This window comes from Phoenix dactylifera, unplaced genomic scaffold, assembly GCF_009389715.1.
Source record: "Phoenix dactylifera cultivar Barhee BC4 unplaced genomic scaffold, palm_55x_up_171113_PBpolish2nd_filt_p 001233F, whole genome shotgun sequence".
NCBI classification, from domain to species: Eukaryota; Viridiplantae; Streptophyta; class Magnoliopsida; order Arecales; family Arecaceae; genus Phoenix; species Phoenix dactylifera.
Window position 1 is genome coordinate 985 of NW_024068568.1, and position 124,573 is coordinate 125,557.

Here is a 124,573-nt window from a genome sequence, read left to right on the forward strand (position 1 = left end):
AGACGGAAGAGGAACAAGATCCCAAATGCCATTCTGCTGAAGGGCAGTAAGTTCTTCAGACATTGCCTGTTGCCAACATGGAATAGCGGCTGCCCGCCTCCCTAGTTGACTGAGGCTCATGGAAAGAGTGAACAGCAGCTAAAAAAAAAGGCACGATGACGAGGAGTGAACAAGTGAGATTCAACGAAACGAATAGGCTGAGTGAAAATGCGAGAAGACCTACGAACCTGTGGCTTAGTCGGAGGATCGACAACCGGAGATGTCTGATCTGGCGAGGCCGCAAGCTGCTGTGAATGCCTATCAAAAACCGATATAGGAATGTCACCGGGAGCCCTGCGAGAGTAGACTATCGTAATTGGGGGACGATGGACACGAGACACGTCGAGGAGGGTGAGAGTCATCAGCAGATGGCAAAGACAAAGTCTCAGGAGAGGAAAGTAGAATAGAGGTGGACTCGGGACCCTACAGAAGCTACGGCAGAGGAAGATGAAGGATAAAACAAAACATAATGCTTTCGACGAAAGAACACATGTCTAGAGACCTGAAGGCGACGAGATTGAGGATCAACACAAACCCTTTTGTTTGCCAAAATAGGAGCCTGACCTCAAATATCAGAATGAATTATCATTACGGGGGCAGTAGTTACAGTGTCACTAGACTGAAACGGGAGGGCCAAGTGTTTTGCCAACTTGCAACCCATACATGAAGACACATCAAACGAGTCAGAGGACTGAAAACGAAAATCACCTAAACACCCTAACTTTGCAAGATGACGAAGACGAGAGACAGAAATCTGTACCAGACGCACGCTGATGCCACAACTGAGATGCTGAAAAAGGTGGCCCTATATCTGCAGCTGCGAGAGAAGTAGTAGGTGGATGATGACAAAACTCCAAGTGGAACAGGCGGCCAGCTTTACGGCCTCTCCCAATCAGCTTCCCGGTTGCCCCGGTTCGTAGGTCCTGCACAACGCAACCAGATTTAGAGAAGGTTACATTACTTTCTTATTTTTTATTAACCACTTGGCCAACAGACATATCAAAATTTTCAAATTCAAGACGTTAGATAAGGGCAGATTTTTGAGACGAACGAATAGAACCAACACAAGATCTAATAAAGATCCATCAGCAGTGAAGATAGAGGGGTTACCTGAAAGAGGAGCAGTGCCATGTAACAGAGAGCCAGCCATTACCAGTCATATGATTCGAGGCACCTCCATCAAATAACCATAAGTGAGACCCATACCAGAGATAGAGGTCGAAGATAAAGCTTGGACAAGGTGAGGGAGAAGTTGCTGTATGAGGTCCAGTGACACCATAGTTGGACAGATGGAGATGGTGCGGAGGACAACCCAATGGCAACGGAGACAACATCCGGGGAAGAAGTCACTGCAGGCGTAGCTGTACCTTGAGTTGGGGATGAGCGAGGTGAGAATGATTTCTTCCGTTTGGCAGGACAATTGAACGTGCCCCAACTCCTTACAAAAATGACAGCGAATAGATTACATATCTTGACGAGCAGGCGAAGCAGATGTCACTGGTCGAGAACCACGAGCCCCCATTTAGTATTGGGGGGATAAGGTGGACATAGCTTCTATTCCCGGAGACAGTATACATAGTGATGAGAAAGCTGTTCCTTTTGTTCCCGAAAAGCCTTAGCTTGTTTGCCGAAGAGAAGGCTCTTCAAGAGAAGGTAAAAGTGAAAAAAACTAATAATAAAAATCATGAGCATAGCGAGAAGGAAAGGAGGGTTCAGCCACTAGATGATATTCTGTTTCCCCCCACTTTTCTTGTCTCGACAATTAGAGTACCTTGCCATAAGGTTTTTCACAGTTGGATTGATCGACTTGCTGCACGCTTCTCTTTTGCTTTCCTTACCTCGCTTAGAGCTCACTTCCTTGCTTTCCAAACTCCAATACTGGAACTAGCACTTTTGCCGGGAATCTTCTCTTCTCCATTGGATGAAGACCCTTTGACCTCAACCTGACAAAAACTCCTTTCCCCGTTAGCCCAACTCATGTCGACAAAAAAGGAAAAAAGAGCAAGAAAGTGGGGACCCTCAAATCTTCTCCATCTTTCTACTCCAATCCAAAGACCAGCTCATTCATCTAGCTGTCTGCCCGGTTAACTCTTCATTTTGATTTGTATGAACTCGAATTTATGGCTCCAATTCTGTGCTGGAGAGAAGAAAGCTTTGGCGATGTCTCATCAAGCACTAACTCTCCATGGGTTTTCATGGGAGACTTCAACATCATCAAATCCTAAAATGAAAAGGAGGTCATCGCATTCCCTTCTCTTTACTTTATTAATTTCATAATTGTCTCGTTGAATGCGATATGAAAGAAATTAAAGCCATTTGACATGCCTTCACCTTGGAGCAAGAAACACTTTTTATAGGATCCTCTGCAAGCTTGATCGTATTTTGGGTAATCTCGAGTGGATGCAGCGATTTCCTGACGCATCAGTCAAATTCCTTCCCGCGGGCCTTTCAGACCACTCTCCGGCCATTCTCTCCATGCAATCTGCCAATATTCTGCCAAAACCCTTTCGCTTCTTCCATGTGTGGATGAAATACCCGACATTCGAAGCTACTGTCCAGAATGCTTGGAATACGTAAGTCCAAGGGATGAACATCTTTGTTGTCGCTAGAAAAAAGCGGAAAGCCGTGAAAGAAGCACTCAAGCTTTGGAACAGAGAGACTGACGGTAATATCAAAAGATATGTGAACTCTATACGCTTTGAGTTGGAAACTATCTACAAAAAGATTCAATCTGATCCTTTGAATGGGGTGCTTGCTGACAGGGAAAAAGAGGTTAGCGAAAGGCTACTACGAAGACTTGATGACGAGGAAGACTGATTTAGGCAGAAGTCCTAGAGTAGACTGGCTACATCTAGGGGACCAAAACTCCGACGTTCTTCTACGCCTCCATTGTTACAATAAGATCCAAGAACTCAATCATTGAAATCGACACGGACGATGGGAGGAAACCTGAAGCTATTGGGAAGGAAGCGGCCTCTTTCTTTCAAACAAAGACTCCTTAACCGTGCATAGATCTCTGCTGGCTGCAACACTCCGTACTTCACCTTACCGAATAAAGTATGTGATGAGGACAATAGGGAGCTGATCAGAGATATCTCTGATGAGGAAATTGTTTAGTTAGAAAATCCAACCCGAACAAAGCCCCTGGACCAGACGGGTTCCCGGCGTCCTTCTACCAACAAATGTGGCCACTAATAAAAGAAGACATCTGTAGAACCATTAAGGATTTTTTCCATTCTGGTCGGTTGCTGAAATCTAAAAAAAACCTTAATCACCTTGATCCCGAAGAAAGACGCCTGCGCCTCCTTCGATCACTTCCGCCCGATATCAGTCTTCCATTTCCTTAAAAAGATTAGTGCGAAGATACTCGCCAATAGACTTGCTTCGATTCTCCCTAAGATAGTCAGCCTCAATCAGACCGCGTTTATTAAGGGGCGTGGCATTGTTGACAATATTCTCCTGTCCCACGAACTCATGAGAAAGTTCAACCAGGATTCCAAGCACCAAGAATTGATCATCAATCGGGCTAATTCAATACGAATCTGTATTGAGAAGCATGTGCTCATCACTCCAGCAATGGTACTAGAGATGAAATATAGAGTACCGATATCTTTGTGGTTAGTGGGGAACAGTCATTGGATCGAATTTGTCATTAAAGTTAGAATAATTTTCCTCCTTATCAAAGAGGGGTCCCATTGGGGGCTGAAAAAAAGGTGGGGGACTCAAACCCAACTCTTTCGTTTACAACCCTTATGTGATGATAACGATTGGGGGCTACCCATATGAGAACTTGACTGAGCTAAATTATCCACTTTTTGATCTGTTGTGACCTACTAAAGAAACTTTAGTAGTTCACCTTCCTGGACCCTATGAAGGAATAGAATCTTTAAGATCGACCTCCTCAGAACACTGCTAGTGGAATGGTTTCTATCTGTGCCCTTTCCACGGTTACTACTTTACCTGCTTTACTGACCGTCAGCTATTTAAGTTATTGAAGTAAAGGATGATGCCAAAGCGCTGGCAAAAGATGTTGCCTTTCTCGAGATATAATCTCATTTTTCTTTTTGATTGACTGAGGCAAGCCTCTAGGAATAGTTTTTTAGACCTACCTCTAGCTGCCTCGGAATACTACCCAATGGAGCGGCAACTCCCTGTGTCCTTTCTACCCAACAGGATAAGAGTATACAAGTCTACCAGGGCGAATAAGAGCTCGTCGAAGCTAGATTCTTTACTCTCGAGGTCAGTTAGTTAATTGGTAGTCCTCCAATTGCTTATCGAATTGACAAATTCTAAGAAATTGCTTATGCCACTCATATTGCCTCGAATTGACAAAGAGGCTTTAATTTGAGATTATTGTGTAAACATTAAAGTTTACAATTGGATTTGTGTTCATTGAGACAATAAAGATAGTGGACTTTGAAATCAATAATTTTGCTGGATCTAAAAATAACATAGCACAGAAAATTGGACTTACCAAGAATGGCGAATGGGAAATACGTAGAGGAGACCTTTCCTCCTATGAAAAGTTTTATAGCGGTACGATTGTGATGCTTGCTCCAAATGAAAGAGGGACGGCTTTTCTTTCTTTACCCGAAGTAGTGAGCTTAGTACCAAGCCTGCAATTGATGGTTGGAGGGAGCTATCTAACTCTATCGAGATCTAGCTAGAAAGTATCGTACATGACATTTTTTTCTGGTTTGAGAGAGTCCTTGTATTCCTTTCCCAGAGTACTCTGTATCGAAAGGCAAACTAGTGGGTTATTCAAGTTTTTAATGTAGTGAGGCTCCGCCAATTGAAGGCATCAATCATTTGTTTCTCGACTACTTGTCGTGTGAAAAATAAAATAACTGAGTTAAAAAGGAGAGTCTTTTAACTTTTTGTTCGTCTTCAGTGCCCCAAACTAGTTTTGGAAGGAATGATTTCAAATCCACCTGGTAAGGAAGATAGGTCAATATCAACGTCCCCATCAAAAGAGGCAGCATAAGCAGTTGAATCTAAAGAGAAGAAGTAGTCAAGAGATGGAACTAATTTGATGAAATGAAAGGTAGGCACTACAATTTCATATGAAGAAGAGCAGGGAGTTGTCTCTTCTTCAACAGGGTGGAAAGAGCAGAAGGCTTCCCCAACTCAATGTAATAATTAAGTTTAACATGTTCATCTAGCTTAAAATGATCAAGTTGAAGAGAGTTCTAAATATTATTATATTATGGGTACTGTGATATCTCTAATTAAATCTTTCTCTCCTTGATCAGAGAAGTGTGGAAAATAAATATTTGACTATTTTTAATTTAGTCTATTGCTTGGACTCTTCTCATGAATTGGATTTCAACCAATATAAAGCTATTTTTTCTTTAGTAGATAGTGAGTGGGTCAATCATCCTTCTCATTATAGTCCGCCAAAAATTAGTATACTAGTAATTCTACTTTTACACTATTCGGTACTTTTGTAAGCCTTGTACCGAGACTAAACCTTCAATCTTCGATCGGAATATAGATAAGATTAGAAAGGCCATTCTTAGGGCAAACGATGCAATAGCTACGATTAGAGCAATGCCTAGGGAGCAGCTTCATCTTCTTTCCTCCCCAAGTGTTTCTCGGTAAAAAAAGATTCACACCAAATGCAATAAATGATGTTAACAAATGTATAATGCATGACCCAACCCCTCAAGAACCCATAGGAAGAATTTCGAGTGATACCCTAGAGTAAGAAGATCCAGCAAGACATCTTGCAAGAAGACAATATCTGCATCTTCTTCATTGAAGAGCAAGAATTTAATAATCTCATATATAGTGACCTTTTGTGGGCTTGGTAGAATCAAAAGTAGTTCATAATGATATTAAAAATGACAATATAGATGTTCTCGCGCCTCTTGAAATGTTTAACATTCACATCTAGAAAAACATCTGACCCAAGATTGCCCAAAACTATGTCATCAAGGGCATCAAAGTTTGGGGAAGTGACCATCTTAAGGTCTTCGCCAAGGATGGCCTCAAGCTCAGGGATGAGTTCTGGAGTGGCCTCGAGCATAGGACGAGTTTCGGAGCAAGTGGATTAGATAAAGATGTTGTTGCCTCATCAAATTTTGCTTGTTTGGAATCAGGCTCGAATGAAGGGCCCTCCTCTCTTTCCCATTTCCTAAGTGAGGAGAATGAACCTCTTCGGCAAATAGATAATAAGGTAAGAAAACCCAAAAAGGCAGTCACCGTGTAAAGAGTAAGATCAAGTGAGGTGATATCCATGATACTGATCTTTAGTGTTTATGTTCGCGATGTTTGCAAGCACAAACACATACCGAAAAAATGGAAAATGGGACCCTAGCCTTGTCGGCCCTCCAATTCTCAACCCCGACCTACACAAGTGGTTTTACAACCCACATTTTGAAAATCTCTATTAGGTTCTTATCTTAGTAGCAATCAGCGACCTTTTCTTCTTTTGCTTCGCATAGCTTTTCATCTCCTTGATAGCAGGAAGTTCTATGAAAGTTTGGAGGACTTTGTACCATCCATTCCATTGTGGTTGGATTTATTCAACAGCTCAAGGACTTGGAGCACATCTTTCATTCTTTCTACTGCTTGAAGTGATTGTTACAACTAACAAAGAAATGACGAATCCCAACTACGATATATACGAGCTGAAACTGCTTAGCATTCCATCCAATGTAAGCATCTGGATAATCTGGAATGCCACGTAGCATACCTAAAAGCCCTAAGAAATGCATGGGGAAAGAGGGTCGGATTAAACCTAAAAGAGGTGATCTAAAAATGCATTTGGCCCTAAAGTTGTCAGCGTATGTCCGACCAAAAATTTTACACACTCAATAGTAAAATCCTGCAGATAAAGCAAAATATCTCCATAGAAGTACGTAATGGAAATGTGAACACATAATAAGTATCATGCAGAGGAATGTCTAGCCTAGAATTTGCTAGAACTATTTTAGTGAGCCCTCCTATGGTGAACAAAAGATGAATCCTACAACAAATAACATGGGTGTTTTGTATTGTATTGAACCTCCCCACATGATAGCGATGCAACTAAATTTTATTCTAGTGGGGACAACTATGATCATGGTAGCTATGGTGAGTAGGCATGTGTTGCTGGTGGTCCCAAACGAGAACGATTGGCACAGCGGTGTAACGGAGTTCCCTTTGAGTTGCTTTGGTTGCGCTCCGCCCTCCGCCGTGAACCTGCAAGCAAGCCTCGCACCACCACCGGTGGTAGTGGGGGCCCTCCGACGATCAAGTCAGAGGAGATTAAGGAGAAGAGAGGAGAAGTAGCAGGTGAGATGATACTCTGAAGATAATCTCTTACCCCCCCTTCCCCCCAGCTCATTATATATCAGGCTTGGGGGGTTTTTCCGGGGATTCGTCATCGTGGGCCGATGGGGCTGCCACTGACGCGGGCGTTACAGGGCGTCGTGAGGCAGCGCTGGGTACAGCCATGGCGGCATAGTGGAGCTCCGCTTTGTACGGCTGTTACAGGAGATCGTGGGGCAGCGCCGGATACGGGCCGTTGCAGGGGTAGTGGAGCAGGGGGCCGCGGCGTGCCTCAGAGGAACAGTCTGTTGTTGTCGAGAGATTGCCGACTCGGGGTCAGATTGCTGGATCAAGGGGTAGCCGACTCGGGGTCGGGCTACGGAGCCGAAGATATCCGACCCGAGGTCGGATTGCTGGATCAAGGGGCAACCGACTCGGGGTCGGGCTGCGGAGCCGAAGATATCCGACCGAGGTCGGATTGCTGGATCAAGGGCAGCCGACTCGGGGTCGGGCTTGCGGAGCTGAAGATATCCGACCCGAGGTCGGATTGCTGGATCAAGGGGCAGCCGACTCGGGGTCGGGCTGCGGAGCGAAGAATCCGACCCGAGGTCGGATTGCTGATCAAGGGGCAGCCGTAGTCTCCTGGGCGCGCGTGCCGGTCACGTGGGGCATGGTGGCTAAGTTCCCCATAACAGTAGCCCCCCACTCCCGAGCCTGGGAACCAGGTGGGGAACGGGTGAAGGGAGTGATGCTTCGAGATTGCCGCCATCCCTCGGAAAGGCGCGCGCGCTCCGAGCTTCCGCCTTCTTTTGGCGTATGGCAGTTGTTCGCTGATCTGGCGGTCTGCGGATTTCGGCGGACATCCTTCCTTAATGGCGTCGATTCGCCTTGGGGCGCGAACAAACTTTCGGCAGCCAGGCGTCCTCTGGCGTCACCGAGGCGTCACCCGCCTTTTCCGCCTATTTAACCGAGGGCCCTCCCCCGTCGCCTTTCTCTTCACAGGCATCTTCAAGTTTCTCCCTGTGCCGCTGCCGTTGCCGCCGAACTGTTCGTTCGCTCCTCCTTTGACGCTCTCGGAGGCCGTTCTTCCTCCCTTTCCGGTGAGTTGCCCCACTCTTCAATTTAGGGCTCTCCGTACTTTCTCCTTTCGTGTTAGTTGTTACTCCGAGTCGTTCCGGTGCCTTCCCCCCTCTTGACCCCGTCCTGACCGTAGGTTCACTGGCCATTAGGGATGGTGAAGTAAGGGCGGCGGCTTCGGTCGGAGCTGGTCCCTGAAGACCTAGATAGGTTCGTGGCCCGGTACACCTTTCCCGAAGCCTGCAACATTACGCTCCCGGGGCCTGAGGGGGATGTCCCATCCTCCTCCAGGGAAGGTCGCCTCAATGGGACATCCTTCGGGCTGGGTTCCGCTTTGTCCCCCTCGGACTTAGTCGTGCAGGTGTTCGGGGTTTAGAATGGCGCCGACGCAACTGGTGCCGAACTCATGGCGTACCCTGACGGCCTTCCAGGTTCTCTGCCCGCAATGCACGAGGTTCCGCCACCCTGAACGTCTTTTGGGAATGCTACGCCTGAGCGGCCACCCCCGGGACAGAGGGTGGTGGTGCTTTGCGGCGCGCGAGGGGTGCGGCCTCGTCAAGGATGCTCCTTCCTCCATTCATGGCTGGAAGGAGCGTTTCTTTTTCATTGACGTAGATCCCCTTTGGGGGAATCGGAGCAACCTGGGAGACGCGATGAAGTCCCGCCGATCGGCTTATCGAGGTTGTCGAGAGAGGAGTCCGATGGCGTTGCCGTCTTGAGGGGGGCTGGTTGCGAGGGCCGGCTTCCCCCGGTGGCCCGCCTTATTTCCGAGGAATGCCTTGGGTGAACGTCGGTCTGAGCTCGGTCCCCGCCGACCGTTGAGCCCGCCACCACTTCTTTTTTAGCTCTTTTCCTCTTTCGTTTCTTCTTTCCATCAGTTTTCAGTCTCCGACCATCTCGTCCTTTTTGCAGAAATCGACGACGCCAATGCGGTCGGACAAGGCGACGGCTGTCAGTAGGGCGTCCCTTACTGGAAGCGGTCGGAGGAAGAAACGGACTCTCGAGCGGGTCCCACCGGCGAAGAAGTCCCGCCAGCAGGCGACTCCGACGCCGACAGACGGGTCCGGACCCCACCAGTCAGGGGGGACGCCGCGGGCTTGGACGACAGTTGACGCCGTATCAGCCCTCCCGGTGATGAGACTACCGCTTTTTCCGGGAGCGTCACCCGGGCGCGCCCGAGACGGCCGGGGTCGGACGCGATCGGTCCCCAGCCCGGCCTTCGACTCGGTCGGCTTCGGATGATACGAGAAGAGCGCGCCGAGGCCCCGGCCGAGCGGGACCCTGTCGATTTCTGGAGCGGCCCCCACCCCGAGCACGGTCAGCACGACTCTCCCCCAAGCAATGGGTAAGGGTAAGGCCGCAGAACCACCGTCCGGCTCCGGGGCGAAGTCGGGGTCAGCCTTCACTTTCGCCGGCGCCCGAACCTCATCGAGACGGTGCTGCTGGAGAGTGACCGTAGGCGGGTCCGGCAGATGGGGATCCCTGACGTCGGGGCTGCCAGCTGCGTCTGTCTCATGTCGGTGAGTGTTCTTCTGGCCGCTTTCCGTCATTTATAGGCTCTATTGATCCCCCGCCTGACGCCCTCATTTTTCCTATCTCTTAGCTCGCCCAGTACATGATTCGTCTGGAGGAGAGCCACGAGGAACAGGCGAGGCTTCTGGCGAGGGCCGAGAGCCGACTGAAAGCTGTAGAGGAGGGAGGCCAGGCTGCGGCGGGGAGGATGACCAGGGACCTCGAGACGAGGCTCCAGGTGGCCGAAGAGCGGGTACTCGGCTTCGCCGCCCTCGAGAGGCAACTGTTGGAGACTCAGGAGCAACTCAAGGTTGCCTCGGGTCTCGAAGGCGAGATCAGGAAGGCGGAGGAGCGGGCCGAAGAGCAGTCCCGGAAGGCTGCCGACTTCCGGGAGAGGTGGGAGGAAGGCCCAGCAGTCAGCCGACAACGCCCGCAACCGAGCCCAATCTCTTGAAGCCAAGCTGGCCGAATTGGAGTCGGCCTTGGAGGAGTCCCGCGCGAGCAACCAGGAGCTTCATTCGCGCCTGGAGGAGGCTGAGGCTGCTCGCGTTGCTGCCGAGGCGAAGCACATGGGAGGCTCGGGCCGATCTGCTGAGGGTCTCCTCCGAGGCGGACGACCGGATTGTGGCGAAGGTCATGGAGGCGAAAGCTCAGATTACGGAGCGAGCGGAGGCGGCGCTGGCCGAGAAGAGCGCGGAAATCGGGCGTCAGGCGGTACAGGCCTATCGTCAGTCCGCCGAGTTCATCCGTGACATGTCGGACGCGGGGTCCGACTCCTTTGTCTTAGGCTTCAATGAAGGCCTGGCGAGGGTGTCCGCTAGATACCCCGAAATTGACCTGAGTGGGGTCTCCCTCCTCGACTCCCCTTCGATGCCATTGCCTGCTGATTCTCCAACTGTCTCCCTACCCCTTGCGGGTGTGCTCGCCGTTCCCGACCCAGGGGTTCCTCTAAGCTGACCCTCTGTATTTTTTCTTTGTTCTTTTCTTTGTATGTTGGCGTTTTGTCATGTTGTATGGGTCTCGGCCTTGATGCAACGAAAGTTAATGCAAACAAAGTGTTTCCTCATTTCACTTTCGTCCTTCCTCTTTTTAACTCTTGGTAGCGTCTCGCCGACTCCTGACTCTTGAAGTTCCTCCGGCACTAGGCCAGGCGTCCGAGGGTTAGGCCTCAGGAAATCCTTCCGGCGCTAGGCCAGGCATCCGAGGGTTAGGCCTCAGGAAATTCTTCCGGCGCTAGGCCAGGCATCCGAGGGTTAGGCCTCAGAAAATTCTTCCGGCGCTAGGCCAGGCATCCGAGGGTTAGGCCTCAGGAAATTCTTCCGGCGCTAGGCCAGGCATCCGAGGGTTAGGCCTCAGGAAATTCCTCCGGCGCTAGGCCCAGGCATCCGAGGGTTAGGCCTCAGGAAATTCTTCCGGCGCTAGGCCAGGCATCCGAGGGTTAGGCCTCAGGAAATTCCTCCGGCGCTAGGCCAGGCATCCGAGGGTTAGGCCTCAGAAAATTCTTCCCGGCGCTAGGCCAGGCATCCGAGGGTTAGGCCTCAGGAAATTCTTCCGGCGCTAGGCCAGGCATCCGAGGGTTAGGCCTCAGGAAATTCCTTCCGGCGCTAGGCCAGGCATCCGAGGGTTAGGCCTCAGGAAATTCTTCCGGCGCTAGGCCAGGCATCCGAGGGTTAGGCCTCAGGAAATTCCTCCGGCGCTAGGCCAGGCATCCGAGGGTTAGGGCCTCAGGAAATTCTTCCGGCGCTAGGCCAGGCATCCGAGGTTAGGCCTCAGGGAAATTCCTCCGGCGCTAGGCCAGGCATCCGAGGGTTAGGGCCTCAGGAAATTCTTCCGGCGCTAGGCCAGGCATCCGAGGGTTAGGCCTCAGAAAATTCTTCCGGCGCTAGGCCAGGCATCCGAGGGTTAGGCCTCAGGAAATTCTTCCGGCGCTAGGCCAGGCATCCGAGGGTTAGGCCTCAGGAAATTCCTCCGGCGCTAGGCCAGGCATCCGAGGGTTAGGCCTCAGGAAATTCTTACCGACGCTAGGCCAGGCATCCGAGGGTTAGGCCTCAGGAAATTCTTCCGGTGCTAGGCCAGGCATCCGAGGGTTAGGCCTCAGGAAATTCTTCCGACGCTAGGCCAGGCATCCGAGGGTTAGGCCTCAGGAAATTATTCCGGTGCTAGGCCAGGCATCCGAGGGTTAGGCCTCAGGAAATTCTTCCGGCGCTAGGCCAGGCATCCGAGGGTTAGGCCTCAGGAAATTCTTCCGGCGCTAGGCCAGGCATCCGAGGGGGTTAGGCCTCAGGAAATTCTTCCGGCGCTAGGCCAGGCATCCGAGGGTTAGGCCTCAGGAAATTCCGCTCATTGGTCGGCCAAGGCTGGCGCAAGCCGAGGCGACCGGTCGGAGCTTCAGGCTAGTCTGCTCCCGGGATGATCATCGGGTTAGCCTGGCATCCGAGGGCCGAGCCTCGAGAAATTCCGCTCGTTGGTCGGCCAAGGCTGGCGCAAGCCGAGGCGACCGGTCGGGGCTTCAGGCTAGTCTGCTCTTGGGATGATCATCGGGGAATTCCGCTCGTTGGTCGGCCAAGGCTGGCGCAAGCCGAGGCGACCGGTCGGGGCTTCAGGCTAGTCTGCTCCCGGGATGATCATCGGGTTAGCCTGGCATCCGAGGGCCGAGCCTCGGGGAATTCCGCTCGTTGGTCGGCCAAGGCTGGCGCAAGCCGAGGCGACCGGTCGGGGCTTCAGGCTAGTCTGCTCCCGGGATGATCATCGGGTTAGCCTGGCATCCGAGGGCCGAGCCTCGGGGAATTCCGCTCGTTGGTCGGCCAAGGCTGGCGCAAGCCGAGGCGACCGGTCGGGGCTTCAGGCTAGTCTACTCCCGGGATGATCATCAGGTTAGCCTGGCATCCGAGGGCCGAGCCTCGGGGAATTCCGCTCGTTGGTCGGCCAAGGCTGGCGCAAGCCGAGGCGACCGGTCGGGGCTTCAGGCTAGTCTGCTCCCGGGATGATCATCGGGTTAGCCTGGCATCCGAGGGGCCGAGCCTCGAGAAATTCCGCTCGTTGGTCGGCCAAGGCTGGCGCAAGCCGAGGCGACCGGTCGGGGCTTCAGGCTAGTCTGCTCCCGGGATGATCATCGGGTTAGCCTGGCATCCGAGGGCCGAGCCTCGGAAAATTCCGCTCGTTGGTCGGCCAAGGCTGGCGCAAGCCGAGGCGACCGGTCGGGGCTTCAGGCTAGTCTGCTCCCGGGATGATCATCGGGTTAGCCTGGCATCCGAGGGCCGAGCCTCGGGGAATTCCGCTCGTTGGTCGGCCAAGGCTGGCGCAAGCCGAGGCGACCGGTCGGGACTTCAGGCTAGTCTGCTCCCAGGATGATCATCGGGTTAGCCTGGCATCCGAGGGCCGAGCCTCGGGGAATTCCGCTCGTTGGTCGGCCAAGGCTGGCGCAAGCCGAGGCGACCGGTCGGGGCTTCAGGCTAGTCTGCTCCCGGGATGATCATCGGGTTAGCCTGGCATCCGAGGGCCGAGCCTCGGGGAATTCCGCTCGTTGGTCGGCCAAGGCTGGCGCAAGCCGAGGCGACCGGTCGGGGCTTCAGGCTAGTCTGCTTCCGGGATGATCATCGGGTTAGCCTGGCATCCGAGGGCCGAGCCTCGGGAAATTCCGCTCGTTGGTCGGCCAAGGCTGGCGCAAGCCGAGGCGACCGGTCGGGGCTTCAGGCTAGTCTGCTCCCGGGATGATCATCGGGTTAGCCTGGCATCCGAGGGCCGAGCCTCGGGGAATTCCGCTCGTTGGTCGGCCAAGGCTGGCGCAAGCCGAGGCGACCGGTCGGGGCTTCAGGCTAGTCTGCTCCCGGGATGATCATCGGGTTAGCCTGGCATCCGAGGGCCGAGCCTCGGAGAATTCCGCTCGTTGGTCGGCCAAGGCTGGCGCAAGCCGAGGCGACCGGTCGGGGCTTCAGGCTAGTCTGCTCCCGGGATGATCATCGGGTTAGCCTGGCATCCGAGGGCCGAGCCTCGGGAAATTCCGCTCGTTGGCCACGCGCCTATCGCTTGCCGCTCGACGGGATTTCTCCGTGGCCAGCTACGATCGTGTTTCTCCTATTCTCCAAGCGTCGCCTGGGGAACACCAGAAGGGTATTAAATGCTAATTGAGGCGTTACCTGGAAAATCGGATCGCCAGTTGCCGCTTGCAAGGAGTGTCAGTTAAGCGGCCGCGATACGCGCGCTCTTCACCAGCATGTCGTCCACGTACACCTCCATGTTCCGGCCGATTTGCTCTTTGAAGATTTTGTTGACGAGGCGCTGGTAAGTGGCGCCAGCATTCTTCAGACCGAAGGGCATTACCTTGTAGCAGTACAGCCCCCGGTCTGTTATAAAGGCAGTTTTCTCCTCGTCCTGTGGGGCCATCATTATCTGGTTGTAACCGGAGAAGGCGTCCATGAAAGACAGCAGCTGATATCCGGAAGTCGCGTCGACCAGTTGGTCTATTCGCGGAAGCGGAAAGCTATCCTTAGGGCACGCCTTGTTCAGGTCGGTATAGTCGACGCACACCCTCCACTTCCCGCTCGTCTTCCGGACAAGTACAACATTTGCCAGCCACTCGGGGTAGCTTACCTCCCTTATGAATCCTGCCTCCAAGAGCTTGTCTACCTCCTGGTCGACCACCCGGATCCGATCCGGGGCACAGTGTCTCTTCTTCTGCTTTATTGGTCGGTGGGTCGGGTCGACGTTGAGGGCGTGAGAAATGACCTCCGGGTCGATCCCAGGTACATCGGCCGCCGACCAGGCAAATACATCGGTATTGGCTCGGAGGAATTCCACCAACCGAGCCCGAGCTCCCGGATCGAGATTGGCGCCGACCCGGACCGCCCGGTCGGGGCGGCCTTCCTCGAGGGGGACTTCGACCACACCCTCGGCCGGCTCCCCCTGCCGCAAGGCCACCTCGTCTCTGGCATCAAGGGACTCGACGCTTAGGGCTTCCACGGGCTTCTTCCCTTTGAGGGTTGCTAGAAAACATTGCCGTGCGGTCGGTTGGTCACCTCGGACCTCTCCGATCCCGACCGCCATGGGGAACCGCATGAGCAAGTGATACGTGGAGACCACCGCGCGAAGGGCGTTTAGCCCGGGTCGCCCGAGGATAGCGTTGTAGGCCGAGGGAACACGGACGACCAAGAACCCGAGTCGCACCGTGGCTTCTGCGGGTGCGACGCCCGCAGTCACAGGCAGCTCAACGACACCTTCCGCCGGGACAGCGTCACCGGTGAATCCTACGAGGGGGGTGGACATTTTGTGCAACAACTGTCTGGACAAGCTCATCTTTTGGAAGGCCTCGTAAAATATCAGCTGAGCTTCCACTATCCACAAGAACACGCCTTACATCATAGTTTGCCATAGTGAGGGAGATCACCATGGCGTCATCGTGGGGAGTCTGAACCCCCTTTACATCCTCATCAGAAAAGGTGATTACATTGCCGACCCTCTGCCTCTTTACGACGGCCGTCCCTGACGCTTCCGTCGAGCCCCCTGCGTTCCTCACGGGCCGAGAGCAGCCCCCAGTGATAGTGTGGATCACGCCCGCGACGGGTCGATTCTGCTCCCGAGGCTCCGGAGGAGCCGGGTCGGCCGGACGCGGGTCTGCGGGGGGACGTCGGCCGCTCACATATCGACCGAGACGCCCCCGACGGATAAGAGCCTCGATCTCGTCCCGAAGCTGGAAGCAGTCCTCTGTGTCGTGGCCGTGGTCTCGGTGGTACTCACAGTACGCCCGGGAGGGCCTCTTTCCAGGGATCCTTCGTATCTGTCTCGGGGCCGGGAGGTCCTCCCGCCCCTTGATCTCCATAAGGATCTGGGCCCGGGGAGTCAGGAGAGGGGTGTACCGGTTGAAACGTCGGGGCGGAGAACGAGGGCGTGGGGCGCCGTGGTTCTTCGCCGGCGACGGGCTTCTGCGCCGACGCTGGGGCGTCAGGCTCCTCCTCTGGCGTGCCTCTTTCCGCCTTTTCTTCCCAAGCTTTGGAGGGATCTCGGCAGCCTCCTTGCTCCGGTGGGCGGCCGCCTCCTCGGCGTCCGCATACTGATTCGCCCGGGACAACAGCTCTGGGAAGCTCCGCGGCAGGCGTTTGTCCAGGGAGAAGGTGAGCCTGCCCTTCCGGAAGCCACGCTTCAGGGCTGAAAGAGCTACCTCCTGACTCAGGTTCCGGACCTCCAGCGTAGCCCTGTTGAAGCGGGTAAGATAATCCCGCAGGCTTTCTCCCTCGTTTTGCCGGACGTCAAAGAGGGAGTCGGAGACCAGTCGCCGCCGGCTACTGACGGCGAAATGAGTGATGAAGAGGCGAGTGAACTGGTCGAAAGACCGGATTGAGTCAGCCTCCAGCCCGGCGAACCACGCCCTCGCCGGGCCACGGAGGGTTGCCAGGAAGGCCTTACAGAGCAGGGGATCTGATGCTCCGTGGAGGAGCATAAGGGTCCTGAAACTCTCGACGTGATCCCGCGGGTCTGCCGCCCCGTCATAGGGCTCGATCGCCGGCATTTTGAACCCCGGGGGATTCGGAGTTCGCAGGATCCTCGAGGCAAGCGCCGGCTGGGAGGAGATCTCTAAGTCGGCGAAGGATCTTTGGAATGGCCCTTCAGGACCTGGAGTTGTCGGTGGAGATCGTCCACCCGCCGGTCCAGGGAGCGCGACCGGTGGGTGGGAGACAAGGAGCGGCGAGTGGGGGACCGACTGGAGCGCGGGTTCCTCGAGGACTGGGGGGTCTGGGAACGCGCCCGGGCCCGCCTCTCGTACCCCGCGCAGCTCCGATGGGAAGGTCCCGGCAGAATAGACCGTGCTCGAGAATCCTCCTCGCGCCGGCGCTCCTCCCCATGGGAGAGGAAGGAGCGCGGGTTGAGGAGGACAGGCGAGCGCTCAGGGAGCAGTGGCTCCTGAGCCCGCTGTGGCGCCCGGGACATCGCGCCCTGCAGATTCTGCACCGCCTCCGCGAGGGTGCGAACCTGCTGGGTTAGCTGGTCGAACTGGGCGGCTTCGACCATCTGAATGGGCGGTGGGGCGGTGGAGTGTTGCTGAGAGCGTGTTGGAGATGCAGCGGCCTCCCGGCCAGTGGCGCGAGAGGCCCCGCGACCGGAAGCATTGGAAGCTCCACGACCACCTCACCGTGCCATTACGATCGCTCTGAGATCCGTCCCTTCCTCTAGCGCCAACTGTTGCTGGTGGTCCAAACCGAGAACGATTGGCACAGCGGTGTGAACGGGGTTCCCTTTGAGTTGCTTTGGTTGCGCTCCGCCCTCCGCCGTGAAACCTGCAAGCAAGCCTCGCACCACCACCGGGGTAGTGGGGGCCCTCCGACGATCAAGTCAGAGGAGATTAAAGGAGAAGGAGAAGGAGAAGGTAGCAGGTGAGATGATACTCTGGAAGATATCTCTTACCCCCCCTTCCCCCCCAGCCTCATATATATCAGGCTGGGGGGTTTTTCCGGGGATTCGTCATCGTGTGGCACGATGGGGCTGCCACTGACGCGGCCGTTACAGGGCGTCGTGGGGCAGCGCTGGGTACAGCCATGGCAGGGCATAGTGGAGCTCCGCTTTGTACGGCTGTTACAGGAGATCGTGGGGCAGCGCCGGATACGGCCGTTGCAGGGAGTAGTGGAGCAGGGGGCCGCGGCGTGCCTCAGAGGAACAGTCTGTTGTTGTCGAGAGATTGCCGACTCGGGGTCGGATTGCTGGATCAAGGGGTAGCCGACTCGGGGTCGGGCTGCGGAGCCGAAGATATCCGACCCGAGGTCGGATTGCTGGATCAAGGGGCAGCCGACTCGGGGTCGGGCTGCGGAGCTGAAGATATCCGACTCGGGGTCGGATTGCTGGATCAAGGGGCAGCCGACTCGGGGTCGGGCTGCGGAGCTGAAGATATCCGACCCGAGGTCGGATTGCTGGATCAAGGGGCAGCCGACTCGGGGTCGGGCTGCGGAGCCGAAGATATCCGACCCGAGGTCGGATTGCTGGATCAAGGGGCAGCCGTAGTCTTCCTGGGCGCGCGTGCCGGTCACATGGGGCATGGTGGCTAAGTTCCCCCGTAACAGCATGCATATCAACATCTAAGCCCATAGTAAACATATGATGGGCCCGAACAAGAGATCCAGGAACACCTATACTGATCATGGCATTAGCCATGCCTAAATACATAAAGACTGGTTTTCTTGAAAGGTCGATACGATATGACTAATAATACTAGATCCAGGTAGAATGTGAATATACACCTCTAGATGACCGAAGAACCGAAAGAGATGCTGGTATAATATGGGGTCTCCCCCTCCAGCAGGATCAGAAAAGGTTGTATTAAAGTTTCGATCGGTTAATAACATAATAATTGCCCCTATCAGTACCGGAAGTGATAATAAAAGTAGGAATGTTATCACAAGAATAGACTACACAAAAGGGGTGATCTATGCATAGTCATTCCAGGTCCATGCATGTTGGAGATAGTTATTATAAAATTGATGGAACCTAAAATGAATGAAATACCTGATAGATGAGGACTAAAATTGCTGAATCTACTGCTCCTCCAGAATGGTTGGTAATACCACTTAGGCGCAGATAGACCATCCATCCAGTGTTGGTACACGCTTCTACTAAGGTTGGGCTTAATTGGAGCAAGAGATTTGGTGGTAACAACCAGAATGATATATTATTTAATCATGAAAATGCCATGCTAGGTGCACCTATCAGAATCGGAACATAACAATTACTAGATCTACCTATCATCGCCAGCATAAAGTTGATGATCCTACCAAAAATTTGATCACCAAAAAAAGCTGACCACTAAGCCATCTAGCAATCTTTCCCGCTTGGCGCCTTGGTTGGACTTATTCTCAATGGCAAGAGTAACCGAGACTCCTAATGTAACTCAAATTATGAACATGCCTCAACATTGACTAACTAAACAAAATTCTTAGAAAAGTGGGACTTAGCAATGAATATTAACACTCCCTCTTATTGCAAAGTCCACATTGATAATGTTGAATTTATAGATACCATGAAATGCCATAGTAGTCATTATCATTATTACCTTAATAACAACAATATGTAAAGACTTATTGAACTAATAATTAAATAATACAGCTTATTTTTTAGCATGAACAATAACTCTACCAATCCATCCCCTGCAATGTATGTGTTGGAGTTGACAATGTCCTCAACCATTCCCTCTTAATATTTACTTCACGGTCACTATGTCAAGATTCCATCAAGCATCTAGCTTACACCATTAAATATCATATTGTCAATTGCAATCACTGGTCACCACAGTATCAGCCATAAGCTGCACATATGTGAAATTAGCAAAAAATGTTTGGCTATATTCACATGCCTCTACTTGAGCAGCTCCATGTATTCATATGTAAAGCCAGGGGATCAATTTCCATTTTTATTGCTCATTCAAGATTTTGATCGGCACCACTTCAATTGTAGCATCTTTTGACTGTTCTAGGGCAGCATAAAAATCAAGTGCTTCATAAAATATATATCTGCGTCACTAGATTTCTCCTACTCTTGATTTTCTTCTAGATTTGGTTGATTCTTAAACAGATCAAACTTGTAATATTCTAAAAAAAAAGTAAACTCGATAAATCCCCCCCCCCCCCCCCCCCCCTTCTCAAATCTTCATTTTTGAACAAGTTATATACTTCATTTACATCTTCTAGGAAGCATATAACCAAAACCCCCCTCTTCAGGCAAATTTTGTTTGAGGAATTGACATCTTGCTTGGATAGACATTGAATGGATAACTATCAGAATATTTCACATTTTTTTTCAACTTCTCTGTATTCTAGATATGAAGAATATCTACTATAGCTTGGAGAATTCACATCATCTTCTTAGATTTCAAAATCCACTTTGTTCCCACAACCATATTGTCAAAAGTATCTGTTGGTATTACCTTCCAAGATATCAAATAAAATTTTTCATATCGAATATGGTTTGACCATACACTTCCAAATTGGACAATTGGTGTTATTCAAATTATGAAGTAGGCAAGTGATCGTGAAAATGGCCATATTGAGGTTGGTGAAATTGGCCATCATTTGTACCCAAAAAAAAAAAAAACCATCATAATCTGAATATCAAATTACAACAGAATCCACACATTCGCATGCATGCATAGTGAATTATTAGAAGCTCTAAAATAATTATATTTGAAGCTGCATACCACGTAGTTGTACATCAAACTAACCTCAGTTTGATATCAAGTAAGAAAAATCTGTACACCATCTGATAATATGCAGAACAACATGCATCCTTATGGAATAAGATTAGTCGACCTAGAATCATCACGAATAAACACCCAACACAGAGACAAACTCATGGATGAAAATTATTTGAAGATCTCCAGGCCACACTACAAGAAAAACTATCTTTTCCGACTTTTGTCTGCCAACGCTAAGTAGAAGCATCGGCAATTTTTTTGGAAGTCTGGCTTCCGCCGACGCTTATAAGCGTCGTCGCAACCCGTAGCTTGGGCCGACCCTTTTAAGTGTCGGCGGAAGCAAAAATCCTTTTTTTTTTATTTTTTTCCTCCCAACGACGCTTTAGAAAGCGTCGTCGGAGGCCATTATCCCCCCCTCCCCTCCTCCCTGCAAATTCTCTCTCCGCCGCTCGCCCCCTCCCCCCTCCTCTCTACAAATCCCCTCCCCTCTCCCGATCCCTCAAACCCCCTCCCTTACAAATCTCTAACCCCCTCCCGATTCTTGATTAGATTCCTTCCAAGAAGCGAGAGAGAGAGAGAGAGAGAGCGGCCACCCAGGCCCCCAATCCCTCTTCTCCGGCGTCGATGGAGTTCGATGGAGCTTCCTCCCTCTTCTCCGGCGTCGGCTTCATGCCTTCTCAGGCCACCCAAGCCCCCGATCCCTCCTCCTATTGTAAATTAGAGCAGCGCACAAAAGAGATGAAGGGAATCAACAACGCCAAGCTCATCCTCCTGTAGTCCGCCAAGCAGGCAGGTGGCGGACGCGGCGCCGGCGCCGGCGGTGGATCCACGGCGGCGCCCATGTTGTATCTCCTGGGGTCTCATCACCGTCTCTGGCTCATCGCCTTCGCCTCCTTCTTCACCTTCGCTGCCCTCCTCGCCTTCGTCACCACTACCACCACCCCTCGAGACCCCGGCCTCTCCTCCTCTAACCAATTTGCCCGTGCCCCTTCTTCCTTCCGACACAACTCCCGTCTCCCCGACCCCGTCTTTGACGCCCTCGTCAACTACGCCGCCGCCTCAAATTCCAGCGGCAAGATGGGAGATGCCGACCTCCACACCATCGCCGCCGTGTTCCGCCGCCGCGCTCCCTGCAAATTCCTCGTCTTTGGCCTCGGCCACGAGACCCCTCTCTGGCGCGCCCTCAACCACGGCGGTCGCACCGTCTTTCTCAACGAGAACGAGTACTACATCGCGCACCTCGAAGGCCGCCTCCCGGGCCTCGAGGCCTACGACATCGCCTACACCACCAAGGCCCGAGAGATGCCCGACCTCATCGCCGCCGCTCGCCGCGGCCGCCGGGGGGACTGCCGCCCCGTCCAGAACCTCCTCTTCTCCGACTGCCGCCACGCCCTCAACGACCTCCCCAACGCCCTCTACGACATCCCCTGGGACGTCATCCTCGTGGACGGGCCCCGCGGCCACGCCTCCACCTCCCCCGGGAGGATGTCCGCCATCTTCACGGCAGCGGTGATGGCCCGCTCCGCCGGCCCGGGGCCCACCGACGTGCTGGTCCACGACTACGAGCGCGAGGTGGAGCGGGTGTGCAGCGAGGAGTTCCTCTGCAACGAGAATCTCGTCGCCAACACCCGCCAGCTGGCCCACTTCCTCATCCCCGGCGGCAACGGCGCCACCCGCGACGAGTTCTGTGCCAACAGCACCATCACTGAGGCCGCCCAGTAATTTTTTTTTTCTTTTTTTTTATAGGGGACAGCAAGGTTTTCTTGGGTATTTTTATATTTTTTTTTCATAAAAAAAATTTATGACGACGCTTAAAAGCGTCGCTAAAAATAACCTTTAGCGACGCTTTTCAAACGCGTCAGCAATTTTTTTTCCACTCCGACATAGCCGACGCTTTGGTGACGCTTTGAAAAGCGTCGGGAAGAAAATTACCGACGCTTATAAGCGTCGGTAAAAGCCTCAAAAAACGTCGCCAAAGCTCCTTTTTCTTGTAGTGCATTAATATAGTGATAAGACTATGGAATGGGAGCCTAGCAAACGTCACAGGATTCCATAGGGGCACTCATGCTTTAACTGGCCTCAACCTCACGTCACTCTTAATAAATTGATAGAACTCTAGTTGGAATAGGGCTAAAATCCTTGGTGCTGTCACGGCACAGGAGGAGGTTATGACACTTTTGTTATCCTTAGGATAATACCTAAGAGTCAGTTTGAATTATCGAGTTGCTGGTTTTTTTTTTCTTTCTATGAGATTTGAGCTGGTCCACTCTAAAACTATTTTTGGGTACTTATGAACGTAGGCTTAGCCCGGCCTGTCATCCTATAATTTTTTTGGTTATACTGACCTAATCAATAAATCCAACAGAAATTTCAGCCCAACCATCAAAATATACTTTAAGTATGAACACTACATCAAAAATAGGTTTTCTCGACTCTTATGTGCCGACGCAAGAGAGAAACGTCGGTAATTTAGGCACCACGCCAAAATTTGCCGACCCTTTTTAGTAGCATCGGAAGAAATTTAAATTAGACGACGCTTAAAAATGTCGTCGGAATCCTATGACAGTTAAAAGCATTGTCGGAAGCCCTAAAAAGTGACGTCGGAAGCCTTAGTGTGCTAACGCAATGTTTTTAAAAGCATTGTCGGAGGCCTAATCATCTTTGGCCTAATATCTCTCGAAGACGACGTTTTACAAAGTGTCATCGGAAGCCTAATCATCTCCGGGCTATTTGTTTCTTAAAAAACGATGTTTTTAATAAACATTGTCGGAGGCCTAACGGGAACTAAGACGATGCTTTCTAAAGCATTGTCGGAGAACAACAGTAAATCCCCCTCCCTCCAATCCCAATCCTCTCTCTCTCTCTCTCAAAGAACAAACCCTAACCCCTTCACCAACTGCCATCATCCCAGCCCACCCCATCCCCCCCCTCCTTCCTCACCGATCCAACTTGGCTGGCCCTCTCCCCCCAAACCCCCCACCAAGCTTCGGATCAAGAATCATACCTACTAATCTTTGAGGACAATCCCACACTGTTGAGAAGGGGCGTTCTAGGGCACAGCTACGACACCTCCCCCTCCCCCTCTACCGCCCCCGTATTCTACCCCACCAAGGAGGAGTTCAAGCACCTCTTGCAGTTCATCGACAAGATCCGTCCCCAGGCCGGGCCCTTCGGCAGATACCGCATCATGCCCCTCCCTTTGCCCTTGCCCTCAAAGAATATCCTACTTATTCAAATGGTGAAACTCTAACCCACATTAACTAAGACTTATACTCTAACTCAAGTTATTAACAAGCTTTAACATTGACCAACTAAACAAAATAGCTAAAAAAATTGTGACTTGGCAACAAATCTCAACAATGCGGTGGCAACACTTTTCATTTGAAGGATGTTATCTAATCATAAGGTTAGGTATGTAACATTTAGATTTGGGAGGAGCATCCATACAACTTTAAACTTTTGAAGGGTTTTTTAATGTAAGTTTCAAATTTCATATACACACATCCCTAGATGCATTTTGTGTCTTTTAAGAAGCAGCAAATAAACTCTTTTGAAAGTACATATGCAAAAATTTCATTATGCTATGGATGCATGAGTAACAGATTTTCAAATTAAGGACATGATTTCTAATTATTAGATAATTTAAATATTATAAATCATGATTAGCAATGCCAATTTTTGTCCCAACTACTTCCATGATTTTACATTGAGAGTTGAAAACACCAACTGTTATGAAAGTAGTCTAACTTTGGTGTGTTGTGTGTGCGTGCAGGCACAAATATGCTAGTCCTCATATATTGATATCTTTCTGAATTTAAGTGTGAGAATTGATGCAAAATAGGCCCATCACAAAATAAAGTCTGCAAGCCCAGCCAACTTCAGTTCAAATTATAAAGAGAGAGAGAGAGAGAGAGAGAGAGAGAGAGAGAAATAAGGAATCAAAACAAAGGAAAATGTGATCCTCCGCCCGATCCCCCGACTGTTGTGATTAGGACCACAGATCTATGGCTAGTGACGACTCTGCATGGCCGATGCGAATGGTCGTCGACCATTGCCAATCAATAGCCAACCCATTAAGCCGAGTTTATCTCATCCAAAAATATTTTTAAAAATCCTCCTCATCCATCACATTTGGTCCATCACCGAGCCTTCTCCCTTCCTCTTCCTCATCTCCCGCAGTCGCTGTGCCGCCACAGTTGATCTCCACTGCCCAACAAACTCTCCTTCTCTCTCTAACATCCCCTGCCTCCCTTATTCTAAGATTTATTGCCTTGTTTCTCACAAGAATTTATTGCCATCGGCAAAGCTCCCTCGCCACACCACTCATTGGTGAGATCTCTCTCTCTCTGACCTATTGGTCGAAGAAGCTGCAACCACAGCCGCTAGCGGTGTTGCCCCTCTTCTCTTCCCTTCTCAATCTTTTCACTATGCATGACTTATTTCCACCGACTACTGCCGTCATTCGGGCTGCTGCTGCTGTTCCCTAGACACTGCCGATGCTGAGTGGCTGCCTCGGCGCCGACTCTATTGTACTCGGCTGTTGGATCTTTGGCATCCACCCCTAGTCTCTCCTCTTCTTTTCTTTCTTCCTTCTCTCTCTCTTCCTTCTTCATTTCCTTCTTCTTCTTTCAAATTCTTCCCTTTTCTTCCCATTTTTTCTTTTTTATTATTTTCCAAAAAAAAATAAAAGAAGAAAAAAGAAGAAAGAAAAAAATGATGAAGGCACCTATCTTTTGATCAAGTCCACAATCCACCTAGATTTAGACCTTCCCCTGATGGTCGACCCGGCCAACACAAACCAAGCCCAGACCGAGCTTCTCTCTCTTTGTTTTAAGCTTCTTATCTCTCTCTCGATTGAAGGCTAACGGTATTAATTTCATGTTGCTTAGAGCTTTCAATCCCAGAGCAGCATTGGGCCTAGGGATCAGGCCATGTGTCGGAAGCTGTGATTAGCCTTGTTGGAAGAATTTTTAGATCTGATTGAATTAAGACAATAAGTTTTCTCTACCCCTGGTTATTTTTTAATGCATTCCATGTATTTATTTAAAATTTATATTTATTAGCTTTTGAATAAAAATATTTAAATATTTAAAAATTGAAAACTTCAAAAAATATGCATGATTATGAATATTATGCATGTTTACATAAAAAGGGTAATTCAAAAATTATGGATCAAGCATAAATCCTTGTTTTGGCATGACTATGAAAATAATCAATTATTTGCATAATTGCAAAATTTGAAGTGAGACGATATCCCTATTTTGATAATGCATAATGTTTGGAAATAGATAATTACTCGTGTTTGAATTTTGCATTAATTTTTGAAATGAAATAATTTTTCTATTCTTAGAAATAAGATGTGAAAATTCTAGTTGATATTGCTTATGTTGTTGAAAACAAGTATGTTTATGAGAAATCAGTTTATTATGGATATTTTAAAAAACTCTTTAGTTTGGCCACACGTCATAAACTAATTTCTTTCAAGATTAGCTAGTCGAGGTTGATCATTGGTAGAGCTGGCCTGAAAGCCCTTTCGGGCTAGCTAGTCGGGGTTGATCACTGGTACACACTAATGGATCACATGTTTTGTTTTAAGGACTAGTCTTTTTGCTCTATCATGAGGTTACATGTGGCCGTGTGATTTAGAGCTAGTTCTCTTTTGGGCCTAGTGATAGTTGAGGTGGATCACTAGTACATGCTCATGGATCGCGTGTTCTATATTCAAGGGCTAGTCTTTTTCGAGCCTTATCATAGGGTTGATTGTGGTCGTAATCATAAAAGACTGGAAGAGAGTTTATGATTAACAGTTATGCATAGCATATTCTGAAACAATATGTTGGTAGAGGCATCTTAGCATTGTTGAATTGTTTATATTGGAAAATTTATTTTATGCTTGATCCTACTAGAGATTTTGGAAACTTTTTGGGCTCTAAGTTTGTTATCCCTTTTCTATTTTTCACAAATGCGGCAGAGTAGACGGGGCTTGGGGCCGAGCAGTAAGAAGTTTAGGATTTAGAAGACATCTGATTAGCTTTTTTTTGAATAAATTTGATTTATATTGGACTTTATTATTAATAATTGTGGATTATTTTTTTAATAAATATATTAGATTATTTGCTTCTGCCACTACTTGAATTTGGAATGACATGCATATGAATAAAGAGGTAGGCCTTGCATATCCTATGGGGTTAACCGTAGGATGTGCGATCGTTTGTCACATGCTCATCTCAGGCGATTGAGTCGTGGCGTGACAATAAGCGACAAAATATTATTATGTTGTGAAAAAATATTTTAAATTTCTTAATCTATAGTCTCTCTCTATAGGTTTTATAGAAAAAAAGAAATAAAAATGATGACCGATAGCACTTTCCGTTCCATTTGTATTATACTAGCTGATACTTCTGAATATTGATCATTATATTAAATTGTGGTCTTAATATGGTTCAAATGATGAAACATGACCGAAACATCCATCTTAAAGCATTTAGATTAACTGATTCTAGGTTTGTCTTCATCTTTCCTACTAAAGAGTATTGTTACTCGATTAGTTCTGCACGTCGTGGCAAGCACCATGTTGTCACATCTTAGTATATGTTGTCATCCGTAGCTAAGAGGGTTGTACATGTGTGTGTTTTGTTCCATATCAACTATGCACTGGATAGATTTGCATATTTGCACGAGGTTAAGAAATCTAAATAACACTTTCCAATTAGTCCTATTTGGATAAGATTCTGGATTGTGACTAATGGTATCAGAGTGAATTTGGTCCATGACCTATGTGGATTAGAGAACACTATAACAGGGGTTCATAGGGCTGACCATGTGCCGATCATAGTGCTTGTGATTAGATTTGAGTGGATTTGGACTCTTAGCTTAGCGGAGAAGTTAGAGCTTAAACGGAAGAAGTATGTGAGGATCCGTGCGGGCATGTGTTTAGTCCTATATCGACCATGCATTGGATATATCTCAAGTATTTGTACAGAGTCAAGGAACCCAGATAATATCTTTGAGCTAGTCACTTTGGGTGAGATCCTGGATTGCGGCAATAGGTATCAGAGCGGATCCAACCAATAGCCTACGTGGACTATAAGATACTATAGCACGGGTTCATAGAGGCTTATACTAGATAGATCATAGTGTTTGTGATTAGATTTGAATAAATTTAGATTCTATGCGAGGATGATACAGCTTATCTGTTATGGTCTTGGAAAGCAATCATCCCCTTAAAGAACAAATCATCGGCGTTTTAGCCTGATTGTAGCAAAACTTTTTCCAACCACCAACCGTTCATCTTAAAGTTAGCTTTCACTGATTGCGGCAAACGTATAAGCCCTGACAGCAACAGCTGACATCGAATTATTTATATAGGTTAAACCTTTTAATACAGCAATAAATGTAATCAATTTTATTACGTACCGGCACATGCACATGAACTATACATCAAACGTTTCATTTTCGTTTGACGGAATGTGATGCGTGGTGAACTTCGATTCTTATACAAGATAAATGATTACACCGTCATGGGCCCTCAAGTAAAATTAATTTCATCATTTGCCGGGCCCAAATATAGGTAATGCGCGCCCCCACATACGGAGAGGCCGTTTTCATATCTTGAATCAAAGTCATGCTTAATAATACCACCAAAACTTTCTAATAAATACTAAAATCAGTTAAATATTAAAATCATGCATGCATGACCTCAATCACCAACCTAAGTCGGCAAGATAGCTCTGTATATACAACTTTATTCTCATATGTGGAGAGTTTATTTCTATATCGTGAGTTTATGACATATAGGTTACAATAAAAGCACACTTATACCTAACAATACCAATAAATATTTCTAATAAATACTAAAATTAATTAAAATAAAATTGTGCAAGCATGAACTCGATCGCCAACCAAAACCAGCAACAAGCTATCAAAGCCGATAGGCATTATTAATTTGCAGAGTGATGTTAGCCAGATCAGTTCAGCTTTTGTATGATTCCTCGCTCATAAAGCCAAATGCATGGTGCTGCGCCAGATTCTTTTCTAAACCATCGACATTGGCTTCATTTTGCTTAAATGAAAGGCAAGGGAAGGACCAGACTCCCAGAGAATTGTCCCTCGCCGTGTCTTGGACTTTTGTCCAAATGCAATGCTTGCTCAAACGGACACGTGAACCGGGCTCCTCTTATTTTTATGAGGAATTTAAAAGAACAAGGCGAGTCCATGCATCCTGTTTCTGACTTTTCTGACTTTCCTGACTTTCTTCCACTTACGAGCACACAATACCAGGCCTCCACATATTGCCAATACGGCATTATTGGGTTGGTGAGGCAGCTCTCCACTACACAATGCAATGAGGTGTTGCACTTGGCTATATTATAGTGCCACCCCCACTTCATGCCCCAGCATAGCCCACCGCATCAATGCCAGAAGCAAGGCCGGCAGGCACTTTCCTTCTATTGGAGTGGCTGCTACTGCTCATTCTTGCAAGCTCTAGCCCTCCGCCAGACCCGATAAAGTGCTCGCCAGGCACCGGCAAATGCACCATCACCAACATCTATGGGACCTTCCCCGACCGATCGATCTGTGGAGCAGCAGCTGCGGTCTATCCAACCTCCGAGCAAGAGCTCGTTGAGGCGGTGGCGAAAGCCACTGCCGGCAAGAGGAAGATGAAGGTGGCAACACGCTACTCCAGTAGCATCCCCAAGCTGGCCTGTCCCGGAGGGGATGACGGGCTTATAGTCAGCACCAGATACCTTAATGGCATTGTGAGCACCGAGGTGTCGAGGATGAGGATTACGGTAGAGAGTGGAGTGACGCTCGAGGAGTTGATCAAGGTGGCGGCGAAGGCCGGCCTTGCGCTGCCTTACGCGCCCTACTGGTGGGGGGTGACGGTCGGCGGCATGCTGTCGACGGGCGCCCACGGGAGTTCTTTGCGGGGGAAGGGGAGCGCAGTCCACGAGTACGTCGTAGGGCTGAGATTGGTCACGCCGGCTTCGGCCAGCGAAGGCTACGCTAAGATTCGAGAGCTGGACGTCGGGGACCCTGACTTGGATGCGGCCAAGGTTTCATTGGGGGTACTTGGAGTTATCTCGCAGGTAATGGTCCATAAATTCCTTGTCTCTTTGCCTCTTTTTCTTAGGATTTGGTGATTGGCTTCGTAAGCCAGCTGTAGTGCAGCCAGGTAATTTTAAAAGAAGGAACAGTGTAGAAGCAAATCTCTCTTCCAATAGCTTATTTATATCCTTAAAAGGTCCCATAATTAGATATGTATTGCTTCTTCTTTTCTGGTAAAAATTAGCTATGTATTGCTTACAAAAAGAAAAAGAAAAATAAGAGAAGGAATTGAGCCGAGATCAATTCAATTTATTAAAATGAAGGAATACTGAGACATCTAGCGGAGGAAAGATTGCTTTAAACATGATTCACTTCCATTCAGATCCGGTCCGATTAGGTATTGAATCACTTGTATTGGTCTTTGGACTTTTATAAATCAAATCATGTTAAAAATAATGAACTTTTTGTGGGATTATTCATTTGTTGCTAGCTTTTTTCAAAAATTATTTTGGAAGGTCTCCACCTTGCAGCATAATCTTCGTATTTCTTCAAATTCCAAAAATTCATCCTTTTATAGTTCTACATGCACTAATTTTGACATCTTTTGGCATCATGTATGCTATGTTATCACGATGTATAGTAACTTTGACATTCTTGATGACTTGTCTAGCACTATAAATTGTTAAGTAATTTGCTTATACCAAAAAAAAAAAAAAAAAGCTGTAAATAAACTATGTTGAGCTGGATTTTAAGCTGCTATAATAATTGCATAAAAAAATACCAGTGTAATTGGGAATAAAATAGAATGTACGGATATTTTATGAGGATTATGTTTACTATAAATGATAGGATATTGTTTGCAATTTCAGAAAAGAAGAGGAACAATTGTGCAAATATTAAAGATAATAGATGAAGAAAAGTTGGTGTACTAATACTAATGAAAAAGCAATAATTGTTCTAAAGATTAGATAATATCATAACCATATGTTTTTAATTCATGCTTGTATCATTGATGTACTTCTTATTTCATGCATTATGTCAAACACTAATGATATGAGGCGCGTGGCCTTAGGAAGGCCTATTCTGGGAAAACCGTGGGGGCTGCCCGTCCATTGCGCCCCTCGAAGTAATGAAACGATAGTTGCCTAATTGAAAAAAAGGACGGCATTAATACTGGTACCAAGTTAGACAGCATTGCTTGACCGGAGTTTTATTTTGTCATCTGCTCCCCAACTGGACCTAAATGTATGAGAAAAGTGGAGACGAATTTATTCTTAGGCATATGCAACTATTCATTGTTTGGTTGTCTGCTCCCCAACTGGACCTCAATGTATAAGAAAAGTAGAGGCGAATTTATTCCTAGGCATATGCAACTATTCATTGAGACACCTCGCCCCATGAAGGCCTATGTCACCAATCCTTGCAGATGGTTATCATTGTGCTTCAATAGCTTATAACTGCTATCGTTGAAGTAGTGAAATAATGCTAGTTGTTGAGAATTTATTGAGCATTGCTTTAATTTTTTTCAGAACTTGTGACCAGTTCAGTTGAATGGACTCTTAACAACAACAAAAAAAAAAGTAAAAATAAATAAAAAGCCTCCTACATATATAGGATCATCAAATTTTCGAATTGAGCATTTGTATCCAGGTCAAGATATGATGCCCATTTTTTGGTTCTCCATAGCCATGCTACATATATAGGATCATCAAATTTTCCAAGCTTGTCTCTTTAATTTGTGTGCACCAAATGCAACCTCGCCAGCACAACCACAATGTGGTCGTAAAAAGATTGTGAGCTTCTTCTCTTGGCTTCAGGTTACCTTGGCGTTACAACCGCTGTTCAAGCGATCCATCACCTTTCTAAAGGGCGACGACTCGGACCTAGCATCGATGGCAGTCACCTTGGGCGACCAGCACGAGTTCGCCGACATGTCATGGTACCCAGGCCACGGCAAAGTCATCTACCGGATTGACGACCGTGTCCCCTCCAAACTCCCCGGCAATGGCCTCAACGACTTCGTCGGATTCCGGTCCACGGCGACGCTACTACTGGGCATCAACAGATTAGCAGGTAGATCCATCGCCATGCTCCACACCTTTACCCACGTTGATTGAGATCCTTGTAGTTCCAAGACACACTGACTTAATTCCCCTTGCATCTCTCACATGAAGAGGAGACCCTGGAAGCCACAGGCAATGCTGACGGCAAGTGCACCGATTCGAAGCTTACAACGACGACGATTGCCATCGATAACTATGGGTTTACAAATGATGGCGTTTGGTTCAGAGGTTATCCCGTGGTTGGCTTCCAGAACCGGTTGCAGTCCTCAGGGAGCTGCCTCGATGGACCGGAGGACGACCTCCTCACTGCATGTCCATGGGACCCAAGAGTTAAGGGGGAGTTCTTTCACCAAACAACTTTCAGCATTGGATTGTCCAAGGCTAAGGACTTCATCCTCGATGTACAGAAGCTCAGGGACCTCAACCCGAAAGCTCTGTGTGGCGTCGAGCTCTACAATGGCATCCTCATGCGCTTCGTGAAGGCTTCATCAGCGTACCTGGGCAAGCAAGAGGACTCATTAGATTTCGATGTCACCTATTATAGGAGTCATGACCCCATGGCTCCAAGGCTTCATGAAGACTTGCTTGAGGAGATCGAGCAGATGGGACTCTTTAAGTATGGAGGCTTGCCGCACTGGGGGAAGAATCGGAACATTGCATTCGATGGAGTGATCGACAAGTATGCGAAGGGGCGAGAATTTCTCAGGATTAAACGTCTCTATGATCCTGACGGATTGTTCTCCAGCCAGTGGACCGATCAGGTTCTTGGTGTCAATGGGACAACAAGCATCATCAAGAAGGGTTGTGCCTTGGAAGGTCTATGCATATGCTCGGAGGACATCCATTGTGCACCTGAGAAGGGATATTTTTGCCGCCCTGGTAAGGTGTACAAGGATGCCCGGGTATGCACCAAGAATTAACTAATATCAGCTCGTTTTATACTCATAAAACCATCAGTAGTCTTAAGAACAAGAAGCATAGTCTTGTTCAGTGTTATTACGGTGATTGTTATCATGTTTGGATTTTCTAATTGTTAATGTATATTATAAACGAGCAAGACGTCTGTACTTTTCAATACAGGGTTACTGATGTACGTGAAGATCCAATGTTTCCCACAAAAGGCAAATTATTGCTTTCTTTATCTAATAAGCGTTGTGAGAGAAAATTTAAGGGCGTATCTCTCAATCTGCTATTAAAGGAAAAGGAAATTGATATTCTGGGAGAGAACTGAGGGGATTTTGAGGATTTGTAGGAACTACCATGTCCCATAGTGTTTATATATAGGAGGCCTCAGAATTAACTGTTTCGTAAATTGCTTGTATGTGATCAATGGTGATGATCAGCTTGAGAGTCATTGGGCTTGGATGCTGGCTACAAAGCTTCCAATAAAATATTTGGAATGAAAGAGCAAGAGAAAGAAAACTGCTTATTGCTTTTACTTTGACAAAATGTTGTTCATTGCTGATTCAAGGATTTACAAGCAAAGCAATTGAATCATAACATGGCCAGCCACAAAATGGTTTGACAATCGAAACAACATTGCCGCAAGACAAGCAACACAACCTATATCAACTTGAATCAGTTGCATGATCTCAACTATCTCTATAGATAGCTCTAGGTTTACCAAGTCCAACAATATACGAGCACAACTCGTTCATAGACATCAAATAATGAGTTGCTTTCAAGCACAACACATGATGGTCCATACAACACAAAACACTCCATGGAAATAAAATGTAAGTTGCCAACTTTTGTTTGTCTTGCTGCTAAATCTCTTTCCCTTTGGCTTTCCATCAAGCAATGCTGAACCCGAGAATATTAACTTCGCAGCAAGATGAATTGAAATAAGAAGCATCTCGCAAGTCAAATGCATTGATTCTAACATAAATGTACTGAAGCAGTTGATGCAGTAACACAGACAAACTGTACCAGCGCCAACCACGAATGCAGCCCCTTACAACATGCATCTAGAACTTACTAGTTTTAGAAGTTCAGAGTGATGGGGCTTGCTTTAATCAAAAATATTATCTTCACCGTAAGATGAATTGAAACAAAAAAGCATTTCGCAAGTCAAACGCATTAATTCTAACATATATTTACTGAAGCAGTTGCTGCAGTAAAACGCGCAAAATGAATCAGCACCAGAAATGAATGCAGCAGGCCCCAGTGCCGCAAGTATCTATCATTGCCATAATTTATAAAGAAACCTCCTTTCCAGCATCACCCAAAGCAAAAGGAAAAGTAAATATTAGCTCTAAATTTTAAATAAACCAATGAGAAAAATTCCCTCTTAGATATCATTTTCTTGTCACTTCAGGAGGTTTTTTGCTCAGTTATCTACCTGGTAAAATACACCAGCAGATCTGCTTTAGCTTTATGCACAAGCAATCACTTTTGATGGCACCCTCACTCCCTTATAATTTTTGGTTAACCATTCCCTTTCACAAACTTGAAGCTGCTCCCATTTTCACTCCCACTTCTTTGTGCAACTGTAGTTTGCCAAGATATTACAATTGCAAAGCCTCCTTCATGCATCACAATGCAAATTAGCTTTGATACTGATCTTTCCTTTTACCAACCTTCATTACCTTCCAACATAATCATCATGCATAAAAATCTGACCGTACTGGCTCCACCATGTTCTCATCTCTAACATTCTTCATCTTGCTGCCTTTTTGTAATCTTACCCCCTCTAAGCTGCAGATGCATCAACACCTGCAACTCCCATTTTAATTGAGTGTTCACTCTTTTGTCAACTAAATGAAGGTTTGCTTTTCTGAGCAAACCAGCGAGACAGGGAAAAAGGAAATGTGGAGGATCGTTTGATGATCAAGAAAAATAGAAAATCCTGCACAACAGATGCAGGACCATAAAAAAGGAAACCATCTGAAACCAAACCTAAGTCCAAAAAATATCTGGTATTTGATTTTAAAAAATCCTCCTGTCCAACAATCATCAACCATAGCATCTACCTTGGCATGAAGTTCAGTTGATTACCAAAACCAAGGCTTACTGGACAAACATTCTACTAAAACCTGGCTGCCACTTAATTTTCACCCAGACCAAATATCCCAATGTGATCTAGCCAGCACCACATCCAACTTTAAATAAATAGGAAACTATCACGAGCATTAAAAATCTTATATACTAATACCACATTTTTGGCCGATTTCTAAAAACAAGACTTAGTGATCAAACATTCTCCTAAAAAATAGGGCCACTTAACTTTCACTTGGACAAGATGCATAAATGTAATCTCACCACTATCACTCAAAACTTTGACAAAATGGGAAACCACCACAAGACCCATCCAAGCACCCATGCTACTGATACCACATTTGCCACAAGCTTTAACCTTCCTACAAGTCCAACCATTTCTCCACATGGTATGATATATGATCAAATAAGTAAGGCTAAAAGCATCAGGTAAACTAACCATTTCATTCACTTCACTTTATTACCAGAACTTATTTAATAGTATTCTTATAACCAATACAGAACAATGTCTATAAGACCTATCATCATATAAGAACCATAACCAGGCATGTAAGTTAGCCTTCAAAATGTGTCAATAGAAAGTATCTTGCTGCTATGGACCATGCTGGAAAACTTATTATATATCCCGAGTGAAGGATAACTAATTTAGCTGCAAAGTTTTCTCCTAGACCCTGCTATCCTGCAATGAAATGAAATATACCATTGGATAATTCTTTATACCTTTCAACATATGGAAAAGGGAATACAAATCTCACACCATAGCCAGGACAATGCTTCAATCCTTTACCTATTTTGCTCACTTTCTCCATTTCTAATCTCCAATTGCACAACTCTGCAAAATCCTTGGTTAAACATGAATGAATGAAATAAATATCTAGCGTGTGTTGAAATATCTGGCATCCATTGTCATCATAAGATTGCCACAAAGGTATTTTGATCTCAGAGAATTTCAGGCTCGTCTTCCTAAAAGTGATGCATGCTAATCCCTTTTCTCTCATGATCCATAAAGCAGAGCAAACCATTAGGAAAAGAGAAAAGGGGGTTCAGAAGATCAGCCCAACTCTCATTACCAAGATGATAGATGAGCACAGCAGAAAAGGAATTGGAAGAAGAGGGGGAAGAAAATAACACTAGAACAAATCTTAAGCTCATTAGAAGACAGAAGTGAAACCTACTCCAACCAATACTATCAAATAGAATTCCATTCAGACTCAATCAGCATGATACAGGACCAAGTAGCGATGGCTTGCAATGTGCGAAGGACCTAAAAGTCTATAAATCCTAGGCTTTAGGCTCAGGTTTCTGTTTGCTGTCTAGCTGCAGATAACAGGACAGAAAAATGTACATTGATGATTTTCTGGCTGATAAAAGCTGCTTTAAACATGCATTGGTTAAGGATTCTAATAGATCCTAGAAACCCAAAAGTGAAAGTTCTATGGCAATCCAAAATGGTTCAATGTCAATCTAAACTCTAAAGTATAATTTTCAGAGAACAGTGAAATATCTGCACAATTCGGTATAGGATTGCAGATTTTATTGGACCACAGACTCTCTTTTTTTAATTAAATATTGGACCACAGACTTAAAAGATTAGATATAAGGGTTAATTGCAGATGCACTAAAGAAGAATGATACTATGATAGACTTAATTAAAAAAGAAAAAAGATGACCAACGAAAAGTTGAAATTCTTAGCATCCTCTGTTGTCTGTGCACAGATCTTGTGGACAAGAGTGAAGCAACTTAAATGGTTAAAATCTATATCCAGAACTGTCTATCAAATAATTGCAGCAATAGGATCAATTGACAGCATAGAATAATAAGATAAGAAACATGGAAAACAGATTTGGACATGAAGAAAAAAAAAGAACAAGATAGAAATAGGAAGAATAAATAACTCGAGAGAAAGAAAAGGAGGTAAGGGGAAGCCAAACCTGACACCAAGAATCTCTTCTTTACTTCAACAAATTTCTGCATATATCCTGCTTGACACATGAGACCCTATCCTTTGCTTATTTGAGTCTAACTAGGATTCAATCACAATAGCAAACAAAATCGGTCAAAATTCTTTGACTAACCAACCGAACACTAACTAGGACTCCCAACTCAACCAAACAGTAGCAATTATTGTCCACGCTACAGTACTGTATGAACAGTAATGGTTCCTACTTAACCTCAAATCTGATCAGAAAACTACATGCTTAAAACTAAAATAAGATAAAATAAAAGGACAATCAATTAGTGATAAATCTGGCTGTTGGAAGAAAGTCCAGCTGCGCCTTACGTCATTGATGTTCCTTGCAGCAGGGTAAGGCCCTAAAATATCTGCTCTAATTTGAGATCTCAGCCCTCTGCTAGCTAGAACAGCAACTAAGGGCTTCCGGGACTGGTTCTTGTGGCTGTTGCTTCCTCCCTTACGCCTTAGCACCTGATCTTCAATAAGTGCTGCATTACAGAATCTGTAGCCTTGTTCCCTGATACTTCTATTTCTCTCTTAATCTCCCATCAGATAAGGTGAGCCATGATGCCCTAAAGCTTCCTTTCTTCCCTTCAAGGAGGTAATAAGCTAGCAATCAACCCTTCGGATGTTGAAATGGTGGCATTAGGAGATCAACCATATCAAGGAATTTATATGATAAGGTCCAGGAAAAAAATGCAGCAGCAAGTGTGATAGAGTATCATCTCTGCATTAGAAAGGATGCACTTCTAATCACAATACACCATCCTCTTTCAAGATTTTGCAAAGATATATGCTCTAGCATATCCATACAAAAATCTGAAGGCTCTGACCTTTTGCAGAAAAAGGGGATTCTGCATTGTTATGCTTTATCTACAACAAACACTTAAAGAATCACTAGTACTTAGGCTGGTTGCATCCACTGCAAGACTTGAGTATCACAACCTTGATTTCATAAGAAAGGACGGCTGCATCATATCTTTTGCAACTGCATTCAGATTCATTACCACATGAAAATCATATGGAACTCTAAAGTTTAAGACATTGTCTTCATATAATGTATTCTTTAGAACCTATCAGCACTGCCACTTCCTGCTCCAAATATCTTGCTCAACAATCTGTCTTCCCTGAAAGTAGTAGTAAAATTAAAAGCACAAACAACTCACACATTTCTACTTCAAAAGTATCTCTCTCTGACACGTCATTCCACAGTTCTCACAATCACTATTATCTTCCACAACCATTTAGATAACATACATGACTGCGTCTTCAAAGTATCTGTTTCAACCCTCTTTGACACCTCAAACAAAATGCCCACTACCCAATTAAGATACTTCCTTGAAACCTTTACTCTGCCACTGCTCCAAAAGAATGTTCTTTAACACCTTTGGAAAACTAGTTTACCCACCGGACCACAAATAAGTGGTTCCCATCTTTATCCCCATTTTAACTCATGAGCAAGAGAAGGGGAAGAGAGAGAAGCCTAGTATTTCAAGACAAAGAAATAAGCTAAATTTTAAACATGCAATTAATAAGTTGCATATGGACTAAATTCGAAAGAATGAGGCAGAATGAAGGATGGACTTCGTAACATGATTTTTTTTGTGGGAAATAAAAGGTGAGTGTGGAGTGATTGATTAAAACCCCATTTGATTTTGATGAGCTCAAAGCAATTGAGTATATCTTGTGATTACTAATGAATTCAATTGAGTGTTTCAGTGAAAATCCTGTCCAAGTGTTTCTAGACTTGGTTCATAGTATTTTGGATAAGTTAAGAAGTCTGCATGAACCAATGTCTGAGACTCGAGTCGACTCCCGAGTATCACGAGTCGACTCCAAGCGTATCAAGTTCACTGGCACGAGCTCGAGTCGACTCCAGATTAGTACGAGTCGACTCCGACTGAGAACAGAAAGCTTCATCTCAGAACCTGTCAACGAGTCGACTCCTGAAGTGCGCGAGTCGACTCCAATGTTCACCGAGTCGACTCCAGGGAAGTAAGAGTCGACTCCAAGCAGTCACAGGCAGAAAAGTCAAAGAGCAGTTTTCGGGTCTGAGATTCGAGTCGACTCCAGTGGAACGCGAGTCGACTCCGATGGTTGGCAGATCGACTCCAAAGAAGGTAAGAGTCGACTCTCAGAGGAACACAAGGAAACAGTCAGAGAACGATTTTCGGACTCTGAGATTCGAGTCGACTCCCGCATTGCACGAGTCGACTCCGAGACTCCGCGACCATCGACAGACAGAAAACCATGTTACTGCCTCTGAGATTCGAGTCGACTCACAGACAGCTCGAGTCGACTCCAAGACAAGCTACACGTTAAAAGGCAGAAGACCAACTTTCGGAAACTGAGAGCCGAGTCGACTCCAAGGAGGTTCGAGTCGACTCCAAGACTGGATGAGCCAAACGACAGAGAATCGAGAGTTCGGGCTCTGAGATTCGAGTCGACTCCCAGGACAGTCGAGTCGACTCGAGTGGACAAAATTCAAATTTGGATCCACGGACTTCAGTGGATGAGCCGACTCCAAAAATTGCCAGGTCAACTCCAGAAGTTGGCGAGTCGACTCCAGGTCAAGACGAGTCGACTCCCAGTCAAGACGGCAACTTTAATTCAAATTTGGAACAGTTGCCGAGTCGACTCCGGAAAAGCGTGAGTCGACTCCTGCTACAGCCGAGTCGACTCCTGATCGCGCGAGTCGACTCCAACCCACCAACGGTCATATTGTCAGGCTGCGCAGAGTGTGCAGAACGGCCAGAAAAAGCAGAGTAACGGCTAGTTTCCGTGGGGGTTGGCTTAAATAGCCACAGAGGACTGTAGCAAGGTAGAGAACAGATATTCCACTCCAAGCATTCAAGTTTTCAAGCTCTCCAAGTGCTCTTAAACGAAAAAGGGGAGATCTGCATTTACTGCTCCAACAACTTCTTCCCAACAATCAAAGCTTCCTCCTCCTGCATTCAAGTCGACCACTCTTTCAAGAGGAGACCGGAGTTCCAGAAGCCATACCTCTTCACCAGCTTAAAAGCGTTTGAGGGCTTCTAACTCCTTTACGATTATATTGTCTTAAATCTGCTTTTTGAGAAGCTATTTTCTGTTTTCTCCTATCTCTTGTATTTACTTGATTCAATCGGGGGATTGAATCAAGGGGTTTAAGGTTGGTTGGTGAGCCAAGTTAAAACCAACGTGTGTAAGGGTTTGATTGTGAGCCCGGAAAAACAATCGGGGTTGATTCTAGTCGGTGAGCCTGGAAAAACCGACCGAGTTCGTTGTGAGCTCGTAAAACAACAAGTTTGGTTGTGAGCTTGCAAAACAACCGGCTGTAATCCAAGGGGGTTATAGTGAAATTCCCAAGTGAGACTTGGGGAGTGGACGTAGGAGCAAGGGTTAGCTCCGAACCACTATAAAACTTTGTGTTTGTAGTGCATTGTCTCTCATCTTCTTCCCCGCACATTACTCACAGCACTAGGCTTTAATTAAATAACTTGCTATAGTTTTTAATTAATCATCCACAAAGTTTTAATTAGCCAAATTATATTAAAAACCCAATTCACCCCCCCCCCTCTTGGGTTGTCTATCTGGGCAACAAGTGGTATCAGAGCAAAAAACTCTTCCACTCAAGAGTTAAAAGATCAAAATGACAACCCCATTTGGATCTTCTCACATTGAGGGTCAGTCCACCCAAAGACCCCCTTTCTTCAATGGATCTGACTACTCATACTGGAAGGCTAGGATGAGAATATTCATCCAAGCCCAAGACTATGAGATGTGGTCCATTGTAGTAAATGGGCCATACATCCCATCCATATACGTAGATGGTGTTAAGGTACCTAAACTTGAAATGGACTGGGATGAACATGACATGAGGAAGGCACAATTAAACTCTAAAGCCATGAATGTCTTTTATTGTGCCTTAGACCGTAATGAATTCAATAGGGTCTCTACGTGCAATTCTGCAAAAGAGATTTGGGACAGACTTGAAGTGACCCATGAGGGCACGAATCAAGTGAAAGAGTCCAAAATAAATATTTTGGTTCATAAATATGAACTATTTAAAATGGACTCTAACGAAACAATTACATGCATGTTCACTAGGTTTACTGATATTGTCAATGGCCTAAAAAGCCTTGGCAAGAACTATACTAACAGTGAACTTGTCAGGAAAATCCTTCGGTGTCTACCAAGGTCGTGGGAAGCTAAAGTGACGGCAATCCAATAAGCTAAAGACTTGAACAAGCTTCCACTTGAAGAGCTCCTTGGATCCCTTATGACGCATGAGCTTACCATGAAACAACACAACGAGGAAGAGTCCTCCCATAAGAAAAAGGTAATAGCTTTAAAATCTACTTCTTCTAACAAGGACTTGTCTTGCAGCAGCAGCAGTGAAGAAGAAGAAGATGAGGAAGATGGTGGTGAGGCTCTTCTTGTGCGCAAGTTCAAGAAATTCATCAACCACAAGAAGTCCTATCATCAAAGGAGAGGCTCCTCAAATTCCTACCGCAAGGACAAAGGTAAGAAAAGGGAAAGTGAGGGGATCGGGTGCTATGAGTGCAAAAAGCCGGGACACATCCGAGCTGAGTGTCCCTTACTAAAGAAGAGCAGCAAGTACAAGAAGAAGAAGAAAGCCCTTGTCACCACCCTATCGGACTCCGACGCATCATCTTCATCATCGGATGAAGAACAAGAAGAGAAGGCCAATTTTTGTTTCATGGCCAACGAAAATGAGGTAACTTCCGATACGCACTATGATTTTTCATTTGATGAACTTTATGATGCGTTTAACGAACTAATGATTGAATATAAGGATGTTAATGTTAAAAACAGGGAACTAAAAGTAACTAACCAAACTTATATCCGTAAGTATGATTCTTTAATTAAGGATAAAGATGCTATTACCAAAGAAAATCTAGAACTTAAGACAAGCAACCAACTCTTAATTAAGAAAACTAATACCTTAACTAAAGATAATGAAAAACTAACTAAGGAACTTTCAGAACTCAAAAACCATAAACAAGTCCTAAACAAGGGTCTAACAAAAGAACTAAATGATCTAAAAGCCGAAAATCAAACATTAACTAAAGAACTTAACAAATACAAACCCTTAGTTGAAAAATTCACATATAGTTCTGAAAAGTTAAACATGATACTAAATAGTCAACGTGCAGTGTTTAATAAAGCCGGTTTAGGATATAAACCAAGGAATAAGCAAAAACTTCTTAGTAACTTCTTTGTTAAAGCTGGGGAAACAAAAACTAAGAAAATAACCTGCTTTTGTTGTGGTACAGTAGGCCATAAAGCAAATGTATGTAATTTTAGGAAAAGTAAAACTAAAAGAAAAATTAAAAGGGTATGGGTTCCAAAAGGAACCAACTTGACTAACCATGAAGGACCCAAGAAAACTTGGGTACCTAAGATGACATGATTTGCTTGTGTAGGAGTGTCTTGCAGCCAAGGTCAACAAAAATTGCTGGTATTTGGATAGTGGCTGCTCAAGGCACATGACGGGTGATAAAGACCAATTTTTCACCCTTGAAGCTAAGAAGGGAGGTGCTGTGACGTTTGGAGACAACAACCAAGGTCACATCATTGGTATTGGTAAAGTTCAAATCACCCCTTCTACTTTTATAGATAATGTTAGATATGTTGATGGTCTTAAGCATAACTTGTTAAGCATTAGTCAATTATGTGACAAAGGATATGATGTTATGTTTAAACCATCACTATGCATTATAACAAATACTAATGATAATAGTTTAGTTTTTAAAGGGATTAGACGTGGAAATGTATATGTGGTAGACCTAGAAGACCTTGCAAAACATAACCAATGTTTAGTTGTTAATGAAACTAAAGATAATGATGCTAGTTGGTTATGGCACCGTAAGTTAGGTCATGCAAGCATGGACACAATAACTAAATTAGTTAAAAGAGATTCCGTGATAGGTTTGCCAAAGTTAAAATTTGAAAAGAACAAAATCTGTGAAGCATGTCAATTTGGCAAACAATCTAGGAATTCTTTTAAACCCATAAAATGTGTCTCTACCTCTAGGCCTCTAGAATTATTACACATGGACCTATTTGGTCCAACTAGAACAACAAGCCTAGGTGGAAATAAATATGGTCTAGTCATAGTAGATGATTACTCTAGGTACACATGGGTCATGTTTCTAGCACATAAGGACCAAGCATTTTCCATGTTTAAAAAGTTCCATAAGGAAGTAACAAATGCTAGAGAGTCTTCAGTCATAGCCATTAGAAGTGACCATGGTACCGAATTCGAAAATCAATTATTTGATAAATTTTGTAGTAAAAAGGGGATAATCCATAATTTTTCTGCACCTAGGACACCACAACAAAATGGAGTTGTGGAAAGGAAAAATAGAACTCTAGAGGAAATGGCTAGAACGATGTTATGTGAAAGTAACCTCCCTAAGTACTTTTGGGGAGAAGCCATTAATACTTCTTGCCATATATTAAATAGAGTTCTATTAAGACCCATCATAAAGAAAACACCTTATGAACTGTGGAAAAACATAAAACCAAAGGTAAACTATTTTCATGTTTTTGGATGTAGGTGTTTTGTACAGAATAATGGGAAAGATAATCTAGGGAAATTTGACCCTAAATCTGATGAAGGAATATTCTTAGGTTATTCTACAACTAGTAAAGCCTATAGAGTCTTTAATAAAAGAACACTAGTTATAGAAGAATCTATACATGTTGTATTTGATGACTCTAGTGACATCTCCTCTAGTAAGAAAGCCAATCTTGATGATGATATTGAAATACTTGAAGAAAAGATAGATGAGGTGGGATTACAAGATGGTAATCAAAAGTTGATTGAAGGAGAATCATCAAACCAAGAGCCTATAGTGGATCATGGGCTAACTAAAGCTTGGAGGTATGCTCACGGGCATCCTAAGGAACTAATTCTAGATGATCCATCACAACCGGTTAGGACTAGAGCATCTCTTAGAAATTTGAATAACCATCTAGCTTTTGTTTCACACTTTGAGCCCAAACATATAGAAGAAGCCGAAAATGATGTAAATTGGATAAATGCAATGCAAGAAGAACTAAACCAATTTACTAGAAACAAAGTGTGGGATCTAGTAGAGAGACCTTCTGAATATCCAATAATAGGTACAAAATGGATATATAAAAATAAACTAGATGAAAATGGAATTGTTATAAGGAATAAGGCTAGACTAGTAGCAAAGGGTTATAATCAAGAAGAAGGCATAGATTTTGATGAAACCTTTGCTCCCGTAGCTAGACTTGAGGCGATTAGACTTCTATTAGCATATGCATGCTCTAAGGACTTCAAGCTATATCAAATGGATGTAAAAAGTGCTTTTCTAAATGGGTTTATTAATGAGGAGGTGTATGTAGAACAACCTCCTGGTTTTGAAAATCATCAATACCCTAATCATGTGTATAAACTGAACAAAGCGCTTTATGGACTAAAACAAGCACCTAGAGCATGGTATGAGAGACTTAGTAAATTCCTATTAGAACATGAATTCTCTAGGGGAAATGTAGATACAACATTATTTCTGAAAAAGAAAAATAAGGATATGTTATTAGTACAGATCTATGTTGATGATATCATTTTCGGTGCTACTAACAATCGCCTCTGCGAGGAATTTGCTGATTTGATGCAGAGTGAGTTTGAGATGAGCATGATGGGAGAGCTGAACTATTTCCTCGGGCTTCAAATCAAACAATCTGAAGGAGGCATCTTCATCAATCAAGCAAAATATATCAAGGAGATGCTCAAGAAGTTTGATATGGAGGGAAACAAGTCAATCAGCACCCCCATGAGCTCATCATGCAAGTTAGACCAAGATGAATCAGGTAAATCTGTAGATCAAAAACTTTATAGAGGTATGATAGGTTCTTTACTGTATCTTACTGCAAGTAGGCCTGATATTATGTTTAGTGTGTGCATGTGTGCTAGATATCAGGCTAATCCTAAAGAATCACACCTAGCTGCAGTTAAGAGAATCTTTAAATACTTAATTGGAACTAAGAACATAGGGCTGTGGTACTCTAAAGAATCTAGCCTAAACTTAATAGGGTACACAGATTCAGACTTCGCTGGATGTAAGCTTGATAGAAAAAGTACCAGCGGGTCTTGTCAATTTCTAGGAGAAAACCTAATCTCATGGTTTAGCAAGAAACAAAACTCGGTTGCATTATCCACTGCAGAAGCTGAATATGTTGCAGCCGGGAGTTGTTGTGCTCAAATCTTATGGATTAAACAACTATTAGAAGATTATGGCATTAAACAAGATAAAATTCCCATTAATTGTGATAACACAAGTGCCATAAATCTAACTAAAAATCCAATTCAACACTCAAGAACTAAACACATTGAGATAAGACATCACTTCATAAGAGATCATGTATTGAATAGTGATGTGTCACTCCAATTTGTGTGTACTGATAATCAATTAGCAGACATTTTTACAAAACCCCTAAGTGAAGAGAGGTTTAGTGTGCTTAGAAGGGGATTAGGAGTGATTGATCCATCCTAGTGGGAGTTTTTCACTAGATTAATTGATTTTGATGATTAGAATGAGGTTAAAATAGAGTTTCTATGCAGTGATCATCAAATCAGTCCTTAATTAGGTGATTTTCCCTCATTTGGCACGATTATGGCATGGTTTTTAGGTGCGTGCCAAGGTTAGAGACGACTCGAGTAAGTTTCAGAGCCGGCTCCTAAGGGGGAGTCGACTCGCGCATTTGCGGGAGTCGACTCGCAAAGTTGGCAGCTGAGGAGGAGTCGACTCGCACACTGTCGGGAGTCGACTCGAAGTCTACATGCGCTAACAGAGAGTCGACTCACGCATATTCTGGAGTCGACTCGAGGTCGAGTCGACTCGCGACTCAGGGGAGTCGACTCGCAGTCGGGATCCGACTTTTTAACCCTAGGTTTGTCGTTTCGCAAACACTTTTCCTCAAGCCGCCACTGTTCACAAAGCCCTAGAGCCGACTCCTAGGTCATCCCCGATCGTCTCCAAGCCCTTTTCCCGTCGATTCTTCGCCGGACATTGAGTTTCCGTCCGTTCCTAGGTCATTTCCGGTCCGTCCCGAGCTTCCTCTATCGGTTCTTCACCGTCCTCTAGGTATTTTTCTTCCCGTTTAGGTCAAGATGCCTCGTAAGACCGTCGTTAGGAAGAGGTCCCGTCCCGAGGCCGGTCCCGAGCGACGCTCCAAGGCGCGGCACGATCCCGCGAGGCAACCACCTCCGGATCGTTCCCCGCCTAGGGTGGTTCTCGTTAGGCCGTTGGCCGGGAAGGCCGTCACCTCCGGGAGGTTTGCCGATTTCGACTATCTCTCCCGGGAGGGGTTCACCATAGGCGATAGGCTTAGAGCCCAGGGCCTAGAGTACTTCCTCACCTTGGACCTTCCCACCTATCCTGGCCTAGTTCAAGAGTTTTACAGTACCGTCCATCGGAGAGATGGAGGTATCGAGGGTACGGTAGTAGGTGTCCCGTTGCGTGTCACAGAGGACCTCATTGCCCATATCCTTCACCTTCCATTAGTAGGGGTGGCTCCCGCACACCCTGAGGATAGAGTTGCGGCCCTTACGGTCGTCTTAGGGCATCCACCTCAGTCCCCCCTAGATGAGGTATCTGCTAGCTCACTTCCTATTGAAGTAAGAATCCTTTTGAGCATTCTGTCCAGGTCCATCTTCCCTAAGACAGGGAGATTTGATTTTGTGAATGAGAGGGACTTAGCTATTATGTCTTATATCCTTCAGGACACCCCGATCAACTTCCCAAAGCTCATTTATAGGTATATGTGTGAGCCCCTAGATAGACCTAGGCTCTCACTCCCATACGGGATGTTATTCACTCTTCTTTTTAGGCAGTACGAGATTCCCATTCCTGAGAGGGAACCCTCTCGTGCCTTGCGATGGACTGATCGCTTGTGTACGGGGACTATGCACAGGATGGGATTTCGGAAGAGAGAAGGGATCTGGGTTAAGAAGTCTACTCTCACTGCTCAGACCACCAGACCATCACCCAGTCCTGAGCTAGATTCAGACTACCCAGACCTTCCAGACCATCCAGACCTCCCATCCACTCCTCCTGCTCCTACCACCTTTGCCGGACCTTCCTCCTCAGCTACACCATCTATGGAGGTTCGGATTGATCCAGAGCAGCTCCGGAAGCTGCGGCAGGAGATCGTCCGAGATCTGAGGGACGAGCTGCTTCGGGAGCTCCGAGGTGCGGTGCCTGCTCCCACTCCTGCACCCGTATCTTCTCAGTTGGTCCCTTCCTTGACAGCCGTGACTGACATGACGGCTCATGTACGGGAAGAGATCTACAATATCCGGAGTTTGGTCCAGGCCCAGTTCCACAGCATGAGTGAGGTCACGAGCTCCACTCGACAGATGCGAGAGGAGATAGGTCGTGACATGCACACCACCACCGAGGGGGCCGAGCGCTTGTCGAATGTACTCATCGACAAGCTGGACGCACTTCAGACATCGGTGACTGGGCTTCAGGCGTCGGTGACAGAGCTCTCCACTACACATAGCAGAGCCACCACGTCTATCATCGCACAGCTTGGCCATGTGACAGATGCAGTCACCCTCCTCATGGAGCAGAGCCGATTGAGAGGAGGAGCCACATCCTCGAGAGGAGGAGCCACATCCTCCAGAGGAGGAGATGCATCCTCGAGAGGGGGAGCCTCATCCTCGAGGAGGCCATAGATGTTTTTGTGTTTTGTCTTGTTTTGCTTTACTTATTGTATTCTCAAATGTATTCACATTCATATCAATACAATGAGTAGACATTTTATCTTCAATTATGTGCCATTTGAGGTGCCATTTGTTGATTGTGCCATTGATTGTGTGTGATTACCTCTTTTTTGGTATGATGACAAAAAGGGGGAGAAATATGTATAAAATATGGTAAAATATGTAAAAGGGGAGAAATATTGAAAAAAATATGTAAAAGAAATCAATGGAAATAAATAAAACGATAAACTCTTAAAAACACACACAAATTTGTTCTAAGTGGATTCGGTACCTCGAGGCTCATTATCTCTCTTTTGGGGCTCCTAATGGAGTAATCTCCAGAATCTATTCAAGGGATATTCGGAGATTAGCTGAATCCTACTCAAGAACAAATTGACAGATTTTTCCTCTAAAAAGATAAAATTCAGTTCAAAAAAAACTTCAAAGCATGAAGAGGAAATTCAGAAAATCAAAATATAGTTGAATGCATATGTTGAGGGGGAGAATCTGAATTTTAATCAAGCTAAATCATTAATGACATATAAGCCAAACAATTGATTGCATAATATGAAGGCTTATATAATTCCAAATGAAAGGGGGAACTTTAACTCCGAAATTTAATGTTTCACTCCTTTCAAACTTGGATAAATTAAATTATCAGACATTTGAATTCATTTATGGATTTTACTTCATTGTTTTATGAGCAATTCATTTTACATATACTCAAAATTTTGTCATCATCAAAAAGGGGGAGATTGTGGAGTGATTGATTAAAACCCCATTTGATTTTGATGAGCTCAAAGCAATTGAGTATATCTTGTGATTACTAATGAATTCAATTGAGTGTTTCAGTGAAAATCCTGTCCAAGTGTTTCTAGACTTGGTTCATAGTATTTTGGATAAGTTAAGAAGTCTGCATGAACCAATGTCTGAGACTCGAGTCGACTCCCGAGTATCACGAGTCGACTCCAAGCGTATCAAGTTCACTGGCACGAGCTCGAGTCGACTCCAGATTAGTACGAGTCGACTCCGACTGAGAACAGAAAGAAGAACAGAAAGCTTCATCTCAGAACCTGTCAACGAGTCGACTCCTGAAGTGCGCGAGTCGACTCCAATGTTCACCGAGTCGACTCCAGGGAAGTAAGAGTCGACTCCAAGCAGTCACAGGCAGAAAAGTCAGAGAGCAGTTTTCGGGTCTGAGATTCGAGTCGACTCCAGTGGAACGCGAGTCGACTCCGATGGTTGGCAGGTCGACTCCAAAGAAGGTAAGAGTCGACTCTCAGAGGAACACAAGGAAAAAGTCAGAGAACGATTTTCGGACTCTGAGATTCGAGTCGACTCCCGCATTGCACGAGTCGACTCCGAGACTCCGCGACCATCTACAGACAGAAAACCATGTTACTGCCTCTGAGATTCGAGTCGACTCACAGACAGCTCGAGTCGACTCCAAGACAAGCTACACGTCAAAAGGCAGAAGACCAACTTTCGAAAACTGAGAGCCGAGTCGACTCCAAGGAGGTTCGAGTCGACTCCAAGACTGGATGAGCCAAATGACAGAGAATCGAGAGTTCGGGCTCTGAGATTCGAGTCGACTCCCAGGACAGTCGAGTCGACTCGAGTGGACAAAATTCAAATTTGGATCCACGGACTTCAGTGGATGAGCCGACTCCAAAAATTGCCAGGTCAACTCCAGAAGTTGGCGAGTCGACTCCAGGTCAAGACGAGTCGACTCCCAGTCAAGACGGCAACTTTAATTCAAATTTGGAACAGTTGCCGAGTCGACTCCGGAAAAGCGTGAGTCGACTCCTGCTACAGCCGAGTCGACTCCTGATCGCGCGAGTCGACTCCAACCCACCAACGGTCATATTGTCAGGCTGCGCAGAGTGTGCAGAACGGCCAGAAAAAGCAGAGTAACGGCTAGTTTCCGTGGGGGTTGGCTTAAATAGCCACAGAGGACTGTAGCAAGGTAGAGAACAGATATTCCACTCCAAGCATTCAAGTTTTCAAGCTCTCCAAGTGCTCTTAAACGAAAAAGGGGAGATCTGCATTTACTGCTCCAACAACTTCTTCCCAACAATCAAAGCTTCCTCCTCCTGCATTCAAGTCGACCACTCTTTCAAGAGGAGACCGGAGTTCCAGAAGCCATACCTCTTCACCAGCTTAAAAGCGTTTGAGGGCTTCTAACTCCTTTACGATTATATTGTCTTAAATCTGCTTTTTGAGAATCTATTTTCTGTTTTCTCCTATCTCTTGTATTTACTTGATTCAATCGGGGGATTGAATCAAGGGGTTTAAGGTTGGTTGGTGAGCCAAGTTAAAACCAACGTGTGTAAGGGTTTGATTGTGAGCCCGGAAAAACAATCGGGGTTGGTTCTAGTCGGTGAGCCTGGGAAAACCGACCGAGTTCGTTGTGAGATCGTAAAACAACAAGTTTGGTTGTGAGCTTGCAAAACAACCGGCTGTAATCCAAGGGGGTTATAGTGAAATTCCCAAGTGAGACTTGGGAAGTGGACGTAGGAGCAAGGGTTAGCTCCGAACCACTATAAAACTTTGTGTTTGTAGTGCATTGTCTCTCATCTTCTTCCCCGCACATTACTCACAGCACTAGGCTTTAATTAAATAACTTGCTATAGTTTTTAATTAATCATCCACAAAGTTTTAATTAGCCAAATTATATTAAAAACCCAATTCACCCCCCCCCCCTCTTGGGTTGTCTATCTGGGCAACAGTGAGAGTTCCCATCTCCTTTTAGCTATCGGTCAACTGACTCAACTTAAAGACGACAGAGATTTAGGAAAAGAAATACACCATGAGATTGGAGATTATGGTCTGAATAAAAAGATTAGTGAACACTTTTTCCCTGTAAGGACAAGAGTACACTTAACCATTGTGAGGTTTTCCTTTCAATCCTTTTAATCATTAGGCCCTGAACATGTTACAAAGACCAACCAATCCCTTAAGATAATGGTTTGCGATTTGCATATTTTCGACCTTGCATGCCATGAGGCCAGCTCCACCCTCTAATCAAACAACAACCATTTTCATTCCTATCATGACATCGCATCAAAATAGAACCTGAGAACTAAAATGAGAAATAAATCAAAACTAACAAAACTCATTTTTTTTATATGCATAATTTACAAGGGTGATTATCTATGCTCCTCTACCAGCATAAATAAGTAATCTTTCTTCCCCATATCAAAGTATCCATTTACCAATATAATCAAATGGAGTGTGTACTAGTTGTGTTATATGCATTCTTTGTGCAGCACTCTTAGAGAATCTCGATATCCTTTGTTAAATCCATAGGCATCAACATAGAGTGCTAGCTCAGATATACAATAAGAAAAATTGAAAAGTAATGTAACTTCTATCCATAATATCCATCCTCAAAAAATTAATCTACCATCACAAACAGGTGATTCAGCTTTCCAAGACCAAAAGCCTTCCCAGGTTCCATTTGCAACTATAGATTCCCATACCATGTGCTTCTGGGCATTCATGCATTCTAAAAGTCATGAAATCAAAAGTAATTAATGTATCTCTAGCAAAAGCAATTTCATCTCTCAGACAAATTCCCAATCATTGATTTCAACGTGGAATCACGACATCCCCCATACACTCATTCGCTTAGCAATATATTGTTTTGACATGCACAACACAATTATCTCTAATAACTTGACAGTAACTTTGGCCCAAGAATAAAGGAACCATTGCAGCCAATGAGCTCTTTCATCTTCAGGTTTCATAGTGCATCAATTTTTTCAATCAAATCCCTTGGACAATGCTCATTCCAATTCTCTTTGTTCCCTTGGAACATAGTACCCTGAGATCACAACTAGGCTAAGAAATCCAAATGTTTGGGAACCACATCCTTGTCCTCAAAAGGGTAACCATCTACCTCAAATTTCATTTTCATTTACCATTTCGTTTTCATTTACCATTTTCTCATCAAAGTTGCCAATCTTTAGAAAACTTTGCATTCCAATTGTCTACTATCAAGAAATTTGTACTCACGAAGTTGCCACTATCAATACGAACTCAAGTCAAGTAGGGTCCAATACTTCCAACCTTTGACCCGACTTGTTGGGGTTATCGGGTCTACTTTTTAACCCAGATCCTAACCTATCCAAGAATTAGGTCAGTCCAAGGTGGGCAGGATCGATAGACATTGGGTCAAGTAGGCTACAAGTCCAGGTTGCACTGGGTATGGATTGGATCCAAGTTCAAGTTGGATCAAGTAAAGATCTAAGACCAAGTTGGATTCTCAAGCAGGTATTATCCTTTGGAAAGCTTAATTCCTTTTGTACGCTCACAACTATTCACGCTTAGCCTTAAGATGTAGTTAATATGTTTATAAGATTTGTTAGGGATATGAATGTAAACTATATATTATATACTAAGTAAACCATCGGATTCAAGTCAAGTCCGAGATGGTAACTTTTAGCATACTCATACCTAGACCTGAAAAGTTCATGGATCAATTTTTGGACCCATACCAACCAAATCAGGTGTGGGTCAAGTATAGGTCTGCAAGGACTAGTGACAGCCCCAAAAAAATAGCACCACCATGGATACAAGGGTTTAGGACTCGATGGGATGGTATGGTGTGCTACCATCCCAAGTGTCAAGCCATCAAAATATCCCAAGTGTTGGGACAAGACGTCCCACCATCCCAAGTACTGAGTCCCAGAGCATCCCACCATCCCTAGTGTCGAGATGGAGCAGGATGCAGCGCATCCCATTTCATGGAAAACCAGAACAGCCCCATCCCATGGGATCTGAATCTTTGCCACAACCTCTTCAATCATCAGCATCGACTTTTTCACATCATGGCTTAAAAAAGCCTAGCATACTGTCAACTACAAGTTATTCCTAAAGAAGCTAATTAAACATAAGTTGGCCAACTCAACCATGGCAGACAACAATGTAGAAATCCATAGGAATAACTACTATTTTAGTAGTGTGTCTCCCTTTACGCACCACTTGCTCCAAAAGCCTCACTAACAATCTTTAAACCATATGTATGGCAAAGCCCTAAAAATCTCTTTCACATCTCACTCCCACCTATTTAACATTTCATATAACAATCCATCCTCCAAATAACCAAATGCATATCAGTTAAAACCTTATAGGTTTAATTGTTCAAACATGATCTATGTTTCAGCCAGCTACAGGCCAAAATATCAAAAATTAGTATTGATGCCAAAAAGGAATCCTGAAAATTCTTTCTATTTACCTATTATCGGTTGCAAAAAAAAAGGAATAAAAAAAAGAATACTCTAGTCATGTTTAGGTAACTGCAAATCTTGAGATAGTCTGCACAATGTAGATATCAAATGTCCAGGCCCGCATCTCATCCTCCTTGGGTCATACTATCAAATGTCAATGTCAACGTACACGAAGTGCATCACTATACAAAGAATTATTAGACCAATCGACGATGGATAATGAGCTCTAACATATTCTAACGATAAATTGATATATGTGATTCACACGCAAGCCCCAACCTTTCATTTTTTTAAATCACGCAAATGAGATATCCAAGAATAATTGGCACATTCTACTAAAATAGAATGCAGGCCTTATAGTATCAAGCCCAAAGAAAACAAATTAAGTGCTTAGGGCAAAAGGAACAATTCCCAAACAATTATGTAAAATACTAAAGAACTAAGGAGCTATTTTTTTTCAATAACACAAAACTTTGAATGTCAACACAAACTTCGAATGTCAACACATACTATAAGTGTCCATGATTCTCCAATCAAACTAGGGATCCAGGGCCAAAAGCCCCAACTATTCAATAGTTTACCTAAAACATGAGAACCAAGAAATAAAGAGAACATTTTTCTTCAATTACTGTTCAGGATAAAATATTGGGGGTTCCATAAGCTTAATTGGAACAAATGTATTTTGGGGCACGAGCCCCATTCTTAGCCATTAAACTTTAACTAATTTTGAATTTTAAAAAAGAGAAAAATCTGTCAAAATTCATTAACGTAACCTCAAATTATAGAACTTTGTTTTCAATTAAATTTTGCCAATAAAGGAACCGAGACAAAGAAAATTATCTCCTTTATACAGCCATATCCTAATCATTGTGCGGGTGTTCTTACACCCTCAGTCAATTTCATAGTCGAAGGTAAATGCCATGGTCTATTGTGCAGATACGGGCTCCGGACCAGTTGTCCGGCGGCAAGGGTTGGTACGGATGTGCGCCATACCGTGCCAAGTCTATACCGAAACAGGAGGAGAGAGGAAAAGAGAGAGAAAAGGAGGAGAAAAGGAGGGAGAGAGGAGGGCCAACAGAGGCCGACAACCCGGGCAGGAGGTGGAGGAAGGCCCCGTGGCTGGGTCCCTTGTTTCGTTCAAAACAAAGGTCTGGCCACGGAGCCCGAAGGAGCGTCCTCTGCGCGGCTCGCCGGCCCTTCGTCGGCCGGCCTACACCTCCCTCTCTCTTCCTTCCTCTCCCTCTCCCTCTCCCTCCCCCACTCACTCTCTTTTCCTCTCTTTCCTTCTCCTTCTCCTTCTCCTCCAACAACGGTTTTCATTTCCATTGCCGGAACCGTCCCGGTCCGCCGTTAGAACAGCTTGGTACGACTAGAACCGTCCGGTTCGGAACGGTTCCGCCAACCCTAGTAAATGCTATATACATTTTCCTATAGTTTTATAAAAGAAAATATTCTTTTCGCAAAAAAAATCCTATTTGTAAACCTATACACAAATTTGCAATAGTTAAGCATGTTAAACATAACTTCTATAGTAATGCAAAAGGAGAAAAAGCATATCTTGGGTGATCTTTGGTTTCATCCAGGACGATCCAAGAATGCACCTTGCATCAACTCACACCAAAAAACACAAATTCTATACAAATTCCTCTCTTCATCTTTCTCACAAAAAATAAATAAATAGCCTACAATGTTATTCTGGCATCCAAATAGACATTTTCCAATAGACTCCTCATGCATGATTTTGCATAAAATATTAGTAGAGTAAAGCAATGATCCTTTAGGTGAATAAACATCATAAATGCTATGACTTTCATCTCTAGATGAAATTTCATATCATAATTACCTCAGCCCCAACCGCCCTATCAAAAAGTTAGGGCGGTTGTCAACTTGTCTACGGGATAGATTAAGTCCTTGAGAAAAGGGCATGGTACACACATGCATGTTTAGAATCATGTATATCTAATAAGGGGTATCCCCACCCCTCCCCCCCCCCCCCCCCCCCAAAAAAAAAAAAAAAACCAAGTGATACTACTTCATCCAACAAACTTTCTACCAAATATTTCCACCATTAGGTCCCAACATTTGCTCTACAACTTGCTAATCTTCAAAAGGAAAAAGAAAGGAATTAATTGTAAGTTCCTCTGACTCACACCTAATAAATCCAAAATCTAGGGCAAGGATGAGACACACTTGGAGCATAAGTATAATCGATTTGCCATAGTGCCATGATGGCTATGCAAGATCTGCCAACACAAATGCTGAGGGCATGTGATGCATGCCCCAACCACCATATTGCTTGCCAAGAACACCTCCATTTGGCCAAATGCTTGAAGATGCTGTGCTCAAGGATGATTAAATTGCAGAGGTTGAACTTCTCATGCTTGCAGATCCCAAGACCTTGGCCTTAGATTCAGCTGCTTTCACCTTGAAGTCAATCTTGGGTTTTGGCTTCTCAAAGGAACTTGGAGGATTGTGATGGTGGACCACTGCAGGAAGAAGAGAGAAAGAGAAAGAAGAAGAAAAGGAGGAGGAAGAAGAGGTTATAGAGACGCAGGAAGATGAGGTTATAGAGACGCAAGAGGAAGAGAAGAGGAGGAGGAAGAAGAAGAAGAAGCAGAAAAAAGGCTAGGATTTTTTATTCAATCATTCAATTCCTAATTCATGAGCGAGGTGGCCCTTATATAGGCCTTACATCATGAATTGACCAAGTCAAACAATTAACAACTAACCAAACTTGGACCTTTCAATTAATTGACTAAGTCAATTAATTGATTACATACCAAATTAAACCTTACTAACATTAGACCATTAAACCAATTGATCACACCTAAAATTTGACGTTTATAATTAGGTCTTACATTGATCAATTGATCCAATCACTTGACCCAACAGCTAACCCAATTGACTTGACTAAAATCAAACTAACCAAACTGACTCGACCAATAACAAAAGCAACCAATTGACTCCATCATCTAAATGAGGAGCTCTGATGTCCCCATCAGATTGTAGGAACCGAAGGTGCAAGGTAGAGAGAAGAAAGCATATTTATTGCTCTAGATGGAACCGGTAGGAAGAAGCTTGTGCTACAACTTGGGATTAAGATCAACTCTTAAGAGACGAGATACGAATTAGGGCATTCAGATTAATTTTCAACAAAACTAGACTTGCTGATTTCACTTGGCATTCATCATTGACAGGGCAAGGCATAGGAGCATGGGAAGCAAGTGCGTGGCACCCTAGCATTCTTCTAAATTTCATCCTGAAAAAATAGCTTGAAAGAATATTGAAAAGATCTTTGTTTGAATTGTATCCTTTTTCAAGATCTTTGTTCTAATTCTCTTCTAATTTCCCTCCAATGAAATTTAGGAAAGTTTAAGCAGTCCGAAATTTAGGAAAGTTTAAGCAGTAAAAAATGAATTTTGCACCACCAAGGTGGTAGCCCAGTTGGAACGGGGCGTTTGCTTCCAACCAAGTGGTTCCAGGTTCGAAATGCGCGGGCGTCGATTAAATTCGGGGACCGGATGCCCCACGCCTGGACACGGGGTCTGGAAGCGCTACTGGTCGGCTGGTAGCCTGGGTGGTGCCAGGTGTGACGTACTCACACGGAGGGTCGGGTCGGATAAAACTGAGCCGGCCCACGGGTGGGGAGGGTATGAGTAAAATAGGTCGGAGTGCCCAACACACGACTCGGTCTACCCGCATCGAACATTCTCCTGGCGGGGTGGGGGCCCAGTGGTCGGGGCTGCTACGCGGGGGTGGGGCTTGTCCCTTCCTCCCCCCTTCCCCTTTCGTTTAGCCAAAAAAAAAAAAAAAAAAAAAAAAAAAAGAATTTTGCTATACACTCTATCCTCCTAATAGAACTAACCATCAAACACAAATTTCATTTTTTTACCATTTTCTCATGCAATCCAACCTATAGAGAGCTACAACTTCCAATTCTCTGTTCTTTCAACAAATTCGTATTCCCGAAATTTGCCACCATCAACGCTACATAGATAGCATCATCACACACCACAATCTCTTCAACCATCAGCCTTTGTTCTCCCTCTAAACACAGGTTAAAAGGAGCATAGCATAATATCAACTAAAGTTGATGCTTAAACAAATCATGAAACCAGCTTAAAAATAACTGGGTCAAATCAAATATTTAATAATATCTTCCTTTAAACGCCAGCAACCTTAAATTTCCCAGCAATAATTCTCTGTTTGCAAAGAAAACCATATATATCTCTTCCACATTTTCACTCCAAACCCTCCTTCACAGTTCAAATATCCAAAAAACCAAATGTATGACTTCCTATAAACCTTTAATGGCTAAAAAACACAACTTTGATTTTTGCTGAAAAACCATTGAATTTTTTCAAATTTAGTTTCATATGTAAAAGAAACATGAAGCATATCTCATCACTTAGCAAAAGCTTATAAAAATAAGCATGCAAATTTACCAGTGTTAATCTCCTAATGCATTAGATTAGGAAGAAAATGATATAACTTATGTTTCCATGAGATTCAAGGCCAACTCATAACATAGCTAAAATCTTGAGCACCATGTCATGCTATTTCAACTAAAATTTGTAGCCACAATGGAAAAATAGAATTAAATAATATATTAAAAAGAGAGCCAACATATGAAAGAATTAAAATCCCTCTTCATCAATAACTTGAAGAAACAATAAAAGGACAGCCGAATTCTCTAACAGCGCAAACGCACAACCATAGAGCATAGCAATGAACCAAAATATACTTGTATGCTTGCTATGCAGGTACAAGTGGAATCAATTAAAATCCATAGTAGATAAGTAAACTTAGACATACATGCTACAGTATGAAGATAAACTAGAGCTCCAAGCTTCTTATGATATCAATTCGAGAATCCCAATAAAAGTAAGGCCAAAAAATAAAAAAGAAAGAAATGAAAAGAGAAGATGAAAAGAAATACTAGATCCCACCTCTATCCTCCTATTGTTCTGGCCATAGTACACAGGGTCATCACCTTTGGTTAAAAGGAAGACCATTTGTTGATCCATCATCTGCATCACAACTCAAACTCATCATCAAGCTTGAGAGCCTCGGCAGCGGCCTCCTCTTCCTCATCGTCGATCACAAAGTAGGGGTTGTGCACCTCTGGCTTGAACTTGTAACCGGTGAAGATGTAGAAGGCGAGGGTGGCGAGCTCCCCGGCGACAACACTGGTCCAGAGGTAGCGGTAGGAGGTGATGGTGACGAAGGCGTAGACAACGACGCGGGTGAAGTAGATGTAGCAGATGACGACGACGTAGTACTGGCGGAACAGGGTGAGCTTCATGAGGTTGACAGCGGCCTTGCCGTCGGTCCGGGCCGCCTCGCGGAGGTTCTTGATGGACCAGACGATGGGAAAGAGGACGGCGCAGCAGCAGACGACGTCGACGAGAAGGAAGACCTGCTTCCAGTTGACCCAGTCGCGAGCGTAGGGGCTGGACTCGTCGATGGCGACCTGGGCGATGTTGGCGACGACCTGGAGGGGGATGACGACCATGAGGACCTTCTTTTCGCGCTCCTGGAGGTAGGGCTTGAGGAAGGACCAACCGGTGCCGATGAGGACGATGAGGGTGAAGAGGGAGATGCCCTTGAGGAAGCTGAAGATGTAGAAGAGGACATCCCAGCCGTGGGCGCTGCCGGTGCGCTCGATGTAGGACTTGTCCTCGGCCTCGCAGAGGAGGTTGAGGGCCTTGAGGACGACGACCGCGAGCATGAAGTAGTGGATGCGGAAGACGGCGCTGCGCTTGCGGAGGAGGACGGCGACCCAGGCGGCGGCGAGGGCGGCGTAGGCGAGGAAGAGAAGGAAGTAGATTAGGGGGAGGGAGGCGGCGCCGGCGGAGAGGTAGGCACGGTGGCCGGTGTGGGGATCGAGGTTGTACATGGCGGAGCGGACGGTCATGGAGACGCGGAGGCCGCGGAGGCAGTTGGCAAAGACGAGGGTGTACTGGCCGGGATCGGACTGGGAGAAGACGGTGCCGAAGAAGGTGGAGCGGGGGATGGAGAGGCCGCTGGGGTTGGGGTTGGGATTATTGAGTTGGTTCAAGGAGTAGACGTGCTTGACGAGGGAGGAGCCGAGGGGACAGGTGATGTCGCGCTCCTGGAGCTGCTGGAGGACGTGGATCCAGGCGTCGCGGGTGGAGAGGAAGAAGCCGAGCTGGGAGAGGTCGAGGGCCGGGGAGGGGTCGGAGAAGGAGATCCCGGAGACGTTGAGCTCCAGGACGCCGTTGTGGGTGAAGCCGAACTCGTCGAAGGGGATGATGGTCCGCCCGTCGGATCGGACCTCCGTCACCCGGATCTCCGCAGCCGACGGCCGGAAGGAGGCCAGGATCGCCACCGCGAGGAGGAGGACGAGGCGGAGGAGGGCCATCGCCGCCGTCGGCTAATTTTTCCGGTGGGTCGACGAATGTCCAGATAGAGGAGATAATTACAAATAGTCGTGGTTTCTGGCTGGGGAGAGGAGAGGATAGGCAAGGTAAAAATTGGGGAGCTATCGCCTGGGGCCGTTTTATATTAAATCAACGTTTCTGGGCAGGGTTGCTTGATTGCTTCAACGCCAAGGATGGAACGCCCGGAGAGCCGTCTTTTGATTCGTGTCTCCGGGTCTTGCCGTCGCCTTTCTTTATTTTTTTTTATTAGTTTAGACTAGTCGCAATGCGTTAAGGCTGGGGTTGACTTATGACCGGGCCTGCTTAGACCCGATTCTAATTCATTTTTTGAGGCTACGTAGAGTCGGATCCGATTCAAAAATTAAACCTATTCTACTTTATGGGTCGGATCTAAATTTACCGAATTCAGATCCGACCCGGCCTATTTAAATTTTGGACAATTTTAAGTTTCCAACCCTATAACCTGATCTAACTTGAACCGAACCAGCAAACCATTTATGCCCGAAAAAGTCCGAATCTGTATTGTTCTCTAAGTTATGCCTTATAATTGATTTGCATATTCTATATGTGAGTAGTATTTTGCATCTTGAGTTTTGTTGTGGTTAAAATCTGGCCTGAAGGTGACCACGTCGGAAGAAGCCAAGGCGACACCGGCCAAGACGGAGGAAGAGGGCCACCTTCTGAGCTCCGGGGTACCTGCACAAAGCCTTGGCTGGAGATTCCGGAGAAGGCCCTCCGATGGCTAAGTTAGCTGTGTTTTTGGAGGGGTTTAGAATAGCTTTCTTATAGCTTCTATTATCTTTTTCTTACTTACCCAGGGCCTTTTCCTACCCCTTTTTATAGAATGAGGGTTTTGGCTATTACCTGTAGGCTTTTGGCTGAACTGTGATCAGCTGGCGGCGGGAATCACGGAGACTGATCCCACCAGCGGAGAATCCGGAAGACATCATTCCAAATTTGCTTTGAGAATCCGCGGGGCTTCGATGAGGATTTAAGAGATACTTCTCCTGTCTTGTCCTGAGGATCCGCGAGATCTTTGATGAGAATTTGGAGATGGTAGGATTGACGTTGACAGGGCTGAGGTCGGCTCGGCCTCGGGCTGAGGTCGGATAGACTTGGAGGCTGTGGCATGCGCTTGGCAAGGTCGGCTTGGTCTCTGGCCGAGGTCGCTTCCTCCGGTCGAGGTCACCTCGGTCTCTGGCTGAGGTCGGTTCACTCGGCAAAGTTTGGGTAGTTCCATGCTGGAGTAAGATGATCCATTTTACCGCCCATCAAGTTTATAACTCCAATTCAAAATATAGAACAATTCATGCAGTTTCGTTGCTTAGTTTTGAAGGCTTATTAAAGAATAATGAACATTTGTAGTATGCTTAATTTTGAAGGCTTATTAAAGAATAATGAACATTTTGTAGCAACAAAGTAGCAACTGAGCCTCGAAAAGGCTTGAGTATGAAGATCTAGGTTGTTCTTAGATAATCTGATTAAATGAGCACTGCATGTTATTTTTGCAGTCAACCTTATCTGGTTTGTGGTTTTTTGTCCTTCAATATTCAAAAAGAAAGTCATTGAGGTTGCTTTCTACTTCACATACACAATCATACTCTTTCAGATTCATTTGGATCCGACCCAAACTTGAACGAGAGTCGAATTTTTTTGGTTAGGATTGGGTTATATATGGACCCAATCCGACTCGAATGACTAGTAGGGTTAAAAATTTTAGTAATGGACCCGACCCGACCCGATCTGATCTTCTATTAGATTGAGTCTAGGTCCAACATTAGGACCTGAACAAGAAGCCGGGTAGGGTCGGTGTCACTCATGACCTAATCCGACCCGACCTATTTGTACCCCTCAATGTCCATAATATATAATATAGAAGTAGAAATATATATATACATGCAATTTGTAAAAGAAAAAATGCACAATGTAAGTAAACTATGACATGATAGCAATTTAATACAAGAGTTGTATTCCACTAAAGCTGATTGTAGGCCAGATTAAGGTATAAAAAATATCAAATTTTAAATAGATCCAATCCCACTAAAAATAAATATAGTTTAGGTTCGAGGTCTAGCCCATGATTAGCTCTATGTTCGACCTAGCAAATGGTACCATGCATGATGAAAGATCTTTATGTGAATTATGAATATTATGAATTTTGATGCTATGCCAAAAATTGCTGGAACATAAAAAAAGTAATGAATTTGGTCTAAAAGCAAAAAAATAGTAGTATTAAATATATTATCTAGTTAAAAATTTCACAAAAGTTTCGGCTCGTAGACCGATAAAGATAGTAATACTCCACTATAATGAATTCTATTTTATAGACCTTTTACAACTGTTTAATTTCTTTCACTCTTCTTAGAGAATTTTGGATGCCAGTCCGCAAGCTTCTCTAGAATCGTATTCATTAACTGACATTAGTCACCTCTGCTTCGAAAGACTCAATCATGCTCTTTTAACCAAGCATGGAAGATCATCGACCTGATCTGCCAAGGGATAAGTTGAATGTTGAAAAATGCTATTAATTGAAAGATTACATTGAGGAGGACATGCAAGAAATCACAAAGTTAAAAGGCCGTGTTGTTTTATCACTTTTGACTAATATAATTACATAAGCATTAGTATAAGACTGAATAAGTGGATACTCTCAAGACGCTTATTTCTTTCTTGCTAATATCTTTCACCCTTGTTAGCCTATCAAAGCTTCAAGATGATCCGACGTTTTACCTACCGCACTTCTTCAACAAATGCAGCGGAGGTAGATTGGGTGCAGTGGGCTTCGAACAAGGTGCGAATGCAGTCGATACTGCCTAATCCAACCCAAGAAAGATGAGAGTATAGGATTAGCTGAAAGCTACCTGACAAGATATTGGCTTGCCGATTTAGCGGCCCTGAACCAAACAGTGAGCATTTGGTGATGGTATTCCAAGTTGGCATTGCAAGCCATTGGTAGTATTATCTTAATTTGTGACGGTACTTCAATTCTACAAACCGATCAAAAGTCGGTGAAAATAGGTTGTCCCAGCTAATACTCAGCTTTGCCCTCCATAAAAAGTAAAAGAAAATTGGGGGTGGCATAAGGTTAATAAGGAGGAAGGAGGATGAGCATGGAAGAGAGGGATGTACAGCCTATTTATAGAGTTGGCAGCCAAAGGCAAGTGACATATAGATTATTTTTGACTTGGTTAAGGGGATGAATGTGCACGCACAATATGAAGATTGATGAGACCTATTCGACGAATAAAGAATAAGAAACTGTTGCTAACGAAGCAGCGAAAAAACTTTATCGAGCCATCCATTATTAGACGAAAAGAAGAGAAGACCAATGGATCTGTAACGCAACTAGAGCCGACGTAGGCTAGGGATATTATGAGCTAAGTCTCTGACATAGGGATAGTTCTTCATGTCCATTAGCATTCTTTGCCTCTAGGTTCATCTATTTTTCACTCCTGAGTTGCTATCAAACAATCCTTGCAAGACAAGACAGGAGAAACCTGCCCCACATTGAGTTTTCCTGTCGCATAGAATCAAAACAGGTGAGAATCATGTAACTTTCGATAAATTTAGAGTTCGACCTTAAAAATCACATGAAGGATGGAGATCCAAGACAAATTGATAGATTGAGGCCATGATATGGATAAGCATGTCGAAAGATCAAGTATTGGCCATGACAAATGGCAGGTAGAAGATCGAGACGATCAATACTGATCCAAAATTTTGAATAACATGATTATATTGTAGGTCAAATGAGGGGAGATAGCCAACACAAGCTACGTTAGGATAAACTAAAGACTAATAAGATATGACGTCAGTTTGGTACTTGCAGAATACTCGTGCTTGTGTATGTGCATGGTGGGAGAATCATTGGCAGCAACAATCGGAACTACCAGGAGCACAGACTAAATGTAGGAAGCAACTGTTGGAGTGAACAGTTACTGTGTTTGAGTGTAGTTGTTATATACTACTATAAATATATGGAATTGTACTTAGTAAAGAATCCTTCGATAATCAATCCAAACAATTTATCTTTATTTTTATCTCTTACCTTAGTCTTTTATCCTAGGAGTAAGCGTAATATGGATTATCTATCATAGCCTAGTGTTACACTCTTCCATCGTAGCCCAACGCTACATCCATATCTAGTTCTATCTCCTTTAGATGGTAGTGTGATAGTGGTGAAAATCCTTAAAGGTCAAGATACCTGAACCCTTGCTACTCTCTATCTTCTCTTCGACCCACATTTTTCTAGCTAGCCTAATGCTAGTGGCATGCTTGTGCATCCAAGCCTCACCTAGACAAGCTTGGTGACACGCCCTCTGTGTTCCACTGCCTAATATTATTTTATCTATGTTTGACAATGAGATGCTTTTTAGAGTGATCTCTGATGCTGAGGTTGAACCTACATTACGATCTAGGTCAAGGGATAAAGCTCCTAGTTTGGATCATTTTCCACTTTTTTTCTTCAAATACTACCAGCCAAACATCCGGATAGATGTGTATCGTGTAGTGAAATAATTTTTTACCTCATTTTTGATGCCTGCATCATGAAAGCATACTTTCATTACTCTAATCCTTAAGATGTCAGATGCATCACTCCTATTTCACTATTACCCAATCAGTTTATGTACCACTCTGTACAAAATTTTTATTAAATTGATGGCTAATGGGATGCAACATCTGCTACATCCATTGATAAATCAAGAACAAGGTGCATGTATTAAAAGTTTAAGTATTTTTAATAATGTTCTTATGGCTCAGGAGATTATGTTTGATTTACAACGAGCTCCAGTTACATGCACTTACATGGTGATTAAACTGTATATGAAGAGAGAGCATATGACAGAGTTTGGTAGGATTTTCTATTCTTTTCTCTTCAGCAGCGAAATTTTCAAGATGCCTGAATTAATTGGATTTAGGATTGTATCGCGTCACCCTCCTATGCCATTTTGATCAATGGAACTCCTTTTGATTCTTTCCACTCTTCTATTGGTATGCGACAAGGTTGTCCACTATAAAAAAATAGTCAATCAACTACAAACTAGTTTGCTACCAATCATAATTTGTCGCTAATAAGTACTATAAGGCAACAAAATAAAAAAATTATAATAAAATATTATTAAATAGTATTTTTGGCAACAAAATTATATTTCATAGTGGTTGAGTAGTAGGTAATAGACCAAAAGGTCTTAGGTTCAATCCTTTGTATAAATGTATATATATATAAAAGAAATTCTTTCCCATTTTTAAAATTGTAAGCATGTACCCATATCCATATATGAATCTGATTAGATTCAAAAAAAGAATCTTTTTCAATCCTAATTAGTAACAAAAATATTTTGTTTCTAGTACCTGATTTTGAGCGACGAAATAGAATTGTCCCTAATAACCATCTTTTTATGCACAATTTTTTTTTTGTTTCTAATACCTGATTTTGAGCGACAAAACAGAATTGTCGTTAATAACCATCTTTTTGTGATGAAGAAAATTTTGTCATCAGAATATTTTATGATGAAAGTGCTTTTGTCATAGAAAAAATTACTTTCGTAGCAAAAAAAAAAATACATGTGACCTTTAGAGCTGACTTTTCATGGCAAAAAAGATATTTAGGTAGTGTCATTTACTCACTTTAGTGATGACTTAGTTTGTCATGAATTATGTATGTGTTAGCAATAAAATTTCTTTCATCCCAAAATGTTGAATATTTTATGAGAGATTATAATTTTCATCGTCGATGACTTTTAGCAATGGGCATTGGCTACAAATCTGTCAATGAAATGTTTTTCATCACCAACTACTTTAGGCAACGGAATTTGTTTTTTAGCAACAAATTTTTTTATTGCTATTTATAAAATTCTAGTAGTGCTATCACCCTACTTATTTATTATCTGTGTAGATGTGTTATCAAGATTATTGAAAGTGGTGGTAGAGAATAATTCATTATATGTGTATTAGCCTAGCCGAACTAGAGTATTTATTTCTCATCTTCTATTTGTGGATAATTATATATTATTTGCCATGGCCATTCTGTCTAATGTAAAAACTTTATCGGCTATTCTAAATAATTATTGTGCAATTTCTGGATAGAGAGTAAACTTTGATAAATCTATGGTGAAATTTAGCTCAAAAGTTAATATTCTTATCAGGCAGTGCAATAAAATCTCTTACACATTAAGGAGTCTAATGGCACATGGAAATACTTGGAAATTTCTATATCTGCTAAGAGGTTGTCCTTATCTAAATGTAGTGATATGATACAATAATTCTTGAATTGAATGGAGGGTTGGAAGTAGAGGGCTTTATCTATAATGGGCATGGTTACTATTATTAAGTCGGTCCTTTTTGCACTTTTTGTTTACTAAATTTCTCATACTATTCTTCTTAGGAAAGTACTTCTAAAGTTGGAGAGTATTATCAGAAATTTTTTTTAGGACTCAAATGATAATTATAGAAGGCGGCATCTAATTTCTTAGGATTATGTTTGCCAATCTATTTGGGATGATGGTTTAGGTATTCCCTTTTTTGTCACTAGAAGTGGAGCTCTATGACTAAACATACTGCGAGGTATCTTTTGAAACATATTGATTTTTGGAGCTCTTTTATGAGGGTGAAATATGGTTCGTAGTCATTGACATCTTACCCGACATCTACACAAAGTGGCTTTCAGGTTTGGAAGAAGATTTGTTCTTATGCTCCAGTTATTTATTCTAAATGGTGTGTAGGTGATAGTGAATCTATAAATGTGCTCTAGGATCCATGGTTGTTATCTCTACTTGTAGTACGTGGCAGACTTTGGTTGATATTTTAGCACTTAAAGGCACCATAGTTATAGATCTCATCATCTCCAATGAAGAAAATGGAATCAGCTAATCATCACTCAAGCCTCCTCATAGGAAATAGTGCATAGAGTTTTATCTATTCCTATACCCCATAGTGATATTGGAGACAAGTTGTGCTAGATTCTATCTTTTGGTCTAATTATTAAGGTACTGATCTTTATCGTGCTTTGCTATCTGAATCCCAACCAGTTTAGAATATTGCTTGGGTACGAAGGTTAGAGGTCCATTTAGAGTTGCTATGTTTATGTGAAAATTAACGTGGCTTCAGCTTCCATGTGGGCCTATATCATTAGGAATGACAATAGGTAAGGTACCCACAAAATTTTCTTTACTCGTACTTGAACCCGTTTAAAATTCTACTATCCAAATCCATGCCAGACTGGATTAAAATTTGCTAAAGATATCCCAAATCTGTCCCATAAAAAAAATGTAAATTTGCTGGGTACCCGAACCTACCCGATTAATCTTTATTTGGATTAGGTTATTCAAGTTAGGTCGGGTACCCGAATAGAAATTACTAAAAAATAAAAAAAGGGTAATAATGTTAACTAAAAATGATGATAAATAATTTGGCAAGCAGTTTAAATAAAAATGAGTTTTGTAGCTTAGTGATAATGGCAGAGTTAAATATCCTTGAGGTTGGCAGGAATTAATCGCATCTTCCAACATACGATATAGATTGCTAGATTCATTTTTCCATTTGTTATATTGCTTATAACACCGGGTTGGCAAAGAATGATTGCATCTTCCAACATATAGTACAGAGTGCTAGATTAATTTTTCTAAAAACTTGCACCCAGGCTCATAAATTACTTCGTGATCTTTGACAGCAAGGATAATCTGTATTTTTACAATTACAATTTCTTTTAGAATCCACCATTTTCCTATTTTCTTGAGATCAATTTTGATGAAAAAAACAACCAACACATGAATATGGTATGAATGCAATGCACAGGTTATAGCAATTGACCGGAAAATAACTCAAAGCATTGCTTATAAATACTGAGAAAATATTTTCTTGTCACCATTACCATGCTGCAGGGACTTTGAAACTGGAAGGAATTAAAATAAGAAATTGATGGATTGCCACACTATCTAGATGCCAATCTTTTGTTTTGTTTTTTTGGTACAATCATCCGTTTAGTGTTTGCGATGCTACCTTAACCAGGCAATGAGGCACTACATTGGCATGTCAATCCCAGCCGTCGGATCTTATATGCCGCATAGAATACTCCGCATCACCCTATCAGCGGGGCGGTAGTTGTAGGTTCGCCGATAATAAAAGAGGGGGAGGGGGCAAGCGAGGCTCCTCTCTCCCCTCTCCCGAGAGCCGTTACCCTCCGCGCCAGCGAACGGCGAGCCAAAACCGAAAGCCAGTAAGCTAGCTTTCATCTCTCTTCTCCTCTTCTCTTCTCACATGGAAGGGTTCATATATATTTTCTCTCTCCTTACCCCCCTAACAACGCTTGCCCTCGTTTTTATCTGGGAGTTGTTCTTACCCCGGCGGAGTCCTTTATGGGAGTTTAGGGTTTTAGGGTTCGCCGGGGAATAGGCCTTAATAAATTCTATCTACGCTCGTTTCTGTAATTTTGAAACTGTTCTCAGCTCTCTCACACACTATTTTGGGCTATTTTGGTGGTTTTTAGACCCTTATCTGAAAAAATATTGGATAGAATGGAGTTTTAGGGGGAGGAGAGTAGTGCAAGAAACAAGAAAGTATTTGAGGTTCTGTGACTGTGAGCTATGGCGGATCCGGAGGCGGTGATGGAGCCGGAGGAGCAGGTGGACATCGAGGGCGACAACGACATCGAGTACATGATGGACGACGATGATGCCGTGGAAGACTACGGCGACCGGAAGTTCAGGCCGGAGTCCCCGGTTGAGGGAGAGGAGCGCGAGCATCGGTCGGACAGTGAGGGGCAGGAGAAGGCTTCGCCATCCGATGGGGCTGACAGTGCTGCTTCTGAACCGATGAAACAAGGGGAGGAACAAGAGGAGAGGCCGGGAGTCGGGTCTAGAGACACGGCTGACTGCCAGAAGTGGGCTGAGCTGCTTGCACTGCCGCCTCATGGGTCGGAGGTTTTCATTGGTGGATTGCTGCGAGATGCTACGGAGGAGAACCTTAGAGATCTGTGCGAGGCCTTTGGGGAGATTCATGATGTGAGTTTGGTGCTGAAAATGCTGAAGTTTAGCTTGTTTTATGAGTTTATATATGGAGTTTGCGTAATCTTTTGTGATACGTATCAGGTGAGACTGGTGAAGGACAAGGATACGAGAGAAAGCAAGGGTTTTGCTTTCATTACATTCACAAACAAGGATGCTGCTCAAAAGGCAATTGAGGAGCTCCATGACAAGGAATTCAAAGTAATTTAGTTGCATGGTTGCTTCAGGAAGGTGCCCTTGCTTTACCTTTCATGTAAATTGTTCAAAGGTGTTTGCTTTTTTTCATACAGGGGAGAACCTTGAGATGTTCTTTGTCGCAAGCGAAGCACCGTTTGTTCATCGGGAATGTCCCAAAGAGCTTGTCAGAGGAAGAGTTGAGGAAAATCCTTGAGGAAAGTGGTCCTGGGGTTCAGAATATTGAAATGTTCAAGGTGGTCATTTGTCGATGAACTTAATTGTCTTGACCAGTCTGAACTCTCTGTTTGGCTCCTCATTTGTTTTCAATGATGACCTCAGGATCCACAGAACCCGAGCCGTAACCGTGGTTTTCTCTTTGTTGAGTACTACAACCATGCCTGTGCTGATTATGCAAGGCAGAAGATGTCGAGTCCAAACTTTAAAATGGATGGAAGCAACCCAACTGTCAGCTGGGCTGACCCAAAAAATTCGGCCGACTCTTCTGCTGCTGCTCAGGTAAAGCAACTTAAATAGAAAAAAAATGTAATTTAGTATGGATTCTGGTATGTTTTATGACCTTTATATTGTGTATGCTCTTATTTTGCTCTGCTTGGCAGCATTTGTTATTTCTCATGCACGTGAGCTTTTATATGACCAAGACGCACAGTTAGAAATGTAGCTAATGTTGCTAGAATAAAAGTATCTGGTTGATTTTTAAATTGCTTTCTTGCCAGAGAACAAGGTAAACTTCCATCATAAAGGGAGGTTATTCTGTCAAAATAACTGACAATATTCAACTCTGCTTAAAGTTTATTCTCCTTATAATACGTTGCTTGGCTTGATAGTAACGCATTCTGACAATACCATGCTGAATATGAAATATTTATACTTTGCCATCTGAACAAAATGAGATAATGAATCAGATATCATGTCTCTTGATTAAATCTCTTCAGAGGCTACGGTTAATAGCGGTAGAAGGGTTAAAATTATCGAACTATTGAATGTGTTCCCTAGCTAGAATGCTTGCCCCAATGCAGAAGGTGCTTGGCAGTGGATATGGCAAATTTTTAGCGATTTGAGCACTGCATCAGTCCTACTTGATGGTGCCAGCTTAGTGAAACTGAATATATTTAATTTCTTTATGGTGTTGTAGTTAAAGTTTTTTATGCAGATTACAGATTGTGTCACTGGAGCACTTATTTTGCTTCATAGAAATTTAAAAGGTTCACCAATTTTTTGAAGCTTTGGAAAATTGAAAAATCTTCTTTTACGTAAAAATAGAAGAATCATAATTTATTGAATTGGGTCTCAAAGGTGAGATTGCTAGCCTCTTTATTTACCTAAAAACTTGGCTCCAATGCTATAAAGGGCGGGCCTTGGCGCAACAGTAAGGCTGCTTTGTTGTGACTTATGTGTCACAGGTTCAAAATATGGAAACAATCTCTTTACATGTGGGGATAAAGCTGCATATGTCCGACGTCCTAAGACCGCACAGTGGTGGGAGCCTCGTACACTGGGATGTCTTTTTTTAAAATTTATTGAACTACTTTTTATTTGTAAACTTGAAAATTTAAGGGATGAGTGGAAGTTAAGTATTTTCTTTATAGCAAGGGAGGCAAGTGCTGCTATTGTACATTGCATGGCATCATTATATAGCATGTGGAAGTTGCTGTCTGAAATTTGATTGAGCATGCCTTGGCTAGTATAGTGGTAAGAGAGTTGAGTCCCTGTATGGGTTAGACTAGTATGAACTCCTGTAGGACCCAAGCACCTAGGTTACATGATGCTCTGAATTGCATGATGTGATCATATCTGACATGTTTTGGATGCCAATACTTGTTGGGTACATCCTTATTTTCAGTACATCTTTTTATTGAAAATGAGAAATGAAAAACAAAGGCTCTGGATACTTCTTGTATATGCTGGAGGTACTCCCTGGATATTGCCTTTGAGGTGGGGGAGATTTTTTTTTTTTTGGGGCTCTCTTCAAATAAATGTTCCCTAGTTTGCGAATGTTTATGTTATTCTATGTAGTATGATGTATTATTGTGATATAATTATGCTTTATGGATGCTTTTTAGATATTTGTAAACTTACATATTTTATTTATTGCCATCTTTTAGCCATATTGCTTTTATTAAAAAAAAATGTATCATGAGGTATTTGTATCTTGTATTCATTTTTCATGCTTCATAGCGAAGCACCATGACATAAACAAATGTTACTTCTTTGACAAAATAGTTAAAGAAGAATGAAGGGTTTTGAATTTATATTATCTTAGAGCACATAATGGTGTAAATATCTTAATACTAATTACTAGTCTGACTTACAACAATCATGGGCATGGCATGGATGCTTCATACTAGATTTGTAAATGATCATGTGCAGGGAACGAGGGATGTGAATGCATATAATCATGCAAGGACCCTCAATTTTGCTATCCTGTCATGCCTCCCTTGCAACCATGCCATGGAAAAATGTATATGCAATATCAATAACTTGACTATAGAAGTGAGTTCCACTGATAACTATGCTAATGCATCTGCATGGTTTATATCAGCTTTATTATACTTAGAAGATCTAGTATCAAAACTCCTTAACCAAAAGTGATTTTCATTTCTCAATCGCCAGCATTAACCCAAGAAATGTTCTAGGGCTAATAAAGGAATTTAGCACCATTGTGAAATATTTTACAGCCAATTTGGCTTTACTTATGGGTGTCAAAAGATGCTTTCTTTTGTTCTAAGAGGCATCTTGTAGGAATAGAAATAAAAGAATATATTGGGAATTTACCATATGCGAGGATTTAGGAAATCTCTCAGTTAATGTTTGCATTAAAATATGCAAAAGATGCTTGTTTTTATAAGCATATGATATTAAGCTCTACATGCATATGTGTAGTAATGCTTGAGTTTTTGATTTGATTGTGCACATGAATTTCAATTTTCTACATATTCATTATTTTTTTTAACACTTAGTGAAAACTTTGTTCTGATTTTGATTTGTGTTAGATGAGTTTAATTATACTTACCTTTGTATTTCATGCAACCAAACACTATGATCTCATAAGCACTTAAAACTTGCAAATTTGGAATATAATCTTGCAAAATGCTCTAGAAAGGTTTGGTTTATTGTACACAAGCCAAGCTCAACCTAAAACAATATCAGTGATATTAAAATAAGTTTGTTAACATTAATAAATGAATCAATGTTTAATGGCTTGTGGCTCATTTCTCCCAAAATGATTTGGTTTTGGCCAACAATTTTGATCTTGGTGATAGCAAAATCATATTTTCTAGCTTGGTTGTTTAAATTCTATCATGTATTAGTTCGTTCCCTAGGCATGTAAGCACACATAAAAATATGTAAATATCTCATTTTGTTGGTTCTATTTTTGCATGATTTCAATTGTTTAGGCGCCATTTAGCATCACTTTCATTTTCTTAGAAATAGGAAAAATTATAAGCATGTTTGGTATAGTCAGTTAGTTTTTAAAAACAAATATGGCAATGGTAGTGGATAAGGTGGTGGTTGCAACAGGGGCAATGGAGGCGGCGGTGGTGTTGGTGGTAGGTTTGGTGGTGGTATAATGGAGGTGGCTATGATAGTGGCGGTGGTGCGGTGGAAGCGATGGTGGTGGTCATGGTGGCGGCAGCGATAGTGGTGGTGTCAAGGGCACCAACGATATGATGAGGCAATAATGATGGCAGTGGTGTGGTGGAGGTAGCAATGACAATGATAGTGCGACAATGATGGTGAGGGAGAAGGTGCTGGCAAGCTATCGATGGAGGCGGTGATAATGGTAGGGATGATGGCAATGATAAGGGTGGAAGCATCTGTGATGGTAGCAGTGGCGACAACATGGTGGCATAGGTGACGGTGGTGGTGGAGATAATATTGGTGGTGATAAAATATATGAGTTCCATACTTTTAAAATTATTGAAAGTAAGAATTTCTTACTTTAATTTTTCTAGAAATAATAAAAGTGACTTTTAGAAAACAGAAAATAAAAAGAATAGTACCAAACGTGTTTTTTTTGTCTTGGTTGTTTTTAAAAATAGAAAACAAGAAATAAAGGTGATGCCAAACAGACCTTTAGTTCACTAATAATGGACTTTTGGTGTATCTAATATTAGTTTATGGCCCAATTCCGGATATGACTGCATTAGTTTTGTTTAAAAGGACATGTTGCATAGCACTCATCTTAGTAGGGCGAAGTACATAAAATGAAATTTATAGGCTGCGTGCTGAATTGTGATAAATAATGTCTAAATTTGTTAAATGACAACCATATGTTTAGATATTTATTGCCTACGTAACAACTGTCAATGAAATTAATTATTCTTGATATATTAATGGTTTTATTCGATTTATTGATTGAAAATGTCTGCTCTCAGTTGTTGGCAATATGTGCTTTAATGTGCGCAGCTCATGCTCAACAATGTGAATTCTCAATGCATTCTCTCTTTTTAGATGGCCATCTTTTATTCTGGAATGATGAGATTCAGGCTCTCTATTTGTACATATGCATGTGTGCGTGGTCCTCTTGTAGATTTATGCATTGGACAATCAGAGTGTGCAACTGCCCACTGAGGAAAATTGGCCGAGGCATGGACATAATCTTTAGCAAGAGAGGCCTTAATGTCAGGATATTACACCCTATGCACCCTATTCTTGAAGCCATGTCTTTGCTTCATTATTGTCGGGAACTAATTTCCAACTCATGATTGACAGTGATCATAAAGTGGATTTCCAATATAGAGTGTTGGAAAACATTTGTGTCTTTAGTTAATTGCTTCATTGGAACTCTCTTCAGTGTACCCTTTGTGACCTTAAACATGCCTTCGATCCTTAAGTGCTGCTCATATGTGGTCTATGAGAATAGTACCAGTGATCTATTAAAATACTACTAATTGGATGACTTGAAATTTGGAAAATAGAACAAGAAAATAATGTTTAGGCTACCACAAATAACTAAATATGATGCAGTTACCATGTCTCATAAAACCATAAAGAGGAGAACTAGACAATCTTAGAATATGACTTTAACAATCCTAATGCCAAAATATCTGAAAAGTTTACATGCATCTCAGGAATTGTGATAAAACTTGGACCAAGTAAAATTTTAGGATGCTGTCCCAAGCTATTTAGAGCTCACTTATGTTGTGCAGAGATGTCCAAGACTTCATATTAGTGATCCCCGAAATCATGTCTAGAATTAACCTGGCTTCATTTGAATGGTAAACCATCTGAAAAACAACTATGCAAATTAGGCATCTCAGTTCTTAATGGCCGTCTCTTCCTAGCTAACACCCACAAACACTTGCTTACTCCTCTTTATTCGAGATACCCAAAAAGCTGTCAAAGGATCGATTTTGAAGTTACTTTCCCACCAAGTCATATACACAAAGCCAGTGACAGTTTCATTTAATGAAGCAGTAGGGATGTCTGAGAGGATATGATCAAGTCAAAAAAAGAGTCCATAGCTTTTTTAACCACCCTACAATGATTTAAAAGGTTATCTTCCATCTGCTTATCATTTTCATGTATGGCACAGATGAAGGTTTTGGTCAGCTATAATATAGAAGTTTTAGATTCACGATATATATTATTTGGTCGTTTCAAACAACAAAAATAATTCAACATCCCCAACTTATGACATGGTGAAGGGATTGATATTTTCTCCTGCTTTTGATTCTGAACCTTTCTAAATGAAACCAGAAAGAACGGCTGTCACCAATTACTTTGCAAAATACCATTGCCATGGAGTATGACAGATTTCCATTCAAAAGTTTTAGTTAGATATTCTACAACAGTAACCTGCAAATCCGTTGGCATTTCTTCCTTTGCTGCCATAAATCCACATACCTTAAGAAAGTCCTTTTTGCCATACGATCTCTGCTCCAGTAGTGGAGTTCAGTTTATATTCTCAATCCTCCGGTTCTTCAAGAAGCTCAGGAATGCCCAGCCATAATACAAAGTCTTGCTCTATAATTTCTTGATCCTGAGAAGAGAAAAAGATGAGAAGAACACTCTGGGAAGCAATATCCCAGCCATATTCACATAGACAAACATGCTTGGAGACTAACTCATGTACAAGAATTGTGTATTGGCTTATCAGATGATGATATATCAGTTTAACCTTTTTGATTAACCTTTTTCTCCTTCTTCATCTCTTCATACTCGAGATTGATGCTTATCTTAAACTTCATAACTTTATTTTCTTTGAGCATGCATTAACATGAAGCTTGTCACTGTACATTGCATATTTATGTCTTTAGTAAAAATTTGGTCAACTGCAGACTTTCTGAACTTGTTATGTAATGCTATCTTGACACATTTTAACATGCAGATTTTCACTGTGCTGTCTTTTTTATGTTAATATATTCTTACGTATGAGTTTTAGAGGGATTATAACATAAGGAGCTTGCATATATGTATTCTACTTGACTATGTACCTCGCTGCCCAGCTTGAAGGGTGTCATTACCAATTGTCTATGTGCCGATTACTTCTAATGAAATAATGTCTTCATTCTACTCTTTTGCTTTCTCCTTAAGTTTGTGGTGCCTTACCAACTTTGGAGATTTGCCATGGAATAGTCAGTCATCTATTGCCAGTCTTCATTATTGGCTTTAGTTGCCATCCCCTGTTTGCATTGTTACATTTGCTGGAATTTGCCACTGTCCAACTGTAGTTACCATGGCACTTTCGAGAGTCTGTTTGTATTAGACTAGCCCTTAAGAGTTTACTTTATAGAGGAGTCTTGATCTTGTTCCTGGATGTCAGGCCAACAGATTTTGATAATGTGAGCCCTACTTTTAGATTGATGAGTGATGATTGGGAAAGTAATTATCCTTTTGTCTCCTAGCTTTCATTTAATTTTCATGGCCTTTGACTGTGTGAGAACCATCATTTGAAATAGCAAATTTCCTATTTAATTTAAGTCAGTTCAAATTTGTATTATCTAGTCCACCCTAACTGTTTGGGGGACCAGTTTCTTTTGTCTTCTACATGTTCTGTGTCTATCTCAGAATTTTTTTTTGATTTTTACTGTGTTTGGTTCCTCCATCTGCTGCTTTGATATTTTTGACCGAATGGCCTTGATCATAACTCAAGTATTTTATTTGATCTTCTACTGCTCCTAATGCACCAAACCCCAAACAAACCATTTTGTGGCCTTCTCATGCTACTTTTGATCAACTTCTTATTGCACCATAAATGTTTGTCACCTTGGTTGCCAGATTCGGGAGTGAGTGTGGGTGTGGGGAAGCGGATATTTTAGAAAGGGAGAGAGCATTTAGGAAGCAGGTTGGGTTCGAGATTCTGGGAAGAGTCTGAAATGGGTGTGTTACCCTAGGTAGAAGATATCGGCTACTAACATTGCCACTCTACCTCATCGGGGCTTTTAGTATTCTACTTGTGTTTCGGAATTGCTTTGGAAGCACACCTATTCAATTTTTACGATTTACTTTGGGACCTTTTAGTTTGTGGTGCAACTGTTTGGTTCATCTTGTACTCTACAAGTTAGATTTACTTTATTTACTGTTGGCCTTGATGTTTCATGCAATTCAGATTTTCATTGATCCCACCACATTCACAATTCCAAGATTCACCAGTCTTTGGTTTCTGCCTTCCTTCTTGAATTTGCTATGTACTTGTACTTCTTCAAGTTGATATATTGGTATATGTCACCATCCTTATTGTTTCACATTTCAATCATGTTGAGGACATGTATTTACCCCTTTCAAGCTTCTTTGTACTTTTGATTTGTAGTACTGTCAGCCTGTCTTGTCATCTGAATTCAGCCTTTGGCTTATGTCATTCTGACCATGATGAAATGCTTTTATTGGTTGATATTATTTTCCATTTTGCGCCATTTTAAATCAATTCAATTTCATGATTGGTCAATTACCTTCATGTTCTTGGAATTTCTATGTGTTGTAATTCGTATGTGCTTGAGGATAAATGCAGGGTTGTTTCTCCCTGCCTTTCACTAGTGCTTAATGGATAGTATTATGACCGATCTCACCTCGCTTAATTTCGGATTTCTTTCATCTGCTTATCATACTTCTTGTTTCTACACCTTGAGGACGTAGATCCATGCATGTCTAAGATTGTCTACTTTGTCATGTGTATTTATATTGTATAGTATGTCTCCTTTCTTGTCGCTTCATTTGAGGATCCTTGCTGTGAGATGAAAATGGTCATCCCCATTAACTATCCTGTTGGTAGCTTGTTTGTCATATGATTCTACATTACCACCATCGTTGTTATTGCTTAAATCTGCAGCTTTCTGGCATCATCTAATTAATTATTTCTTATGGAATTGGCTAAACAACTTTGCTACATGTGTAATTCGCCTTGTAGTTCACAAAATACCTAGTCAGGCCTACCAACCTGTGGTCTTAATTGCCAGCATTTTAGGTCTAGATGTTCATGCAATTATCAAATTGCTTTTTGAGGCTTTAGTGGTGGATGAATCATAGTTCCTATAACTATGACGTGATTCAACTTCTTGGTATGTACAAATTCTCTGGTTGCTACTAAACCTGTTCGTAGGTTGGGTTTTCCTCAAAGGTCAACATCAATTACTTAGGCCTGAGCCTGGCCTTGGCCTTGGCCTTTGGGCCTACCTTCTAGGCCCAAGCCCAACCCTTACTCGGGCTTCAAGCTTCATGCCAGCCTAAAGCTTCATGACCGTTTTTTACTTTAAAAAATAAAATGCTTAGAAATACTTTAAAAATGCTAAATATGAATAGTTAAATATTACCAACAATTTACAACATGTTTATTATCCTATCTAGTCCACATATCAACACATATGTCAATTAAGTTTACAAATGGATCAAACATAAACAAATAATACCAGAAAAATAAAAAAAATTCATGCCGGGCTTTAATTCCCAAGCCTATTTTCTAGGCCTATTTATTAAATAGGCCTATTTTCTAGTCCTAGCCTGGCCTGCCAAGCCTGAGAGTGAGACTGTCTAAAAGGCTTCGGGCTCAAGCATACTGGGCTGGCAGCCCGGCCTATGAACAGGTCTAGTTGTTACCTGGGTCGCTCAGAAGTTTATCAACAGTGATGCACCTTCTTGGCCTACTTCCTCAATATTCTGTTTACAATGCTTATGATCTCATATTAGTACTCATGCTTTCATGAATATAATCTCTTCTCAGCTCACAATCCATAGTCATCACCAGTCTACAATACTACCATGATGCATCAATGCTTGTGACCTCTCACTAGTGCCTGAGTATAATCTTGAACAATTCATAGTCGTCACCAATCTTGTATAACTATTGAACGATTTCTCTTGACCGACTTTGGTGGTGGCAGCTTTACTGTTTATGCATTCTTTGTTCCATTCAGTAGCCTATATCAATATGTTCACTCTGTTGGTACTTCCTATTTGTTGTTTTACAGCCTGTACTGTATTTTATGCATATGCTTCTATTTATGTGGCTTCTATGATGTATATGATTGTAGGATTTTATATAATCAAAAAAACAGTTTCCCTAGATGCCCCGGAGAGCTGTGGACCTGTAAAGCTTGGGTTATTTGTCGTTGAGGGCGAAGACTACAAGATCGGGGACCTTCTTTGACAGCTAGATCAGGACTGTAGCAATATCACTCACTTATGGTACTTATTGTGCTGAAGTACCATGAAAAGTACCTTTCTCTCATAGGGCACAGCTTGAGGATTTTAGGATTAAGTTAGGGTTTCTACTCTTATAAAGCCATCAACCACTCATCATAATTTAGTTTCAGATGAATGGAATAGAGTGAAGGCTTCTTTCTTTTCAATAGATAGCAAGGGGCTCTTTTTGTCTCCCTCTCCATTCTCTTTATTTCTTCTCATTTCCTCTCTCTCTTCCTCCCTCTTACTGCTTGATTCCTTTTCTTGTATCATTTTTCTTATCAATTCTTTATTTGGCTGGAAATTTCTCATATTCTGCTGTTCAACTATTTTTTTTCTCACTTGAAACTAACAAAAGTTAGTTTACCTTTGCATATCTTTTATCCTGTTCGTAGGTACATCACAATTGTGGGTTAATTTCATATTTTTTGCAAGATAACTCTCTTTGGATGTTTTCTGGAATTTTCAGTCTGTCAAAAATCTCTCTTTGTTACTGCTGTGCTATAGAACTGCTAGAGATCTTAATGTAGTGGTTTGTTTTAGCACTTGCTTTTTATGGTTTAAGCCAGCAAATAATTTAGGACAGCGCTTGCAGTTTCTCTTCAAATACTCAAATACCTTGTGGAAGGGCCTATGAACCCTCTTATGTACGGACCTAACCCTAGAGTTGCATCACCTACTATCTATTATCTCAATGGGATACTGCTTTCTCTACATTTATTCTAGCCCATACTCCTTATTTTTTAGTATTGCATGCCCATTAATTTCTTTTTGTACAACTGTTTGGAAATAAATATCATCACGCTGCCGGAAGTATGATATGATTATGAGGTATTAAAAATATTTAAATAGTAATCCACAAAATCAGAAGTTTATGAGGTTTCGTAGTGTCATGTCATAGAATTGCTTGCAAATTCAGTTATGTACTTTCCTGTCCTTTGGCTTCCTTTTCCCTGAGATCTTTAAGTCTTGCATGTTAAGTCTTACAGATCAGTGTTTCCATGTTTCAGTTATTGGATTGGATATGTACATTCTAAGTACTTTTTGAGGCTTCCGCTGCATATGATGGCGTTTTGAATTTCTTGCAGGTGAAGGCTTTATATGTGAAGAATTTACCGGAGAATGTTACGCCAGAAAAGTTAAGGGAACTTTTTGAACGCCATGGAGAGGTCACAAAAGTTGTTCTGCCTCCTGCTAAAGCTGGGCAGAAGCGAGATTTTGGATTCATCCATTTTGCTGAGAGATCTAGTGCGTTGAAGGCAGTTAAAGGAACAGAAAAATATGAAATCGATGGTAACTTTCTTGGATATTGTCTTAAGCATTAAACAATTGGAAAGAAGTAGCACCAGTGCAATTCCTGACATACCTCAAGATACATCTTTGTTACCAACCAACATATCTTACATTTGAGTTATTTGTTAATTGATATAAATGGGGGCGATGAACATAGGTCATTTCTTGCTGGGTCTGGTATGTTTGAAGGCATCTAAACTCCATTTAACATCTATAACCATAATTATATTGTTCTAATAATGCTGCAATAAAAATTTTAATGAACTTTAGTCCGAGTGAGAATAGCCATTTAAATGATATCGACATGCTTTATCTGCTAAATTTTTTTGTATGATTGTAGTTTTTCAGATAATATTCATGACTAACAGAGAAAGTGAATCACAGGGCATGTTGTGGATGTCGCCCTTGCGAAACCTCAGGTTGACAAGAAGTCTGATTATGCTTCAAATTCAAATTCACTCAAACCAGGGCTTCTTCCAAGTTTCCCTCCATATCCAGCTTATGGTTACACTGGGGACCCATATGGGGCCTACGGGGGTGGATATGGTGCAGCAGGATTCGGCCAGGTTGGATTCCCCTTGCCACTACATTTGGGATTGTTCATGCACTGTAACTCTGCCATCTTTTTTCCCCACTGCTAACTCCTGCTTTTGAAAATAATGAGATTCTGGCACATTCCTAGTTGAAATTTTTGTTGGATGTTGGTCACTGTGTGCAGCCAGTGATATATGGTAGAGGACCCATGCCAGCTGGGATGAGAATGGTGCCGATGGTACTTCCTGATGGTCGACTTGGTTATGTTCTGTGAGTGCTAGTAATTAGTCATATATATGCAACACTTCTACCTTGTCCCAGCACCCGATATCGATTCAGTTATCCATTACTTGTTTTGCATGGTAAATTTTTTAGACAGCAGCCTGGTCCACAAGCTGCACCGCCACCTTCTCGGAGGAGTGATCGCAGTGGTGGCTCAGTTGAGGGCGGAGGAAGGGGCAGTGATGGGAACCGTGGCCGCCGATATCGCCCTTACTAATCCGGTGTTAAGCTTGCAACATCCATTGAAGATGTCTTCACCAGCCATCCATCCTTTTTGGCCATTTATGCAAACAGACCAAAGTTTTACAGGTGTAGACATGGATCATCATCAGGCTTCCATACCAAACTTCTGATCAATACAAGCACAAGATTGTTGTACCTGTTCCTTCTTCTGAGATTAGCTTGTTTGCGTTTGCATAAACTAAGGGATGACATGTCCTTTGAACGGCAGAGCAACAAACTGCGGATCCATTTATTTAATTTGCTTAATCTTACTATGGGTGAGCCTTGCTACTCATGTAATGATCTTTGGATCTGTTTCTTTAATTCCCTTAACCTTAATTTAGATGATCCTTGCTAGTTAATTCTCTTAATATGGATGATCCGTGCATCTATGTATTTTTTAAGAAAAAGAGAGAAGATGAAAAGATACATAATAAGCTTTTTGTTTGTAAATAATAAATAATAAATGTGAGGAAGGTTCAGACCCTTCGATATCTTTTGTTAATAACTATATGTTTTAATCAATTGTCTAATATATGGTTGGACGATGTGGGATAGGGTATTTTGATAATTGAAAATTAGAGAGTGGAGCCTCATGAATGGAAGCACCTGTGAGTTTCAATTTCATAGCAATAGTTTGGTATGGAGGTTATTGTTCTCCATTTTCCACCATGATCACATTGATTCATCCTTTCCTTTCTATTTTCTTCATTCCTCTCCTTGCCTATATTTTAGCAACATGTATTTCCCCTCCGTCAACTAGAATAAGGTACATAATTACAACTTGACAAGTAATAAGCCATCCTCATAACCTAAGATCGAAACACAAACTGAAAAATTATGAAAAATGTGTAGCTTTATGACTTGAAGCCTGTACTGAAACATTGGAATGTATCAGACCAAGTACAAACTTGAAACCTTGAATAAATCAAATAGAATGTAGGCATGAGGACCGGTCCGGCGGACCGGGGGAGCAGTTTAGGTTTGATGCTCGTCGGACCAACAGGTTGTCTGATGCAGCACCAGACTGTTGGATCACCATTGTGATCAGTGATTGATATCTGGGAGCACTCCAACACTGTAACAAAGCCTGTATTAGCACAGATCACGAGTCACACCTAGGTTTCATTTTCCTCATTTAGTAATCAACTATTCATAGTTCTTCCCCCTTGGCTCTTTGGTACATGTCCCATTATAGCTCATTGAGGACAGAACAAACAAAAGCCCTTCGGTTTTGCTTTTGATCATTTCTATGTTACTCAAGTTTTGTATGAATAATAGCAGCTAAATTTAAATCATAAACCAATGTCTTTTGTCCTTAAGACTGGATCTACTGATGGTAAAGTCATGCATTTACATTCCCAGTCAAAGGAAATACACTGTAAAAATACTTATTAACAGGCCATCTCCACAAAATTCTTTTTGTGACCACCTCTGAGGTGAAGAATTAACTTATTTGCAGACCTGACATTAGTATCATCAATATGTGAAATGAAATGTACTGCGTTCCTTTGATATTATTCATCTCACGAAATCCAGTACTCACTTCGCATCATAATTAGAAGCATCAATGCAGTAATTAGTAAAGATAAAATTTTGACTAAAGTAGACTGTGAACATATACACTTTGTGTTGCAATACAAACAGGAGTTAAACAATTCCTACCAGATGGGAGCTTTTCCAAGCAACTGCATGATGCAGGACTTTTTACCAGCTATGACAAAACAAAAGCCATTGTCAATAACCCTGAAGAAGTAATGATACAATGCTCTTGGTTGTCTCAGAAGTTTGAGTTAGGTTCCTGATCTTTTTCAAGTTTAGGGCAAACAGTGGAGCTGGGATTGGCCATAGAAGCTGTGGAACTCATGGTTAGGAAGTACAGGAGGATCATATTACTGTTTAATTTATCATAAATATTTAACATACACACGTCAACATAGCAAGGCTACTTTGAAAGATGATCCTCTTCAAAAGGAAGAGGTACTTCACCATACACCATGTCACAACTCATGTCCTCAAAATCTGGATAAAAATCAAAAGATCACAAGGGTGAGGGGCGCAGAATTTTTGAATTTACCGCATATGACTGCATAAGATTTCACAATCATGAATCATTATAGAAATAAAGGAGAAGAATAAAGATTAATATGAGATGATAAAGCCCCACAAACACATGATTGGATTTGAGATCTAAATAGTAGTGAAATATTGTTAACTACAGATTTTCTTTTCAAGATTTTACATTATTAATGATGTGAGGTCTCGCAAGCAATTCAAGGACCAAAATGATATTAAGATGTTCCCAAAATATAGAATTTTTATAGGAGCAGTTTAAGATGCGTATTTTAGATCAAGGTTCACCGAATTAGACAATATTCAGCCTTATGTTTCAGTGACTGTTAAATTGAGACTAGGAGAGATACAAGTTTGCTGGAAAGGTGAACTTTAGGACAAGTATATGCCACTGACTAAACATCATCTCCAGCCATGTTGTACTTGATTTCAGGCGCTTGACCTTCACTTGTGGATCAGCCATACTGTCAAATAACCAGTTCATCACATACAAATATTCTTTTATAGAGCTGATGATATCTAGGCAATCAGGTGGTTAGAATAAAGTTATGGAATCACCAATTTCTTTTTCAAACTTTCCACTTGGATCTGCCATCAAAATTTTGGATAGTCTTCTTTCAGCCACGACAACTTTGCTTCTCTCCCTATCCATCTCCCTGTCTGTGTATCTGTCTGTTTGTTAAGTTAATTGAACAGCTGATATTGTTGCAGGGAAACCTCGATTATAGGATAATAAGGAGGCCAACCTTATTCATAAACTTTGATGGCTTCCTAGAGGAGAAAATTCATTTGAAACAATAGTAAAAGATGCAAATTGTTCCATTCAACAATATAGTTGAGAGAGAAAAGAATATGACCATACAAATTAAGAAACCAGATACAAATTCTTGCTAAAAACATATATATTTGCAGAAGAAAAGTTGTGTTTGTCTACATACAAAGTGTCATGGAGCAGGCTCACATACTTGGGGTTCATGGTTAAGGGAAGTCCAAATTCATTGGTAAAGAAATCTTGGTTTGCATTCTTGCAAATAGTCACAGCCATTCCAACACATCCACTGGGTCTCCAAGTACCTATACATATGAATAAATGGAAAATCAGAACATCGGCTTGATTTTCTTAAATGTAATCAGATAACAAAATTTGAATATCAGATATTTATTCTATTGATGAGGTATGACTCAAGATAAAGAACAATTCTACATGTAGGCTAATTCTCCATGAATAATCTTCAAAATGAAAGAGACAGTGACACAGCTGCACTTCTTTATATGCACACCACTTAATCTGTTTCACCCGTTAACTTCCACTTCTTTAACCTAATGGATGCTCAGCCCTCAGTAAAACATATCAAACATGTTTATATCAGTGGAACAACAAGTTTTCTTGTTCATCCACACGAGCGATACTTAAATATCTTTAGCATCATCATAAAAACAGATGATAATAAAACAGATAAATGTCATGTGCATCCTAAATGTTTATTAAGCATCTGAATAAAAATTAGATGGCATCGAGACCAAGATATGACATATACACATCTTAGTCACAGGGTGCAGGGCACTAACAGCAGCATACAAATTGCACAATGCACTTAATTAGTAGAACGGGTGATAACAATATTCATAAATGCAATCTATGGAATCATAATCAATGAATGTACTAGGGTATTTTGTTGTACTTCCTTTTCTCAGTGATACCATTTTTCTTTAGAAAAACTAGATACTTTATATGCAAATTAACAAGCATGAGTAAATAATGATAAAGAGGAATCAGATGCAAAGAAATAATATATAGTAATTTATATATTAACATAAATTGACTGAAGGGAAAAAAACTATAGTCAGGTTTCAGACATTAATTTCTTTTAAAAATTTATTAAGGATCAGAACACCACCATGCTTGTAATTAATGGTTGTTTTCTAAGATGAATTTTGTCAAAAAGAAAATGGAAAGTATAATATGACAATATAATTCTTTTCAAATTTTCCCAAATCATAAGCATAAGAGAAAATTTCTCAAGGAATCTGAAGCAGCCAAAGCACCTAAGATTAGAACGTAAGTTCCTGATATCAGTACCATCCTCAAAGAGTAAAGCAAAAAATTCCTAATATCAGCATTCACTAGATAGGCAGGGAATACTAATATTTGTTATAATTTATAAAGCTTCAAGTACGGGCTAACATATAAAGACAAAGTATACTTTGGAAAATAATATTTTCAGTTTATAGATGGTTTAATTCTGAAACAAGAATTAATTGCAAGCTTATTTCATATGAAGGTGCCACAACTTCTAATTCATAACTAAGTTTTTAAAAATCTTAATAAACCAGTGAATACCTCAGATGAACAAACTAATAGGTGGAAGAAAGGCACTGTCAACGCAGCATTAAACTCAGCTGCCCATTTGTTTTTTGAGGGTTAATGGAGGAAGTGAGACACTGCCCCAGCTCTATTAGTAAGAAGAGATGAATTAATACGAAATATCGTGATAGTTACCATGGAAGGGGAAAGATGAAGAGGAAGATCTAAGGGCCCATTTGGTTGGGGGTAAATCTGGCATGAAAAAATAAATCCCATGTCAGATTACCATATTTGGTACGAAAAGTGGATGACAAATATGGTAAAATAAATGGTTGGTTCCATGCTTATTTTTCTAAGAGAGAAGGTTAAACAAATACCACCAGGAGGGTGGTATTTGTTTTTCTACATTGGATTACCCAGTAGAGATAATCTGAAAATATCATTTCTTGATGAAAATACTCTAACTTATATTATATTAATATTGTATTAATAATATTAATATATTATAAATATAATAATATATTTATTAATAATTATTAATAATTAATAAATATTTATTAACTATTAATAAATCTAAAAGAATTTATTAATAATTAATATATTTATTTTTATACCAAAACATACTAAACTTTGTTTATATTAAAAAATATTTTTAATATATATAATTAATTTAAATATATTTATTAACTTATGTAAATATATTTTAATATTCGAAATAGCCAATACGGACAATGTTTGTGTAAGTGGGCCATAAATAGCCAACAAATGGACTGAGAAAGAAATGTTACTATCTAAATTATTTATTCAAAGACATTGTTGGAAATTTAGCAATATTTTTATATAAAATTATCTCCAACCAACCATAGTAATCTTTTTCTGATGTCATTTTCTAGAGTAATTTTTCCACCAACAAAAATGGTAAAATTTATTTTCTCCTGCAATCATTTCTCTAAATAAATGATTCCCAAAAATCTTCAGATTACCCCGTAATTTGACATGCTCCAATCAAACAAACCCTAAAGAGAGTTACAAAAGAGTTATTGAGGAGCGATCTGCATTAAGGGAGACAAGGAACTCGAGAGGAATCTATGGCTGTCCCCCTTAACTTGTCCAAGCATAAGTTTCTCCACAACTAGAAGGTTTTAAAAGTTTATTCAGATCCATGGTTCTTGAATATTTTCTACCGAGGAAAATTCGTGAGTTCCATTCATGTCAAACTTGTCGATGCAGTGCCATAAGAAGTTGATCACAAGCCCTCCTCAGCAACAATTTGATTTTCTTTCATCTCCAGGTTGTCCAAAGGGCATGAAGATCAGGAGGCCAATAATTCAATTTCGAACATGAGTTCAATGAGGACCAAATGCTTCTAGTAAACGGGCAGTTAAGAAATTTTACGATACAATGGGCAACTTGAGCTGACCATCCAACCTTTTTCACAAAAGCATCTCCAGTATGCAATATATTCTCCAAGGCAAGCCACAGGAACATTTTAACTTTCTCTTCCAGATTGTTTTGTAGTAAGGGTAAAGAATACCATGTTATTGATGAACTTGTAGTAGAAGTCAGTAGTAAAACTACCACTCTTTGTAAGGCTCCGCACCGATAAGTCTGCTATTCTAGATGGTTTAATGGGAATAGGAGATCCTCCATAATTTATAGCTATCTTGGTTCATGAAGGAAAAGCAGACCTTGCAATCTTATGTTCCATGTCAAGGATCTCTAGTTCCATTAGTGCAACGGGTATTAGCCTTTACAACTCTGCAACAAAGATCTTCAAAGAGAGCAGACAACAGCATAGATCCAACCCAAGAGTTTTACCAAAAATGGATGTTAACTCTGCTAAAAGGAGTACAATTCCAAAAGGCTTCAACTTCTTTCCTATTGTCCTTCCAAATAGGTGAAAAATTGACCAAGGATCTTCTAACATGCACACTAAGCTTCCTTCTAGCATAATAAGAACTTGATTTGATTTCTTCTAGGTGCATCCAACCCTTTAATTAGCTTCCAAGCCTATTTTGCTAACAAAGCGAGATTAATGTTTCTAATATTCTTTGGACCCAGACTCCCTTTTCATACTTCTTCCTTTGCACGGAATTCACTGATACTTTCCTTCCCTTTTCATAGAAAAGCATGTCTCATTTGATCAATCCTGTTAGCAACCCATCTTGGTAACTCAAGTATAGACCCTAAGTAAGAAGACTTGGCTGTTAATACAGAATTAATGAGCATAATTCTTCCTCATAAGGACAAAGGTTTCCCTTTCCATGACAAACTTTAGAGGTATTTTTCTTCTTAAGATGCATCCAATACTACTTAGGTATCTTCTTATCACTTAAAGGCATCCAAGCTCTATAACTTAGCTGCCCAATTGTTTGGTGGAAACAATTTCTGAAACTGCATCCACACAAATAAAAGAATAAATAACAATGGCAAGTCTCATTGGAACATCTATTTGGTATTAGACTGATTCCAGGTGATGTGGTCTCTATTCTATTTTATCAATTATCTAGGCACCAAGAAATAATTTCAACTAAGTTTAGTCACTCCAAGAATTTCACAGTCTTCTGCTTTCTCTTATTACTGAAGTTGGTGAGTTGTAGCAATCCAATATATGTGAATTCAATGCAGATCTGAGATGGAGCACCAGGGTGCTGCATGGAAAAGAGCACCTCCCAAACCACCTTCTGCTGCTGCTTCCTGACCTCCCCATCATCGCCCTCTTCGAAACATCCACAAAGCTCTCATAGTCCCACTCCCACATGCTCCTCTTGCTCTTCCCCTCACCGCCACCAGCTGTAAACTTCTCCATCTTACGAGCCAACCGCGACTTGAAGACCTTCTCAGACACTCCATCCCCAAATTCTGTGCTTTGTGCCAATTGGTGCTGGAACTCCAGATGGCTGTACTATCCCTGCACAAATAATTCAAACAAGTATGACCAAAATGCCACCTCCCTATGGGCAACCAAGCAGAGGGTATGGATAAGAGCTCCATAATTCTTCTCTTTCTAAAACTCTCTTTATGAATGCCCAAATGGAGGGCTGCAAGTTATGTAGACTGCATGCAGAGATGGAACAGTAAGTGTGAGGGGTCTAGCTGACATGTTTCAGAGACTGTGGAGATGTTTGTCTAGATTTCTCAGTAAAACATGAGTTGATGTTTTCAGAAGGAATTCTAGCCATGCAAAAGAAGATAATAGTGGCCTGGGACACTGATCAAATAGCAGTAACCTGAGACCTGCAGCTGAGATGGGGAATGGCCCTGCCAATCATGTAATGTGAGGCCTAGAAGGGGACACAGAAGCAAGGCTCTCTCCAGTCCTTTGTCTGGAAATGTGGCTGGAGTGTGGACTGGGGAGAGAGATTGCTGCCACCAATTGGAGGATGGGATAAAATTCATCTGTAGCCTCAATTAGTCTGCATTTGTAATCACAGTATTGGGATGTGTTTGAGCCCTGTGATGCTAAACTCAGTGGTTCTTAATCTGGCTACTGACTTTTTGCCAGTAAGCCAGTGTAATCAGAATAAATGAAGTAGCAGTTCTTGATTTATTGGCAGAGAAAAATTTGACAATCCAGTAAACTTGTCTCCTAAAAAAATTACAATTGATTGAATTATTCATGTTTGAAATGAAAGCCACCAAGAGGTTAAGGAGCATATAGTAAGAGCACTCCTATGCTAAAACATCAAGCATTTTTGTTGCAAAACACCAATTCGAAAATCTCCTCATCTCTTGTGAAAGTTCTGCCAACAAGGGACTGAGGGCGGCTGCTGCTAGGCCATGCAGTATTACAGCCTTGCTGCATAGTACTGTTCTAATGTCGTTTCATTATCTACACTCATCAAACTGTTTTTGGGTATACAATTTATTCATAGTAAACATTAAGTGACATTTCTTTAGGGTTAGAAGGTAATAGAATAACAAGGTAAAGTTAATCTAAATATAAAGATCGATGTTTCCTTCACTGACATTAAGAAAAATCAAGCAGATTAAGGCCTTTTTATCTCTAATACTTCTCCTTTCATTTCTGAATTTCCTTTCATTATCATAAGAATTTATTGCGGAATTCTCCCTCCTTTCTCTTTCCAAAATAAAGCAAAAAAAATAATAAACAAAACTTGAAGTATTCAGGGCAAGATAATATAAGCAAGACATGAAAGAGAGACATGATAAACATCTTTTGTGACAAGTGCAACCTCTTTTTTGTGTGTAAGATTTGTTTGATGAACTAGAAAAAATAATTCGAAGAACTTAATGAACTAAAATTACATTCTGTCCACTGTATGAGAGCCCTTGGAAAATTCTCAATCCACCTCTTCATCCATTGAGAATTCTGTCCTAAGCCATCTATTCTTTTCACTGAACAAAGAAATTATGACAGCAATTGAAGGGAGCAGGCAGATGCAATGATCCCTTTTTGAGATATCTGCATGTAGGAAACCAAAAATAATCATTGAACAGCCCCAAATGGACAGTTATCCCCCATCAATTTTCTCCAAAGATTATCAAAAAGAAATGCAAAAGTATTCCCAGTCATATAACTTTCCTAGCCTCAAGTAACTTCTTAAGTCCAATTCTTGCTTTCCATATGTGTAATTGTTAGAGAAATCAAGACACTTCTAGTAGCCAATAGCAGAACGAAATCAAAATATGAAGCTAATAGTAGGGGTGGTGTGCTTGTAGTTCTTGGATTCGCCTTTCCAACTCCTCAATCCGTGGGCTCCAATCGGCCCGAACCTCTATCGGCCGGGCTTCGCCATAGTCGTAGTCTCCTCCTCCCCCTCCTCCTCCTCCTCCTCCTCCTCCGCCGCCTCCTTCGCTCATCCTCGTCGGCCTCTTCTTCCTCCCCTTCCGCGCCTCTTTCGCGGCGACGGCTCTCTGGAGAGCTTGCAGGACGTCCGACCCCCTCAGCGCCAACGCCCTTTTAGAACACCCCTCGGCCTCTGAAGCCCCGCCGGTTCTCGAGTTGGAACCGAGGGCTCGGCCATCGCGAGGTGGGCCGGATTTGATAGCGACAAGAGCGGCCACGCCGGCCGCCTCTTCGCCGGCGGAGGACGCGAGGTTGCGACGGCTGGGAAGCTTCGGGGCGACGGCGCGGTGGCGGCGGCCAAGAGAGAGGATTGGGAGGAGGACGACGGGACGGACGGGTGCCGCGGCGAGCATCGCGGAGGGAGGAATGTACGGGTGATTTGGGTGAGGGTCCATTCGTCCTAGCTGATGGCCGGGTCGTGGTTAGCGGGCTGGCCAGAATCTTAGTTGAGACTAAAAATAAAAGCCTGGCCCACCTGGCATAGTCAACATTGGGCCAGGAGGGCCGACTTGTATTTGCTAGGTCCACCGTAAAAGATAATAGAGTAAATTACAAAAAAAACACTTAAAAATTAGAAATAAATTCCTCTTACATTCAATAATTTGAAACATCTATACTTATTCTTTATACTTTATTTTTATCCGGCTAACTCATAATTTAATAGAACTTTAGTCAAACCGTTGATCTTAAATGAAATCCTAATGCCATGTCAGAAAAAATTTAAAAAATGATCAAAATCATTTAAGTGACAAAACACCAAGGATATAAGAAAATGTATATATCCTCTTTTTTACTCAAAAACATTTTTGATTTATTATATAAGGTAAATGGTTTTCTTAATGCCATTAATTTAACTAGATGTAAGTATAGGTTTTACAAACTATTATATGTAAGTGTAATAAATATAAATTTTGAGAGAGTTTTTGTAATTTATTCAATATAATATATGTGTACTATAATATAGTATATTTACTGTAATATGTACTTATATGTGTTATGATACGTTACAAGTTTTGTATAAATAATACAAATCATTAAAACTATATATAAATTGTTTGATATGATTTACCCACATATAATGGACGTGTCATAATGTTAATATGTAAAAAGTAGTAATTACGAATATCAAGTGTTTGTGCTGCAAGTAACTAGCCTGCAACTAGTATGTAAGTTTTAGATTCCTAAGGAGAGAAGTATACTCATATCGAAACCTGTATTCTCTAGAGTAGAAATAACTTGTGATGTCCTATAGATTATAGGACTTTCTCATTGAAATAATAAAAAATAATATTCACACAAGCGGAGGTTACAATTGTAGAGTTGGTGCAGAACAATTGAAATGCAAAGGACACATTCTTGCTTAATGCCCATTTGCATTTGAATATATCTCTAAACTAATAGTTTGTGGAGAATGATATTGAGGAGGCCAAAACCTAATAGTTGAAATTATTAGTTTTCAAATTCTCAAAGTGTATGCAATTGCAAGAAGACATGAAACTCAATTTAGATATTGAATTAACGGGCCATCTGTTGCCGTTGAGAACTGGCCAATCTAGATGTTTAGTTAATGGAGTTGTTGGAGATCTCGGCTCGTCCACTATCCGGATCAGAAATATTGAATGGAATCGCTGCACACCTAAGTGGCTTCTGCGACGATGATCCAATCGCCGCTACACTCGATCAATGATGATCTCGATGCCGAGCGCTCCTAGTTGGTGTTGGATGGTAGAGGAACTACTTCGATCGGTACTCCGACGCTAGCTCCACATAAAACAACAAAAATAAAGAAGTCTGCCCATTGGAGCATGTCCGATGGAAAAATCCTTCAATGCCTAAATCAAACATGACTCTCAAAAAAAAAGGAGGACCTAAGAGAGGCAGAGAGGCAGCGCAAAAGAATCGAAAGAAAATTTTTCTAGAGAGTCTCATGAATGCAATATATAAGTGAGGGTCTGAGTCCATCGCTGAGTAATTCGGAGCTACATACTGTCATACTGATTGATATGGTAACAACCCGCGTATTTTGCTCGTGAATCATTTTTATACTTCTCGATCACAGAGCTTTGCCCAGGTGTCGCATTTGCCAGAAAACTATCAGCGATCATGGCTGAATTGTTGTCAATAGAAGGAAGAGTTTCAACGAGCATTTATTGATTGATTTGCTGTACCAACTGAAGTTGGTTCCAAAGTACATCATTTTATTTTATTTTATTTTATTTTATTTTGCGCCTCCTACCCCATTGTAGCCGAAAGCCACCCGTTTCAAGCCCCAACAACCCAAAGATCCACTTAGAACAAGCGCATTTCACCAAACAACTGGCACATAAATATAAAAAATGAATTGTAGGATTATGCGATCCTTCGTATGATCGAAACTTACTACATCCCATCACTCATCTTGTCACCATGCTCCATTCTCTTTGTTCGCACATCACATCCATCTCTCTGCCTCTCACCTCCCAGCTCTGATTCTCTCTCGTTGGACATTTCCCAATCCCTATGATCCTCTCTCCCCATGGCAGCTTGAGATAAGGCTCTTCCTCGTCAACCGCCTGATATAACTGATTTAGGTCCTTGTCTCCCTGTTCTTGGACACGGGGTTTTAATTATTTATTTATTTTACTAATCAACTAATATACACATAGTAGACACCTAGATTCAATTTTAGATATTAATCAGATGAGAAATGATTATGAGTGAAGGAGAATGGAGAGCGGAGAAAGCTATTATTTGGAGAAGTTTAGCTGGCGAATTTTGTGGGAGTTCATCTTCTAATCTTTCCTCTATTTAAGTGAGTCATGGAGTTCCTCTTATCATTTTTTTTCTAATATTCTATAGTGATGTAATTAAGAAATGGTTTGTTAGAAAATCAAATGATCAATGCAAATTTGGATCAAATTTTAGAGTTTATATTTTTTTATGATAAATAAATCTATAGTTAAAGTACAATCATCTCTTGATGAATATTGGTGCCCCCTTATCAACATCCTAGCTCTCCATTTGGGATCTCTCTCTCTCTCTCTCTCTCTCTCTCTCTCTCTCTCTCTCTCTCTCTCTCTATATATATATATATATATATATATATATATATATATATATATATATATATATATACGTGCGTGCATATATTCATATACATGTATGTAAATAGGTGTGTCTATATACTACATGCACACAAACTGAGGCTCGTAACAAACTATATGCAGAACCCGTTTAAATGTCAGCCTCAAGCAAAACAGACCAAAGATGAACCGTTTCTAAAGCCAAACATGGGTCAACTCTGAACACCAAAAAACAGAAGTTGACGACTCGGCCATAGTTATCAGTTGGATCCAGGAGGGGCTGAGAGGTGAGAGCACAGACCACCCCTTGATTCGGGATATAGGGATGATGTGTGGGGTCGGAATGGCCATCCAGGCCAAACATGTATTCAGAAAAGCCATGTTTTCCGAGAAGCTAATGGGGCAGCCGATTGGATGGCTGCCTTCACGGTTCATCATTCAGGGTACACTTTTTAGATGGGGGAGGGAGAGCTGCCACTGGCTCTCCGTGAGTTAGTGTTTTTTAACTTTATTGGGTGTATTCGTATACATATTGTATGAAAACTCGTTTTCAGCAAAAAGAAGAAGAAGAAGAAGAAGAGAACATAAGTTGAAATTATTGAAGCACATTTAGCCAGATTTACAGACAAATCCGTCTAACAAGCTTCATAAACAATGAAGCATGCAACAATTTTACAAAAACTAATGCAACATTTAAAGTCTAAAACACTAATTTCTCTAAAACAATTCTTAGAACCAACGCCTTGATTCAGCCAACATATACAGTGGTGTGATTTCTTAGTTCTCCATTTTAATGTCTCGTAAAATTGTGCACTCTTTTTCATAAGAATAATAAGGATGAGAAGAAAAAAAGATGTCATCCTTAAGCCAAACCCACTATTTTAACATACTTGTCCCTCCCATCCTTCTCCACAATTACTGTTACTTGAGGAACGGTCACATGAAATGTGGAATTGACATCTAATCTTCCTGAGTAATAATACACGAGTAAAAAAATCCTACTTGATCCTTCCTCTGAAGCCTTTATTTTAGAAGTTTTTATACCTGATATCCTGTCAATTATTGTTACTGCTACTACCATTGCTCTCATACCAGCTCAAATTCAAACTGATTGGAATAGAACGCAGTGGTTTTGCAATGAAAGAAAACTTTGTGATGTAAAACAATTTCATTGCTTGATACAGAGCAGATAAGCCTTGAATACTAAATGAACCTTTGGTTAAGCAATCAAGCCACCACCATTGCATAGTTCATCATCAGCCCAAGCACATCAGTTCCGCCCTCTCTGATTTGATTTATTGACCATGAAAAAACAGTGAAAGAAAACACATCCATCTCAAGTGTGGAAAGGAAAAAAGAAAAGGAGCTCTCCTCGCCCAAATGCCTTGGAGATGCTATAATTCACCTGCACCCGACAGAAAATGAAAAGCAATGAAGACATAAGTAATCATATTTTTTTGGATACCATTTACTGTAAAGAAATGCAATCATCATTAAATAAACAGGAAGGAAGAATAAAAGGAAGAAATGAGCATACATCCTTACACCAAAATGCATTCAGAGTAACATATTGAATCTTCTCGATGAACTCAAGTTAGTGGCATAACATCACGTTGCCGTTGTTAAGGTGGGCATGAAAAAATCAAACATTAGCGAGGAAGCAAACCTTGTCACTCAAAAGGCAACGCCATATTATCTACTCAGATCCCTCCGCTGTTTTGGCAGGTTCTACCTCCTTCAGACTTTCCAATGCTGTGATGCGCCCATTCAGAGCTTCATAGTGCTCATCAAGTGTTTCACGAAAGCCTCCTACCTGGAAAAAACAAAGCAGCAATTGCTACTCAACCGAACTGCAGATTAAGATATCTATCATTTACACTGGCTAAATGATGCCAAAATAAAATTAAAACCGCCACTTACCTCTGTTTGCCTTTGAGTGAAGATTAACTTTCATTCATTTAGACGAATAAAATCATGTTATACTTGAAATCAAGAAAAGAACTAGAATAATGTTAGTTTCCTTTAAACAGGAACCATAGCATTCCCATTTATTATGTAGCAAATCAACATGCACCTTTTTATGTCTAAGGCTAGACCAATTCATTCTTTAGGGAGGTTTATGGTCCACACCATGCTAACTGATCCACTGAGATATAAAAGTTTCTCACAAAGGAGAAAACCTAGCATGCAGAACCACTTTATGGATTAACTGATCCACTGTAATTAGCAGCATTAGTTCTTGTGATATCTACCTATCAAAAGAAGACAAAGTAAATGCATGCATGCTACATTATCTTAATCCATGATTGCATGAGATCATCACAGCTATTCCTACAACATGGTTGTAGAAGGGTGAAAGATGCCAAAAGACTTGTTGGCATATCACACCTGGTGACAACAAATGAACTGAAGCTATTGGACAAAATCTTGGAAAATGCCAGAAGTCCAAAAAGCTTTCATTTGAATCAGTCTCAGCATGTTGCAAATCTCTCAAATATTTCAAAGCAAATGTGTCCACTAGATCTATGCCTAAAATTCTATTTTTGACATGATAGATTATTTCTCAATCAGCATGTCTCACAAGAGAGTGGACACCATAAAGTTGTCAAACAAGTTATGACTGGAAAAGCACGCTACCCCACAATAAGGTAGTACATAAGCCTCAAGGAGCAAAGCATAATTTTAAGGATTTTTCCTTAAGAAAAGTAAAAAATGAACATGCCAAAAAAGTAGCATTTAGGATTCTATTGTTATCTGGCAACAGGAAATCAAACTTCAGTTATCGTTGCTCTGCCACTTCATATGCCAGAGTTCACAATGTCACATTCAAGTACAGTATATTAAAGCTTTAGGCATATAAAAATAGAAGTTCCAATATGACATTCTGATATCCAGCTTCAGCACAATGCCCCTTACGAGAAACCATCAGCATTCTCACATTGTGAAAAGATTCTCTACTTTACTTTATGTTGCTTTCTTCTCTAGCATCGAAAGGAGATGAAGTGAAGGAGAGAAACCCCTTGACCATTTTTGGTGAAAGCATACCTTCCTCCTGCTTTTCTTTTTATTTTTGGATCCCAGGAATTTAACCGAATAGCAATGGAAGATCTCAAGTTTAGAAGTAGACGATGGGATTAATTAGCTAACCTCTTTCAACTTCTTCCTTCTTGTTGTAATATAACACAAGCTATATCTCTTTCTACTTAGTGGAAAAAGCTCTTTATGCATTAATTGATTTCATTCCCACAAACAGTCTCAAACTCTTAATCTACCATTTCTCCAGTGCAAATTTGATCTCATCTCTTGCACCTACCTCTCTTCTAATTCAAAAATCAAATAAAACTTAGACTAAATCTCATTTTTACCATGCAAATTCACATCTCTTGCTAGAATGATTTTTCCTTCTTTAGTTGGTGCAAAAATCATTGCTGATGTATATCCAATATATTACATAAATAAGGTTTAAGGCATGAGCTTTTGATGTACATCTGATTTGAGAAATCAAATCTAAAAATGTGTACATCTGAATAAAAGAGATTCTGATGAAAAAATTTCCCCAAATCCAGAATTTAGTTTTCGATCAACAGAATTTTCTTCGATACATGATTTACACAATTTATTATGGCTAAAGCAGGTTCAGCCCAATCATATGATCCTTGAAATGACTAGTCTCTAAGGATGCTCTGCTTTGCTCTCACTTCTCCTCCCACTAGTGCCACATGCTCTCTTCCATTATAAAAGTGAGGTGAACCCTCTCTGATGTGGCTGACCACTTCTCAATGTGACCTCAAAAACTTAAGTTGGTTGGTTTAAACTTGATCGGTCCACCACCACTTGCATTAAACATCGATTAGAAACAATAAATAACCCTTAAAACAATACAAATTAAACTACAAAAATCATAAAGTTTAAAACACAAGGGATGCCATGTTTTGGCATCTGTTACTCACCTTTTACCTCTATCGCATGATCCACCACCCACACGACATCATCTGCACCAAGCAGAATTTGGCCTTTTGATAAATTAGCTCTTTCTTTTGCAAAACACCACTTTCTCTTAGTAAATCACCTTATTATGTAGACTGATTTAGCAATCCTTTTGGTGGAACGTACAGGCATCCACCAGCATTGAATGCATGCCATGCTAATTGTAGATCCATTATTGATTCAAGATGCTGACATTGGCACAAGCTCATGCTGCACCTGTTCTTCAAAGAAATCTCCAATAAAAGAGGTTCAGAAGATATCATGACCCTATTATCACCTTGTCTTCTCCATTAAGAGAAGAAGCATTTCTTAGCAACCCTAATCAGTTAGGGTCAATGTTCTCTAGAGCAAACAACTAGGAAGCAAGATTGACTAAACTGCTGCAATTATTTCCCGATCACCTGATCAGCGAAAAATAAAATAAACAACATACAGCTTGGACATGCAGAACCATCATTTGGTTCCGATTATGTCTTTTGCTATGCTACTTCATCTTGGTTCGTCTAAGTGAAAGACCTTTTCTGATTGTATCTATGCCTAAGCAAGCATGTCCAACCTCTTGTCCCTTGATGTTCTTGTTTATTTACCTACTAGTGTAGCTATAACAACAAGGTAGGGTAGTGGTGGCTAAGTGGCCAGCTTCTTCAAATCAGAAGCTAATTGATTCCTTCTTGACATGTGAAGTAAGGGATGTTGGCTGCACTGTAAAAGAGTTGAATTGAAACCCCAGACATAACACAAAGCACAGTTCTTCCAAGCCAACTAATTGGCACACCTCTTTGAAGGGAGATATGCACTAGAATACCGATGTCCACTATGCATCTGAATATATACATGGTAATGTTCATCTATTACCAAAAACAAGTCATTTATGCATATCAGCAGGAGGTCCGCGCAAATCCAGTACAGTATCTTTTCTGCTCCACAAAGATTAAGATCAAATGAATGTTCATCCTTTTTCTTTCGAAGAAAGATATATCTTTGACCTCTCAATGACTAATGATCGAGTAAGACATAAATTGTTGGATACTTCTAGTAAAAAAGACAGAAAAATCCTTGACTATTCAAGACCTGATCGAATCATATCTAATGGTCATTGGAATTTCAAATATCCTTCTATTCTCCAAGAAAATTCTGATTTCTTGGTGAAAAAACAAAGAAATAGATTCATTATCCCATTACAATATGGTCAAGAACGAGATAAAGAACTAATACCCTATTTGGGTATTCGATTGAAAACCATGGTTGGGGCCACTTTATTCTCTAATATCTACTAATTTTGTTGTCTAATAGGTCATGCTGCTGTCCTGGAGGTTCAAGTTTAGAACTATGAATAAACCACGATTTATAAATAGAGCATCTAGTTAAGATTATGATTTGAAGGACTGACTGGACCCCATATCAAGGACGAAGTATGTACTTTCCGTTCATCTTTTTCCTCAAAAACTTCAATTGTTGTTGTTCATTATGAATATGTTAACTCATGCTTGCATAATCCAATAGAATGAGCATCACCTAAATTAATCCTGCAACTAAAGTTGTCATTTGAACAAAAAGTTGGAAACATCCTCTCAATCTTTGCTTAAGACCGCCATTTACCAAAACCACCACATTTTCATTCTTACTGCAGCTGCATGGTTTTTGTCTCTAGTTTTGTACTCCCCAGACTAAGCTAAATTGTGAATATTGCTCTCCCATTCTATCTAGCCTTAATTATTTCTATTTCTATTATTATGAGGTCCATGCATGGATTTAGAAACGTTTGAACAAGATGGTGCTGCCAGTACCATACATGTGAATACTAGTGCGGGGTCCTAGATGCCAAAACCATCCATCCTTATATGCAATGGCTGTATCGATCTGAAGATGCATACCAATGATACCATACCAACCGAACCGGTCAGTACCAATGGTTTTTCATTTTTTTTGATGCTGTCTGTTTCAATATCTCATTATCATTACGCATATTATGCTGATGGAAAAAACCATATGGGGTCCATACCAATATTCAAAACATTGGGTGCAGGCTAGCCTCATCGAAAGCATCTTTTAACTCTTGTACCCAATTTATACCCATCATGTGTTCTTCATCAATCCATAAAGCAAAACCCTTACATTAATCGCATATTGAAAAATATTCAAAAACAAAAATCTCATACATGCATAACACTCAACTTTGCAATTTGCACCCTCCAAAATAAACAAAATTGTTACTATCATATGTTATCAAACCCTAAAATTGCAGAATTGCATTACCACAGCGTACACAACAAATATTCTTTTGAATAATCAGTTTGAATTGGTTGCTTGTCATTACCAATGGGCAGTGGCTACTAAGGCTTAAACATCACTTCACTGCCAGACTAGAAATTCTACAGCTTGGCAAATATTTACAGCAAATATTTACAACAAATATAGCAAAAAAGCCTTGTATTAGTGTGTTTGTGCATGGACATATTTGTGCGTGCATCTGTGCCTACATGTGTGTGTTGGTGGGGGTCCGTAGGCATCTGTGGCATAGTTTGTGCCAAAGAGTAAGTAGCTTGGAAGCAAGACGTTAATCAAAGGAATAAAATGAATAAAAGATAACAATTTCAGCACCTTCTAGTATAGCTGTACGTTGCTCCAAAGGCATAAATCCAAGAATCTCTAATAAATGCAATTTGTTCTAATGCACATTTCTCTGCTGAATCAGTGAAGCAATTTTGATGGTAAATACTATATCAAGATTATACTGACTGACTCCTTAGACATATTAGAACAAAATGCATAACGCTGAGTGGTTATACCACAGGGTGTAAGAAACTATTGAAAAATATTGGCAACCTATTTTGCAAACAAAGGAAAAAAAAAGTAAAATAAGATGCAAGAAAATGACCATGGAATTTTGTACTATTTAAATGGTGTGACATGATATAGTCATGCAAAGCAGGCAAAGAGCATTGCAAAGAAACAATAACATAATGAGTTCATTCAATCATTGTTTTCAAATGACATTCATTTCAACCATGCAAGCAAGTCATACACAAAGTATGAGAATTAATATAAACAACAAGCCTTATTCTCATTTTTAGCATGACATAAGAAAAAAGGCATTGTTTTACACATCCACCTCAATATATCAAATAATATCACGAACTGATTGAACATTCTGACATGTTAGTTATGTGAGACCTCACATAACAAAGTATGAGAATTAATATAAACAACAAGCCTTATTCTCATTTTTAGCATGACATAAGAAAAAAAACATTGTTTTACACATCCACCTCAATATATCAAATAATATCACGAACTGATTGAACATTCTTACATGTTAGATATGTGAGACCTCACTTTAGTGTCACACTTATAATTCTCTTAATACTGTAACTTCTAACTCTCCCTCGAAGTTTATCCAAGATCTACCATAACATCCTCAACTTTCTTTTGTCTTGGTATGCTTATGGCCCTCCTTGCTACATAAATTCTTATCCATATAATGGAACTGGTCTAGTAACAATATCATAAAATATCCGCCAACTGTAAACTCTATCAAATGAATACTTCACACTCCAGAGAAACACCTTGCCTTTGTCCACTGTACTTGTGTATCACCTCAAAATTTACCTCTTAGAAATTTTGGAGTGCCAACATTTGTGAACAATTTGACACAATGCAACACCATAAGACACCTTGTGACATTAAAACCTAGAGTGCCTTGCCACAGCAGTTAGAAGTCTCGGTTATTGGCATAGGTTTTAAGAGTGTCTGGTCAAACAAAATTTATGGCACATGACACCTATTTGATCCACATGCAGTCAGTAGCTTATAGAGCTTGTACATGCTTCAAATTAATAAAAATCATGTTCAAAGTTCTTTCATTTCACCTGGGACATTAAAAAAATTTTGGACATTTGGGACAAGTATAGGGACTGCCGAGATTATAACTGATGCATCCTAGAGTTTCATAGTACCATGCATTAAGATGCCAGCCAACAAACAAAATACAGAACATATGCTGCAGCCAAGGCTAAATGAACAGGCTTTAATAGACCTTAACTTTGAGATTAAAATATTTTAAGACTATTTTAAGGAGTTCTAGAGGCTTGTGGACATCAATGTATATTGGTTTTGGGAACCCAACAATCCAGTGGATGCTTTCCTTCTATTGAGTTCTAATTGAACTCAATTGGAGGCATTATAGATGGCCAACCATCCATATTTTGGTGGCTATTAGTTGGTTATTTGCTTCCTAATTAGGAGTCCTTATATGATTAAAAAAGGTGTCCAATTAGTCTCAAGTTAGAGGATTTCAGTCAGCAATTAGGTCTAACTTTTATCTCCTTATTTATGTACTCTAATGTCAGCAGAATTGCTGGCTGGTTAAATTAGTAAAAGGGATCCAGGCTCTGTTTTGGAGTCTTTGAAATTTATAGGCAGAGAATATTAGTGAGACAGAGAAGATTGAGGACCTCCTTCCCTTTTCCCTTATTCTTTTGCATATTCTTCTTTTCTCTTCTTAACATTTGTTTCTGTTCTCTTTCATTTCTTAACCTTCTACTTCTTTGTGCCACTTATTCAATTCTCTACTCTTCATTCTCTTTTTCCTCCTTGCAATTGCACTCTGTGATACCTTTTTACAGTTCGCCAGATCTGAAAGCAGATCTCCAACAGATCTGTTGACTTGCAGCATTTTTAAGGTTTTAGTCAAGGATAGATGGCTGGCAAAGGACAAAGGAGGCAAGTTCATTTGCCAAATTACAAAATTATTTTACAGAATTGTAAACGTAAAAGGATAATTTAGGCAACATGGTCAAAAAGTCAAAAGAACTACATTTTGAAAAAATGTTTATGTTAATAAAAAAAAGTGAAGGAATAGGGAAGATAGTGAAGCATAACAACCCAAAGAAGAAAACAGCAGGCTATGGTGCACATTCTATAAAGGAGCTTAAGATAAATTTGAAAGGAAGCATTTCTCTTTCAGTTAAAATGATACGTTATTTTCACCTAACTAATCAACTAAAATGAGAATACTGATGGACATTTTTCATAGTATGTGTGCACAAAAGCATGAAAGATATAGATACAAATAACGCAATTTTTCAAAAAATACTTTTCAGGGGACCTGTTAAACATCTCCTAATTTTTTCACTGCATAACAAATTTGTTACATCAACTCAACAACTTTCTAGATACAAAACAACAGGAAGAAAGACCATCTTTATTTGTCAGAACATATGCCTTTCCTTTATGTTGTACAACATATCATGCTAATAACAATGAGTGCAATATTAAGTATATCATACAACATCCAATCACTTCCACACACTTGAACAAGAAGGCGAAAAGAAAAGGACATCTTTTAATCTTAAATAGGTCTCAATAAATATTGGTCTATCCAAGTGATTGGAAAAAGCAAATAAATCAAATAAATTACAAGTTACAACACACAGAAGTAGGCAAAATGCTTTCCATTGAAGAGAAACTTACATATCGCAATATGTAAAAGATATGACCGGAAAAGCGATAGTGCACCAGAATGATTGTGAATAATTACAATGAGAATCTATGGGCCTGTGCAGAAGGATAATTGTCTAAGGAGAAAAGTGGGGAAGCCATACAATGGAGGAGGTATTCGAGAAATAACATTAAAAGTCAGTGATTAAGAATATAAGGGAAAGTTTCCCGCATGGGTTCCTAATTAGTTTAACATTCCTTTTATCTCTCTACTAAAATAGTTTTAGTCATGAACAGAAGATCAGAACAACTGGGACAGAACAAGAAAGCATTGCACAAGCTTCTCTCAATTTAGATTATTTTAATCCAAAGAGAGGTTGGAACATAATGATGCTTCTATACATTTTATTTTGAGATGATAATGAACCTGATTAATAATACTCTTTTGTGTATTTTAAAATTAAACACTAGATTAAAATCTCACTTTTTTATAGTAAAGATCTACGGATACATCTAGTTTAAAGGCACAAGGAATGGAGTTATCTTGAGGAGACAAAAGAAAGACAGATAAATGTGCAGCACAAGAAGCGCAACCCCATCATAGAGAACTCTGAACTCCTGTCTCACAACATCCATTTCTTTCTCTCCCTCGATGAGTGTTTAGCCAATCAATATATTTCAACACTACTGAATCCTTAAGTTTACAATTAGCATATGAATCAACATTTCTTTTTCTATTAGAAAGAAAAAGGGGGTGAATCTGCCTGAATGTTTCAAACCATATGAATGGTTACGCTTTCCAAAGATGGGAAATAACAAGCAACAACAGAGGAACACACTAATCCTCCCTAAGAAGCTCATTTCTCCCATTCCCTTCACCCCATCCCAATCCCATCCCAAATTGGATCCTGGGTTGTTCCCAGCTCATAAAATCAACAACCCTATCATATCCAGCCTTCAAAATCTTCATGCTAATATAGTTCTAAGAAAATCATTAGCATAACCTTATTCCCAACCTTTCCTCTAATCTGCTGAAAGGAACCTCAAATTGCCATGCAATAAAAAATGGTACCTAAAGAAAAAAGTAGCAGAGTGACAAGCAGGTTAACAGGAATGGTTCAAAGCATAACTCAAAAGCAGGTTAGAATGAGATTGACAGCAGCACTGATCATTAAAACAAAAAAAAAAGGACGAGCGTATCAAATACCAAGCTTTAATATTCTTAGGTCCTCAAAAGAATAAACAGAAAGAAGAACAAAACTAACTTTTACTAGTGAATGGTTAACTGTCCAAAAATAGGGCAAGTTAACCCCTCGGTTGCCACAGTCCCACGCCTAAAGAAGACACCAAAGAAATGGAATGCATGAAGGAGATAAAGAAGCAAACAATCCTCAGAATTGAATTGGTTATAAAGTAAGGAATGAAAGCAGAGAGGGAAGGAGCGGGGGAAGGGACCTGCCGGGATATGGCTTCGTGGGCGAACATGTAGTCCTTGTAGAGAAGGTACAAGCCCAGGACCGATGACGTCGCGGCGCCTGCGAGGAAGGACGACAGCCTCACTCGGAACATGAACCCCATCGCTCCTCCCGCTTGCTCGATCACTTCTGCTCGCTTGCTCGCGGACGGCGCTCCTACCCTCGACGACAAGGTGTTCGACCCTTGGTCAGGGGCAGCAGCCTTGCCTTTTTTATGCGCGGTGCCCTGGGTGTCACACCCTTAAAAAGGTCGGCATGGAGTAACCAAATTTTTCTTGAGTTCTCCCTCTTTTCGGTGTGCGGCACTAGTGTGGAGTTGGCTACCCACCACTAGTCAGCCTCTTGCATGCGCCAAGGCCGGATCAAGCCCCGCATGCGTCTTGGCTCGGCCAAATCCCTTACCAAGACCCTATCCTACCAAGCACACACATAGGCACAAGTCCTTTAGGGGAAAGAAGGCTTGTATTGCTCATACCAACACAAATCCCTCCTCACAAGCCGAGGAGATAGCCATTACATTGGCCCTTCTAAAAACCCCCAGCCAACCTTGGCCCCCAACCCCAAATAGAACCCTCACAAAACTCCATTTGGTGGATGCATTTACAAGGATAGCTCACCTCTTTCGAACTCCCCTTCAGCCCGCACTTAGGCCTAGGCTTTCCTCCTGAAGCCTCCAAGGAACCCCAAAGTGGTCGGCCAAGGAACCCTCCCTTGGCTCACAAGACTTCCGCAAGGAAGCCTCCTCTTTGGCCTCTGCCAAACATGCCTTGGCCAAGCTCCTTTTGGCCAAAGGCCTAGTGGCCCGGCACTCCTTTGACGACCCTCAAAACAGCCCCAAAAGCAGCCCGCCCAAGCCTCTAAGCTTTTTCTCCAAGTCCCTCTCAATGCAGCCAGCTAAGCCTTTTTATAGTGCCACTTGGAGTTGGCACCTCCTCCCAGCCGGTTGCAGCCTCAATCCGTGTGCAAGCCCTCCGCGGCCTCCCATTGGTCAATAGGCCTTTCACCCGGATTTGTGCTTCCTTGGCGGTTGAGGAATGTGCTTCCTTCTGCCCAGCTACCCAGCAGCCTGCCCAGCCACCGCCCAATGCACAGCAGCCTGCCAAGTGTCCATGGACAGCCCATGTGACTGCCCGCTTGCAGCCTGCTGAGGGAACAGCCCATGTGCGGCTGTCTGCCCAGCCGCCCGGCACCCTGGTCCACCCGCGCGCGCGCTCGGCGCCCTGCGCCAGACTGGGCGGGCGCGTTGCTGCGCCCGCTGCTTCTTGCGCGCTGCTACCACTCGGCCGCGCGCGCACTTGTGCGCGGCCCTGCTGGTCCGCCAAATGCCCTGCGCCCGGCCCGCCGTCTCTGCGCGTGCACGCCCCGTGCGCACGCAGGTCAGGGTCTGGCCTCGGCCACGCGCCCCTTGCGCGGCCCTCGCGTCCTTCCTGCCGTGCGCCCCGCGCACTGCCCTAGTGCAAGGCCCGGCCCTGGCTCACCTGGCCGCGCGCGCACCTGCGCGCGGTCCAGCTCCTCTGCGCGCGCCCAGCGCGCGCCAGCGCCGCTCTGCCGTGCGCACGCCCGCGCACGGTCCGCCGACTGTGTGTGCGCGCCGCGCGCGCACTTCTCTGCTCGGCCTGGCCGCGTGCGCACCTGCGCACGGCCCGCTCACGGCCAAGTCTGGGCACGCGTCTACTGCGCATGCCGTCCCGAGGCCTGGTGCGTGCGCCTCCTTCGCACGCCGCAGCATCCGCCCTTCCGTGCCCCGCGCACGGCCTGCAGGTGGGCCGACGCCTACGCGCCCCGCGCGCTCTCTTGGCCTCCACGTTTGGCCCATCCACGCGTGCCTTTGCGCATGGGCCAGCGTCCGCGCACGTCTCCGCTGCGTGCGCCCCTGTGCACAGGCTGGATCTGGCCTGTCTCCGCTGCACAGGGCCACTGCCGTTTGCGCTGTAACCTGCGCACTGTGCAGTGTGCACATGGCCTGGCCACGGCCAAGTGCCCGGCACGCCTTCTGCGCGCCCGTGGCCATCCTGCGTGCGTACACCCGCGCACCCCCGGCGCCTGGCCCGGCTGTGCGCCTCCTACGCTCAGCCCGTGCACAGGCCAGCGCCAGCCTTTGGCCACTCGCGTGTGCTCCGTCGCACACTTCCTCACTCTGCCTGGCCGTGCGCCCAGTGCCACGGCCTGCGCATGGCAGAGCCCGCGCACGCCCCGCGCACGCCATAGCCAGGGGTGTGACAATCCTCCCCCGGCGGAAGAAGTCGACGCCCTCGTCGACGGCTCCCCTCAAGGCAACCCGAATGGTGGACCTCTGCCTCACGTTGCCTCGCCCGTCCGCGGCCTTTGCCCTCACCTTCAGTCCCATACCCGAAAGTGGGGTCAAACCCGCGGCCTTGGATCCTTCTCCCGGTCCCATACCCGGAAGATCGTCCAAGTCCACCATCAAGGACTCCTCCTCATGGCCGGCCCCTCCGCTCCGCCACGCGACACATGCGCAGCCTGCCCGCTCGCACGCCCTGGGCGCACGTTGGGCCTGGCCAGCCTGCTGGCCGACGGGCCTGCACCACGCCCGGCAGCCCCCTGCGCGCCTCGGCCTGCTGCTGTGGCCAAAAACCCGTGCGCACGCCCCGCTCGCCGTCACCGGTCTGGCCTGGGTGCGCCGCGCGCGCTCCTGCGCGCGGCCTGGCCCTGGATGTCGCAGGCTCTGCGCGCGCCCTGCGCACGCCCTGCGCGCTCTTGGCTGCACAGTGGCCTTGGCACTGCCTTGGCCGCCTGCCAAGGACTGCGCCCAGGTTCTGCCATGCCTTGGCCACCCGCCAAGGCCTGCAGTGCCGCCGTCCTGCCGTCAAGGCTGCTGTGCGCCTCCTGCGCACTGTGCCATGAGCTGCCGCCAATGAGTCCTCCAAGAACCGCTCCCGACGCGGCTCTGATACCAACTGTCACACCCTTGAAAAGGTCAGATGGAGTAACCAAATTTTTCTTGAGTTCTCCCTCTTTTCAGTGTGCGGCACTAGTGTGGAGTTGGCTACCCACCACTAGTCAGCCTCTTGCATGCGCCAAGGCCGGATCAAGCCCCGCATGCGTCTTGGCTCGGCCAAATCCCTTGCCAAGACCCTATCCTACCAAGCACACACATAGGCACAAGTCTTTTAGGGGAAAGAAGGCTTGTATTGCTCATACCAACACAAATCCCTCCTCACAAGCTGAGGAGATAGCCATTACATTGGCCCTTCTAAAAACCCCCAGCCAACCTTGGCCCCCAACCCCAAATAGAACCCTCACAAAACTCCATTTGGTGGACGCATGTACAAGGATAGCTCACCTCTTTCGAACTCCCCTTCAACCCGCACTTAGGCCTAGGCTTTCCTCCTGAAGCCTCCAAGGAACCCCAAAGTGGTCGGCCAAGGAACCCTCCCTTGGCTCACAAGACTTCCGCAAGGAAGCCTCCTCTTTGGCCTCTGCCAAACATGCCTTGGCCAAGCTCCTTTTGGCCAAGGGCCTAGTGGCCCGGCACTCCTTTGACGACCCTCAAAACAGCCCCAAAAGCAGCCCGCCCAAGCCTCTAAGCTTTTTCTCCAAGTCCCTCTCAATGCAGCCGGCTAAGCCTTTTTATAGTGCCACTTGGAGTTGGCACCTCCTCCCAGCCGGTTGCAGCCTCAATCCGTGTGCAAGCCCTCCGCGGCCTCCCATTGGTCAATAGGCCTTTCACCCGGATTTGTGCTTCCTTGGCGGTTGAGGAATGTGCTTCCTCCTGCCCAGCTGCCCAGCAGCCTGCCCAGCCACCGCCCAATGCACAGCAGCCTGCCAAGTGTCCATGGACAGCCCATGTGACTGCCCGCTTGCAGCCTGCTGAGGGAACAGCCCATGTGCGGCTGTCTGCCCAGCCGCCCAGGGCCGCCCGGCGCCCTAGTCCACCCGCGCGTGCGCTCGGACCCAGTGACCTTCCGTCACTGAATTAGAAATTCAGATAGTCCGGTACCAAAGTACAGTGAGTTGTTTGCTAGTCACAGGTTGCGATCTCAGGTCAGAGGGCCAAACTTATACCCATATCCACTCGGACATCTCTCGACAGTAGAGCATTCCGGAATTGGTCACGTTCAGTGAAATGTACTCCTACACTTCACCTGTATGGCATACCAGTGTCTCCACACTCCTTGGTTAAGAGGACAACCAACGTATATGTCACACAATGACCTAATCTCGATAATGTTGTCGTCCTAGTAACAACATATCATTTGGTCGCGAACAAGTTTAAGGACTCAAAGATAAATCCTCCTTTATCATAATGCGCTGCTACCACTCGGCCGCGCGCGCACTTGTGCGCGGCCCTGCTGGTCCGCCGAATGCCGTGCGCCCGGCCCGCCGTCTCTGCGCGTGCACGCCCCGCGCGCACGCAGGTCAGGGTCTGGCCTCGGCCACGCGCCCCTTGCGCGGCCCTCGCGTCCTTCCTGCCGTGCGCCCCGCGCACTGCCCTAGCGCAAGGCCCAGCCCTGGCTCACCTGGCCGCGCGCGCACCTGCGCGCGGTCCAGCTCCTCTGCGCGCGCCCAGCACACGCCAGCGTCGCTCTGCCGTGCGCACGCCCGCGCACGGTCCGCCGACTGTGTGCGCGCGCCGCGCGCGCACTTCTCTGCTCGGCCTGCCCGCGCGCGCACCTGCGCACGGCCCGCTCACGGCCAAGTCTGGGCACGCGTCTACTGCGCATGCCGTCCCGAGGCCTGGTGCGTGCGCCTCCTTCGCACGCCGCAGCATCCGCCCTACCGTGCCCCGCGCACGGCCTGCAGGTGGGCCGACGCCTACGCGCCCCGCGCGCTCTCTTGGCCTCCACGTTTGGCCCATCCACGCGCGCCTTTGCGCATGGGCCAGCGTCCGCGCACGTCTCTGCTGCGTGCGCCCCTGTGCATAGGCTGGATCCGGCCTGTCTCCGCTGCACAGGGCCACTGCCGTTTGCGCTGTAACCTGCGCACTGTGCAGTGTGCATATGGCCTGGCCACGGCCAAGTGCCCGGCACGCCTTCTGCGCGCCCGTGGCCATCCTACGTGCGTACACCCGCGCACCCCCCGGCGCCTGGCCCGGCTGTGCGCCTCCTATGCTCAGCCCGTGCACAGGCCAGCGCCAGCCTTTGGCCACTCGCATGTGCTCCGCCGTACACTTCCTCACTCTGCCCGGCCGTGTGCCCAGTGCCACGGCCTGCGCATGGCAGAGCCCGCGCACGCCCCGCGCACGCCATAGCTAGGGGTGTGACACTGGGGGCACGCAGCCACTTTTTCCCCTATTTCACGGGAGTTTGGTACGGGATGATCATCCTAGGACCAAGGTGATGTGGGTGGAAATGATGAGATCACCGTATTTGGTTGTACCATGGTGATCCTATATGACGGTGATCTTAAATCATCTCTACTTCTCAAATTACCCTCCAACTCGATGAGGGGATACCCGTCTTGAGGTCGGAAATTCAAGATCACCCAGGGTAGTGATCCTGAGTTGAAAGTTGAAGACAAAAATACTCCTCAAGTTAGCAGAAAAATGATATATCAATATACCATCAATATATTATGTTAATGTTATATATATATATATTGATATTATATATTATATTATATTATATTACTAATCATATTATTATCCTATTATTATTGAAGGATAATTTTAAATTTTAGTAGAAATATATTATTATATTTTAAATTTATATAATGAAAATATTTAATATATTACTATATTACTCCTATTTACCTTATTTTTCTAATCAAAATAATTATTAGTATTAAAAAAATCTATTATAAGTATAAATAAAAATATTAATTCTATAATGAAAAATAACATATTTTTATAAGATTAATAATTTATAGGAGTAATAAATATATTTTTATAGAATATATTAATAATTAATACATTGATAAATATATTAATATTTTATTACAATATATTTTATATGATTAATAAATATATGATAAGGGCTACTAAAAGTAGAATATGTGACAAAATTATGGAGCTAATATAAGAATTAGTATATTGATTTACATTTTTGATTTATGAGAATTAAAACACATAAAAAATTCATCTAAGATATATCAGGGGTATTTGTGGTATTATGTGGTCGGTGATTTTGGATCTCCGTACTATACCAAACAAATTACTCATGGATATCTGGAGATTTTTAATCACTCAACCATGGCCTACCAAACATATCGATCTTAGATCACTGGGATCAAATCACCCTAACATTCGGATCACTGGGGAGGGGTTACCAAACTTCCCTCCCCAGTGATTAAAAATCTCCGGATATCCATGAGTAACTTGTTTGATATGGTACGAAGATCCAAGATCACCGACCACATAATACCAGAAATACCCCTAATATATCTTAGATAGGTTTTTTATGTGTTTTTAATTCTCATGAATCAAAAATATAAGTCAATATACTAATTTCTATATTAGCTCCATAATTTTGTCACATATTTTACTTTTAGTAGCCCTTATCATATATTTATTAATCATATAAAATATATTATAATAAAATATTAATATATTTATCAATATATTAATTATTAATATATTCTATAAAAATATATTTATTACTCCTATAAATTATTAATCTTATAAAAATATGTTATTTTTCATTATAGAATTAATATTTTTATTCATATTTATAATAGATTTTTAATACTAATAATTATTTTGATTAGTAAAATAAGGTAAATAAGAGTAATGTATTAAATATTTTTATTATATAAATATAAAATATAATAATATATTTCTACTAAAATTTAAAATTATCCTTCAATAATAATAGGATAATAATATGATTAGTAATATAATATAATATAATATATATCATTAATATAATATATAATATCAACATAATATATATATATAACATTGATATAATATATAATATATTGATGGTATATTGATATATCAATTTTTCTACTAAATTGAGGGGTAGTTTTGTCTTTAATTTTCAAAAGATCACTGCCCTGAGGTGATCTTGGATTTTCGATCTCAAGGACAGTTATCCCACCACCGAGTTGGGCAGTGATTTGAGGAGTGAAGGTGATTTAGGATCACCGCCACGTAGAATGGTCGTAGTGAAACCAAACGCGGTGATCTCATCACCTCCACCAACATCGCCTTTGATCCTAGGATGATCACCCCATACTAAACGCGCCCCCCCCCCCCCCCCCCCCCGAGGGTCGTGCCTCATAGCCATCCACATGGACCTTTCTCAGTAATTGGCTTCTATCCCGGGTCGGTCTTGCAAATCGGGGTCGTCTGTGTATGGTGCAACGGCTACGATTGCCATGGGCTTCTCATGCAGTACATGGTCCTCATGTAATCAGTATAAACTCTTACATCGATAGCCAGGCTAATGTCTTACTCTCTTTTTTTTAATTCTTTTTCCCAAATTTAAATTTTTATATATCCTTTTAGAGAAATGTTTTCTAGTAAAATAGAGAAATGTTCTAGGGCCAGTTGGGGGAGCTATTGGCAGTAGAGGTTTTGGAAGTAGAGCTTTTATAAAAAGTTTTTTGTTGTTTGCTAACTATATTTCTAAAGAACTGTGCCACTTTAACATGTGTCTGATAAACAAACTAATAAAGTACTTTTGGTATGACAAACTGACCATAAAGGATATTGCACAATATTATACAATAGAGCATAATAAAATATAATATGTATTAATACATAATAATATAATATAGCAAAAGTAACATATCAATGTATAGCATAATAATTTAATATAATATTAAATTATTATGCTCTATTACATTATTATGCTATAGTAATATAATATTATATACTATAGCATAATAATTTAATATAATATTAAATTATTTAACGTAACATATCAATGTATTATAATATAATGTAATATAATATTATATTTATAGTATAATACAATAATAAAAATATAAAATATTATAATTATTAGCGTAAATTAATTTTCATAATATAATGAATTTTCTAGCTATGTGATAAAATTAGTTAAACAATTATTAAAAGGACATTTTGTGCAATTGTTATATTTATCATGGGTATTTTGGTTAAAAAAAAGCCTTCCGACCAGACTTAAAAGTGCTTTTCCGCAAAGCTTCAAAATTGAGCTTCTTCCGAAAGGCTGTTTTAGCTTTCTCACCAAACACCCCTATTTTATTTAAAAGTGCTTTTGGAGGGTCAGAAAGTGCTTTTTGGCCCTCCAAAAGCTCTCCCAAATAGGGCCTTAGAAATTAGAAATTTGTGCATAAAAATTTTTACTTCAACTCCTTGAACCAATGATTGGTGCCGTATATGTTTGATACCATTTCACTTACCAGTGAAGTAACTGATAGAAGAATCTTAGCTTGTAGCAATGCAACATTTTTATAGAAGATTCTTGTTTTACACTAACATTGATCTACATCCTATTCGTTCGTAGCCTTCCATGCTAGCTCCCTACTCTTTCTCTTAGTGTTGTGCCATATAATTATCCACATGAGCCTTTTTCATGTATTTTAAACCCAAACGTCGAAGCAACAACAGAGTCTCCCACACAAAATTTACATAGCATATGTTTGTAACTTTCTCCCATATCTCCTCTCCCAAAGATTTTCCATGCTAAATGCTTGAGTAATATCAATTTCTTACACAAAAAAAAGTTAATATCTGATGTGTAATTCTCATATTGGACAACTGATTAGTAGCCTATGCTTAACATTGTACCCGTTATTAGCAAAAGGACTAATAAACAAATTGGATGGTAGATATACAACTTTCTTCCATGCTATCTCTTTGGGAGTGCAAATGGGTCGGGTCAGACCGGATCATAAGTGATCTCGACCCAATCTGGTTTCTTGTTTGAGTTCTAATATTGAACCCAGACTCAATCCAATAAAAGATCGGGTCAGGTCGGGTCGGGTCCATTACTAAAATTTTTGACCCAACAGGTCATTCGGGTTGGGTCGGATCCATGTGTAACCCGGTCCCAACCCAAAAAATTTGGGTCCGGATAGGGTCCAAATGAATTTGAAAGAGTATGTTGCATCTGTAAAGCAGAAAGCAGCCTCAACAACTTTTCTTTTGGATCTTGAAGAATAAAAAACCACAAACCAGATAAGGTTGACCGGCTATAAAAGCAACATGCAATACTCATCAAATCAGATTATCTGAAGAACAACCTATGTCTTCATACTGAGGCCTTTGTGAGGCCCACTTGTTACTTTATTGCTACAAATACTCATTATTCTTTAATAAGCCTTCAAAACTAAGCAATGAAACTACATGAATCATCCTATATTTTGAATTGGAGCTATACACTCAAGATACAAAATGTAGTTTTTCGGGCCTAAATGGTTTTCTGGATTTGGGTCGGGTCGTAAGGTTGGAAAATCAAAATTATCCAAAATTCAAATGGATTAGATCGAGAGTCTAAATTTAACAAACTCAAACTCAACTCGAAAAATAGAATGGGTCCAATTTTCGAATCAGACCCAGTCCCACGGGTCCTCTAAAATGGATCGGGTCGGGTCGCGGGCCAACTGACCCATTTGCAGCCTTATAGCTCCCTTTGACTGTCCACAAACCAAAGTTGGAAAGCAAGCTAACAGAGGTCCATTCTCTAGTCAATTTTATAAACAAATAAAAAAAAACTAAAGCATAGGGCTAAACCCCCAAACCCCTTAATCCCTTTACCCTCTCCTCATCATGTCCTATCTCTTGACACTCTCTTTCTCTTTCATGATCGCTCTCCGATGAACTCCATGAACTCTAAACAACCTCTCAAAACTTCTTCCTCTTCCACATTGTCCAAAAAGAAATTTTACAAGACCCAAATAATCTTTCATCTACAGCTTTTTGAAAAGGTCCTAGTTGCTAGACTGAGGAGCATCCTGCCGAGGATTATCAGCCCGGAGCAGAGAGCATTTGTGGAGGGACGGAGTGTCACTAACAATGTGCTCCTTGCATAGGAGTTCATGTTTGATCTCAAGAGGGCCCCGAGTCGAAAAAGCTTGAGGGGGATCAAGCCATATATAGAGAGGGCATATGACAGGATGATGTGGAGCTTCCTGGAGGACTCGCTGGTGAGCTTTGGATTCCATGAGAGGTGGATCAGCTGGGTCATGGGGTCTGTTAGATCCCTCACCTTCGCTATTTTGGTGAATGGTGCACCCTCAAGCTTCTTCGCTTCTTCTATTGGATTTTGGCAGGGGTGCCCTTTGCCTTCCCTACTCTTCATCATCTATGTAGATGCCCTGTCCAGAGCCCTCCATCATGCCACTGAGACCCAGGTTCTGGAGGCCTATAGATCGAGGCCAGGGTCTATCCAGGTATCACATCTTTTGTTTGCAGATGACTGCTTGCTCCTCGCTTGAGCTACAAGACAAACGATGATGGTCATCCGGAGGATCCTAGAAGAGTATCGTGCTGCTTCAGGCCAATGAATCAACCTGGCCAAGTCAGCAATCAACTTCAGCCCGAAGATCAAGCCACAAGTGAAGACATCTATCAAGCAGGTCCTGGGGGTGAGCGAGCAGGATGGACCACTGAAGTACCTGGGAGTTCCCATCACCAGGCGGTGCCTCCGGCATGGGGATTGTTTTGACATGGTGCCCAGCATCAGACAGAGGTTAGAGGGCTGGCAGATGGATGCTCTCTCTATGATGGGCAGGGTGATTTTGATGCGAACAGTCCTCAGCTCGATGTCACTATACCTGCTATCAAACACTATTGTGCCGATAGCGCCGTTGAGGCTCATTGAGCAACTATTCAGGTGGTTCATCTGGGCTAGGAGGGGAGGAGCTGGCATTCATTTGGTGGCATGGGAAACGGTATGTCAGCCAATCAGGTCAGGTGGCTTGGGAGTACATTCCTTGCTGACGAGGCGAGAGGTCATCGCGGCGAGACATGCCGCTAGCTACATTTTAGAGTCGGACAGCTTGTGGAGTGCCCTTATGAAGAGCAAGTATGATTCGCATTCGGCGGTGACTGACTTTTGGGTTGAACTCCATAGCTCCTTTATCTGGAAGGAGATTTGTGCCTATGCACCGACGATGTTACCCGAGATCAGATAAATGATTGGTGACGAATGATCCATTGATGTGATGGAGGATGCCTGGGTGACTGAGCAGCCACTGAGGCGGATGCCGACGATGGTGGACTCGGCGAGATTGTCAGGGTGTAGGGTTAGTGAGCTGATTACTTCTGGTACGGGCAATTGGAAGGAGGCACTGATTCGGGACGTCTTCGGAGAGCAGCTAGCTGAGAGGGCCCTAGAGCTTCCGATCCCGATTGGGGAGGGGGTGGATAGGCTGGTATGGACTCCGACAGGAAGGACGAGGGTGCATGCTAGGGATCTGCAGGCAATGATGGGGAGGGAGACTACCCGACAAATAGAGGGCAGGGGGATCTGGCGACTGCACTTCTATCCTCGAGTGGCTTTATTCATCTGGAAGGTGGCTTGGGGATGCCTCCTGACCCGCAGTGTACTAGCTAGGAGGAGTGTCAGGACGACCCCAATGTGTGAGGATTGCCCTGACGGGGAGGAGACCATTAGTCATGCTCTTAATTGCTGCCCTCGGGCGATCTGGTGTGGAGGAGCGCAGCACTATCTCTACCGCAAAGCTGGGGATCGATAGAGGATTTACTACATCATCTGCAGGCATCCATGCGGAGGCCAGGGACGGTGGAGTGGGGCATCACTTGTGCTTGCCTAGCTTATTATATTTGGTTAGACAGGAATGCCCGAATATTTGAGGGAAGGAGGTCACCCCTATGAGCTGTGGTGGACAGAGCTATTCACCATGCAGTTGAGATCATTGACATAACCAAGGCGACTTCAGCTGGGGGGATTAGGGATACCTGGGGTTCCAATATCGCTGTCACATTGCCCAAAGTCATCTTGTCACTTGGAAAACCACACCCTCTGGTCACCTCAAGGTGAACTTCGACGGTAGTGTGCTAGCAGGAGGAGATACAGATGGGATAGGATTCGTGATCCGAGATCACAACTCCCGCCTGATTGATGCGGGAGGGCGGCGCATCTATGGCACGACAATCATAGGAGCGGAGCTCAAGGCAGCATATGCGAGGACTGTTCTAGGGGCTGGTGAGATCATCCTGGAAAGAAACTCTGCTATGGTGATCGACTGGTTTCAGGATGCTGTGAGACAGGTTAACGGTCATCCTCTCCTTAGCGATATACAGTGGATGGTGCGAAACTGTGATTCCTTTCAGGCTGCTTATGTATATCGAGAGGCAAACAAGGCAGTTGATTGGGTGGCTTCCTTTGTTACCCATCACTCTAGAGAGTTCTCATGGATATGGGCTAATGATGTAACCCCTTCTTTAGGCCACATGTTGTATTTTGACTCAGTTGGTTGTACTCATGCTAGATTATCGTGAGCGACCGTTTTACCCAAAAAAAAAAAGAATTTTGAAATCACCTTAGAGAAATTACAACCCACAGACATATGGAAGCGTGATTTATGAGCAGAATTGCATAAATAACAAGCTGGAGGAAAAGTCCGACCTCTCTTCTATAAATTATCAGCAATTAAAATCTTTAGTAGGAAAACTTCACCTTTTTAGGAGCACACAATTTCCACATATTCATGATGCTAGCAAGCTTTTAAGTCCTAAGTTAAGAAACTTGTAGAAAAACTTCATACAAAATTCCCCCCACAAGTCCATCTCCAGATTATTTTATCAAAAGACTACACCTTAAAAGAAACTCAAATTCAGAAGATCCAACAAAGCATAATAATCACCCAGAAAACTCAGCCTCCATATTCCTTCCGAAGGTAGACAATAGTATTAAACATTTATTAATCATTTGGCCTACTGAAAAAAAAAACCACATAATATTTATGATAAGTGATATGCATCGAAGCCAACCACAGGTCATTTGAAGGGCTCTCCAACCAAAGCTCGCCACAAAGCTAGCATGTCACCAGTGGGGGCCAACCACTTAGCATGCCCAAAAGTGCATGGCCAAGTTCAAATTTCAAAAACCTCTTACAGCTAGCGACACCACAGTCGAGATCCCACGCAATCTCTAAAATCATGCCAACCAATCAGGTGGGATGTGATTTGGGTGCAAAATGCCTGCACCCAAAATTCAGAAGTGCGAAGGCTACCAATCCTGGCCAATCCACATGTCCAAATTTCATGGAATTAGGCTCTCGCCTTTGCTTATACAACCAACTCTCTGAGAAGACCTTCCAAATAAGTGCTTGGATGCTCTAACAGACTTCTAAGAACCTCCTTCTGTTTCCTAAGAATCATCCTAACTTAAGCATCGGAGGGTCTCCTGCCGGATACACATCGACAAGAGTACTTAAGTTCCTCCCTCTGTTTCCTATTTTAGGTCGGAGCACAGTCGCAGACCAGGATCCCGGTAGCAGCCATCCGCCTCAAGCCGTGGCCAAGTACGATCCGAGCAACCAGTCGCTAAGTCCTCTAGCATCAACGCATCATTCACTCAACACCTAGGACTGGCCAGTTTCTGGTGGCAACAATAAACATTAGCAAATAGCTTAAAGAACAACAATTCCAAAGTGAACTCTCCTGACCATCTTTCTTACCAGAATCTACCAAATTGACCATAATCCAAACTGAATGAAGTACCACATGAAAAGCTATCTCTTAATCTAACAATGTCCTTTCAAAAAGAAGTATGAGGAAGAGAAGAATGCTGATCAAAAGATCTCCTCCTATAACTGATAAACCAATTCAACCTCCTCCAATATACCTGTTCGTCATTAATGAATCTCCACCACCATATATCCAAGAAAGCCCGATTAAAATATTGATAATTCCTAATACCCGAACCTACTTTTGGATTTGCAACACCGCCAGTTGCAAACAAAACAACCAGACATAAGACTCTCCTTTCCATAAAAAAAACCTTATAATTTCATCAATTCTTTTAGTAGCTAGTTGCAATGATTTAATTAAACTTCATGAAGACTTTTGTTAGGCTTTATAAGTTCTTCTAGATTCATGTGGTGAGGCTTTTATTGGTGAATATATTCCTATTTGTCAATTTCTAACATTATCCGCATGTCTTTTGTAGTATTCATACAAGAAAGTCATCAATCTATTCCAGATAGCCAAAAGAGCGAAAACAATTTTATGAGCTTGTCATGTTATAGATATGCATACTGAATATTTGTATCTTGGCCATTAGCATTATTACATTCAGTGCCACACAAATTGTCAACCCAATCATTAACATATTCCATAATTTAAGAAAACCACTCCTTTATATTTATTGCGTATTAAGATCTCATTTTCCATGACAATGGAAATACTAAAACACTGAATAGTTTACAACAACTATAATAATCCCATTTTCAATCTTTGAATTGTCAGTTCTTTTTGTCATATTAAATAAATTAACTTTTGAATTACTTTGGCATGTTAGACCTAATTTCCATTAGGACAAATACTGGCAGGATTGGCACTTTCCTCATTATGTGATCACATACTGTTGTGAGGTAACATTGATGATACTATTTATCAATATCAATGATGCTATACAATATATTTTAAAAATGTTAATAAAGGTGCTTAATAATTTTCCTTCTCTTTTACATCTCTATCAAGAGACTACCTTAGCTTGGCCAGCTAGCACCTTTGATATTTCTGTTCTTAGTAATCTAAAAAAAAGGGCACATTAGACATATAGTTGAAAATGATCTTATACTTGATAATTTAATGATTGAATATCTTACTTCTTTTCAATTTGTATTTGAACCTCTTCATGTCACACTCTGAACCCACCATCTAGGTTGGTTATATGACATGGCCACATTAACTCTAAAGCATCGCGTCGCCTTAGAGATTATACAATGCCTAAAATGAACAAATTTTCAATAACTCCAAAAATTTAGATCAACAATTAATAGACAATAATCCAACTAAATAAATCCACCATGATCAAATAACGAAACTTATTCAATTACAAAATTTTTGAATATTCATTGGTAGAAAATAAACTAACTAATAACTTTGATGCTCAAACTCCATGCCCAATCCATCCATAACAATGATCTTGTCTCTGGAAAAAATGCAACATATGGATGTGAGTTTTTCATCCTAGTAAGAATCTCCAACTGGAACACCAATATAAATGAAATAAATTAATAATAAAGATGATTAGATAAATAAGATCAGATGAAATAAATACCATAATAATATTCAAAAAAATTATTCAAAATAACATATACATATGTCATCAATATCCATCTTATCCCAAAGAAATATATATCACAAGTACCAATAAGTTAAATCATTTATTCAGTATTAATTTATGTCTTATCAATTCTAGATTTGATATTAGTTTATTTTTTGACTTTGGACTAACCAAGATTATTCCTTAGTCCATGACTGATAAATGAAGTTTCAATGCATAAGCCTTTGGCGGCTATCCTACATGTAAGCCTATGAAGGCAATTCTGCACATAAGCTTGTGGAAACTATCTCACGCGTAAGTTCGTAAAAGCTCTTTCATGCGTAAGCCTATGGAGACTATCTACATGATGAGATTAATCCAAAGTAAGGATGCCAATTTATGACCCGGCCCGTCAACTCAACCCACGAACGAACCGCTTTAAGTAGATTTGGGTTAGACATAAACAGATTTAGGTCGTAAATGGATCAACCTATCTAAACATATTTATTAAATGGGTTGGGTTCAGATTTAAACCTCTGACCCATTTAACCCATTTTGACCCATTTAATAATTGGGTTAGATTATGATCCGACCTGCTTAACCTATTTAACCTATTTGAAACATGCTTAACCTATTTGACACCTATTTAACCCAATCCGCTTAATTTATTTAACTTGTTTAAATCAATTAAATATGTTTAAAACTCATCTAACCCATTTAAACCGTTTAACTTGTTTAACAAATAGGTTATGTGGGTTGGGTCAGGTTACCTATTTAATAAATCGGTCGAATATAGATTTGAAATTTTGACCTTCTTAATAAACTGATCGAATTTTGGTTGATGAATTTTTTATCCGACCCGCATCCAACCCGACCCAACCCGATTACCACCCTTAGTCCAAACTACTTCTTATCCATCCAATTAATTACATATTATTCTTATCAAATCAATTTCAAATTTATCGGTGTATTCCTTACAATTTCAAGATAACTAGAATTATAGTTTATATAGCTATATCTTCAATAGCAGATATCGACATATAATAAACACACACACACACACACACACACACACACACATATATACATATGCTCGTACCAAAAATCATTTAAAATCATGTCATCTTACGCAAAATTGAATCCATTTCTTATCTCTACGGATGACAGACTCAAATACAACAAGCATCGACCTGCTTCGCTATCTACGAACTAGGATGCAGAGCATCTAGCTCATTCTTACCCAAACTGCCGCTCCCTTACAGGACTAGGTCCAATCATCGGATATAATATGATTCCCAACAACTTAGAACACCCAACTAGGGTCAAATCGACGTTAAGGAAATACAAAACTTTAAACCACTCACTAAGTCTCCCAAGCTAAGTAGAGAAAGAAAAAGAGAGGAAAAGAAGAGAGAAAGAGTGGGAAGAGAGAGGAAAGAGAAGAATGAGAAAAGAGAGAAGAGAGAGGAGAGAGAAGAAAAAGAGCTATCTTCTTCCTCAAAATAGGGGAAACTCCCTCTCTCTCTTTCTTAACATAGAAACGAAAAGGCTGGTAGGTAAGTGATCTATAGCAGCATGCGATAGTGGTAACGACGACAACCTTGGGCACGAACTACAATCGATGGAGGTAGGCAAAAATAAAGGAAGAAGGGTAAAACAAGGAGACGCTATTCATGCCCATCTGGCAACTTGTCGGTCCAAATCAAAGTGGTGACAATGGCTATGGATTTGGAAAACATAGAGGAAAAAGAGATTTGACCCATTACCTAAATTCAACAAAGCTCTAAGAGTGGTCCAACGACTTTTTCCAATGGAAATCTAAGGAAAAACTCTACCAAAAAAGCTTGATAACGGATGGTGATTGCTCGTGGTTTCGGTGGTGGAGTACATAAGAGAAAGTGGATGGTCTTTTATAGACAGATCCTAGGGTTTTAGCTCGAATTTAGCACCCCCTAGGATTCTCGATGTACATCGGAGTCAAAAGGAAAGAAGACTCCTAAATGGAGTCTCTTCACTGCGCAGCATGTGCAAGGCACATGTTGCCCAGAGATGGTCACCCAAGAGGGGGGTGAATTGGGTGTTTTAAAACTTTTTGCCTAATTAAAAATAAAACACACAAATGTATGAACTAAAGTAAAGATAGAGGTATGAGAACAATCAATCGCAAACACAAGGTTTTATAGTGGTTCGGAGCTTCCACTGCTCCTACATCCACTCCCCAAAGCACCTTTAGGAATTTTCACTATAATCCAAGATTATAGTCCGGTAGTTTTGCGAGTGCACTACCCAACTCGTTGTTTTACACCGGGCTAACAACGAACCCTATAACCCCCAATTTCACCTAGGCTTGGGACGCCTTTTCCTTGTTCCAAGTCCCTTGACTGGAACAAGCACAATATTGAAAAAGTTTTACAAGGATTTAAAAGCTCTCAAGAAGCAAATAAAACAGTGAGAAATAATAGAACCCGGAAGAACCCTTTTAGCCGTTGGAAGCGTGGGAAATGGTGGTTCTTCCGATGTGGATCGCGTTGGCTTGAATGTGAGCTTTGAATGCCTAGCGGAGGAGAGTAGTTGAGCACGAAATCACTTGGCAAGCTTGAAGGCACTTGATTTCTTCACTTAAATGCACTAACTCCCTTGAACCTCTTTTTCTTTCTTCTCTCTTGAATGATCTTGTGTTGGGTTGGTGAGAAGTTGTTGGAAAGCACTTAAGAGCTCCCTTTTATAGCCCAAAAAGCAAATATAGCCGTTAGAGATAAAGTTAAGGGAGTTTGAAATTCAAACCAAATCTGAAAAAGTTGTCAGTCGCGTCCCAGGCGCTTCGGAGACGTCTCCGCTTCAACGCGAGACGTCTCGGCTGTAAGATTTTACTTTTGACGTTGTTTGGGGTCGACTCGGCGCTTTACGGGGACGACTCCGATGATGAATGGTTTGAATCCTTGTTTTTCTGTTTTTTGAGAGGGTCGCCTCGGCACTTTACGGGGACGTCTCGGCTTGTTTGCGCTTTTTGCATGGGGACGACTCCGCTGCCTTGGAGACGACTCCGCCGATATATCTCCGAAAAACAAGTCTTCTGGAATTCTCTGAGAGAGTCGACTCCGCTCTTTCAGGGGACGTCTCCGCTGCCTTATCACCGAAAAAGACATCCTCTGGAATACCCTGAGAGAGTCGACTCCGCACTCTCTGGGGACGACTCGGAAACTCAGCTTTTACTTGCGGGGACGACTCTGCGTACTGTGGAGACGGCTCGCGCGCATCTCTTGAAATCGGCCTTTCTGCCGCCACTGAGAGAGTCGACTCCGCTTCTGAGAGAGTCGACTCCGACTCTGCGAGACGCCTCGCCAGGTGCCGGGACGTCTCCAAATGTGCCAGTTCTTCCTGTTTGTGCCAGAGACGTCTCTGGAACAAACCGGAGACGTCTCGGCTGTCCCTGATCTGTTTTTTTCATCTAAAAAATTCTTCAATAAATTCATAAAAATTATGGGAACTTGCCTAGACATTTCTTAACAATTTTCTTAATTAAACACATGAAATCCTCAAGTAAATTGTTAAGATAAATGGAATTATACTCTAGTGTTTTGTATTCATCAAAATCCATTAGGGGGTCAACAATCTCCCCCTTTTTGATGATGACAAAACACTGAGTATATGCAAAATTCGAAATTTAAACATATACACACTATTTGATCAGATGTACAAGTATAATGTTTTGATTAGAGCTAGATACAGTGTGCATAATTCAAAATAGTCAATTTTCAGTTCTATCCTTATGCATAAGATTGATCTTAATAGCTCTTAAGCAATTTTAGCATATCAACTGAATTTGAATCAAGTTAAAATGAAATATTGATGCTAAAGATAATTGAAAGCTAAGTTCTTTTTGACTCCCCCTTTCTTTTCCAGAAGGGCAATTATCTTAAAGCCAATATTCTTCAATTTTATCTTTTCTAACTCAACTTTAAGTATGAGTGTAAAATTTTGCATTCCATATTCAGGTTCTACTCCATATATATCTACTCCCCCTTTTTGTCATCAACAATGAAGGGGACAAATTATACGTAGGTACTTAAAGCACAATTCCTAGGGAAATTCAGCATATTACAATGAACCACTCAAGGATATTCAAGTTATGCTCCCTCTGTCTATTGTTTTATTAATGAATTCAGAATTCATTTCACTCCCCCTTTGATATTCAGGTTGTGCTCCCTCTGTTTCATATGCATTGATAAGTTGTGTCAAATTTGAACACTTAAGGTATGTTATGAGATTTTTATGGCACAACACAGATTTACATACACAAGGTTTCAAAAGGAATTGTATGTCATTCATTGTAAACATTTGAAGTCATTACAAGGTTAAAATGGAAATCATTACAAATATTGATTCCTAATACAAAAGAAGTTTCAAAATGAGCCTAGGGTTTTAACAAAATTGATGAACTCTAGATGTCTACAAAATGTCCCTCATCGGCGACGTTGCTCATAAGCCCTAGCAGCTGCATCTATAAATGCATTAATTGAGTCCAGTAGAGTTTTGAATTGCTCTCCTTGAGATTGATGGAAGGCTGCCACTAGTGCTTCAAATTCAATGCTTGCCCTTTCAATTCTTCCTTTAAGTTGGGCAGCCACGGTGCCCACATTGCCTCCAGGGCTTGTCAACTCTTGAAGACCATCTGAAATGTTCCTCAAGCTGTCTTGTAGCTCAATTGATCTGAAGGTTTGGGTGGCACTCACACTAACTAGTTCTTGCGCTGTAGCTTCTATCTGAGTTCTGATTTCCTTCAACTCTTGTAGAAGCCCTTCATGTGATGCTCTGATGGGGGCCAACTCAGTAGAGATCATCGATCTCATTTTCTCCCTCATTTGCTGGCATATCACAGATGCTAAAGTGCGCATCTGTTCTTCTGATAGGGAGAAGGGCCCAGTGACTGTAGGAGGAGGTTGCATAGAGGTGGAAGGTCCAGCTGAGCTGGAGGGTATATCAGGGAAGTCCATGTGGCTGAGTGGAGGAGAGTGGTGGTCAGGCTCCTGATGTGGGATCTCAGGGTCTAAGGTTTGAGCTTTTCTTTTTGGTACCTTAACCCATGACCCATCTACCTTGTGAAACTCCATTCTACGCATTGTGCTCTCATTATAATAGTCGGTGTTTCTCAAGGGTTTTGCAGGTTCATTTTCTGGAATGTGAACCTTAAAATGTTTGAATACTAGGGTAAAGATCATCCCATAGGGTATGCTAAACCTAGAATACCTATGACATATAGCAATGTAGTTCAACATAAGTCTAGGGAGGTTTAGGAGAATCCCTAGTAGGATGTGGTGCATGATAACTAGGTCTCGCTCCGAAACAAAATCGAAGCGACCGGTTTTTGGAAACAAGACCCGATTGACAATACTCAAAAGTAGTCTCATTTCGGCATTTAGGACTTGTGAGTTAACTACATCAAGAGGCCCGCAGTCCTCTCGTCCTAAAAGCAAGTTTAGGGCTATTTCCCTTTGGGGATGTGAGGTCGGAGCCTCACCGTCTTTAGGGATTTGCAAGACGCTAAATAGGACATCCTCATTAATCTCTACCAACGTCCCCCGGACATGTGCAGTGTACCCTAAGTCCCCTAAGGCCATATTACTAAACATCTCTCTAACTAGGCCGGGGTAGGTCGATGTATTGAGGGTACAAAGGTATTCCCACCCTTGGGCACGGAGTTTCTCTCCAATAGAGAATCCCTCACTATCTAGAAAATGGAAATCTATGTACCTACCGGTGGTTACTGTGCGATTCGCACAGGAAATGGTCGTGGTTGGCGGAGCAACCGGAGGGGACGGCGTGGATGGCTCTTCCCTCCGTTCCTCACCGTCGGTTGCTACCCTAGGACGCCTCCCACCGGTTCGTCTAGCCCTCTTAGGTGCCATGGATGCTAGGGTTTGTGATGGAGAGCAAATGGAGGCTAGGGTTTTTGTCTTTGTCGGGGATGGAAGAGAATAGCTCGGGTCGGCTCGAGCTATTTCACCTATTTAAAAACCCTCGTTCGGTCCCCGAGACGTCTCCGCGACTGATGCGAGACGCCTCGCCGGGGGGACGTCTCTGCGATTTGCGAGAGACGTCTCCGGCACTGAAAAATTTCAGACTAATTTCTATCTTTTTCCAATTTATTTTACTCAATCACACTAATCAACATAATTTCTTTTGGTGAATACAGAGTGAGTTTGTTTGTGATCCTCCCCCTTAATAATACATCCTATAAAAGTTTGATAATGATTTTTTGAATTATTAACATTGAAATGAGGAATGTTTGACCAAATTTCGAATACCTATGAAATAGGCTCTGAAAATATCTCCATGAAGAGTCCAAGGGAAGGTAACCATCCTCCGGAAAGTCGAACAATTCGTCATTTAACTTAGATAGATTCATGCTTTTACTTATGTTGACCTTGAGGTGGATTACTAGTTTGAGTAGCAAAGCATTGCAATGCAAGTTCAATTTAATTGCTAGGATCATACAAGCTCAATGCATTCCTTAAGAAGTTGAACCTATCTTTACAAAGGGGTTTTGTAAAGATATCGGCCAATTGATTTTCAGTACATACATACTCAATCATCACATCATTTTTCAGCACATGATCCCTAATAAAGTGATGCCTAATCTCTATATGTTT

At 42.5% G+C, this 124,573-nt stretch overlaps 4 protein-coding genes and 3 long non-coding RNA genes across 8 annotated transcripts; 3 read left to right on the forward strand and 4 right to left on the reverse strand.

Annotated features, from left to right (window-relative positions):
- The first annotated feature begins 20,861 nt into the window (after positions 1-20,861).
- LOC120108234 (protein IRX15-LIKE-like) lies at positions 20,862-21,772 on the forward strand. The gene has a single exon (XM_039121808.1). The coding sequence runs from the start codon at positions 20,891-20,893 to the stop codon at positions 21,770-21,772; it is 882 nt and encodes a 293-aa protein (XP_038977736.1). The 5' UTR covers positions 20,862-20,890.
- A 6,603-nt stretch (positions 21,773-28,375) lies between these two features.
- On the forward strand, positions 28,376-36,023 carry LOC103696384 (probable L-gulonolactone oxidase 6). The gene is made up of 3 exons (XM_008777996.4): positions 28,376-29,139; positions 30,916-31,171; positions 31,273-36,023. Exons 1-3 carry the CDS (start codon positions 28,465-28,467, stop codon positions 32,079-32,081), a joined length of 1,740 nt encoding a protein of 579 aa, XP_008776218.4. The 5' UTR covers positions 28,376-28,464; the 3' UTR covers positions 32,082-36,023.
- A 20,781-nt stretch (positions 36,024-56,804) lies between these two features.
- On the reverse strand, positions 56,805-58,504 carry LOC120108232 (protein CANDIDATE G-PROTEIN COUPLED RECEPTOR 7-like). The gene has a single exon (XM_039121807.1). It carries the CDS (start codon positions 58,471-58,473, stop codon positions 57,124-57,126), a length of 1,350 nt encoding a protein of 449 aa, XP_038977735.1. The 5' UTR covers positions 58,474-58,504; the 3' UTR covers positions 56,805-57,123.
- An 8,068-nt stretch (positions 58,505-66,572) lies between these two features.
- On the forward strand, positions 66,573-79,936 carry LOC120108231 (heterogeneous nuclear ribonucleoprotein Q-like). Of its 2 annotated transcripts, XM_039121805.1 has the most exons (10): positions 66,573-66,707; positions 66,978-67,491; positions 67,579-67,695; positions 67,785-67,925; positions 68,011-68,187; positions 70,060-70,182; positions 78,399-78,603; positions 78,988-79,169; positions 79,322-79,407; positions 79,513-79,936. In XM_039121805.1, the coding sequence occupies exons 2-10, from the start codon at positions 67,075-67,077 to the stop codon at positions 79,634-79,636; spliced, it is 1,572 nt and encodes a 523-aa protein (XP_038977733.1). In that variant the 5' UTR covers positions 66,573-66,707; positions 66,978-67,074; the 3' UTR covers positions 79,637-79,936. The 2 variants fall into 2 exon arrangements, with proteins under 2 accessions (XP_038977733.1, XP_038977734.1); XM_039121806.1 differs by lacking the exon at positions 70,060-70,182.
- A 2,579-nt stretch (positions 79,937-82,515) lies between these two features.
- LOC120108233 lies at positions 82,516-88,282 on the reverse strand. The gene is made up of 2 exons (XR_005509685.1): positions 85,238-88,282; positions 82,516-82,788 (listed from the first exon to the last, which is right to left on the reverse strand). It is a non-coding gene; the product is annotated as an uncharacterized LOC120108233 (long non-coding RNA).
- Positions 88,283-92,990: 4,708 nt separating this feature from the next.
- Positions 92,991-93,559, reverse strand: LOC113461176. The gene is made up of 2 exons (XR_003383278.2): positions 93,429-93,559; positions 92,991-93,296 (listed from the first exon to the last, which is right to left on the reverse strand). It is a non-coding gene; the product is annotated as an uncharacterized LOC113461176 (long non-coding RNA).
- Positions 93,560-95,274: 1,715 nt separating this feature from the next.
- Positions 95,275-102,766, reverse strand: LOC113461177. The gene is made up of 2 exons (XR_005509686.1): positions 95,842-102,766; positions 95,275-95,724 (listed from the first exon to the last, which is right to left on the reverse strand). It is a non-coding gene; the product is annotated as an uncharacterized LOC113461177 (long non-coding RNA).
- Positions 102,767-124,573: the final 21,807 nt, after the last annotated feature.

Coding starts and splice junctions, on each gene's coding strand:
- LOC120108234 (XM_039121808.1), top strand. CDS start 20,891: ATGTTGTATCTCCTGGGGTCTCATCACCGTCTCTGGCTCATCGCCTTC.
- LOC103696384 (XM_008777996.4), top strand. CDS start 28,465: ATGCCAGAAGCAAGGCCGGCAGGCACTTTCCTTCTATTGGAGTGGCTG. Junction 29,140..30,915: donor TACTTGGAGTTATCTCGCAG/GTAATGGTCCAT, acceptor TCTTGGCTTCAG/GTTACCTTGGCGTTACAACC. Junction 31,172..31,272: donor GGGCATCAACAGATTAGCAG/GTAGATCCATCG, acceptor TCTCACATGAAG/AGGAGACCCTGGAAGCCACA.
- LOC120108232 (XM_039121807.1), bottom strand. CDS start 58,473: ATGGCCCTCCTCCGCCTCGTCCTCCTCCTCGCGGTGGCGATCCTGGCC.
- LOC120108231 (XM_039121805.1), top strand. CDS start 67,075: ATGGCGGATCCGGAGGCGGTGATGGAGCCGGAGGAGCAGGTGGACATC. Junction 67,696..67,784: donor TCCATGACAAGGAATTCAAA/GTAATTTAGTTG, acceptor TTTTTCATACAG/GGGAGAACCTTGAGATGTTC. Junction 78,604..78,987: donor AGAAAAATATGAAATCGATG/GTAACTTTCTTG, acceptor AGTGAATCACAG/GGCATGTTGTGGATGTCGCC.